This window comes from Telmatherina bonti, assembly GCF_933228915.1.
Source record: "Telmatherina bonti genome assembly, chromosome: 7".
Classification (NCBI taxonomy): Eukaryota; Metazoa; Chordata; class Actinopteri; order Atheriniformes; family Telmatherinidae; genus Telmatherina; species Telmatherina bonti.
Window position 1 is genome coordinate 15,603,601 of NC_136625.1, and position 144,179 is coordinate 15,747,779.

The following is a 144,179-nucleotide window of genomic DNA, read 5'->3' on the forward strand; positions in this document are numbered from 1 at the left end:
ATGAGGGTGGAACACACAAGTTAATGGTTGGATGACTGCATGTTATCCAACACATGACATAGAGGCAATAAAAATTAATTATGAATGTGTCACTCTTCCATAATTGTGTGTGATTTACCTTCTGTTTAGTCTTGTGGAGTTTTATTTGGTAGAAGCAGAAATATGTTGTCTTCATTGCAATTGATGATGGCTTGCAAATGTTTGTGTTATACCAGTATCATTCTGTTGTTTTCTTTATGCTTATTTTTCTGTATTTTGTCTAACCTATTTTCTCTTTTTATACAGCATTTGTGTAAGACTGTTTGTGTGAGCGCCTGTCTCTCTGTTGGGGGTGTTTGTGTGTGTGCGAGTGAGTGTGTGTTGTGGTTTCTTTTTTTTTTTTTTTTTTTGCAGAGATGCCGAGAAAGAAGAACTTCCGGAGATGCCAGGCAGCCATGAGGAGGGCAGCCAACAGACTGACGATCGAGGCCTCTCCTCAGCCTCCCGAGGTCCACTGTGCGCGTATGTATCTCTTATTCGCACCTTATCTGCCTGTATTCATATTTCATATATTTTTATACTTTATATTCATATATTTTTTATCTTTGTATATTTTAATAGTTTTTACTGTATGGCACAACCCCGGCACAACAATTGCCTGCCTAATAAAGTTCTTATCCAGGCATTTTATGTATCTTTAGTTAGTTGTTATTCTGTTATTGATCTATTTTCTCTGTATGTCTGTAGCGCACGGAACTGGGCACCGACATCAGGTGGAGAAGTGGGAGACGTCGGTGTTCACCGGGCGGCAGCACAAACTGGTCCTCCCGCAGGAGTCCCATGGCAAGAAGGTAATGTTGTGTTTGAAATAGACTAACATAATAGTTACCCAAGTGAACAGTACATGTTGAAATAAATACAAAAATCTTCTCATTCAGGTGGTCTTAGCCATTGGTGACTCCCATCTTCGAAGCCTTGCAGGTATTTACATCACTATTTTGTATGTTCAATAAAGTATTCATTTGTGCTGTATTGATGTGTTTTATAAAAATGTTTTACAGATAAAAACAATTACAGTCGAAACCGTCTTTGATTTTATTTTAGATGGCATCGTGCAGGTCGACGGGGAGCGTCTGGCGTGGGGGTTCATGTCAACGCCCGGAGCTGGCGCCCGAGAGTTGAGGACAGAGGTGATTAACGCAGTAGTCCCTCTGACACCCGACTTGGTGTGCGTTTTAGCTCCGAGCAATGACTTGACTTCCAAGCACACCATCGGTCACGTGGCTGCAGACTTTGAGAGGTACCTGGCCGCCGTCTGCAGTCGCTGGCCTAAGGTAAGCACACCCTGAAATTACAGTCTTTGTGGCAGGCATGATTAGCTTCTCCCTTGTATTTTACATGTAAAAGCTGTTTTCTCTGAATACAGCTCAAACACTTATGTAAAATGCATATTTTTGTTTTTAATGTTTTGATACTGCATATGTAAGAGCAGTCTTTGAGAAGTCTGTTTTCCTAAATGACTAAAAGTGTTTTTGCAGTATGTTTAAACTCAGTAGTGTGAACAGAATTTCATCCGATAAAAGTTGACAGAAAAATGTGTAAATTGATAGCCTTCTGACTGTTCAAGAAAAGATCAGAAAACGAGAGATGTTGATGAGTTGTTTCTCTACAGGTGTGTGTGCTGGACTTTCCCCCGAGGCTGACTGTCGAGGAATCCCTGCAAGAGCTCTACCGTCAGGAGTTTCACCGCGTGGCAACCCGCATGGGTACGTTAAAATATGTACTTGTGCTGTTGCATGTTTATCAAAGAAGACATCAGACATGTGTCGTGATTGTATTTTCCTTCAGCATCGTGGTATATAGATGTATGTAATTGTGTTGTTTTGCAAGCATAAAGAGCTGTGCTATGTGTTTTTCTTTGAAAGCTGTGAAGTACTACCACCTCGTGGATTACTTCCCCCGACGTTGCCTCAGCATGTGGAGTCATGATGGTGTAAGTAAATCTTTTGTCTTGATGAAGTTTGATGCACTCATGCTCAAGTCAGTGGCTGGGATGGAATCCAGGACCTTCTGATCCAGAGATGAAAAACTGTTTGAATAGAGCTGTGTGTATTTAGTGAGAGATGTTGTGGAGAAACTTAACATTTCATTCATGTCGTCGTACTAGGTGCACCTGAGTGATGACGTCGGGATGGTGCGCTTTGCAGAGTTGCTGTTCGACGTCGCTTACCTGGTTTGCCCTTTTTCATTTAAAACACTTTTTACCTTACAAACATTCAGCTGGATGTGATTTTGGCTGCTGACCAAGTATGTAAAAAGCTATATTGTTTATAATTATTATGTCTTCATTTTTTATTGAAGCAACTGGAGACCGTGCCACCAGCCCCCCCGGTGTGTCGTCCGTCACCACCTCCTCGCTTCACTCCCCGTGTGGTTGTGAAGGGAGAGGTGCGTGTCCGTCGGAGTCCAGGCCCCGAGGAGTGGATTGCTGTTCGTCCGGGCGGCAAGGTAATAATATGGCAGGAAATGTCACAGCTCTAAGGTTTTCATTGTTGTCACTGTTCCACAGACAAAAATTATCCGTGTTTATTTTTTAATTTTCTTTTTTTTTCTTTTTTTCCTTTTTTTCAGTCCTCTGGAAAATGCAGTGCAGTTCAGCGGGAGGTCAGTGTGATAATTGTACAGAAAGACGTTTGAAGAAATGTTTGCTCCAATTGGAAAAGCAATAAAAGTCACTGCTTATGTTTCTGTTTTTGTATTTCTAGCTTGCTGGCATCCCCCTGAATCCTGTGCTGTTCAGCAGTGAGATGTTGGAGGAGATGGAGAAGGTTTCACCATCAAATCTGACATCTCCTGCTGTCTTCGCTGGTGTTTCACCACCAAAGGTAAAGTGCATAAAGACAAACATGTTTATGGGTTGTCATAAAATGTTTTGTTCTGAAAGAGTCATTGATTAACGATAGACTTCTATAATGCTGAATGTGTTCAGTGTCCATATCAAATTCACGGTGTGCAAATCTTTGTGTTTTGGACAGAGGCGGCGTGTGAAACACCAGTCCAAGAGGACTCGCCCGGACAAGCGAAGGGTAAGGAGATTTGGCAATGAAAATTTTTGTATTGAATCTTTTTCCTGTGACGATGTAGTAAAATAAAGTTGTTGTTTTTTTGTTTTTTTTTTTTAATCCCCAGACCGAGACGACATCCAGCCGAGGGATGTCGTCTGACTCCAAGGCTACTGTGGAGTCGAAGAAGGTAAGAAATGTTATTTTGTGTTTAAAGGTCTTTTTAAATTATAAATGTGTGTCTATGTTCATATTTCTGTATTGTATGGGGGGGGGGGGGGGGGGGGGATTTCTCATGTATTTTATTTATTTCTATTTTGGGTAGATGTATAGTAAAATACACTTGTTTTGGTTTCTCTTTAGACCGACACTTCATCCAGCCGGGGGTCGTCGTCGGAGTCCGAGACCACTGTGGAGGTGAAGACGGTAAGAAATATTGTTCTTAAAGACTACCATCAAATATTTTATGATTACACATGACAGTGTTTTGAGCCCATTGCTTGTTGATTTCCTTGCTTAGGTTGAGACATCACAGAGCCAGGGTGTGTTGTCTTCTACTGATGAAGATGAGGAAGCTACTGTGGAGGTAAGTGAGGTGAGTATGGCTAATGTTGATGTTGTTCGGGGTTCATTTCACCAGGGGCACGGTCAGTTTAGGAATCCAGGAGTTCAGTGCATGGCGATAGCTTTGGTCAGTTTAGCCAGACATATGGTGTCTAGTGTGTTGTATTGGAGGACAGAAGATTTAGATTCAGCTCTGTGGTTAGGAGATGACCTCTATACTGATCTAAAGGACCGTGGTATAATCCCTTCAGGGGAAAACTTTTTGATGGTCCCAGAGTTGCCGAGACAGAGAGTTTTGTACTGGCAGAACTTTAAGTTTGAGTTCCCCGATACTCTGAGTGGGGATGTCACTGTGACTGAGGGAGAGTTTATCGAGTGTGGAGCATATGTGACTTTAGAAAACGGGCTGGAAAGGATGTTATCTCAGTACCAGACATGTCTTTTGACCTTGTGTTCAAATACATGTGCTGTCATTTCTGCTGGTGGTAGGTATGCCGTGGTAGACTCTCATTCACGTAGTGCTACCGGTATGTTGGACGTCAGTGGTACCAGTGTTGTTTTGTACTTTGGTTCCATTAGGGAAGTGTTTAATCACTTCAGTCGTTTGGCAGTGATGTTAGGTGGTCGTAGCAAGCCTTTTGAGATAAATGGTGTTGATGTTAGCAGGGAGTGTGTTGACGATGTGCCGAGTAGCTTATTTGGTTGTGATTCTGATGATGACAGTCAGCGAGGAGTAAAACGTCAGGTATCAGCAGATTGGGATGAAACGGACCTTTCCGGCCCATCTGAACATGTGGCAAAGAAACGTCATCATGTTTCAGATGAAGAGTTTGCTGTTGAGGAACAGGTTTTCTTAAGTCAGCAGGTTAGTTCAGATGTAGAGTTAGTCAGTGAAGAACATGGACAGCTTATGTTTAACCCTCTCTGTGGAAGTACTTGCCAAAGCTTGTGTACCAAATTAAAAATAGAGTTTGAAAGTGTAAATAGTGCTGCGTCTAGTCGTGTCGGCGTGTTAGGCGTTCCGTGCCAAAATAGGGACATAGTTGCTGACGGTAGCTGCTACTTTAGGGCCGTTTCTCAGGCAGTGAGTGGCACACAAAAGCATCACATCAAAATTAGGAGAGCGGTTGTTAAACATTTAATAAAAAATGACTACCAATATAGAACTAGTCTAAGAGAAGGTTATTCCTCTGTGGCAGATTACATAGACAAATCAAAAATGAAATATGTTAGCACCTGGGCCACAGAATTAGAAATCCAAGCGACAGCAGATTTATTGGGTATTAATATCTTCACCTTTTTAGATGGTCGTTGGTTAAAGTATGGATGCAATAGCAGTGTGTCAGAAAAATCCATTTATTTAGAAAACTGCCTGGGGAGTCATTATGAGACTGTAGTTTGCGTTAAAGAACCCGAACTAGAACGTTGTTATGGGTTCTGTAAAATAGATTGTTCAGAAGCGTACTGTACTAGATTGTCAGGCAAAGGTTTAAGTAGAGATGCTTCATCCAAAAGTGACACAAATGCTTCCAAAAAGGACGTGGAGCACGACAGAAGTTTGTATATGTCAAAATATAAGAATGTAATGAGAAGAACCCAAATTAGGAATATAAAGAAAACAAAATATGCTGTAGATGCACATCACCGGCAAAACGTGAAGGACCAAAAGAAAAGAAAATATTCAAATGATGCTTGTCACCGACAAAACGTGAATTACCAAAGCAAAATAAGATATGCAAAGGATGTGCGTTACCAGCAAAATGTTAAAGACAGAAGCAAAATAAGATATGCAAAGGATGCGCGTCACCGACAAATCGTGAAGGACCAGAGCAAAATAAAATATGCAAAGGATGTGCGTCACCGACAAATCGTGAAGGACCAGAGCAAAATAAAATATGCGAAGGATGCGCGTCACCGACAAATCGTGAAGGACCAGAGCAAAATAAAATATGCGAAGGATGCGCGTCACCGACAAATCGTGAAGGACCAGAGCAAAATAAAATATGCGAAGGATGCGCGTCACCGACAAATCGTGAAGGACCAGAGCAAAATAAAATATGCAAAGGATGTGCGTCACAGAGAAACTGTTAAGAGAATAGTCAAATTAAAGAGGCAAGAAATTAAAGATAAAACACAGGATATTGAGTTCTTCACAGAGAGGTTTTTAAACAAAGTTGAACATGGTCCAGAGTATGTCTGTTGTGTCTGTTTCAGGCTGTTGTTTCCTCATCAGGTGTTGAGTTGTAGGAGGGCTGCCTATAACAAGACTGAGATAATAGCTTCTTTAGCAGATAGGTGCATTAGAACTGACTATTTACATGAATGTAGTGAGGATTGTGTTGAGCCATGTCAGATACTGACTTCAAGTAGAGGACATCTTTGGATTTGTTACACTTGTCATCATAAAATTTCAAATGGCAAAATGCCTGCTGAAAGTGTAACAAATAGGTTGGCAGTAGATCCAGTTCCCCCAGAATTATCCTGTTTGAATAGGTTGGAACAACATTTGATTGCTTTAAATATTCCATTCATGAAAATGCTCGCATTGCCCAAAGGTGGTCAAAATGGAGTTCATGGACCAGTAACCTGCGTTCCATCAAACGTAGTTCAAACATCAAATTTGTTGCCCCGCTCAAATATGGAGGGCTCTTTATTGGCAGTAAAATTAAAACGTAAGTTAACTTATAAAGGCCATTATGAGTATGAGTTTGTAGATACCATGCACATTCGGCAAGCTTTACGGGTTTTAAAGCAATCAAATAAGTTTTATAAAGACATAGATTTTAATGAGGAATGGGTGAATGAGTTGTCTAGCTTAGACCATCTTGAGGATGAAGAAAAGGAAAAGAAGGAAGTAGTTGAGAGTGCTGCAGATGATGCTGACAATGAGGACATGCTGCATGATCGGCAGCAACATTGCATGTTTTCAGACACGTGTCTGATGCCTGTAGATATTGGTCAGGAAGTTCTAGATCAGTATTTTGACAGTATAGTTAATGTTGCCCCAGCTGAGGGTAATAACCCAGTTAAGTTGTTGTCGGATCATGAAAATGAAGCAAAGTGTTTCCCGGTGTTGTTTCCTAGTGGTCGTAATATGTATCATGAAAGGCGTGCTTATGATGTGACATTGTCACGTTACTTCAACAACAGAATTCTACATGCTGATAGAAGGTTTGCGCAGAACATTGAGTATATTTTCTTTGCTCAGTACATGTCTGAAGTAGAGCAGGTTGTTTCTAAGGTTAGCATAGCATTAAGAAAAGGAAAAGGAGGTGAGGTGATTGTAGAAAATGAGGAGTCCCTGAAGCAGTTGTTAGAGGTGGATGATGGTTTCCGGTTTCTTAAGCCTATTAGAGGGACTCCAGCGTTTTGGCAGGGAGTACAGAAAGACCTGATGGCTTGTGTTCGGCAACTTGGGATTCCCACGTGGTTTTGTTCATTCTCTTCCGCGGATCTGAGATGGCAAAACCTTCTTAAAACGATTTTAAAACAGGAAGGTCGAACACAAACATTAGAAGACTTGGAGTGGACTGATAGATGCGATCTGCTGCGCCGTAATCCTGTCACTGCCGCCAGAATGTTTGATTTCCGCTGGCATTGTTTTCTGAAGGAGGTCCTTATGTCTCCTTCAAATCCAATAGGAAAAATTATTGATTACTTTTATCGGGTAGAGTTTCAATGCCGCGGGAGTCCTCATGTGCACTGTCTTTTCTGGATTGAAAATGCGCCTAAAATTGATACGAACACCGATGAAGAAGTGGTAGCTTTTATTGATAAGTACGTAACATGCAAGCTACCAGCACAGGATGAGACATTATTGGAGAAGGTCACATCTGTGCAGCAACATTCAAAGAGACATTCAAAAAGTTGTAAAAAAGGTGGCACTGAATGTCGCTTTAATTTCCCCAGACCAGTGTCAGGTAGGACATTTGTTGTTAATGTTAATTTAAATCCAAATCCATGTGATAAATGCAAGAAACGAAAATAAAATAAAATGAGTGATTCTGATTCAGATTCTGATTCGGATAAAAAATATGAAGTAAAAAGGTGCACATGTGGTAATGAGTACTATTATAACCTGCTTAAGGTAGATAAGGATTTGGCATTAAAAACTCTGGAGGCAGTGAAAAAAGCGGTAAAAGAGGAGACTTTTAATAGTCTTGATGAGTTGTTCCAGCATCTAAATATTAATCAGCAAATATTTGAGATTTGTTACAAACGACTAAATATGTGTAAAACCAAAATTATTTATAAAAGAGACATTAAAGAGGCATGGATAAATCCATACAACAAGTCTCTTTTAAAATGCTGGAATGCAAATTTAGATATTCAATATGTAACCGATGCCTACGCCGTTATAGTTTACATTATTTCATACATCAGTAAATCAGAAAAAGAGGTAGGACTGTTACTTAGTAAAGCGCATAAAGAAGCGACAAAAGATGGAAACGTGAATGCTCAACATGCACTGAAAACAATTGGCAGCGTTTATCTCAACAGTCGCGACGTGTCTGCTCAGGAGGCAGTTTATAGATTAACCGGGATGCATTTAAAGGAGAATTCACGTAAAGTAGAGTTTATACCAACAGGGGACAAAATAGTTAAAATGAGCAAACCGATTAGTTTAATCCAAGAAAGTGGACTATCTGGAGACGACGTGTGGATGGTTAGTGTCGTAGATCGCTATAAAAGTAGGCCTAATAATAGCACTTTTAATGATATGTGCATTGCGACGTTCGTATCTGAATATCGTGTCTTGAGAGGAAATGAAAAGTCAAAGGATGCGGTACAGTTGCAAAGGGGGTTAGGGTTTATTCTTAAACGAACACGAACAAAACCCGCTGTAGTTCGTTATGCGCGCTTTTCAAAAACAAAAAACCCCGAATTATATTACAAAAGTCAGTTACAGTTGTTTCTTCCGTACCGCGTAGACGACGATCTAAAAGCTGCTGACTGCGCGACGTTCGAACAGTTTTATGAAAATGGTTCCGTGATCTTTAGTGATGGATCAGAACACACAGTTAAATCTGTCGTCGATGAGAATAGGAATAAATTCGAGGTAGAAGATTCAGACGAATTAGAAGAATTGCAGAATAAGCTTGAAAATGACGAAGGCCCAGTAGATGCTTGGGCAAATCTCTGCCCTGAACAGGAATTAGAGCGTTTAGAATGTAAAGAAGAAGTTAAAGCAAAAGAACAGGCACCAGAGGAAGATGTAGAAGTAGGTCAGGAGCCCATCGACAACATTCCAGATTTAGCTCTTAGGAACGATCAGGCGTGTCAGTTAGAAAAAACTAATAACCTAATGAGTAGAAGTGAGGGCCTAGAATTAATTAGATCTCTGAATGAGAAGCAGCTCTCGGTCTTCTATAAAATCCGCAACTGGTGTTTAGACAAAGTAAATGGTAGAAACCCAGAACCCCTCCACGTGTTTATATCTGGAGGAGCTGGAGTCGGAAAGAGCTACCTAGTTAGAGCGATTCAGTATGAGGCTACGAGGTTATTGTCACCAAGTTGTCAGAAGCCAGATAATATTTCTGTTTTATTAACGGCTCCTACAGGAATAGCTGCTTATAATTTAAACGCAGCGACTATCCACAGTACATTTGGCATTGGCAAAGACGTCAGCCTTCCTTACACACCTTTGAGTGAGGAAAAGCTGAACTCTTTGCGTGTTAAATATGCTGATTTGCAGATAGTCATAATTGACGAAATCTCCATGGTCAATCATAATCTATTGGCTTATATCCATGGCAGATTGAGACAAATCAAACAAACTGGTGACTATAACCCTTTCGGTAACGTCAGCATCATCGCGGTCGGAGATTTTTATCAGTTGCCCCCGGTAAAGGGGAAAGCGTTGTATGTGCAGGATGTAAATATGAACTTGTGGTCTAGTTTATTTCAGCTCGTCGAGTTAACAACAGTCGTTCGGCAACAAGATGAAGAGTTTGCGCAATTATTAAATAGGATGCGAACACATAAAAAAGGCACACAGATGTTAGCACGCGATATAAACATCTTGAAAAAGTGTGAAACAGGTGAAGAGAGCACAGCCTTACACATTTTTGCTACAAATTCCCAGGTTGATGAATATAATGAGAAACAGTTAACAAGCATATGTCCTGACTACATAATTATATGTGCTCAGGACTTTGGTTACAATAAAAAAACGGGTAAATTAGAATTAAAGTCAGATCATCATGTTAGGGCCAAGAAAACTAGTTTACCAAGGGAGTTGTATTTGGGTAAAAATGCTCGAGTCATGTTGTCTCAGAACATTGATGTAAATGATGGTTTAGTAAATGGTGTATGTGGCACAGTGATTCACATTGAACAGCCTGTTAAAAATGAGTTTCCTCTCAGAGTTTATGTTAAATTTGATGATGAGAAGATAGGCATCAAGATTAAGAAACAAACCACTTACCCATCAGCAGAGTTAGTAGGTTCAGTACCAATTGAACCTCAGGAAGAGAGAGCCAATAAAAAAGGCATGAGACGACAGTTTCCATTAAAGTTAGCCTGGGCCTGTACTGTACACAAAGTACAGGGCCTTACAGTAGATAGTGCTGTCGTCTCTTTAGCTAAGATCTTTGCACCAGGACAGGCTTATGTGGCATTAAGTAGAGTTAGAAGCCTGTCTGGTTTAATTATTCAGAAGTTTAAAGAAAAAGTTGTTTATTGTAATGACAGCATTAAAGAGGCCATCAATAATATGCCACCATTTATAACTGAAAGCCACACAGTAGAAAAGGATGGTTTTAGAGTATTTCTAATGAATGTTCAGAGTTTAAATCGCCATGTTTCAGATTTGGCCCACTGTGCACAGCATTTGCAGCCTAACTGTATTGCTGTGACAGAGACATGGATACCTGCTGATGTTAGCTTAGATTCTGTAGAAATCACTGGATATAGGTTTAGTAATGCTCCACGTAGTTTAGCCTACTCTAGCAATAATCCAGTGTTAACTTCACTTAAAGGCCAACAGCATGGTGGTGTTGGTATGTACTGTGACAGTAATGTAGAATTTGAAAGTGTCACAGTAGCAGGTTTAAATGTAGAGTGTTTAGCTGTAAAATGTGCCACATACAACATTTTAATAGCAGTCATTTACAGGCCACCCTCATATCCTGTGTCTCTCTTTTTCAGACATTTTGAAGCATTGCTAAATGTATTAGAGTCACATAGTGGAACAATAGTTGTTTTTGGTGATTTCAATGAGGACATTTTGAAGTCCTCAACAATTTGTCAGAAAATGAAAGACAGAGGATATGAACAACATGTTTCGTCAGCCACAACAGAGAAAGGCACCTTAATTGACCATGTTTATGTTAAAAATAGTAATTATGAAGTAGAAGCGTTAGTGGTGCCTACATATTTTAGTGATCATGAGGGCATCATATGTTCCTTTAAGTAAGGCAGCCCACATGCTTTTAACTTAAGAAATGTTTTCTCCACTGTCAATATATTTAACATGTAGTTGCTATGCTGCTCTTCACCTGAGTTCCCTGTTTGAAATCATTTGCGCGTAATAAGTTAATTTAGTCCTCTCTTGGTATCCATTACATTGTGTACAACTGTTAGTCCATGTTCCAAGGTATTCTTTGCTCCCTGTCTAGAAAGTAGTGAAAGTGTTAAAATAGAAAATAAATGGCTTTTAAGTTGTTAGTGTTAGTGTAGTGTAGTGATCCAAGTTGCAAAGTTGTCGATACAGGCTTTGTTGCGCTGTGTGGTTAGGTTGTTGGATGTTGTTTAGGATGTTGTTTGTTCATGCCTCTTTTTCTATTGGTTTTATTAAATTGGATCATTTTAGTTGTATGTAACTGTTGTGTTTAAGTGTAATTACAGAGATAATTAAGTGAACAGGTAACTGCAGCCAAGGTAGGTACACAAGTAAATGTAAGTATTCATTATCCTATACAGTTACTTTTTCACACAATTAGACACTTCAGTAAGTCTTGGTTTAAAAAAAATATTCTTGAGTGTTTTTATAACTGGTTTATATTAGTAGTTTATCTTTAGCTAACAGAAGCCAATGATGAACAAAGTTACACTGAGCTCTGTTGGTGGTCCTGATCCTCATTAGGCCTGTGAAGAGCATGAAAAAAGCTGTAACCTGAGGCTTCATATTTAATAGTTGCACTGTGTATGTACGGTTATTACAGAGGCACAGTCGCTGTATCCTTGTTAGACCTTGACCAGTCAGTAGCATTAGTGTTATAATAATCCAAAACTGTATTTTATAGTGTTACTATATTGAGTAGAGAAGTGATGTCTAGAATAAAACATTGCCTGATGCAATTATGTATGTTTTCATGTGATTGATGCTTGCAATATGCATGTGTGTGTGTATGCGTGCGGGGCATATGTACATTTACATATGCACAAACTCATACATTTTTTTTGTCATTTCCCTAGGAGACTTTGGCTTGTAGCAGTTGGCAAGAAGGTGTTCACCAAGATGAATTGGAAGACAGTCTTTTGTATTATTTTCCCTAATTTTTCCCTTTCTTATTTTTGTTAACCCATTACATATCCTGTGTATAGTGGTAAAAAATAAACTGTAGAATTGTAGCAACAGTGGAGTTTAGATAATAGTCTATACATAGCATTTTTTAATGAACTTGAGTTCTAATTTGTTGCCATATGAATAAATTCCTTTTTAAGTTATACAGCATGTCTTTGGAGTTTTTGTCGGTCATGGTACAAAAAAATAATGCAAATGAGAAAAAAATATTGTATAGATATGATGTATCTGTTGTAATTGGTGAACTGGTTTACTATAAACACATGAATGTTATGGTCAAAATGGATTATAATAAACCAATTGTTTGCCATTTATTTTCTAACAAAAGTCAGAAGTAAATATTTAGTCATTGGTTAGGGCACACAGTTGTTTTCTGAGCATTTGCACTCAATTGTAAAAACTTGAAATACACAACATTTTATCAGAGAGTCATGGTGAGTGTGAAGTGTGCAGAAATAAAGGTAGGTGCAGGAGCACTGTGAACCCCAAGGAAGAATGTACAGCTGACAAAGGAGGTCATGTTATTTATTGCTGCAAAGCATTATCCATGAATTTATGTAAAAATTATTTTGTATTCACAAAATGCATGTTTTATGCTAAAAGACTTTATAAAACAAAATGGAAGAAATTCAGAAGACATCAAAAATACAACATGGTGATATACTTGCTAACATGATCTGCTAAGTAATAATGGTTGTGTTGTAGGCAGCTAACCTTTTTGATTACATACTGGCATTTTGGTTATCACTGTGGCCCCCCGCCGACCATATCGTGCCTATTTAGGCAGAGTATAATGTGGTTGGAAGCAAAAAGAAAAATAAATGCTGCCAATTTTAGTGTATATATGGGTGAATTTTGCTTTATGAGAGAGGACTGTTTTTCTGTGGGTTGCCACTCCTATTGGAAAGATTGGAATAACTTTTGATCCCCATCTTGTGACAAAGCTCCCTGCTGTCATCTGCAGGAATCCCAATCAGTCAGTCAATCAATTTTCTTTAAACACAATATGCATTCAGTAAACAAATGGACACAAAATCCAAGATGGCAGACAATCCGTTGCCATGGTAACGGACTTTATGGACTATTTTTGCTGTTCTTGTGTTATACGTGTGGCAAATTTCATTTTCCCCCATCAAAGTGGAGATTTGGGGACCCACATGACCCCCCCTATAAGCAGCCCCCACAGTGCATAGTGTAATGTGTCAAGGGCCTAACAAATATAAATGCTGTAAATATTGGTGCAGATCACATGTATTTCTGCAGAGATGCGAGTAAACTGTTTTGCATGGAGAGAAGGCTTTGTTTCATTGGTTGCCATGGTAACACCGTTTCTCCTATTAGAAAGATTAGAACAACTTTTGACCTTGTCACTAAACTTTCTTCCAAATTTGGAGTCAGTCGCATAAATTCCCACAAAATTGTTTAGGTACAGTGTGCAATAAGTGGGGGGGAAAAAAAAGCTTTGAAAAAGCTTTAAAACGGCAGGATGGCGGACACCCTGTTGCCATTCCAACAGGTGCGTAATGGACTTTTATACTCCATGTGGGTTATTATCTGCGGAATTTGAATTTCCTACGTAAAAGTAGACACGAGTCGCATGAAGCTCCTCAGACTACTTCGTTCAAATACAATGCGCTTCAAGTGATAAAAAGTGCATAAATGGTAAGATGGCGGACAACCCGTTGTACTGGTAACAGGTGCTTAATTGAGTTTTTTTTTTTTGCTTGTCTTGGGTTAATACATGTGTGCCAAATTTCGTAGCCCTCTGTCAAAGTAGTTGTTCCGGACCCTCGGGTACCCCCCCCAAAGAAATGGGGGGGGTACCCCCCCCTACACTGCATGTTCCAATGTGTTAAGGACCTACCAAATATGAAAGTTTACATTTTTGGTGCAGATCGCATGCATTTTTGCAGATATAAGCAAACCGTCTTTCATGGCGAGAACACATTTTTCCATGGGTTGCCACAGTGACACGTTCTGTCCTGTTGGAAAGATTTCACTAACTTTTGGCGAATGTGGAGCCAATAGCATGAATCCCCTCAGACTAGTTCGTTCAAATACGATGTGCTTAAAGTGATAAAAAGGGCATAAACGCCAAGATGGTGGACACCCCGTTGCCATGGTAATAGGTTCTTAATTGACTTTTTTGCTCGTCTTGGTTACTTATACATGTGCACCAAATTTCGAAGCCCTAGGTCAAAGTAGACAATCGGGCCCCTAGGGCCCCCCCCCCCCCCCCAAAATGTGCCCCCCCACAATACATATTACAATGCGTGAAGGACCTACCAAATATGAATTATTTAATTTTGATTCCGATCTGATGTATTTGTGCGAAGATATGAGTGAACTGTGTTTCATGGCGAGAACGCTTTTTTCCATGGGTTGCCACGGTAACATGCTTTCTCCTATTAAAAAGATTTCACTAACTTTTGCTCCCCATCTAGTAACGAAGCTTCCTGCTGAGTATGGAGCCAATCGCATGAATCCCCTCAGACTACTTCGTTCAAATACGATGTGCTTAAAGTGATTAAAAGGGCATGAACGCCAAGATGGCGGACACCCCGTTTCCATGGTAACAGGTTGTTAATTGAGTTTTTTGCTTGTCTAGGGTTGTTACACATGTGTGCCGAATTTCGTAGCCCTAGCTCAAAGTAGACGATCGGGCCCCTAGGGGCCACCCCCAAAATGTGCCCCCCCCCACAATACATATTACAACGCGTTAAGGACCTACCAAATATGAATTATTGGAATTTTGGTTCCGATCGGATGTATTTCTGCGAAGATATGACTGAACCGTGTTTCATGGCGAGAACGCTTTTTTCCATGGGTTGCCACGGTAACACGCTTTCTCCTATCAGAAAGATTTGAATAACTTTTGGTCCCCATCTTGTCACGAAGCTCCATGGCGAATGTGGAGCCAATAGCCTGAATCCCCTCAGACTAGTTCGTTGAAATACGTTGTGCTTAAAGTGATAAAAAGGGCATAAACGCCAAGATGGCGGACACCCCGTTGCCATGGTAACAGGTTCTCAATGGAGTTTTTTGCTCGTCTTGGTTACTTATACATGTGTACCGAATTTCGTAGCCCTAGGTCAAAGTAGACTATCGGGCCCCTAGGGGCCCCCCCAAAATGCGCCCCCCCCCACAATACATATTACAATGTGTTAAGGACCTACCATATATAAATTATTAGAATTTTGGTTCCGATCGGATGTATTTCTGCGAAGATATGAGTGAACCGTGTTTCATGGCGAGAACGCTTTTTTCCATGGTTTGCCACGGTAACACGCTTTGTCCTGTTGGAAAGATTTCACTAACTTTAGCTCCCCATCTTGTCACGAAGCTTCCTGCTGAGTATGGAGCCAATAGCCTGAATCCCCTCAGACTAGTTTGTTTAAATACGATACGCTTAAAGTGATAAAAAGGGCACAAACGCCAAGATGGCGGACACCCCGTTGCCATGGTAACAGGTGGTTAATTAAGTTTTTTGCTCGTCTTGGTTACTTATACATGTGTACTGAATTTCGTAGCTCTAGGTCAAAGTAGACGATCAGGCCCCTAGTGGCCCCCGCCAAAAAGTGCCCCCCCCCCACAATACATTCTATAATGTGTTAAAGACCTACCAAATATGAATTATTGGAATTTTGGTTCCAATGGGATCTATTTCTGCAAAGATATGATTGAACCGTCTTTCATGGCGAGGAGTATTTTTTTCAAGATGGCGGACACACCGTTGCCATGGTAACAGGTGCTTAATCGAGTTTTATGCTTGTCTAGGGTTGATACACATGTGTGCCGAATTTCGTAGCCCTAGCTCAAAGTAGACGATCGGGCCCCTAGGGGCCCCCCCCAAAATGTGCCCCCCCCACAATACATATTACAATGCGTTAAGGACCTACCAAATATGAATAATTGGAATTTTGGTTCCGATCGGATGAATTTCTGCAGAGATATAAGCAAACCGTGTTTCATGGCGAGAACGCATTTTTCCATGGGTTGCCACGGTAACACGCTTTCACCTATCAAAAAGATTTGAATAACTTTTGGTCCCCATCTTGTCACAAAGCTCCATGGGGAATGTGGAGCCAATAGCATGAATCCCCTCAGACTAGTTCGTTCAAATACGATGCGCTTAAAGTGATAAAAAGGGCATAAACGCCAAGATGGCGGCCACCCCGTTGCCATGGTAACAGGTTCTCAATAGAGTTTTTTGCTCGTCTTGGTTACTTATACATGTGTACCGAATTTCGTAGCCCTAGCTCAAAGTAGACGATCGGGCCCCTAGGGGCCCCCCCAAAATGCGCCCCCCCCACAATATATATTACAATGCGTGAAGGACCTACCAAATATGAATTATTTTAATTTTGGTTCCGATCGGATGTATTTCTGCGAAGATATGAGTGAACCGTGTTTCATGGCGAGATCGCTTTTTTCCATGGGTTGCCACGGTAACACGCTTTCACCTATCAAAAAGATTTGAATAACTTTTGGTCCCCATCTTGTCACGAAGCTCCATGGCGAATGTGGAGCCAATAGCATGAATCGCCTCAGACTAGTTCGTTCAAATGCGATGCGCCCAAATTGACAAAAACGGGCAAAAAAATGGCCGCAAACGCCAAGATGGCTGACATCCCGTTGCCATGACGCCAGGTCTACGATTGACTTTTTTGGTCGTCTTGAGGTGGTAGACATGTGTACCGAATTTCGTTGTCCTACGTGAAAGTAGACTTTTGACACCCCATTTTATTTTCCATCTTTGGCGTTTCTAGGGGGCGCCGTCGAGGCATTTTTACATTGGCGTGCACATGGACCCCAGAATATCGCTATTTTCGCCGGGACTGAGGTGTGTGCCAAGTTTCGCAACTTTTCACCAGGTCTAAGGGGGTCAAAATTGAGTGAGTTGTGCTGAGGAAAAAAATAATAATAATAATAATAAACATTACAATAACAATAGGGCCCTGCCATACTTCGTATGGCGAGGACCCTAATTAAAGCCGCAAGCGGCATCCATCGGGTCCTCGCCTCATGCCGAACCCTCCACCCGAACTCGCCACAAAGCTTCCGGGTGGATGTGAAGTAAAAGGCACGAATCCAAAACTAGTTTGTCCAAAAACAATGCACATACAGTGCTAAATGGGCGTAAATGCCAAGATGGCGGACACCCCGTTGCCATGGTAACAGGTGGTCAATGCACTTTTTTAGTCGCCTTGCGTTGTTACACATGTGTGTCGAATTTCATAGCCATAGGTGAAAGTAGACGATCGGGCCCCCCAAAAAACTGCCCCCCCCACAATACATTCTGTAATGTGTGAAGGACCTACCAAATATGAATAGTTAAAGTTTTGGTGCACATCGCATGAATTTGTGCAAAGATATAAGCAAACCGTGTTTCATGGCGAGAAGGCTTTTTTCCAAGATGGCGGACACTCCAGTGCCATGGTAACAGGTGCTTAATTGAGTTTTATGCTTGTCTCGGGCTGATACACATGTGTGCCGAATTTCGTAGCCCTAGCTCAAAGTAGACGATCGGGCCCCTAGGGGCCGCCCCCAAAATGTGCCCCCCCCCACAATACCTATTACAACGCGTTAAGGACCTACCAAATATGAATTATTGGAATTTTGGTTCCGATCGGATGTATTTCTGCAGAAATATAAGCAAACCGTGTCTCATGGCGAGAACGCTTTTTTCCATGGGTTGCCACGGTAACACGCTTTCTCCTATCAGAAAGATTTGAATAACTTTTGGTCCCCATCTTGTCACGAAGCTCCATGGCGAATGTGGAGCCAATAGCCTGAATCCCCTCAGACTAGTTCGTTGAAATACGATGTGCTTAAAGTGATAAAAAGGGCATAAACGCCAAGATGGCGGACACCCCGTTGCCATGGTAACAGGTTGTCAATAGAGTTTTTTGCTCGTCTTGGTTACTTATACATGTGTATCGAATTTCGTAGCCCTAGGTCAAAGTAGACTATCGGGCCCCTAGGGGCCCCCCCCAAAATGCGCCCCCCCCACAATACATATTACAATGCGTGAAGGACCTACCAAACATGAATTATTTCAATTTTGGTTCCGATCGGATGTATTTCTGCGAAGATATGAGTGAACCGTGTTTCATGGCGAGATCGCTTTTTTCCATGGGTTGCCACGGTAACACGCTTTCGCCTATCAAAAAGATTTGAATAACTTTTGGTCCCCATCTTGTCACGAAGCTCCATGGCGAATGTGGAGCCAATAGCATGAATCGCCTCAGACTAGTTCGTTCAAATGCGATGCGCCCAAATTGACAAAAACGGGCAAGAAAATGGCCGCAAACGCCAAGATGGCGGACAGCCCGTTGCCATGACAACAGGCGTTTCAATGACTTTTTTACTTGTCTTGATGTGATAGACATGTGTACCGAATTTCGTCGTCCTACGTCAAACTAAATTTTTTTGACCCCATTCTGGAGGCCATTGTTGGCGTTTCTAGGGGGCGCCGTCGAGGTATTTTTGCATTGGCGTGCACGCGGACCCCAGAATATCGCTATTTTCGCTGGGACTGAGGTGTGTGCCAAGTTTCGCAACTTTTCACGGGGTCTAAGGGGGTCAAAAATGGCCGAGTTGTGCTGACAAAAATAATAATAATAATAATTAAAGCCGCAAGCGGCATCCATCGGGTCCTCGCCTCATGCCGAACCCTCCACCCGAACTCACCACAAAGCTTCCGGGTAGATGTGAAGTAAAAGGCATGAATCCAAAACTAGTTTGTTAAAAAACAATGCACATTCAGTAATAAATAGGCATAAACGCCAAGATGGCGGACACCATGTTGCCATGGTAACAGGTGGTCAATGCACTTTTTTTACTCGCCTTGGGTTGTTACACATGTGTGCCGAATTTCGTAGCCTAAGATGAAAGTAGACAATCGGGCCCCTGAGGGCCCCCCCAAAAAGTGCCCCCCCCACAATACATTCTATAATGTGTTAAGGACCTACCAAATATGAATAGTTAAAATTTTGGTGCACATCGCATGAATTTGTGCAAAGATATAAGCAAACCGTGTTTCATGGCGAGAAGGCTTTTTTCCAAGATGGCGGACACTCCAGTGCCATGGTAACAGGCTCTTAATTGAGTTTTATGCTTGTCTCTGGTTGATACACATGTGTGCCGAATTTCGTAGCCCTAGCTCAAAGTAGACTATCGGGCCCCTAAGGGCCCCCCCAAAATGTGCCCCCCCCACAATACATATTACAACACGTTAAGGACCTACCAAATATGAATTATTGGAATTTTGGTTCCGATCGGATGTATTTCTGCAGAAATATAAGCAAACCGTGTTTCATGGCGAGAACGCTGTTTTCCATGGGTTGCCACGGTAACACGCTGTCTCCTATCAGAAAGATTTGAATAACTTTTGGTCCCCATCTTGTCACGAAGCTCCATGGCGAATGTGGAGCCAATAGCCTGAATCCCCTCAGACTAGTTCGTTGAAATACGATGCGCTTAAAGTGATAAAAAGGGCATAAACGCCAAGATGGCGGACACCCCGTTGCCATGGTAACAGGTTCTCAATAGAGTTTTTTGCTCGTCTTGGTTACTTATACATGTGTACCGAATTTCGTAGCCATAGGTCAAAGTAGACTATCGGGCCCCTCGGGGCCCCCCCCCAAAATGCGCCCCCCCCACAATACATATTACAATGCGTTAAGGACCTGCCAAATATGAATTATTGGAATTTTGGTTCCGATCGGATGCATTTTGGCAGAGATATAAGCAAACCGTGTTTCATGGCGAGAACGCTTTTTTCCATGGGTTGCCACGGTAACACGCTTTCTCCTATCAAAAAGATTTGAATAACTTTTTGTCCCCATCTTGTCACGAAGCTCCATGGCGAATGTGGAGCCAATAGCATGAATCGCCTCAGACTAGTTCGTTCAAATGCGATGCGCCCAAATCGACAAAAACGGGCAAAAAAATGGCCCCAAACGCCAAGATGGCGGACAGCCTGTTGCCATGACAACAGGCGTTTCAATGACTTTTTTACTTGTCTTGATATGATAGACATGTGTACCGAATTTCGTCGTCCTACGTCAAACTAAAATTTTTTTCCCCATTCTAGAGGCCATTTCTGGCGTTTCTAGGGGGCGCCGTCGAGGCATTTTTACATTGGCGTGCACGCGGACCCCAGAATATCGCTATTTTCGCCGGGATTGAGGTGTGTGCCAAGTTTCGCAACTTTTCACGGGGTCTAAGGGGGTCAAAAATGGCCGAGTTGTGCTCAGAACGAGGAGAATAATAATAAACATTACAATAACAATAGGGCCTTGCCACACTTCGTATGGCTCGGACCCTAATTAAAGCCGCAAGCGGCATCCATCGGGTCCTCGCCTCATGCCGAACCCTCCACCCGAACTCACCACAAAGCTTCCGGGTAGATGTGAAGTAAAAGGCATGAATCCAAAAGTAGTTTGTTAAAAAATAATGCACATTCAGTAATAAATAGGCATAAACGCCAAGATGGCGGACACCATGTTGCCATGGTAACAGGTGGTCAATGCACTTTTTTACTCGCCTTGGGTTGTTACACATGTGTGCCGAATTTCGTAGCCTAAGATGAAAGTAGACAATCGGGCCCCTGAGGGCCCCCCCCAAAAAGTGCCCCCCCCCACAATACATTCTATAATGTGTTAAGGACCTACCAAATATGAATAGTTAAAGTTTTGGTGCACATCGCATGAATTTGTGCAAAGATATAAGCAAACCGTGTTTCATGGCGAGAAGGTTTTTTTCCAAGATGGCGGACACTCCAGTGCCATGGTAACAGGTGCTTAATTGAGTTTTATGCTTGTCTTGGGATGATACACGTGTGCCGAATTTCGTAGCCCGAGATGAAAGTAGACGATCGGGCCCCTGGGGGCCCCCCCAAAAAGTGTCCCCCCCACAATACATTCTATAATGTGTTAAGGACCTACCAAATATTAATATTTACAGTTTTGGTGCACATCGCATGAATTTGTGCAAAGATATAAGCAAACCGTGTTTCATGGCGAGAAGGTTTTTTTCCAAGATGGCGGACACTCCAGTGCCATGGTAACAGGTGTTTAATATAGTTTTTTGCTTGTCCAGGGTTGATACACATGTGTGCCGAATTTCGTAGCCCTAGCTCAAAGTAGACGATCGGGCCCCTAGGGCCCCCCCCCAAAGTGTGCCCCCCCCGACAATACATATTACAACGCGTTAAGGACCTACCAAATATGAATTATTGGAATTTTGGTTCCGATCGGATGCATTTCTGCAGAGATATAAGCAAACCGTGTTTCATGGCGAGAACGCATTTTTCCATGGGTTGCCACGGTAACACGCTTTCACCTATCAAAAAGATTTGAATAACTTTTGGTCCCCATCTTGTCACAAAGCTCCATGGCGAACGTGGAGCCAATAGCATGAATCCCCTCAGACTAGTTCGTTCAAATGCGATGCGCCCAAATTGATAAAAAGAGCATAAACGCCAAGATGGCGACCACCCCGTTGCCATGGTAACAGGTTCTTAATAGAGTTTTTTGCTCGTCTTGGTTACTTATACATGTGTACCGAATTTCGTAGCCCTAGGTCAAAGTAGACTATCGGGCCCCTAGGGGCCCCCCCAAAATGCGCCCCCCCCCACAATACATATTACAACGCGTTAAGGACCTACCAAACATGAATTATTTTAATTTTGGTTCCGATCGGATGTATTTCTGCGAAGATATGAGTGAACCGTGTTTCATGGCGAGATCGCTTTTTTCCATGGGTTGCCACGGTAACACGCTTTCGCCTATCAAAAAGATTTGAATAACTTTTGGTCCCCATCTTGTCACGAAGCTCCATGGCGAATGTGGAGCCAATAGCATGAATCGCCTCAGACTAGTTCGTTCAAATGCGATGCGCCCTAATTGACAAAAACGGGCAAAAAAATGGCCGCAAACGCCAAGATGGCGGAAAGCCCGTTGCCATGACAACAGGCGTTTCAATGACTTTTTTACTTGTCTGGATGTGATAGACATGTGTACCGAATTTCGTCGTCCTACGTCAAACTAAAATTTTTTTCCCCCATTCTAGAGGCCATTTTTGGCGTTTCTAGGGGGCGCCGTCGAGGCATTTTCACATTGGCGTGCACGCGGACCCCAGAATATCCCTATTTTCGCCGGGACTGAGGTGTGTGCCAAGTTTCGCAACTTTTCACGGGGTCTAAGGGGGTCAAAATTGAGTGAGTTGTGCTTAGGAGAATAATAATAATAATAATTAAAGCCGCAAGCGGCATCCATCGGGTCCTCGCCTCATGCCGAACCCTCCACCCGAGTCCTGGTTCTCCAAATGCTACATGTAAAGGACCCTCAGAGACAGTTCATTTTGATAGAGATATACAATTCACATATTGAGAAAAGAATGTGTGTAAATGCCAAGATGGTGGACAGCCCGTTACCATGGCAACATGTGTTTCATTGACTTTTTAGCTTGTCTTGGGATGTTACACATGTGTGCCGAATTTCGTAGCCCTAGGTCAAAGTAGACTGCCGGGCCCCTAGGGACCCCCCCTCAAAAAGTGCCCCCCCCCCACAACACATTCTATAATGTGTTAAGGACCTACCAAATATGAATAGTTACAGTTTTGGTGCACATCGCATGAATTTGTGCAAAGATATAAGCAAACCGTGTTTCATGGCGAGAAGGTTTTTTTTCCAAGATGGCGGACACTCCGTTGCCATGGTGACAGGTGCTTAATTGAGTTTTATGCTTGTCTTGGGTTGATACACATGTGTGCCGAATTTCGTAGCCCTAGCTCAAAGTAGACAATCGGGCCCCTAGGGGCCCCCCCCAGAATGCGCCCCCCCCACAATACATATTACAATGCGTTAAGGACCTACCAAACATGAATTATTTTAATTTTGGTTCCAATCGGATGTATTTCTGCGAAGATATGAGTGAACCATGTTTCATGGCGAGAACGCTTTTTTCCATGGGTTGCCACGGTAACACGCTTTCTCCTATCAGAAAGATTTGAATAACGTTTGGTCCCCATCTTGTCACGAAGCTCCATGGTGAATGTGGAGCCAATAGCATGAATCGCCTCAGACTAGTTCGTTCAAATACGATGAGCTTAAAGTGATAAAAAGGGCATAAACGCCATGATGGCGGACACCCCGTTGCCATGGTAACAGGTTCTCAATAGAGTTTTTTGCTCGTCTTGGTTACTTATACATGTGTACCGAATTTCGTAGCCATAGGTCAAAGTAGACTATCGGGCCCCTAGGGGCCCCCCCCAAAATGCGCCCCCCCCACAATACATATTACAATGCGTGAAGGACCTACCAAACATGAATTATCAGAATTTTGTTTCCGATCGGATGCATTTCTGCGAAGATATGAGTGAACCGTGTTTCATGGCGAGAACGCTTTTTTCCATGGGTTGCCACGGTAACATGCTTTGTCCTATCAAAAAGATTTGAATAACTTTTGGTCCCCATCTTGTCACGAAGCTCCATGGCGAATGTGGAGCCAATAGCATGAATCGCCTCAGACTAGTTCGTTCAAATGCGATGCGCCCAAATTGACAAAAACGGGCAAAAAAATGGCCGCAAACGCCAAGATGGCGGACAGCCCGTTGCCATGACAACAGGCGTTTCAATGACTTTTTTACTTGTCTTGATGTGATAGACATGTGTACCGAATTTCGTCGTCCTACGTCAAACTAAAAATTTTTTGCCCCATTCTAGAGGCCATTTTTGGCGTTTCTAGGGGGCGCCGTCGAGGCATTTTTGCATTGGCGTGCATACAAACGCCAAATTATCGAAATTTTCACCGGACGTGAGGTGTGTGCCAAGTTTCGCAACTTTTCACGGGGCCTAAGGGGGTCAAAATTGAGTGAGTTGTGCTTAGGAGAATAATAATAAACATTTGGAAAACAATAGGGCCTTGCCATACTTCGTATGGCTCGGACCCTAATTAAAGCCGCAAGCGGCATCCATCGGGTCCTCGCCTCATGCCGAACCCTCCACCCGAACTCGCCACAAAGCTTCCGGGTGGATGTGAAGTAAAAGGCACGAATCCAAAACTAGTTTGTTCAAAAACAATGTACATACAGTGCTAAATGGGCGTAAACACCAAGATGGCGGACACCCCGTTGCCATGGTAACAGGTGGTCAATGCACTTTTTTACTCGCCTTGGGTTGTTACACATGTGTGCCGGATTTCGTAGCCATAGGTGAAAGTAGACAATCGGGCTCCTGAGGGCCCCCCCCAGAAAGTGCCCCCCCCCCACAATACATTCTATAATGTGTTAAGGACCTACCAAATATGAATAGTTAAAGTTTTGGTGCACATCGCATGAATTTGTGCAAAGATATAAGCAAACCGTGTTTCATGGCGAGAAGGTTTTTTTCCAAGATGGCGGACACTCCATTGCCATGGTAACAGGTGCTTAATTGAGTTTTTTGCTTGTCTAGGGTTGATACACATGTGTGCCGGATTTCGTAGCCCTAGCTCAAAGTAGACGATCGGGCCCCTAGGGGCCCCCCCAAAATGTGCCCCCCCCCCCTACAATACATATTACAATGCGTTAAGGACCTACCAAATATGAAGTATTGGAATTTTGGTTCCGATCGGATGTATTTCTGCGAAGATATGAGTGAACCGTGTTTCATGGCGAGGAGTATTTTTTTCAAGATGGCGGACACCCCGTTGCCATGGTAACAGGTTCTCAATAGAGTTTTTTGCTCGTCTTGGTTACTTATACATGTGTACCGAATTTCGTAGCCCTAGGTCAAAGTAGACGATCGGGCCCCTAGGGGCCGCCCCCAAAATGTGCCCCCTCCACAATACATATTACAATGCGTTAAGGACCTACCAAATATGAATGATTGGAATTTTGGTTCCGATCGGATGCATTTCTGCAGAGATATAAGCAAACCGTGTTTCATGGCGAGAACGCTTTTTTCCATGGGTTGCCACGGTAACAAGCTTTCTCCTATCAGAAAGATTTGAATAACTTTTGGTCCCCATCTTGTCACGAAGCTCCATGGCGAATGTGGAGCCAATAGCATGAATCGCCTCAGACTAGTTCGTTCAAATACGATGCGCTTAAAGTGATAAAAAGGGCATAAACGCCAAGATGGCGGACACCCCGTTGCCATGGTAACAGGTTCTCAATAGAGTTTTTTTGCTCGTCTTGGTTACTTATACATGTGTACCGAATTTCGTAGCCATAGGTCAAAGTAGACAATCGGGTCCCTAGGGGCCCCCCCGAAAATGTGCCCCCCCCCACAATACATATTACAATGCGTTAAGGACCTACCAAATATGAATTATCTGAATTTTGGTTCCGATCGGATGTATTTCTGCGAAGATATGAGTGAACCGTGTTTCATGGCGAGAACGCTTTTTTCCATGGGTTGCCACGGTAACACGCTTTCTCCTATCAGAAAGATTTGAATAGCTTTTGGTCCCCATATTGTCACGAAGCTCCATCGCGAATGTGGAGCCAATAGCCTGAATCCCCTCAGACTAGTTCGTTCAAATGCGATGCGCTTAAAGTGATAAAAAGGGCATAAACGCCAAGATGGCGGACACCCCGTTGCCATGGTAACAGGTTCTCAATAGAGTTTTTTGCTCGTCTTGGTTACTTATACATGTGTACCGAATTTCATAGCCATAGGTCAAAGTAGACTATCGGGCCCCTAGGGGCCCCCCCCCAAAATGCGCCCCACCCACAATACATATTACAATGCGTGAAGGACCTACCAAACATGAATTATTTTAATTTTGGTTCCGATCGGATGTATTTCTGCGAAGATATGAGTGAACCGTGTTTCATGGCGAGAACGCTTTTTTCCATGGGTTGCCACGGTAACACGCTTTCTCCTATCAAAAAGATTTGAATAACTTTTGGTACCCATCTTGTCACGAAGCTCCATGGCGAATGTGGAGCCAATAGCATGAATCGCCTCAGACTAGTTCGTTCAAATGCGATGCGCCCAAATTGACAAAAACGGGCCAAAAAATGGCCGCAAACGCCAAGATGGCGGAAAGCCCGTTGCCATGACAACAGGCGTTTCAATGACTTTTTTACTTGTCTTGATGTGATAGACATGTGTACCGAATTTTGTCGTCCTACGTCAAACTAAATTTTTTTGACCCCATTCTAGAGGCCATTTTTGGCGTTTCTAGGGGGCGCCGTCGAGGCATTTTTGCATTGGCGTGCACGCGGACCCCAGAATATCGCTATTTTCGCCGGGACTGAGGTGTGTGCCAAGTTTCGCAACTTTTCACGGGGCCTAAGGGGGTGAAAAATAGCCGAGTTGTGCTCAGAACGAGGAGAATAATAATAAACATTACAATAACAATAGGGCCCTGCCATACTTCGTATGGCTCGGACCCTAATAAACATTACAATAACAATAGGGCCCTGCCATACTTCGTATGGCTCGGACCCTAATAATTAAAGCCGCAAGCGGCATCCATCGGGTCCTCGCCTCATGCCTAACCCTCCACCCGAGTCCTGGTTCTCCTAATGCTACATGTGAAGGACCCACAGAGACAGTTCATTTTAATAGAGAAATACAATTCACATATTGAGAAAAGAATGTGTGTAAACGCCAAGATGGCGGACAGCCCGTTACCATGGCAACATGTGTTTCATTGACTTATCAGCTCGTCTTGGGATGTTAGACATGTGTGCCGAATTTCGTAGCCCTACGTCAAAGTAGACGATCGGGCCCCTAGGGCCCCCCCCCAAAATGTGCCACCCCCACAATACATATTAAAATATGTTAAGGACCTACCAAATATGAATGTTTTCCACTTTGGTGAAGATCAGATGCATTTCTACCAAGATATGAGTGAACCGTGTTTCATGGCGAGGAGGATTTTTTTCAAGATGGCGGACACTCCAGTGCCATGGTAACAGGTGCTTAATTGAGTTTTATGCTTGTCTCGGGTTGATACACATGTGTGCCGAATTTCGTAGCCCTAGCTCAAAGTAGACGATCGGGCCCCAGGGCCCCCCCCCAAAATGTGCCCCCCCTACAATACATATTACAATGCGTTAAGGACCTACCAAATATGAATTATTGGAATTTTGGTTCCGATCGCATGCATTTCTGCAGAGATATAAGCAAACCGTGTTTTATGGCGAGAACGCTGTTTTCCATGGGTTGCCACGGTAACACGCTTTCTCCTATCAGAAAGATTTGAATAACTTTTGGTCCCCATCTTGTCACAAAGCTCCATGGCGAATGTGGAGCCAATAGCATGAATCGCCTCAGACTAGTTCGTTCAAATGCGACGCGCCCAAATTGACAAAAACGGGAAAAAAAATGGCCGCAAACGCCAAGATGGCGGAAAGCCTGTTGCTATGACAACAGGCGTTTCAATGACTTTTTTACTTGTCTTGATGTGATAGACATGTGTACCGAATTTCGTCGTCCTACGTCAAACTAAAATTTTTTTTCCCCATTCTAGAGGCCATTTTTGGCGTTTCTAGGGGGCGCCGTCGAGGCATTTTTACATTGGCGTGCACGCGGACCCCAGAATATCGCTATTTTCGCCGGGACTGAGGTGTGTGCCAAGTTTCGCAACTTTTCACGGGGCCTAAGGGGGTCAAAAATGGCCGAGTTGTGCTCAGAACGAGGAGAATAATAATAATAATAATAATTAAAGCCGCAAGCGGCATCCATCGGGTCCTCGCTTCATGCCGAACCCTCCACCGAGTCCTGGTTCTCCTAATGCTAAATGTGAAGGACCCGCACAGCCAGTTCATTTTAATAGAGAAATACAATTCACATATTGAGAAAAGAATGTGTGTAAACGCCAAGATGGCGGACAGCCCGTTACCATGGCAACATGTGTTTCATTGACTTTTTAGCTTGTCTTGGGATGATACACATGTGTGCCGAATTTCGTAGCCCGTGATGAAAGTAGACAACCGGGCCCCTAGGGGCCCCCCCAAAAAGTGTCCCCCCCACAATACATTCTATAATGTGTTAAGGACCTACCAAATATGAATAATTGGAATTTTGGTTCCGATCGGATGCATTTCTGCAGAGATATAAGCAAACCGTGTTTCATGGCGAGAAGGTTTTTTTCCAAGATGGCGGACACCCTGTTGCCATGGTAACGGCTGCACAATGAAGTTTTTTGCTTGTCTTGGGTTGATACACATGTGTGCCGAATTTCGTAGCCCTAGCTCAAAGTAGACGATCGGGCCCCTAGGGGCCCCCCCCAAAATGTGCCCCCCCCACAATACATATTACAATGCGTTAAGGACCTACCAAATATGAATAATTGGAATTTTGGTTCCGATCGGATGAATTTCTGCAGAGATATAAGCAAACCGTGTTTCATGGCGAGAACGCATTTTTCCATGGGTTGCCACGGTAACACGCTTTCACCTATCAAAAAGATTTGAATAACTTTTGGTCCCCATCTTGTCACAAAGCTCCATGGGGAATGTGGAGCCAATAGCATGAATCCCCTCAGACTAGTTCGTTCAAATACGATGCGCTTAAAGTGATAAAAAGGGCATAAACGCCAAGATGGCGGCCACCCCGTTGCCATGGTAACAGGTTCTCAATAGAGTTTTTTGCTCGTCTTGGTTACTTATACATGTGTACCGAATTTCGTAGCCCTAGCTCAAAGTAGACGATCGGGCCCCTAGGGGCCCCCCCAAAATGCGCCCCCCCCACAATATATATTACAATGCGTGAAGGACCTACCAAATATGAATTATTTTAATTTTGGTTCCGATCGGATGTATTTCTGCGAAGATATGAGTGAACCGTGTTTCATGGCGAGATCGCTTTTTTCCATGGGTTGCCACGGTAACACGCTTTCACCTATCAAAAAGATTTGAATAACTTTTGGTCCCCATCTTGTCACGAAGCTCCATGGCGAATGTGGAGCCAATAGCATGAATCGCCTCAGACTAGTTCGTTCAAATGCGATGCGCCCAAATTGACAAAAACGGGCAAAAAAATGGCCGCAAACGCCAAGATGGCTGACATCCCGTTGCCATGACGCCAGGTCTACGATTGACTTTTTTGGTCGTCTTGAGGTGGTAGACATGTGTACCGAATTTCGTTGTCCTACGTGAAAGTAGACTTTTGACACCCCATTTTATTTTCCATCTTTGGCGTTTCTAGGGGGCGCCGTCGAGGCATTTTTACATTGGCGTGCACATGGACCCCAGAATATCGCTATTTTCGCCGGGACTGAGGTGTGTGCCAAGTTTCGCAACTTTTCACCAGGTCTAAGGGGGTCAAAATTGAGTGAGTTGTGCTGAGGAAAAAAATAATAATAATAATAATTAAAGCCGCAAGCGGCATCCATCGGGTCCTCGCCTCATGCCGAACCCTCCACCCGAACTCGCCACAAAGCTTCCGGGTGGATGTGAAGTAAAAGGCACGAATCCAAAAGTAGTTTGTCCAAAAACAATGCACATACAGTGCTAAATGGGCGAAAACGCCAAGATGGTGGACACCCCGTTGCCATGGTAACAGGTGGTCAATGCACTTTTTTACTCGCCTTGCGTTGTTACACATGTGTGTGGAATTTCATAGCCATAGGTGAAAGTAGACGATCGGGCCTCTGAGGGCCCCCCCCAAAAAACTGCCCCCCCCACAATACATTCTGTAATGTGTCAAGGACATACCAAATATGAATAGTTAAAGTTTTGGTGCACATCGCATGAATTTGTGCAAAGATATAAGCAAACCGTGTTTCATGGCGAGAAGGCTTTTTTCCAAGATGGCGGACACTCCAGTGCCATGGTAACAGGTGCTTAATTGAGTTTTATGCTTGTCTCGGGTTGATACACATGTGTGCCGAATTTCGTAGCCCTAGCTCAAAGTAGACGATCGGGCCCCTAGGGGCCGCCCCCAAAATGTGCCCCCCCCCACAATACATATTACAACGCGTTAAGGACCTACCAAATATGAATTATTGGAATTTTGGTTCCGATCGGATGTATTTCTGCAGAAATATAAGCAAACCGTGTTTCATGGCGAGAACGCTTTTTTCCATGGGTTGCCACGGTAACACGCTTTCTCCTATCAGAAAGATTTGAATAACTTTTGGTCCCCATCTTGTCACGAAGCTCCATGGCGAATGTGGAGCCAATAGCCTGAATCCCCTCAGACTAGTTCGTTGAAATACGATGCGCTTAAAGTGATAAAAAGGGCATAAACGCCAAGATGGCGGACACCCCGTTGCCATGGTAACAGGTTCTCAATAGAGTTTTTTGCTCGTCTTGGTTACTTATACATGTGTATCGAATTTCGTAGCCCTAGGTCAAAGTAGACTATCGGGCCCCTAGGGGCCCCCCCCAAAATGCGCCCCCCCCACAATACATATTACAATGCTTGAAGGACCTACCAAACATGAATTATTTTAATTTTGGTTCCGATCGGACGTATTTCTGCGAAGATATGAGTGAACCGTGTTTCATGGCGAGATCGCTTTTTTCCATGGGTTGCCACGGTAACACGCTTTCGCCTATCAAAAAGATTTGAATAACTTTTGATCCCCATCTCATCACGAAGCTTCCTGCTGAGTATGGAGTCAATTGCATGAAAACCCTCAGACTAGTTCATTAAAATATGATGTGCTTAAAGTGATAAAAACGGCATAAACGTCAAGATGGCCGACACCCCGTTGCCATGGTAACAGTTTGTTTATTGAGTTTTTTGCTTGTCTAGAGTTGATACACGTGTGCTGAATTTCGTAGCCCTAGCTCAAAGTAGACGATCGGGCCCCTAGGGCCCCCCCCCCCCCCCCAAAGTGTGCCCCCCCCCACAATACATATTACAATGCATTAAGGACCCTCGAACACGCTTTCTCCTACCAGAAAGATTTGAATAACTTTTTGTCCCCATCTTGTCACAAAGCTTCCTGCTGAGTATGGAGCTAATCGCATGAATCCCCTCAGACTAGTTCGTTCAAATATGATGCGCTCAAAGTGATAAAAAGGACATAAACGCCAAGATGGCGGACACCCCGTTGCCATGGTAACAGGTTCTCAATAGGGTTTTTTGCTCGTCTTGGTTACTTATACATGTATACCAAATTTCGTAGTTCTAGGTAAAAGTAGACGATCGGGCCTCTAGGGGCCCCCCGCCAAAAGCCCCACTCCCCCCCACAATACATATTACAATGCGTGAAGGACCTACCATATATGAATTATTGGAATTTTGGTTCCGATCGGATGCATTTCTGCAGAGATATAAGCAAACCGTGATTCATGGCGAGAACGCTTTTTTCCATGGGTTGCCACGGTAACACGCTTTGTCCGATCAGAAAGATTTGAATAACTTTTGGTCCCCATCTTGTAACGAAGCTCCATGGTGAATGTGGAGCCAATAGCCTGAATCCCCTCAGACTAGTTCGTTCAAATACGATGCACTTAAAGTGATAAAAAGGGCATAAACGCCAAGATGGCGGACACCCTGTTGCCATGGTAACAGGTTCTCAATAGAGTTTTTTGCTCGTCTTGGTTACTTATACATGTGTACCGAATTTCGTAGCCATAGGTCAAAGTAGACTATCGGGCCCCTCGGGGCCCCCCCCAATATGCGCCCCTCCCACAATACATATTACAATGCGTGAAGGACCTACCAAACATGAATTATTTTAATTTTGGTTCCGATCGGACGCATTTCTGTGAAGATATGAGTGAACCGTGTTTCATGGCGAGAACGCTTTTTTCCATGGGTTGCCACGGTAACATGCTTTCTCCTATTGAAAAGATCTCACTAACTTTTGCTCCCCATCTTGTAACGAAGCTTCCTGCTGAGTATGGAGCCAATCGCATGAATCCCCTCAGACTAGTTTGTTCAAATACGATGCGCTTAAAGTGATTAAAAGGGCATGAACGCCAAGATGGCGGACACCCCGTTGCCATGGTAACGGCTGCACAATGAAGTTTTTTGCTTGTCTTGGGTTGATACACATGTGTGCCGAATTTCGTAGCCCTAGGTCAAAGTAGACGATCGGGCCCCTAGGGGCCCCCCCCAAAATGTGCCCCCCCCCACAATACATATTACAATGCGTTAAGGACCTGCCAAATATGAATTATTGGAATTTTGGTTCCGATCGGATGTATATCTGCAGGGATATGAGTGAACCGTGTTTCATGGCGAGAATGCTTTTTTCCATGGGTTGCCACGGTAACACGCTTTCTCCTATCAGAAAGATTTGAATAACTTTTGGTCTCCATCTTGTCACGAAGCTCCGTGGCGAATGTGGAGCCAATAGCATGAATCGCCTCAGACTAGTTCGTTCAAATATGATGCGCTTAAAGTGATAAAAAGGGCATAAACGCCAAGATGGTGGACACCCCGTTGCCATGGTAACAGGTGGTCAATTCACTTTTTTACTCGCCTTGGGTTGTTACACATGTGTAACGAATTTCGTAGCCCGAGATGAAAGTAGACGATCGGGCCCCTTGGGGCCCCCCCAAAAAGTGTCCCCCCCACAATACATTCTATAATGTGTTAAGGACCTACCAAATATGAATAGTTACAGTTTTGGTGCACATCGTATGAATTTGTGCAAAGATATAAGCAAACCGTGTTTCAGGGCGATAAGGTTTTTTTCCAAGATGGCGGACACTCCGTTGCCATGGTAACAGGTTGTTAATTGAGTTTTTTGCTTGTCTAGGGTTGATACACATGTGTGCCGAATTTCGTAGCCCTAGCTCAAAGTAGAAGATCGGGCCCCTAGGGGCCCCCCCAAAAATGTGCCCTCCCCCACAATACATATTGCAATGCGTTAAGGACCTACCAAATATGAATTATTTTAATTTTGGTTCCGATCGGATGTATTTCTGCAGAGATATGAGGGAACCGTGTTTCATGGCGAGAACGCTTTTTTCCATGGGTTGCCACGGTAACACGCTTTCTCCTATCATAAAGATTTGAATAACTTTTGGTCCCCATCTTGTCACGAAGCTCCATGGCGAATGTGGAGCCAATAGCATGAATCGCCTCAGACTAGTTCGTTCAAATACGATGCGCTCAAAGTGATAAAAAGGGCATAAACGCCAAGATGGCGGACACCCCGTTGCCATGGTAACAGGTTCTCAATAGAGTTTTTTGCTCGTCTTGGTTACTTATACATATGTACCGAATTTCGTAGCCATAGGTCAAAGTAGACTATCGGGCCCCTAGGGGCCCCCCCCAAAATGTGCCCCCCCCCACAATACATATTACAATGCGTTAAGGACCTGCCAAATATGAATTATTGGAATTTTGGTTCCGATCGGATGCATTTTGGCAGAGATATAAGCAAACCGTGTTTCATGGCGAGAACGCTTTTTTCCATGGGTTGCCACGGTAACACGCTTTCTCCTATCAAAAAGATTTGAATAACTTTTTGTCCCCATCTTGTCACGAAGCTCCATGGCGAATGTGGAGCCAATAGCATGAATCGCCTCAGACTAGTTCGTTCAAATGCGATGCGCCCAAATCGACAAAAACGGGCAAAAAAATGGCCCCAAACGCCAAGATGGCGGACAGCCTGTTGCCATGACAACAGGCGTTTCAATGACTTTTTTACTTGTCTTGATATGATAGACATGTGTACCGAATTTCGTCGTCCTACGTCAAACTAAAATTTTTTTTCCCCATTCTAGAGGCCATTTCTGGCGTTTCTAGGGGGCGCCGTCGAGGCATTTTTACATTGGCGTGCACGCGGACCCCAGAATATCGCTATTTTCGCCGGGATTGAGGTGTGTGCCAAGTTTCGCAACTTTTCACGGGGTCTAAGGGGGTCAAAAATGGCCGAGTTGTGCTCAGAACGAGGAGAATAATAATAAACATTACAATAACAATAGGGCCTTGCCACACTTCGTATGGCTCGGACCCTAATTAAAGCCGCAAGCGGCATCCATCGGGTCCTCGCCTCATGCCGAACCCTCCACCCGAGTCCTGGTTCTCCTAATGCTAAATGTGACGGACCCGCACAGCCAGTTCCTTTTAATAGAGAAATACAATTCACATATTGAGAAAAGAATGTGTGTAAACGCCAAGATGGCGGACAGACCGTTACCATGGCAACATGTGTTTCATTGACTTTTTAGCTTGTCTTGGGATGATACACATGTGTGCCGAATTTCGTAGCCCGAGATGAAAGTAGACGATCGGGCCCCTTGGGGCCCCCCCAAAAAGTGTCTCCCCCACAATACATTCTATAATGTGTTAAGGACCTACCAAATATGAATAGTTAAAATTTTGGTGCACATCGCATGAATTTGTGCAAAGATATAAGCAAACCGTGTTTCATGGCGAGAAGGCTTTTTTCCAAGATGGCGGACACTCCAGTGCCATGGTAACAGGCTCTTAATTGAGTTTTATGCTTGTCTCTGGTTGATACACATGTGTGCCGAATTTCGTAGCCCTAGCTCAAAGTAGACTATCGGGCCCCTAAGGGCCCCCCCAAAATGTGCCCCCCCCACAATACATATTACAACACGTTAAGGACCTACCAAATATGAATTATTGGAATTTTGGTTCCGATCGGATGTATTTCTGCAGAAATATAAGCAAACCGTGTTTCATGGCGAGAACGCTGTTTTCCATGGGTTGCCACGGTAACACGCTGTCTCCTATCAGAAAGATTTGAATAACTTTTGGTCCCCATCTTGTCACGAAGCTCCATGGCGAATGTGGAGCCAATAGCCTGAATCCCCTCAGACTAGTTCGTTGAAATACGATGCGCTTAAAGTGATAAAAAGGGCATAAACGCCAAGATGGCGGACACCCCGTTGCCATGGTAACAGGTTCTCAATAGAGTTTTTTGCTCGTCTTGGTTACTTATACATGTGTACCGAATTTCGTAGCCATAGGTCAAAGTAGACTATCGGGCCCCTCGGGGCCCCCCCCCAAAATGCGCCCCCCCCACAATACATATTACAATGCGTGAAGGACCTACCAAACATGAATTATCAGAATTTTGGTTCCGATCGGATGCATTTCTGCGAAGATATGAGTGAACCGTGTTTCATGGCGAGAACGCTTTTTTCCATGGGTTGCCACGGTAACACGCTTTCTCCTATCAAAAAGATTTGAATAAATTTTTGTCCCCATCTTGTCACGAAGCTCCATGGCGAATGTGGAGCCAATAGCATGAATCCCCTCAGACTAGTTCGTTCAAATACGATGCGCCCAAATTGACAAAAACGGGGCCAAAAAATGGCCGCAAACGCCAAGATGGCGGACACCCCGTTGCCATGGTAACGGCTGCACAATGAAGTTTTTTGCTTGTCTTGGGTTGATACACATGTGTGCCGAATTTCGTAGCCCTAGGTCAAAGTAGACGATCGGGCCCCTAGGGGCCCCCCCCAAAATGTGCCCCCCCCCACAATACATATTACAATGCGTTAAGGACCTGCCAAATATGAATTATTGGAATTTTGGTTCCGATCGGATGTATATCTGCAGGGATATGAGTGAACCGTGTTTCATGGCGAGAATGCTTTTTTCCATGGGTTGCCACGGTAACACGCTTTCTCCTATCAGAAAGATTTGAATAACTTTTGGTCTCCATCTTGTCACGAAGCTCCGTGGCGAATGTGGAGCCAATAGCATGAATCGCCTCAGACTAGTTCGTTCAAATATGATGCGCTTAAAGTGATAAAAAGGGCATAAACGCCAAGATGGTGGACACCCCGTTGCCATGGTAACAGGTGGTCAATTCACTTTTTTACTCGCCTTGGGTTGTTACACATGTGTAACGAATTTCGTAGCCCGAGATGAAAGTAGACGATCGGGCCCCTTGGGGCCCCCCCAAAAAGTGTCCCCCCCACAATACATTCTATAATGTGTTAAGGACCTACCAAATATGAATAGTTACAGTTTTGGTGCACATCGTATGAATTTGTGCAAAGATATAAGCAAACCGTGTTTCAGGGCGATAAGGTTTTTTTCCAAGATGGCGGACACTCCGTTGCCATGGTAACAGGTTGTTAATTGAGTTTTTTGCTTGTCTAGGGTTGATACACATGTGTGCCGACTTTCGTAGCCCTAGCTCAAAGTAGACGATCGGGCCCCTAGGGGCCCCCCCAAAAATGTGCCCCCCCCACAATACATATTGCAATGCGTTAAGGACCTGCCAAATATGAATTATTTTAATTTTGGTTCCGATCGGATGTATTTCTGCAGAGATATGAGGGAACCGTGTTTCATGGCGAGAACGCTTTTTTCCATGGGTTGCCACGGTAACACGCTTTCTCCTATCATAAAGATTTGAATAACTTTTGGTCCCCATCTTGTCACGAAGCTCCATGGCGAATGTGGAGCCAATAGCATGAATCGCCTCAGACTAGTTCATTCAAATACGATGCGCTCAAAGTGATAAAAAGGGCATAAACGCCAAGATGGCGGACACCCCGTTGCCATGGTAACAGGTTCTCAATAGAGTTTTTTGCTCGTCTTGGTTACTTATACATATGTACCGAATTTCGTAGCCATAGGTCAAAGTAGACTATCGGGCCCCTAGGGGCCCCCCCCAAAATGAGCCCCCCCCACAATACATATTACAATGCGTGAAGGACCTACCAAACATGAATTATTTTAATTTTGGTTCCGATCGGATGTATTTCTGCGAAGATATGAGTGAACCGTGTTTCATGGCGAGATCGCTTTTTTCCATGGGTTGCCACGGTAACACGCTTTCGCCTATCAAAAAGATTTGAATAACTTTTGGTCCCCATCTTGTCACGAAGCTCCATGGCGAATGTGGAGCCAATAGCATGAATCGCCTCAGACTAGTTCGTTCAAATGCGATGCGCCCAAATTGACAAAAACGGGCAAAAAAATGGCCGCAAACGCCAAGATGGTGGACAGCCCGTTGCCATGACAACAGGCTTTTCAATGACTTTTTTACTTGTCTTGATGTGATAGACATGTGTACCGAATTTCGTCGTCCTACGTCTAACTAAAATTTTTTTTCCCCATTCTAGAGGCCATTTTTGGCGTTTCTAGGGGGCGCCGTCGAGGCATTTTCACATTGGCGTGCACACGGACCCCAGAATATCGCTATTTTCGCCGGGACTGAGGTGTGTGCCAAGTTTCGCAACTTTTCACGGGGTCTAAGGGGGTCAAAATTGAGTGAGTTGTGCTGAGAAGAATAAACATTACAATAACAATAGGGCTTTGCCATACTTCGTATGGCTCGGACCCTAATAATAATAACAAGCGGCATCCATCGGGTCCTCGCCTCATGCCGAACCCTCCACCCGAACTGGCCACAAAGCTTCCGGGTGGATGTGAAGTAAAAGGCACGAATCCAAAAGTGGTTTGTTCAAAAACAATGCACATACAGTGCTAAATGGGCGTAAACGCCAAGATAGCGGACACCCCGTTGCCATGGTAACAGGTGGTCAATGCACTTTTTTACTCGCCTTGGGTTGTTACACATGTGTGCCGAATTTCGTAGCCATAGGTGAAAGTAGAGGATCGGGCCCCTGAGGGCCCCCCCCAAAAAGTGCCCCCCCACAATACATTCTATAAAGTGTGAAGGACCTACCAAAGTTGAATATTTACAGTTTTGGTGCACATCGTATGAATTTGTGCGAAGATATAAGCAAACCGTGTTTCATGGCGAGAAGGATTTTTTCCAAGATGGCGGACACTCCAGTGCCATGGTAACAGGTGCTTAATATAGTTTTTTGCTTGTGTATGGTTGATACACATGTGTGCCGAATTTCGTAGCCCTAGCTCAAAGTAGACAATTGGGCCCTTAGGGGCCCCCCCAAAATGTGCCCCCCCCACAATACATATTACAATGCGTTAAAGACCTACCAAATATCAATTATTGGAATTTTGGTTCCGATCGGATGCATTTCTGCAGAGATATAAGCAAACCGTGTTTCATGGCGAGAACGCTTTATTCCATGGGTTGCCACGGTAACACGCTTTCTCCTATCAGAAAGATTTGAATAACTTTTGATCCCAATCTTGTCATGAAGCTCCATGGCGAATGTGGAGCCAATAGCCTGAATCCCCTCAGACTAGTTCGTTCAAATGCGATGCGCTTAAAGTGATAAAAAGGGCATAAACGCCAAGATGGCGGACACCCCGTTGCCATGGTAACAGGTTCTCAATAGAGTTTTTTGCTCGTCTTGGTTACTTATACATGTGTACCTAATTTCGTAGCCCTAGGTCAAAGTAGACTATCGGGCCCCTAGGGGCCCCCCCAAAATGCGCCCCCCCCACAATACATATTGCAATGCATGAAGGACCTACCAAATATAAATTATTTTAATTTTGGTTCCGATCGGATGTATTTCTGCGAAGATATGAGTGAACCGTGTTTCATGGCGAGATCGCTTTTTTCCATGGGTTGCCACGGTAACACGCTTTCGCCTATCAAAAAGATTTGAATAACTTTTGGTCCCCATCTTGTCACGAAGCTCCATGGCGAACGTGGAGCCAATAGCATGAATCCCCTCAGACTAGTTCGTTCAAATGCGATGCGCCCAAATTGACAAAAACGGGCCAAAAAATGGCCGCAAACGCCAAGATGGCGGAAAGCCCGTTGCCATGACAACAGGCGTTTCAATGACTTTTTTACTTGTCTTCATGTGATAGACATGTGTACCGAATTTCGTCGTCCTACGTCAAACTAAAATTTTTTTTCCCCATTCTAGAGGCCATTTTTGGCGTTTCTAGGGGGCGCAGTCGAGGCATTTTTACATTGGCGTGCACGCAGACCCCAGAATATCGCTATTTTCGCCGGGACTGAGGTGTGTGCCAAGTTTCGCAACTTTTCACGGGGTCTAAGGGGGTCAAAATTGAGTGAGTTGTGCTCAGAACGAGGAGAATAATAATAATTAAAGCCGCAAGCGGCATCCATCGGGTCCTCGCCTCATGCCGAACCCTCCACCCGAGTCCTGGTTCTCCTAATGCTACATGTGAAGGACCCGCACAGCCAGTTCATTTTAATAGAGAAATACAATTCACATATTGAGAAAAGATTGTGTGTAAACGCCAAGATGGCGGACAGCCCGTTACCATGGCAACATGTGTTTCATTGACTTTTTAGCTTGTCTTGGGATGATACACATGTGTGCCGAATTTCGTAGCCCGAGATGTAAGTAGACGATCGGGCCCCTAGGGGCCCCCCCAAAAAGTGTCCCCCCCACAATACATTCTATAATGTGTTAAGGACCTACCAAATATGAATAGTTACAGTTTTGGTGCACATCGTATGAATTTGTGCAAAGATATAAGCAAACCGTGTTTCATGGCGAGAAGGTTTTTTTTCCAAGATGGCGGATACCCCGTTGCCATGGTAACGGCTGCACAATGAAGTTTTTTGCTTGTCTTGGGTTGATACACATGTGTGCCGAATTTCGTAGCCCTAGCTCAAAGTAGACGATCGGGCCCCTAGGGGCCGCCCCCAAAATGTGCCCCCCCCACAATACATATTACAACGCGTTAAGGACCTGCCAAATATGAATTATTGGAATTTTGGTTCCGATCGGATGCATTTTGGCAGAGATATAAGCAAACCGTGTTTCATGGCGAGAACGCGTTTTTCCATGGGTTGCCACGGTAACACGCTTTCTCCTATCAGAAAGATTTGAATAACTTTTTGTCCCCATCTTGTCACGAAGCTCCATGGGGAATGTGGAGCCAATAGCATGAATCCCCTCAGACTAGTTCGTTCAAATACGATGCGCTTAAAGTGATAAAAAGGGCATAAACGCCAAGATGGCGGCCACCCCGTTGCCATGGTAACAGGTTCTCAATAGAGTTTTTTGCTCGTCTTGGTTACTTATACATGTGTACCGAATTTCGTAGCCCTAGCTCAAAGTAGACGATCGGGCCCCTAGGGGCCCCCCCCAAAATGCGCCCCCCCCACAATATATATTACAATGCGTGAAGGACCTACCAAATATGAATTATTTTAATTTTGGTTCCGATCGGATGTATTTCTGCGAAGATATGAGTGAACCGTGTTTCATGGCGAGATCGCTTTTTTCCATGGGTTGCCACGGTAACACGCTTTCGCCTATCAAAAAGATTTGAATAACTTTTGGTCCCCATCTCGTCACGAAGCTCCATGGCGAATGTGGAGCCAATAGCATGAATCGCCTCAGACTAGTTCGTTCAAATGCGATGCGCCCAAATTGACAAAAACGGGCAAAAAAATGGCCGCAAACGCCAAGATGGCGGAAAGCCCGTTGCCATGACAACAGGCGTTTCAATGACTTTTTTACTTGTCTTGATGTGATAGACATGTGTACCGAATTTCGTCGTCCTACGTCAAACTAAAATTTTTTTTCCCCATTCTAGAGGCCATTTTTGGCGTTTCTAGGGGGCGCTGTCGAGGCATTTTTGCATTGGCGTGCATACAAACGCCAAATTATCGAAATTTTCACCGGACGTGAGGTGTGTGCCAAGTTTCGCAACTTTTCACGGGGTCTAAGGGGGTCAAAATTGAGCGAGTTGTGCTTAAAATAATAAACATTACAATAACAATAGGGCCTTGCCATACTTCGTATGGCTCGGACCCTAATTAAAGCCGCAAGCGGCATCCATCGGGTCCTCGCCTCATGCCGAACCCTCCACCCGAGTCCTGGTTCTCCTAATGCTACATGTGAAGGACCCGCACAGCCAGTTCATTTTAATAGAGAAATACAATTCACATATTGAGAAAAGAATGTGTAAACGCCAAGATGGCGGACAGCCCGTTACCATGGCAACATGTGTTTCATTGACTTTTTAGCTTGTCTTGGGATGATACACATGTGTGCCGAATTTCGTAGCCCGAGATGAAAGTAGACGATCGGGCCCCTAGGGGCCCCCCCAAAAAGTGTCCCCCCCACAATACATTCTATAATGTGTTAAGGACCTACCAAATATGAATAGTTACAGTTTTGGTGCACATCGTATGAATTTGTGCAAAGATATAAGCAAACCGTGTTTCATGGCGAGAAGGTTTTTTTTCCAAGATGGCGGATACCCCGTTGCCATGGTAACGGCTGCACAATGAAGTTTTTTGCTTGTCTTGGGTTGATACACATGTGTGCCGAATTTCGTAGCCCTAGCTCAAAGTAGACGATCGGGCCCCTAGGGGCCGCCCCCAAAATGTGCCCCCCCCACAATACATATTACAACGCGTTAAGGACCTGCCAAATATGAATTATTGGAATTTTGGTTCCAATCGGATGCATTTTGGCAGAGATATAAGCAAACCGTGTTTCATGGCGAGAACGCGTTTTTCCATGGGTTGCCACGGTAACACGCTTTCTCCTATCAGAAAGATTTGAATAACTTTTTGTCCCCATCTTGTCACGAAGCTCCATGGGGAATGTGGAGCCAATAGCATGAATCCCCTCAGACTAGTTCGTTCAAATACGATGCGCTTAAAGTGATAAAAAGGGCATAAACGCCAAGATGGCGGCCACCCCGTTGCCATGGTAACAGGTTCTCAATAGAGTTTTTTGCTCGTCTTGGTTACTTATACATGTGTACCGAATTTCGTAGCCCTAGCTCAAAGTAGACGATCGGGCCCCTAGGGGCCCCCCCAAAATGCGCCCCCCCCACAATATATATTACAATGCGTGAAGGACCTACCAAATATGAATTATTTTAATTTTGGTTCCGATCGGATGTATTTCTGCGAAGATATGAGTGAACCGTGTTTCATGGCGAGATCGCTTTTTTCCATGGGTTGCCACGGTAACACGCTTTCGCCTATCAAAAAGATTTGAATAACTTTTGGTCCCCATCTCGTCACGAAGCTCCATGGCGAATGTGGAGCCAATAGCATGAATCGCCTCAGACTAGTTCGTTCAAATGCGATGCGCCCAAATTGACAAAAACGGGCAAAAAAATGGCCGCAAACGCCAAGATGGCGGAAAGCCCGTTGCCATGACAACAGGCGTTTCAATGACTTTTTTACTTGTCTTGATGTGATAGACATGTGTACCGAATTTCGTCGTCCTACGTCAAACTAAAATTTTTTTTCCCCATTCTAGAGGCCATTTTTGGCGTTTCTAGGGGGCGCTGTCGAGGCATTTTTGCATTGGCGTGCATACAAACGCCAAATTATCGAAATTTTCACCGGACGTGAGGTGTGTGCCAAGTTTCGCAACTTTTCACGGGGTCTAAGGGGGTCAAAATTGAGCGAGTTGTGCTTAAAATAATAAACATTACAATAACAATAGGGCCTTGCCATACTTCGTATGGCTCGGACCCTAATTAAAGCCGCAAGCGGCATCCATCGGGTCCTCGCCTCATGCCGAACCCTCCACCCGAACTCACCACAAAGCTTCCGGGTAGATGTGAAGTAAAAGGCATGAATCCAAAAGTAGTTTGTTAAAAAATAATGCACATTCAGTAATAAATAGGCATAAATGCCAAGATGGCGGACACCATGTTGCCATGGTAACAGGTGGTCAATGCACTTTTTTACTTGCCTTGGGTTGTTACACATGTGTGCCGAATTTCGTAGCCTTAGATGAAAGTAGACAATCGGGCCCCTGAGGGCCCCCCCCAAAAAGTGCCCCCCCCACAATACATTCTATATTGTGTTAAGGACCTACCAAATATGAATAGTTAAAGTTTTGGTGCACATCGCATGAATTTGTGCAAAGATATAAGCAAACCGTGTTTCATGGCGAGAAGGTTTTTTTCCAAGATGGCGGACACTCCGTTGCCATGGTAACAGGTGCTTAATTATTGAGTTTTTTGCTTGTCTAGGATTGATACACATGTGTGCCGAATTTCGTAGCCCTAGCTCAACTTAGACGATCGGGCCCCTAGGGCCCCCCCCAAAATGCGCACCCCCACAATACATATTACAATGCGTGAAGGACCTACCAAACATGAATTATCAGAATTTTGGTTCCGATTGGACGTATTTCTGCGAAGATATGAGTGAACCGTGTTTTATGGCAAGATCGCTTTTTTCCATGGGTTGCCACGGTAACACGCTTTCTCCTATCAGAAAGATTTGAATAACTTTTGGTCCCCATCTCGTCACGAACCTCCATGGCGAATGTGGAGCCAATAGCATGAATCCCCTCAGACTAGTTCGTTCAAATACGATGCGCCCAAATTGACAAAAACGGGCAAAAAAATGGCCGCAAACGCCAAGATGGCGGACAGCCCGTTGCCATGACAACAGGCATTTCAATGAGTTTTTTACTTGTCTTGGGTTGATACACATGTGTGCCGAATTTCGTAGCCCTAGGTCAAAGTAGACGATTGGGCCCCTAGGGGCCCCCCCCAAAATGTGCCCCCCCCACAATACATATTACAATGCATTAAGGACCTGCCAAATATGAATTATTGGAATTTTGGTTCCAATCGGATGCATTTTGGCAGAGATATAAGCAAACCGTGTTTCATGGCGAGAACGTTTTTTTCCATGGGTTGCCACGGTAACACGCTTTCTCCTATCAGAAAGATTTGAATAACTTTTTGTCCCCATCTTGTCACGAAGCTCCATGGCCCATGTGGAGCCAATAGCATGAATCCCCTCAGACTAGTTCGTTCAAATACGATGCGCTTAAAGTGATAAAAAGGGCATCAACGCCAAGATGGCGGACACCCCGTTGCCATGGTAACAGGTTCTCAATAGAGTTTTTTGCTCGTCTTGGTTACTTATACATGTGTACCGAATTTCGTAGCCATAGGTCAAAGTAGACTATTGGGCCCCTAAGGGCCCCCCCCGAAATGCGTCCCCCCCACAATACATATTACAAAGCGTGAAAGACCTACCAAACATGAATTATTTTAATTTTGGTTCCGATCGGATGTATTTCTGCGAAGATATGAGTGAACCGTGTTTCATGGCGAGATTGCTTTTTTCCATGGGTTGCCACGGTAACACGCTTTCTCCTATCAAAAAGATTTGAATAACTTTTGGTCCCCATCTTGTCACGAAGCTCCATGGCGAATGTGGAGCCAATAGCATGAATCACCTCAGACTAGTTCGTTCAAATGCGATGCGCCCAAATTGACAAAAACGGGAAAAAAATGGCCGCAAACGCCAAGATGGCGGACAGCCCGTTGCCATGAGAACAGGCGTTTCAATGACTTTTTTACTTGACTTGATGTGATAGACATGTGTACCGAATTTTGTTGTCGTACGTCAAACTAAATTTTTTTTTCCCCATTCTAGAGGCCATGTTTGGCGTTTCTAGGGGGCGCCGTCGAGGCATTTTTGCATTGGCGTGCATGCGGACCCTAGAATATCGCTATTTTCGCCGGGACTGAGGTGTGTGCCAAGTTTCGCAACTTTTCACGGGGGCTGAGTGGGTCAAAAATGGCCGAGTTGTGCTCAGAACGAGGAGAATAATAATAAACATTACAATAACAATAGGGCCCTGCCATACTTCGTATGGCTCGGACCCTAATAATAAACATTTCAATAACAATAGGGCCCTGCCATACTTCGTATGGCTCGGACCCTAATAAACATTACAATAACAATAGGGCCTTGCCATACTTCGTATGGCTCGGACCCTAATAAACATTACAATAACAATAGGGCCCTGCCATACTTCGTATGGCTCGGACCCTAATAACCATTTCAATAACAATAGGGCCCTGCCATACTTCGTATGGCTCGGACCCTAATAAACATTACAATAACAATAGGGCCCTGCCATACTTCGTATGGCTCGGACCCTAATAATAAACATTACAATAACAATAGGGCCTTGCCATACTTCGTATGGCTCGGACCCTAATAATAATAAACATTACAATAACAATAGGGCCCTGCCATACTTCGTATGGCTCGGACCCTAATTAAAGCCGCAAGCGGCATCCATCGGGTCCTCGCCTCATGCCGAACCCTCCACCCGAACTCGCCACAAAGCTTCCGGGTAGATGTGAAGTAAAAGGCACGAATCCAAAACTAGTTTGTTTAAAAAACAATGCACATACAGTGCTAAATGGGCGTAAACGCCAAGATGGCGGACTCCCCGTTGCCATGGTAACAGGTGGTCAATGCACTTTTTTACTGGCCTTGGGTTGTTACACATGTGTGCCGAATTTCGTAGCCATAGGTGAAAGTAGACGATCGGGCCCCTGAGGGCCCCCCCAAAAAAGTGCCCCCCCCACAATACATTCTATAATGTGTTAAGGACCTACCAAATATGAATAGTTTAAGTTTTGGTGCACATCGCATGAATTTGTGCAAAGATATAAGCAAACCGTGTTTCATGGCGAGAAGGATTTTTTCCAAGATGGCGGACACTCCAGTGCCATGGTAACAGGTGCTTAATATAGTTTTTTGCTTGTGTATGGTTGATACACATGTGTGCCGAATTTCGTAGCCCTAGCTCAAAGTAGACCATCGGGCCCTTAGGGGCCCCCCCAAAATGTGCCGCCCCCACAATACATATTACAATGCGTTAAAGACCTACCAAATATCAATTATTGGAATTTTGGTTCCGATCGGATGCATTTCTGCAGAGATATAAGCAAACCGTGTTTCATGGAGAGAACGCTTTATTCCATGGGTTGCCACGGTAACACGCTTTCTCCTATCAGAAAGATTTGAATAACTTTTGATCCCAATCTTGTCATGAAGCTCCATGGCGAATGTGGAGCCAATAGCCTGAATCCCCTCAGACTAGTTCGTTCAAATGCGATGCGCTTAAAGTGATAAAAAGGGCATAAACGCCAAGATGGCAGACACCCCGTTGCCATGGTAACAGGTTCTCAATAGAGTTTTTTGCTCGTCTTGGTTACTTATACATGTGTACCGAATTTCGTAGCCATAGGTCAAAGTAGACTATCGGGCCCCTCGGGGCCCCCCCCAAAATGCGCCCCCCCCCACAATACATATTACAATGCGTGAAGGACCTACCAAACATGAATTAATTTAATTTTGGTTCCGATCGGATGTATTTCTGCGAAGATATGAGTGAACCGTGTTTCATGGCGAGAACGCTTTTTTCCATGGGTTGCCACGGTAACACGCTTTCTCCTATCAAAAAGATTTGAATAACTTTTGGTCCCCATCTTGTCACGAAGCTCCATGGCGAATGTGGAGCCAATAGCATGAATCCCCTCAGACTAGTTCGTTCAAATACGATGCGCCCAAATTGACAAAAACGGGCCAAAAAATGGCCGCAAACGCCAAGATGGCGGACAGCCCGTTGCCATGACAACAGGCGTTTCAATGAGTTTTTTACTTGTCTTGATGTGATAGACATGTGTACCGAATTTCGTCGTCCTACGTCAAACTAAAATTTTTTTTCCCCATTCTAGATGCCATTTTTGGCGTTTCTAGGGGGCGCTGTCTAGGCATTTTTGCATTGGCGTGCATACAAACGCCAAATTATCGAAATTTTCACCGGACGTGAGGTGTGTGCCAAGTTTCGCAACTTTTCACGGGGTCTAAGGGGGTCAAAATTGAGTGAGTTGTGCTTAGAACGAGAACGAGAATAATAATAATAATTAAAGCCGCAAGCGGCATCCATCGGGTCCTCGCCTCATGCCGAACCCTCCACCCGAACTCGCCACAAAGCTTCCGGGTGGATGTGAAGTAAAAGGCACGAATCCAAAAGTGGTTTGTTCAAAAACAATGCACATACAGTGCTAAATGGGCGTAAACGCCAAGATGGCGGACACCCCGTTGCCATGGTAACAGGTGGTCAATGCACTTTTTTACTCCCCTTGGGTTGTTACACATGTGTGCCGAATTTCGTAGCCATAGGTGAAAGTAGACGATCGGGCCCCTGAGGGCCCCCCCCAAAGAGTGCCCCCCCACAATACATTCTATAATGTGTTAAGGACCTACCAAAGTGGAATATTTACAGTTTTGGTGCACATCGTGTGAATTAGTGCAAAGATATAAGCAAACCGTGTTTCATGGCGAGAAGGGTTTTTTCCAAGATGGCGGACACTCCGTTGCCATAGTAACAGGTTCTCAATAGAGTTTTTTGCTCGTCTTGGTTACTTATACATGTGTACCGAATTTCGTAGCCCTAGGTCAAAGTAGACGATCGGGCCCCTAGGGGCCCCCCCCAGAATGCGCACCCCCCACAATACATATTACAATGCATGAAGGACCTAACAAACATGAATTATTTTAGTTTTGGTTCCGATCGGATGTATTTCTGCGAAGATATGAGTGAACCGTGTTTCATGGCGAGAACGCTTTTTTCCATGGGTTGCCATGGTAACACGCTTTCTCCTATCAAAAAGATTTGAATAACTTTTGGTCCCCATCTTGTCAGGAAGCTCCATGGCGAATGTGGAGCCAATAGCATGAATCCCCTCAGACTAGTTCGTTCAAATACGATGCGCTTAAAGTGATAAAAAGGGCATAAACGCCATGATGGCGGACACCCCGTTGCCATGGTAACAGGTTCTCAATAGAGTTTTTTGCTCGTCTTGGTTACTTATACATGTGTACCGAATTTCGTAGCCATAGGTCAAAGTAGACTATCGGGCCCCTAGGGGCCCCCCCCAAAATGCGCCCCCCCCACAATACATATTACAATGCGTGAAGGACCTACCAAACATGAATTATCAGAATTTTGTTTCCGATCGGATGCATTTCTGCGAAGATATGAGTGAACCGTGTTTCATGGCGAGAACGCTTTTTTCCATGGGTTGCCACGGTAACACGCTTTGTCCTATCAAAAAGATTTGAATAACTTTTGGTCCCCATCTTGTCACGAAGCTCCATGGCGAATGTGGAGCCAATAGCATGAATCGCCTCAGACTAGTTCGTTCAAATGCGATGCGCCCAAATTGACAAAAACGGGCAAAAAAATGGCCGCAAACGCCAAGATGGCGGACAGCCCGTTGCCATGACAACAGGCGTTTCAATGACTTTTTTACTTGTCTTGATGTGATAGACATGTGTACCGAATTTCGTCGTCCTACGTCAAACTAAAAATTTTTTGCCCCATTCTAGAGGCCATTTTTGGCGTTTCTAGGGGGCGCCGTCGAGGCATTTTTGCATTGGCGTGCATACAAACGCCAAATTATCGAAATTTTCACCGGACGTGAGGTGTGTGCCAAGTTTCGCAACTTTTCACGGGGCCTAAGGGGGTCAAAATTGAGTGAGTTGTGCTTAGGAGAATAATAATAAACATTTGGAAAACAATAGGGCCTTGCCATACTTCGTATGGCTCGGACCCTAATTAAAGCCGCAAGCGGCATCCATCGGGTCCTCGCCTCATGCCGAACCCTCCACCCGAACTCACCACAAAGCTTCCGGGTAGATGTGAAGTAAAAGGCATGAATCCAAAAGTAGTTTGTTAAAAAATAATGCACATTCAGTAATAAATAGGCATAAACGCCAAGATGGCGGACACCATGTTGCCATGGTAACAGGTGGTCAATGCACTTTTTTACTCGCCTTGGGTTGTTACACATGTGTGCCGAATTTCGTAGCCTAAGATGAAAGTAGACAATCGGGCCCCTGAGGGCCCCCCCCAAAAAGTGCCCCCCCCACAATACATTCTATAATGTGTTAAGGACCTACCAAATATGAATAGTTAAAGTTTTGGTGCACATCGCATGAATTTGTGCAAAGATATAAGCAAACCGTGTTTCATGGCGAGAAGGTTTTTTTCCAAGATGGCGGACACTCCAGTGCCATGGTAACAGGTGCTTAATTGAGTTTTATGCTTGTCTTGGGATGATACACATGTGTGCCGAATTTCGTAGCCCGAGATGAAAGTAGACGATCGGGCCCCTGGGGGCCCCCCCAAAAAGTGTCCCCCCCACAATACATTCTATAATGTGTTAAGGACCTACCAAATATTAATATTTACAGTTTTGGTGCACATCGCATGAATTTGTGCAAAGATATAAGCAAACCGTGTTTCATGGCGAGAAGGTTTTTTTCCAAGATGGTGGACACTCCAGTGCCATGGTAACAGGTGTTTAATATAGTTTTTTGCTTGTCTAGGGTTGATACACATGTGTGCCGAATTTCGTAGCCCTAGCTCAAAGTAGACGATCGGGCCCCTAGGGGCCGCCCCCAAAATGTCCCCCCCCCACAATACATATATCAATGCGTTAAGGACCTACCAAATATGAATTATTGGAATTTTGGTTCCGATCGGATGCATTTCTGCAGAGATTTAAGCAAACCGTGTTTCATGGCGAGAACGCATTTTTCCATGGGTTGCCACGGTAACACGCTTTCACCTATCAAAAAGATTTGAATAACTTTTGGTCCCCATCTTGTCACGAAGCTCCATGGCGAACGTGGAGCCAATAGCATGAATCCCCTCAGACTAGTTCGTTCAAATGCGATGCGCCCAAATTGATAAAAAGAGCATAAACGCCAAGATGGCGGCCACCCCGTTGCCATGGTAACAGGTTCTCAATAGAGTTTTTTGCTCGTCTTGGTTACTTATACATGTGTACCGAATTTCGTAGCCATAGGTCAAAGTAGACGATCGGGCCCCTAGGGGCCCCCCCAAAATGCGCCCCCCCCACAATACATATTACAATGCGTGAAGGACCTACCAAATATGAATTATTGGAATTTTGGTTCCGATCGGATGCATTTCTGCGAAGATATAAGCAAACCGTGTTTCATGGCGAGAACGCTTTTTTCCATGGGTTGCCACGGTAACACGCTTTCTCCTATCAGAAAGATTTGAATAACTTTTGGTCCCCATCTTGTCACGAAGCTCCATGGCGAATGTGGAGCCAATAGCATGAATCCCCTCAGACTAGTTCGTTCAAATGCGATGCGCCCTAATTGACAAAAACGGGCAAAAAAATGGCCGCAAACGCCAAGATGGCGGAAAGCCCGTTGCCATGACAACAGGCATTTCAATGACTTTTTTACTTGTCTGGATGTGATAGACATGTGTACCGAATTTCGTCGTCCTACGTCAAACTAAAATTTTTTTCCCCCATTCTAGAGGCCATTTTTGGCGTTTCTAGGGGGCGCCGTCGAGGCATTTTCACATTGGCGTGCACGCGGACCCCAGAATATTGCTATTTTCGCCGGGACTGAGGTGTGTGCCAAGTTTCGCAACTTTTCACGGGGTCTAAGGGGGTCAAAATTGAGTGAGTTGTGCTTAGGAGAATAATAATAATTAAAGCCGCAAGCGGCATCCATCGGGTCCTCGCCTCATGCCGAACCCTCCACCCGAACTCGCCACAAAGCTTCCGGGTGGATGTGAAGTAAAAGGCACGAATCCAAAACTAGTTTGTTCAAAAACAATGTACATACAGTGCTAAATGGGCGTAAACACCAAGATGGCGGACACCCCGTTGCCATGGTAACAGGTGGTCAATGCACTTTTTTACTCGCCTTGGGTTGTTACACATGTGTGCCGGATTTCGTAGCCATAGGTGAAAGTAGACAATCGGGCTCCTGAGGGCCCCCCCCAGAAAGTGCCCCCCCCCCACAATACATTCTATAATGTGTTAAGGACCTACCAAATATGAATAGTTAAAGTTTTGGTGCACATCGCATGAATTTGTGCAAAGATATAAGCAAACCGTGTTTCATGGCGAGAAGGTTTTTTTCCAAGATGGCGGACACTCCATTGCCATGGTAACAGGTGCTTAATTGAGTTTTTTGCTTGTCTAGGGTTGATACACATGTGTGCCGGATTTCGTAGCCCTAGCTCAAAGTAGACGATCGGGCCCCTAGGGGCCCCCCCAAAATGTGCCCCCCCCCCCTACAATACATATTACAATGCGTTAAGGACCTACCAAATATGAAGTATTGGAATTTTGGTTCCGATCGGATGTATTTCTGCGAAGATATGAGTGAACCGTGTTTCATGGCGAGGAGTATTTTTTTCAAGATGGCGGACACCCCGTTGCCATGGTAACAGGTTCTCAATAGAGTTTTTTGCTCGTCTTGGTTACTTATACATGTGTACCGAATTTCGTAGCCCTAGGTCAAAGTAGACGATCGGGCCCCTAGGGGCCGCCCCCAAAATGTGCCCCCTCCACAATACATATTACAATGCGTTAAGGACCTACCAAATATGAATGATTGGAATTTTGGTTCCGATCGGATGCATTTCTGCAGAGATATAAGCAAACCGTGTTTCATGGCGAGAACGCTTTTTTCCATGGGTTGCCACGGTAACAAGCTTTCTCCTATCAGAAAGATTTGAATAACTTTTGGTCCCCATCTTGTCACGAAGCTCCATGGCGAATGTGGAGCCAATAGCATGAATCGCCTCAGACTAGTTCGTTCAAATACGATGCGCTTAAAGTGATAAAAAGGGCATAAACGCCAAGATGGCGGACACCCCGTTGCCATGGTAACAGGTTCTCAATAGAGTTTTTTTGCTCGTCTTGGTTACTTATACATGTGTACCGAATTTCGTAGCCATAGGTCAAAGTAGACAATCGGGCCCCTAGGGGCCCCCCCGAAAATGTGCCCCCCCCCCACAATACATATTACAATGCGTTAAGGACCTACCAAATATGAATTATCTGAATTTTGGTTCCGATCGGATGTATTTCTGCGAAGATATGAGTGAACCGTGTTTCATGGCGAGAACGCTTTTTTCCATGGGTTGCCACGGTAACACGCTTTCTCCTATCAGAAAGATTTGAATAGCTTTTGGTCCCCATATTGTCACGAAGCTCCATCGCGAATGTGGAGCCAATAGCCTGAATCCCCTCAGACTAGTTCGTTCAAATGCGATGCGCTTAAAGTGATAAAAAGGGCATAAACGCCAAGATGGCGGACACCCCGTTGCCATGGTAACAGGTTCTCAATAGAGTTTTTTGCTCGTCTTGGTTACTTATACATGTGTACCGAATTTCATAGCCATAGGTCAAAGTAGACTATCGGGCCCCTAGGGGCCCCCCCCCAAAATGCGCCCCACCCACAATACATATTACAATGCGTGAAGGACCTACCAAACATGAATTATTTTAATTTTGGTTCCGATCGGATGTATTTCTGCGAAGATATGAGTGAACCGTGTTTCATGGCGAGAACGCTTTTTTCCATGGGTTGCCACGGTAACACGCTTTCTCCTATCAAAAAGATTTGAATAACTTTTGGTCCCCATCTTGTCACGAAGCTCCATGGCGAATGTGGAGCCAATAGCATGAATCGCCTCAGACTAGTTCGTTGAAATACGTTGTGCTTAAAGTGATAAAAAGGGCATAAACGCCAAGATGGCGGACACCCCGTTGCCATGGTAACAGGTTCTCAATGGAGTTTTTTGCTCGTCTTGGTTACTTATACATGTGTACCGAATTTCGTAGCCCTAGGTCAAAGTAGACTATCGGGCCCCTAGGGGCCCCCCCAAAATGTGCCCCCCCCACAATACATATTACAATGCGTTAAGGACCTACCATATATAAATTATTAGAATTTTGGTTCCGATCGGATGTATTTCTGCGAAGATATGAGTGAACCGTGTTTCATGGCGAGAACGCTTTTTTCCATGGTTTGCCACGGTAACACGCTTTGTCCTGTTGGAAAGATTTCACTAACTTTTGCTCCCCATCTTGTCACGAAGCTTCCTGCTGAGTATGGATCCAATAGCCTGAATCCCCTCAGACTAGTTTGTTCAAATACGATACGCTTAAAGTGATAAAAAGGGCACAAACGCCAAGATGGCGGACACCCCGTTGCCATGGTAACAGGTGGTTAATTAAGTTTTTTGCTCGTCTTGGTTACTTATACATGTGTACTGAATTTCGTAGCTCTAGGTCAAATTAGACGATCAGGCCCCTAGGGGCCCCCGCCAAAAAGTGCCCCCCCCCACAATACATTCTATAATGTGTTAAAGACCTACCAAATATGAATTATTGGAATTTTGGTTCCAATGGGATCTATTTCTGCGAAGATATGATTGAACCATCTTTCATGGCGAGGAGTATTTTTTTCAAGATGGCGGACACACCGTTGCCATGGTAACAGGTGCTTAATCGAGTTTTATGCTTGTCTAGGGTTGATACACATGTGTGCCGAATTTCGTAGCCCTAGCTCAAAGTAGACGATCGGGCCCCTAGGGGCCCCCCGAAAATGTGCCCCTCCCCACAATACATATTACAACGCATTAAGGACCTACCAAATATGAATAATTGGAATTTTGGTTCCGATCGGATGCATTTCTGCAGAGATATAAGCAAACCGTGTTTCATGGCGAGAACGCTTTTTTCCATGGGTTGCCCCGGTAACACGCTTTCACCTATCAAAAAGATTTGAATAACTTTTGGTCCACATCTTGTCACAAAGCTCCATGGCGAACGTGGAGCACATAGCATGAATCCCCTCAGACTAGTTCGTTCAAATGCGATGCGCCCAAATTGATAAAGAGAGCATAAACGCCAAGATGGCGGCCACCCCGTTGCCATGGTAACAGGTTCTCAATAGAGTTTTTTGCTCGTCTTGGTTACTTATACATGTGTACCGAATTTCGTAGCCATAGGTCAAAGTAGACGATCGGGCCCCTAGGGGCCCCCCCCAAAATGCGCCCCCCCCCACAATGCATATTACAATGCGTGAAGGACCTACCAAATATGAATTATTGGAATTTTGGTTCCGATCGGATGTATTTCTGCGAAGATATGAGTGAACCGTGTTTCATGGCGAGATCGCTTTTTTCCATGGGTTGCCACGGTAACACGCTTTCGCCTATCAAAAAGATTTGAATAACTTTTGGTCCCCATCTTGTCATGAAGCTCCATGGCGAATGTGGAGCCAATAGCATGAATCGCCTCAGACTAGTTCGTTCAAATACGATGCGCCCAAATTGAAAAAACGGGCAAAAAAATGGCCGCAAACGCCAAGATGGCGGACAGCCCGTTGCCATGACAACAGGCGTTTCAATGACTTTTTTACTTGTCTTGATGTGATAGACATGTGTACCGAATTTCGTCGTCCTACGTCAAACTAAAATTTTTTTTCCCCATTCTAGAGGCCATTTTTGGCGTTTCTAGGGGGCGCCGTCGAGGCATTTTTACATTGGCGTGCACACGGACCCCAGAATATCGCTATTTTCGCCGGGACTGAGGTGTGTGCCAAGTTTCGCAACTTTTCACGGGGTCTAAGGGGGTCAAAAATGGCCGAGTTGTGCTGACAAAAATAATAATAATAAACATTACAATAACAATAGGGCCCTGCCATACTTCGTATGGCTCGGACCCTAATAATAAACATTACAATAACAATAGGGCCTTGCCATACTTCGTATGGCTCGGACCCTAATAAACATTACAATAACAATAGGGCCCTGCCATACTTCGTATGGCTCGGACCCTAATTAAAGCCGCAAGCGGCATCCATCGGGTCCTCGCCTCATGCCGAACCCTCCACCCGAGTCCTGGTTCTCCTAATGCTACATGTGAAGGACCCGCACAGCCAGTTCATTTTAATAGAGAAATACAATTCACATATTGAGAAAAGAATGTGTGTAAACGCCAAGATGGCGGACAGCCCGTTACCATGGCAACATGTGTTTCATTGACTTTTTAGCTTGTCTTGGGATGATACACATGTGTGCCGAATTTCGTAGCCCGAGATGTAAGTAGACGATCGGGCCCCTAGGGGCCCCCCCAAAAAGTGTCCCCCCCACAATACATTCTATAATGTGTTAAGGACCTACCAAATATGAATAGTTACAGTTTTGGTGCACATCGTATGAATTTGTGCAAAGATATAAGCAAACCGTGTTTCATGGCGAGAAGGTTTTTTTTCCAAGATGGCGGATACCCCGTTGCCATGGTAACGGCTGCACAATGAAGTTTTTTGCTTGTCTTGGGTTGATACACATGTGTGCCGAATTTCGTAGCCCTAGCTCAAAGTAGACGATCGGGCCCCTAGGGGCCGCCCCCAAAATGCGCCCCCCCCACAATATATATTACAAAGCGTGAAGGACCTACCAAATATGAATTATTTTAATTTTGGTTCCGATCGGATGTATTTCTGCGAAGATATGAGTGAACCGTGTTTCATGGCGAGATCGCTTTTTTCCATGGGTTGCCACGGTAACACGCTTTCGCCTATCAAAAAGATTTGAATAACTTTTGGTCCCCATCTCGTCACGAAGCTCCATGGCGAATGTGGAGCCAATAGCATGAATCGCCTCAGACTAGTTCGTTCAAATGCGATGCGCCCAAATTGACAAAAACGGGCAAAAAAATGGCCGCAAACGCCAAGATGGCGGAAAGCCCGTTGCCATGACAACAGGCGTTTCAATGACTTTTTTACTTGTCTTGATGTGATAGACATGTGTACCGAATTTCGTCGTCCTACGTCAAACTAAAAATTTTTTTCCCCATTCTAGAGGCCATTTTTGGCGTTTCTAGGGGGCGCTGTCGAGGCATTTTTGCATTGGCGTGCATACAAACGCCAAATTATCGAAATTTTCACCGGACGTGAGGTGTGTGCCAAGTTTCGCAACTTTTCACGGGGTCTAAGGGGGTCAAAATTGAGTGAGTTGTGCTTAGGAGAATAATAATAATAATTAAAGCCGCAAGCGGCATCCATCGGGTCCTCGCCTCATGCCGAACCCTCCACCCGAACTCACCACAAAGCTTCCGGGTAGATGTGAAGTAAAAGGCATGAATCCAAAAGTAGTTTGTTAAAAAATAATGCACATTCAGTAATAAATAGGCATAAACGCCAAGATGGCGGACACCATGTTGCCATGGTAACAGGTGGTCAATGCACTTTTTTACTCGCCTTGGGTTGTTACACATGTGTGCCGAATTTCGTAGCCTAAGATGAAAGTAGACAATCGGGCCCCTGAGGGCCCCCCCCAAAAAGTGCCCCCCCCCACAATACATTCTATAATGTGTTAAGGACCTACCAAATATGAATAGTTAAAGTTTTGGTGCACATCGCATGAATTTGTGCAAAGATATAAGCAAACCGTGTTTCATGGCGAGAAGGTTTTTTTCCAAGATGGCGGACACTCCAGTGCCATGGTAACAGGTGCTTAATTGAGTTTTATGCTTGTCTTGGGATGATACACGTGTGCCGAATTTCGTAGCCCGAGATGAAAGTAGACGATCGGGCCCCTGGGGGCCCCCCCAAAAAGTGTCCCCCCCACAATACATTCTATAATGTGTTAAGGACCTACCAAATATTAATATTTACAGTTTTGGTGCACATCGCATGAATTTGTGCAAAGATATAAGCAAACCGTGTTTCATGGCGAGAAGGTTTTTTTCCAAGATGGCGGACACTCCAGTGCCATGGTAACAGGTGTTTAATATAGTTTTTTGCTTGTCTAGGGTTGATACACATGTGTGCCGAATTTCGTAGCCCTAGCTCAAAGTAGACGATCGGGCCCCTAGGGCCCCCCCCCAAAGTGTGCCCCCCCCGACAATACATATTACAACGCGTTAAGGACCTACCAAATATGAATTATTGGAATTTTGGTTCCGATCGGATGCATTTCTGCAGAGATATAAGCAAACCGTGTTTCATGGCGAGAACGCATTTTTCCATGGGTTGCCACGGTAACACGCTTTCACCTATCAAAAAGATTTGAATAACTTTTGGTCCCCATCTTGTCACAAAGCTCCATGGCGAACGTGGAGCCAATAGCATGAATCCCCTCAGACTAGTTCGTTCAAATGCGATGCGCCCAAATTGATAAAAAGAGCATAAACGCCAAGATGGCGACCACCCCGTTGCCATGGTAACAGGTTCTTAATAGAGTTTTTTGCTCGTCTTGGTTACTTATACATGTGTACCGAATTTCGTAGCCCTAGGTCAAAGTAGACTATCGGGCCCCTAGGGGCCCCCCCAAAATGCGCCCCCCCCCACAATACATATTACAACGCGTTAAGGACCTACCAAACATGAATTATTTTAATTTTGGTTCCGATCGGATGTATTTCTGCGAAGATATGAGTGAACCGTGTTTCATGGCGAGATCGCTTTTTTCCATGGGTTGCCACGGTAACACGCTTTCGCCTATCAAAAAGATTTGAATAACTTTTGGTCCCCATCTTGTCACGAAGCTCCATGGCGAATGTGGAGCCAATAGCATGAATCGCCTCAGACTAGTTCGTTCAAATGCGATGCGCCCTAATTGACAAAAACGGGCAAAAAAATGGCCGCAAACGCCAAGATGGCGGAAAGCCCGTTGCCATGACAACAGGCGTTTCAATGACTTTTTTACTTGTCTGGATGTGATAGACATGTGTACCGAATTTCGTCGTCCTACGTCAAACTAAAATTTTTTTCCCCCATTCTAGAGGCCATTTTTGGCGTTTCTAGGGGGCGCCGTCGAGGCATTTTCACATTGGCGTGCACGCGGACCCCAGAATATCCCTATTTTCGCCGGGACTGAGGTGTGTGCCAAGTTTCGCAACTTTTCACGGGGTCTAAGGGGGTCAAAATTGAGTGAGTTGTGCTTAGGAGAATAATAATAATAATAATTAAAGCCGCAAGCGGCATCCATCGGGTCCTCGCCTCATGCCGAACCCTCCACCCGAACTCACCACAAAGCTTCCGGGTAGATGTGAAGTAAAAGGCATGAATCCAAAAGTAGTTTGTTAAAAAATAATGCACATTCAGTAATAAATAGGCATAAACGCCAAGATGGCGGACACCATGTTGCCATGGTAACAGGTGGTCAATGCACTTTTTTACTCGCCTTGGGTTGTTACACATGTGTGCCGAATTTCGTAGCCTAAGATGAAAGTAGACAATCGGGCCCCTGAGGGCCCCCCCCAAAAAGTGCCCCCCCCACAATACATTCTATAATGTGTTAAGGACCTACCAAATATGAATAGTTAAAGTTTTGGTGCACATCGCATGAATTTGTGCAAAGATATAAGCAAACCGTGTTTCATGGCGAGAAGGTTTTTTTCCAAGATGGCGGACACTCCAGTGCCATGGTAACAGGTGCTTAATTGAGTTTTATGCTTGTCTTGGGATGATACACATGTGTGCCGAATTTCGTAGCCCGAGATGAAAGTAGACGATCGGGCCCCTGGGGGCCCCCCCAAAAAGTGTCCCCCCCACAATACATTCTATAATGTGTTAAGGACCTACCAAATATTAATATTTACAGTTTTGGTGCACATCGCATGAATTTGTGCAAAGATATAAGCAAACCGTGTTTCATGGCGAGAAGGTTTTTTTCCAAGATGGTGGACACTCCAGTGCCATGGTAACAGGTGTTTAATATAGTTTTTTGCTTGTCTAGGGTTGATACACATGTGTGCCGAATTTCGTAGCCCTAGCTCAAAGTAGACGATCGGGCCCCTAGGGCCCCCCCCCAAAATGTGCCCCCCCCACAATACATATATCAATGCGTTAAGGACCTACCAAATATGAATTATTGGAATTTTGGTTCCGATCGGATGCATTTCTGCAGAGATTTAAGCAAACCGTGTTTCATGGCGAGAACGCATTTTTCCATGGGTTGCCACGGTAACACGCTTTCACCTATCAAAAAGATTTGAATAACTTTTGGTCCCCATCTTGTCACGAAGCTCCATGGCGAACGTGGAGCCAATAGCATGAATCCCCTCAGACTAGTTCGTTCAAATGCGATGCGCCCAAATTGATAAAAAGAGCATAAACGCCAAGATGGCGGCCACCCCGTTGCCATGGTAACAGGTTCTCAATAGAGTTTTTTGCTCGTCTTGGTTACTTATACATGTGTACCGAATTTCGTAGCCATAGGTCAAAGTAGACGATCGGGCCCCTAGGGGCCCCCCCAAAATGCGCCCCCCCCACAATACATATTACAATGCGTGAAGGACCTACCAAATATGAATTATTGGAATTTTGGTTCCGATCGGATGCATTTCTGCGAAGATATAAGCAAACCGTGTTTCATGGCGAGAACGCTTTTTTCCATGGGTTGCCACGGTAACACGCTTTCTCCTATCAGAAAGATTTGAATAACTTTTGGTCCCCATCTTGTCACGAAGCTCCATGGCGAATGTGGAGCCAATAGCATGAATCCCCTCAGACTAGTTCGTTCAAATGCGATGCGCCCTAATTGACAAAAACGGGCAAAAAAATGGCCGCAAACGCCAAGATGGCGGAAAGCCCGTTGCCATGACAACAGGCATTTCAATGACTTTTTTACTTGTCTGGATGTGATAGACATGTGTACCGAATTTCGTCGTCCTACGTCAAACTAAAATTTTTTTCCCCCATTCTAGAGGCCATTTTTGGCGTTTCTAGGGGGCGCCGTCGAGGCATTTTCACATTGGCGTGCACGCGGACCCCAGAATATTGCTATTTTCGCCGGGACTGAGGTGTGTGCCAAGTTTCGCAACTTTTCACGGGGTCTAAGGGGGTCAAAATTGAGTGAGTTGTGCTTAGGAGAATAATAATAATAATAATAAACATTACAATAACAATAGGGCCTTGCCATACTTCGTATGGCTCGGACCCTAATTAAAGCCGCAAGCGGCATCCATCGGGTCCTCGCCTCATGCCGAACCCTCCACCCGAACTCGCCACAAAGCTTCCGGGTGGATGTGAAGTAAAAGGCACGAATCCAAAACTAGTTTGTTCAAAAACAATGTACATACAGTGCTAAATGGGCGTAAACACCAAGATGGCGGACACCCCGTTTCCATGGTAACAGGTGGTCAATGCACTTTTTTACTCGCCTTGGGTTGTTACACATGTGTGCCGGATTTCGTAGCCATAGGTGAAAGTAGACAATCGGGCTCCTGAGGGCCCCCCCCAGAAAGTGCCCCCCCCCCACAATACATTCTATAATGTGTTAAGGACCTACCAAATATGAATAGTTAAAGTTTTGGTGCACATCGCATGAATTTGTGCAAAGATATAAGCAAACCGTGTTTCATGGCGAGAAGGTTTTTTTCCAAGATGGCGGACACTCCATTGCCATGGTAACAGGTGCTTAATTGAGTTTTTTGCTTGTCTAGGGTTGATACACATGTGTGCCGGATTTCGTAGCCCTAGCTCAAAGTAGACGATCGGGCCCCTAGGGGCCCCCCCAAAATGTGCCCCCCCCCCCCTACAATACATATTACAATGCGTTAAGGACCTACCAAATATGAAGTATTGGAATTTTGGTTCCGATCGGATGTATTTCTGCGAAGATATGAGTGAACCGTGTTTCATGGCGAGGAGTATTTTTTTCAAGATGGCGGACACCCCGTTGCCATGGTAACAGGTTCTCAATAGAGTTTTTTGCTCGTCTTGGTTACTTATACATGTGTACCGAATTTCGTAGCCCTAGGTCAAAGTAGACGATCGGGCCCCTAGGGGCCGCCCCCAAAATGTGCCCCCTCCACAATACATATTACAATGCGTTAAGGACCTACCAAATATGAATGATTGGAATTTTGGTTCCGATCGGATGCATTTCTGCAGAGATATAAGCAAACCGTGTTTCATGGCGAGAACGCTTTTTTCCATGGGTTGCCACGGTAACAAGCTTTCTCCTATCAGAAAGATTTGAATAACTTTTGGTCCCCATCTTGTCACGAAGCTCCATGGCGAATGTGGAGCCAATAGCATGAATCGCCTCAGACTAGTTCGTTCAAATACGATGCGCTTAAAGTGATAAAAAGGGCATAAACGCCAAGATGGCGGACACCCCGTTGCCATGGTAACAGGTTCTCAATAGAGTTTTTTTGCTCGTCTTGGTTACTTATACATGTGTACCGAATTTCGTAGCCATAGGTCAAAGTAGACAATCGGGTCCCTAGGGGCCCCCCCGAAAATGTGCCCCCCCCCACAATACATATTACAATGCGTTAAGGACCTACCAAATATGAATTATCTGAATTTTGGTTCCGATCGGATGTATTTCTGCGAAGATATGAGTGAACCGTGTTTCATGGCGAGAACGCTTTTTTCCATGGGTTGCCACGGTAACACGCTTTCTCCTATCAGAAAGATTTGAATAGCTTTTGGTCCCCATATTGTCACGAAGCTCCATCGCGAATGTGGAGCCAATAGCCTGAATCCCCTCAGACTAGTTCGTTCAAATGCGATGCGCTTAAAGTGATAAAAAGGGCATAAACGCCAAGATGGCGGACACCCCGTTGCCATGGTAACAGGTTCTCAATAGAGTTTTTTGCTCGTCTTGGTTACTTATACATGTGTACCGAATTTCATAGCCATAGGTCAAAGTAGACTATCGGGCCCCTAGGGGCCCCCCCCCAAAATGCGCCCCACCCACAATACATATTACAATGCGTGAAGGACCTACCAAACATGAATTATTTTAATTTTGGTTCCGATCGGATGTATTTCTGCGAAGATATGAGTGAACCGTGTTTCATGGCGAGAACGCTTTTTTCCATGGGTTGCCACGGTAACACGCTTTCTCCTATCAAAAAGATTTGAATAACTTTTGGTACCCATCTTGTCACGAAGCTCCATGGCGAATGTGGAGCCAATAGCATGAATCGCCTCAGACTAGTTCGTTCAAATGCGATGCGCCCAAATTGACAAAAACGGGCCAAAAAATGGCCGCAAACGCCAAGATGGCGGAAAGCCCGTTGCCATGACAACAGGCGTTTCAATGACTTTTTTACTTGTCTTGATGTGATAGACATGTGTACCGAATTTTGTCGTCCTACGTCAAACTAAATTTTTTTGACCCCATTCTAGAGGCCATTTTTGGCGTTTCTAGGGGGCGCCGTCGAGGCATTTTTGCATTGGCGTGCACGCGGACCCCAGAATATCGCTATTTTCGCCGGGACTGAGGTGTGTGCCAAGTTTCGCAACTTTTCACGGGGCCTAAGGGGGTGAAAAATAGCCGAGTTGTGCTCAGAACGAGGAGAATAATAATAAACATTACAATAACAATAGGGCCCTGCCATACTTCGTATGGCTCGGACCCTAATAAACATTACAATAACAATAGGGCCCTGCCATACTTCGTATGGCTCGGACCCTAATAATTAAAGCCGCAAGCGGCATCCATCGGGTCCTCGCCTCATGCCTAACCCTCCACCCGAGTCCTGGTTCTCCTAATGCTACATGTGAAGGACCCACAGAGACAGTTCATTTTAATAGAGAAATACAATTCACATATTGAGAAAAGAATGTGTGTAAACGCCAAGATGGCGGACAGCCCGTTACCATGGCAACATGTGTTTCATTGACTTATCAGCTCGTCTTGGGATGTTAGACATGTGTGCCGAATTTCGTAGCCCTACGTCAAAGTAGACGATCGGGCCCCTAGGGCCCCCCCCCAAAATGTGCCACCCCCACAATACATATTAAAATATGTTAAGGACCTACCAAATATGAATGTTTTCCACTTTGGTGAAGATCAGATGCATTTCTACCAAGATATGAGTGAACCGTGTTTCATGGCGAGGAGGATTTTTTTCAAGATGGCGGACACTCCAGTGCCATGGTAACAGGTGCTTAATTGAGTTTTATGCTTGTCTCGGGTTGATACACATGTGTGCCGAATTTCGTAGCCCTAGCTCAAAGTAGACGATCGGGCCCCAGGGCCCCCCCCCAAAATGTGCCCCCCCTACAATACATATTACAATGCGTTAAGGACCTACCAAATATGAATTATTGGAATTTTGGTTCCGATCGCATGCATTTCTGCAGAGATATAAGCAAACCGTGTTTTATGGCGAGAACGCTGTTTTCCATGGGTTGCCACGGTAACACGCTTTCTCCTATCAGAAAGATTTGAATAACTTTTGGTCCCCATCTTGTCACAAAGCTCCATGGCGAATGTGGAGCCAATAGCATGAATCGCCTCAGACTAGTTCGTTCAAATGCGACGCGCCCAAATTGACAAAAACGGGAAAAAAAATGGCCGCAAACGCCAAGATGGCGGAAAGCCTGTTGCTATGACAACAGGCGTTTCAATGACTTTTTTACTTGTCTTGATGTGATAGACATGTGTACCGAATTTCGTCGTCCTACGTCAAACTAAAATTTTTTTTCCCCATTCTAGAGGCCATTTTTGGCGTTTCTAGGGGGCGCCGTCGAGGCATTTTTACATTGGCGTGCACGCGGACCCCAGAATATCGCTATTTTCGCCGGGACTGAGGTGTGTGCCAAGTTTCGCAACTTTTCACGGGGCCTAAGGGGGTCAAAAATGGCCGAGTTGTGCTCAGAACGAGGAGAATAATAATAATAATAATTAAAGCCGCAAGCGGCATCCATCGGGTCCTCGCCTCATGCCGAACCCTTCACCCGAGTCCTGGATCTCCTAATGCTACATGTGAAGGACCCGCAGAGACAGTTCATTTTAATAGAGAAATACAATTCACATATTGAGAAAAGAATGTGTGTAAACGCCAAGATGGCGGACACCCCGTTACCATGGCAACATGTGTTACATTGACTTTTCAGCTCGTCTTGGGATGTTAGACATGTGTGCCGAATTTCGTAGCCCTACGTCAAAGTAGACGATCGGGCCCCTAGGGGCCCCCCCCAAAATGTGCCACCCCCACAATACATATTAAAATATGTGAAGGACCTACCAAATATGAATGTTTTCCACTTTGGTGCAGATCAGATGCATTTCTACCAAGATAAGAGTGAACCGTGTTTCATGGCGAGGAGGATTTTTTCCAAGATGGCGGACTCTCCAGTGCCATGGTAACAGGTACTAAATTGAGTTTTTTGCTTGTCTCGGGTTGATACACATGTGTGCCGAATTTCGTAGCCCTAGCTCAAAGTAGACGATCGGGCCCCTAGGGCCCCCCCCAAAATGTGCCCCCCCCACAATACATATTACAATGCGTTAAGGACCTACCAAATATGAATTATTGGAATTTTGGTTCCGATCGGATGCATTTCTGCAGAGATATAAGCAAACCGTGTTTCATGGCGAGAATGCTTTTTTCCATGGGTTGCCACGGTAACACGCTTTCTCCTATCAGAAAGATTTGAATAACTTTTGGTCCCCATCTTGTCACGAAGCTCCATGGCGAATGTGGAGCCAATAGCATGAATCGCCTCAAACTAGTTCGTTCAAATACGATGCGCTTAAAGTGATAAAAAGGGCATAAACGCCAAGATGGCGGACACCCCGTTGCCATGGTAACAGGTTCTCAATGGAGTTTTTTGCTCGTCTTGGTTACTTATACATGTGTACCGAATTTCGTAGCCCTAGGTCAAAGTAGACTATCGGGCCCCTAGGGGCCCCCCCAAAATGCGCCCCCCCCCACAATACATATTACAATGCGTGAAGGACCTACCAAACATGAATTATTGTAATTTTGGTTCCGATCGGATGTATTTCTGCGAAGATATGAGTGAACCGTGTTTCATGGCGAGATCGCTTTTTTCCATGGGTTGCCACGGTAACAAGCTTTCGCCTATCAAAAAGATTTGAATAACTTTTGGTCCCCATCTTGTCACGAAGCTCCATGGCGAATGTGGAGCCAATACCATGAATCGCCTCAGACTAGTTCGTTCAAATGCGATGCGCCCAAATTGACAAAAACGGGCAAAAAAATGGCCGCAAACGCCAAGATGGCGGAAAGGCCATGGCCATGACAACAGGCGTTTCAATGACTTTTTTACTTGTCTGGATGTGATAGACTTGTGTACCGAATTTCGTCGTCCTACGTCAAACTAAAATTTTTTTCCCCCATTCTAGAGGCCATTTTTTGCGTTTCTAGGGGGCGCCGTCGAGGCATTTTCACATAGGCGTGCACGCGGACCCCAGAATATCGCTATTTTCGCCGGGACTGAGGTGTGTGCCAAGTTTCGCAACTTTTCACGGGGTCTAAGGGGGTCAAAATTGAGTGAGTTGTGCTGAGAAGAATAAACATTACAATAACAATAGGGCCTTGCCATACTTCGTATGGCTCGGACCCTAACAAGCGGCATCCATCGGGTCCTCGCCTCATGCCGAACCCTCCACCTGAGTCCTGGTTCTCCTAATGCTACAAGTGAAGGACCCGCACAGCCAGTTCATTTTAATAGAGAAATACAATTCACATATTGAGAAAAGAATGTGTGTAAACGCCAAGATGGCGGACAGCCCGTTACCATGGCAACATGTGTTTCATTGACTTTTTAGCTTGTCTTGGGATGATACACATGTGTGCTGAATTTCGTAGCCCGAGATGAAAGTAGACGATCGGGCCCCTTGGGGCCCCCCCAAAAAGTGCCCCCCCCACAATACATTCTATAATGTGTTAAGGACCTACCAAATATGAATAGTTACAGTTTTGGTGCACATCGTATGAATTTGTGCAAAGATATAAGCAAACCGTGTTTCATGGCGAGAAGGTTTTTTTCCAAGATGGCGGACACCCGGTTGCCATGGTATCGGCTGCACAATGAAGTTTTTGGCTTGTCTTGGGTTGATACACATGTGTGCCGAATTTCGTAGCCCTAGCTCAAAGTAGACGATCGGGCCCCTAGGGGCCCCCCCCAAAATGTGCCCCCCCCACAATACATATTCCAATGCGTTAAGGACCTACCAAATATGAATTATTGGAATTTTGATTCCGATCGGATGCATTTCTGCAGAGATATAAGCAAACCGTGATTCATGGCGAGAGCGCTTTTTTCCATGGGTTGCCACGGTAACACGCTTTCTCCGATCAGAAAGAATTGAATAACTTTTGGTCCCCATCTTGTCACGAAGCTCCATGGTGAATGTGGAGCCAATAGCCCGAATCCCCTCAGACTAGTTCGTTCAAATATGATGCGCTTAAAGTGATAAAAAGGGCATAAACGCCAAGATGGCGGACACCACGTTGCCATGGTAACAGGTTCTCAATAGAGTTTTTTGCTCGTCTTGGTTACTTATACATGTCTACCGAATTTCGTAGCCATAGGTCAAAGTAGACAATCGGGCCCCTAGGGGCCCCCCCAAAATGTGCCCCCCCCCCCACAATACATATTACAATGCGTGAAGGACCTACCAAACATGAATTATTTTAATTTTGGTTCCGATCGGATGTATTTCTGCGAAGATATGAGTGAACCGTGTTTCATGGCGAGAACGCTTTTTTCCATGGGTTGCCACGGTAACACGCTTTCTCCTATCAAAAAGATTTGAATAACTTTTGCTCCCCATCTTGTCACGAAGCTCCATGGCGAATGTGGAGCCAATAGCATGAATCGCCTCAGACTAGTTCGTTCAAATGCGATGCGCCCAAATTGACAAAAACGGGCAAAAAAATATCCGCAAACGCCAAGATGGCGGACAGCCCGTTGCCATGACAACAGGCGTTTCAATGACTTTTTTACTTGTCTTCATGTGATAGACATGTGTACCGAATTTCGTCGTCCTACGTCAAACTAAATTTTTTTGACCCCAATCTAGAGGCCATTGTTGGCGTTTCTAGGGGGCGCCGTCGAGGCATTTTTGCATTGGCGTGCACGCGGACCCCAGAATATTGCTATTTTCGCCGGGACTGAGGTGTGTGCCAAGTTTCGCAACTTTTCACGGGGCCTAAGGGGGTCAAAAATGGCCGAGTTGTGCTGACGAAAATAATAATAATAATAATTAAAGCCGCAAGCGGCATCCATCGGGTCCTCGCCTCATGCCGAACCCTCCACCCGAACTCGCCACAAAGCTTCCGGGTGGATGTGAAGTAAAAGGCACGAATCCAAAAGTAGTTTGTCCAAAAACAATGCACATACAGTGCTAAATGGGCGTAAACGCCAAGATGGCGGACACCCCGTTGCCATGGTAACAGGTGGTCAATGCACTTTTTTACTCGCCTTGCATTGTTACACATGTGTGTCGAATTTCGTAGCCCGAGATGAAAGTAGACGATCGGGCCCCTTGGGGCCCCCCCAAAAAGTGTCCCCCCCACAATACATTCTATAATGTGTTAAGGACCTACCAAATATGAATAGTTACAGTTTTGGTGCACATCGTATGAATGTGTGCAAAGATATAAGCAAACCGTGTTTCATGGCGAGAAGGCTTTTTTCCAAGATGGCGGACACTCCAGTGCCATGGTAACAGGTGCTTAATTGAGTTTTATGCTTGTCTCGGGCTGATACACATGTGTGCCGAATTTCGTAGCCCTAGCTCAAAGTAGACGATCGGGCCCCTAGGGGCCGCCCCCAAAATGTGCCCCCCCCACAATACCTATTACAATGCGTTAAGGACCTACCAAATATGAATTATCAGAATTTTGGTACCGATCGGATGTATTTCTGCAGAAATATAAGCAAACCGTGTTTCATGGCGAGAACGCTGTTTTCCATGGGTTGCCACGGTAACACGCTTTCTCCTATCAGAAAGATTTGAATAACTTTTGGTCCCCATCTTGTCACGAAGCTCCATGGCGAATGTGGAGCCAATAGCATGAATCGCCTCAGACTAGTTCGTTCAAATACGATGCGCTTAAAGTGATAAAAAGGGCATAAACGCCAAGATGGCGGACAGCCCCGTTGCCATGGTAACAGGTTCTCAATAGAGTTTTTTGCTCGTCTTGGTTACTTATACATGTGTACCGAATTTCGTAGCCATAGGTCAAAGTAGACTATCGGGCCCCTCGGGGCCCCCCCCAAAATGCGCCCCCCCCCCACAATACATATTACAATGCGTGAAGGACCTACCAAATATGAATTATTTTAATTTTGGTTCCGATCGGATGTATTTCTGCGAAGATATGAGTGAACCGTGTTTCATGGCGAGATCGCTTTTTTCCATGGGTTGCCACGGTAACACGCTTTCGCCTATCAAAAAGATTTGAATAACTTTTGGTCCCCATCTTGTCACGAAGCTCCATGGCGAATGTGGAGCCAATAGCATGAATCGCCTCAGACTAGTTCGTTCAAATGCGATGCGCCCAAATTGACAAATACGGGCAAAAAAATGGCCGCAAACGCCAAGATGGCGGAAAGCCCGTTGCCATGACAACAGGCGTTTCAATGACTTTTTTACTTGTCTTCATGTGATAGACATGTGTACCGAATTTCGTCGTCCTACGTCAAACTAAAAATTTTTTTCCCCATTCTAGAGGCCATTTTTGGCGTTTCTAGGGGGCGCCGTCGAGGCATTTTTACATTGGCGTGCACGCGGACCCCAGAATATCGCTATTTTCGCCGGGACTGAGGTGTGTGCCAAGTTTCGCAACTTTTCACGGGGTCTAAGGGGGTCAAAATTGAGCGAGTTGTGCTTAGAACGAGAACGAGAATAATAATAATAATAATTAAAGCCGCAAGCGGCATCCATCGGGTCCTCGCCTCATGCCGAACCCTCCACCCGAACTCGCCACAAAGCTTTCGGGTGAATTTAAAGTAAAAGGCATGAATCCAAAACTAGTTTGTTAAAAAATAATGCACATACAGTAAGAAATAGGCATGAACGCCAAGATGGCTGACACCCCGTTGCCATGGTAACAGGTGGTCAATGCACTTTTTTACTCGCCTTGGGTTGTTACACATGTGTGCCGAATTTCGTAGCCATAGCTCAAAGTAGACAATCAGGCCCCTAGGGCCCCCTCCCAAAATGTGCCCCCCCCACAATACATTCTATAATGTGTTAAGGACCTACCAAATATGAATAATTGGAATTTTGGTTCCGATCGGATGCATTTCTGCAGAGATATAAGCAAACCGTGTTTCATGGCGAGAAGGTTTTTTTCCAAGATGGCGGACACCCTGTTGCCATGGTAACGGCTGCACAATGAAGTTTTTTGCTTGTCTTGGGTTGATACACATGTGTGCCGAATTTCGTAGCCCTAGCTCAAAGTAGACGATCGGGCCCCTAGGGGCCCCCCCCAAAATGTGGCCCCCCCACAATACATATTACAATGCGTGAAGGAGCTACCAAACATGAATTATTTTAATTTTGGTTCCGATCGGGTGTATTTCTGTGAAGATATGAGTGAACCGTGTTTCATGGCGAGAACGCTTTTTTCCATGCGTTGCCACGGTAACACGCTTTCTCCTATCAGAAAGATTTGAATAACTTTTGCTCCCCATCTTGTCACGAAGCTCCACGGCGAATGTGGAGCCAATAGCATGAATCCCCTCAGACTAGTTCGTTCAAATACGATGCGCTTAAAGTGATAAAAAGGGCATAAACGCCAAGATGGCGGCCACCCCGTTCCCATGGTAACAGGTTCTCAATAGAGTTTTTTGCTCGTCTTGGTTACTTATACATGTGTACCGAATTTCGTAGCCCGAGATGAAAGTAGACGATCGGGCCCCTAGGGGCCCCCCCAAAAAGTGTCCCCCCCACAATACATTCTATAATGTGTTAAGGACCTACCAAATATGAATAGTTACAGTTTTGGTGCACATCGTATGAATTTGTGCAAAGATATAAGCAAACCGTGTTTCATGGCGAGAAGGTTTTTTTTCCAAGATGGCGGATACCCCGTTGCCATGGTAACGGCTGCACAATGAAGTTTTTTGCTTGTCTTGGGTTGATACACATGTGTGCCGAATTTCGTAGCCCTAGCTCAAAGTAGACGATCGGGCCCCTAGGGGCCGCCCCCAAAATGTGCCCCCCCCACAATACATATTACAACGCGTTAAGGACCTGCCAAATATGAATTATTGGAATTTTGGTTCCAATCGGATGCATTTTGGCAGAGATATAAGCAAACCGTGTTTCATGGCGAGAACGCGTTTTTCCATGGGTTGCCACGGTAACACGCTTTCTCCTATCAGAAAGATTTGAATAACTTTTTGTCCCCATCTTTTCACGAAGCTCCATGGCGAATGTGGAGCCAATAGCATGAATCCCCTCAGACTAGTTCGTTCAAATACGATGCGCTTAAAGTGATAAAAAGGGCATAAACGCCAAGATGGCGGCCACCCCGTTCCCATGGTAACAGGTTCTCAATAGAGTTTTTTGCTCGTCTTGGTTACTTATACATGTGTACCGAATTTCGTAGCCCTAGCTCAAAGTAGACGATCGGGCCCCTAGGGGCCCCCCCAAAATGCGCCCCCCCCACAATATATATTACAATGCGTGAAGGACCTACCAAATATGAATTATTGGAATTTTGGTTCCGATCGGATGTATTTCTGCGAAGATATGAGTGAACCGTGTTTCATGGCGAGATCGCTTTTTTCCATGGGTTGCCACGGTAACACGCTTTCGCCTATCAAAAAGATTTGAATAACTTTTGGTCCCCATCTCGTCACGAAGCTCCATGGCGAATGTGGAGCCAATAGCATGAATCGCCTCAGACTAGTTCGTTCAAATGCGATGCGCCCAAATTGACAAAAACGGGCAAAAAAATGGCCGCAAACGCCAAGATGGCGGAAAGCCCGTTGCCATGACAACAGGCGTTTCAATGACTTTTTTACTTGTCTTGATGTGATAGACATGTGTACCGAATTTCGTCGTCCTACGTCAAACTAAATTTTTTTGACCCCATTCTGGAGGCCATTGTTGGCGTTTCTAGGGGGCGCCGTCGAGGCATTTTTGCATTGGCGTGCACGCGGACCCCAGAATATTGCTATTTTCGCCGGGACTGAGGTGTGTGCCAAGTTTCGCAACTTTTCACGGGGTCTAAGGGGGTCAAAAATGGCCGAGTTGTGCTGACAAAAATAATAATAATAATAATAAACATTACAATAACAATAGGGCCCTGCCATACTTCGTATGGCGAGGACCCTAATAAACATTACAATAACAATAGGGCCCTGCCATACTTCGTATGGCTCGGACCCTAATTAAAGCCGCAAGCGGCATCCATCGGGTCCTCGCCTCATGCCGAACCCTCCACCCGAGTCCTGGTTCTCCAAATGCTACATGTAAAGGACCCTCAGAGACAGTTCATTTTGATAGAGATATACAATTCACATATTGAGAAAAGAATGTGTGTAAATGCCAAGATGGTGGACAGCCCGTTACCATGGCAACATGTGTTTCATTGACTTTTTAGCTTGTCTTGGGATGTTACACATGTGTGCCGAATTTCGTAGCCCTAGGTCAAAGTAGACTGCCGGGCCCCTAGGGACCCCCCCTCAAAAAGTGCCCCCCCCCCACAACACATTCTATAATGTGTTAAGGACCTACCAAATATGAATAGTTACAGTTTTGGTGCACATCGCATGAATTTGTGCAAAGATATAAGCAAACCGTGTTTCATGGCGAGAAGGTTTTTTTTCCAAGATGGCGGACACTCCGTTGCCATGGTGACAGGTGCTTAATTGAGTTTTATGCTTGTCTAGGGTTGATACACATGTGTGCCGAATTTCGTAGCCCTAGCTCAAAGTAGACAATCGGGCCCCTAGGGGCCCCCCCCAGAATGCGCCCCCCCCCACCATACATATTACAATGCGTTAAGGACCTACCAAACATGAATTATTTTAATTTTGGTTCCAATCGGATGTATTTCTGCGAAGATATGAGTGAACCATGTTTCATGGCGAGAACGCTTTTTTCCATGGGTTGCCACGGTAACACGCTTTCTCCTATCAGAAAGATTTGAATAACGTTTGGTCCCCATCTTGTCACGAAGCTCCATGGTGAATGTGGAGCCAATAGCATGAATCGCCTCAGACTAGTTCGTTCAAATACGATGAGCTTAAAGTGATAAAAAGGGCATAAACGCCATGATGGCGGACACCCCGTTGCCATGGTAACAGGTTCTCAATAGAGTTTTTTGCTCGTCTTGGTTACTTATACATGTGTACCGAATTTCGTAGCCCGAGATGAAAGTAGACGATCGGGCCCCTTGGGGCCCCCCCAAAAAGTGTCCCCCCCACAATACATTCTATAATGTGTTAAGGACCTACCAAATATGAATAGTTACAGTTTTGGTGCACATCGTATGAATGTGTGCAAAGATATAAGCAAACCGTGTTTCATGGCGAGAAGGCTTTTTTCCAAGATGGCGGACACTCCAGTGCCATGGTAACAGGTGCTTAATTGAGTTTTATGCTTGTCTCGGGCTGATACACATGTGTGCCGAATTTCGTAGCCCTAGCTCAAAGTAGACGATCGGGCCCCTAGGGGCCGCCCCCAAAATGTGCCCCCCCCACAATACCTATTACAATGCGTTAAGGACCTACCAAATATGAATTATCAGAATTTTGGTACCGATCGGATGTATTTCTGCAGAAATATAAGCAAACCGTGTTTCATGGCGAGAACGCTGTTTTCCATGGGTTGCCACGGTAACACGCTTTCTCCTATCAGAAAGATTTGAATAACTTTTGGTCCCCATCTTGTCACGAAGCTCCATGGCGAATGTGGAGCCAATAGCATGAATCGCCTCAGACTAGTTCGTTCAAATACGATGCGCTTAAAGTGATAAAAAGGGCATAAACGCCAAGATGGCGGACAGCCCCGTTGCCATGGTAACAGGTTCTCAATAGAGTTTTTTGCTCGTCTTGGTTACTTATACATGTGTACCGAATTTCGTAGCCATAGGTCAAAGTAGACTATCGGGCCCCTCGGGGCCCCCCCCAAAATGCGCCCCCCCCCCACAATACATATTACAATGCGTGAAGGACCTACCAAATATGAATTATTTTAATTTTGGTTCCGATCGGATGTATTTCTGCGAAGATATGAGTGAACCGTGTTTCATGGCGAGATCGCTTTTTTCCATGGGTTGCCACGGTAACACGCTTTCGCCTATCAAAAAGATTTGAATAACTTTTGGTCCCCATCTTGTCACGAAGCTCCATGGCGAATGTGGAGCCAATAGCATGAATCGCCTCAGACTAGTTCGTTCAAATGCGATGCGCCCAAATTGACAAATACGGGCAAAAAAATGGCCGCAAACGCCAAGATGGCGGAAAGCCCGTTGCCATGACAACAGGCGTTTCAATGACTTTTTTACTTGTCTTCATGTGATAGACATGTGTACCGAATTTCGTCGTCCTACGTCAAACTAAAAATTTTTTTCCCCATTCTAGAGGCCATTTTTGGCGTTTCTAGGGGGCGCCGTCGAGGCATTTTTACATTGGCGTGCACGCGGACCCCAGAATATCGCTATTTTCGCCGGGACTGAGGTGTGTGCCAAGTTTCGCAACTTTTCACGGGGTCTAAGGGGGTCAAAATTGAGCGAGTTGTGCTTAGAACGAGAACGAGAATAATAATAATAATAATTAAAGCCGCAAGCGGCATCCATCGGGTCCTCGCCTCATGCCGAACCCTCCACCCGAACTCGCCACAAAGCTTTCGGGTGAATTTAAAGTAAAAGGCATGAATCCAAAACTAGTTTGTTAAAAAATAATGCACATACAGTAAGAAATAGGCATGAACGCCAAGATGGCTGACACCCCGTTGCCATGGTAACAGGTGGTCAATGCACTTTTTTACTCGCCTTGGGTTGTTACACATGTGTGCCGAATTTCGTAGCCATAGCTCAAAGTAGACAATCAGGCCCCTAGGGCCCCCTCCCAAAATGTGCCCCCCCCACAATACATTCTATAATGTGTTAAGGACCTACCAAATATGAATAATTGGAATTTTGGTTCCGATCGGATGCATTTCTGCAGAGATATAAGCAAACCGTGTTTCATGGCGAGAAGGTTTTTTTCCAAGATGGCGGACACCCTGTTGCCATGGTAACGGCTGCACAATGAAGTTTTTTGCTTGTCTTGGGTTGATACACATGTGTGCCGAATTTCGTAGCCCTAGCTCAAAGTAGACGATCGGGCCCCTAGGGGCCCCCCCCAAAATGTGGCCCCCCCACAATACATATTACAATGCGTGAAGGAGCTACCAAACATGAATTATTTTAATTTTGGTTCCGATCGGGTGTATTTCTGTGAAGATATGAGTGAACCGTGTTTCATGGCGAGAACGCTTTTTTCCATGCGTTGCCACGGTAACACGCTTTCTCCTATCAGAAAGATTTGAATAACTTTTGCTCCCCATCTTGTCACGAAGCTCCACGGCGAATGTGGAGCCAATAGCATGAATCCCCTCAGACTAGTTCGTTCAAATACGATGCGCTTAAAGTGATAAAAAGGGCATAAACGCCAAGATGGCGGCCACCCCGTTCCCATGGTAACAGGTTCTCAATAGAGTTTTTTGCTCGTCTTGGTTACTTATACATGTGTACCGAATTTCGTAGCCCGAGATGAAAGTAGACGATCGGGCCCCTAGGGGCCCCCCCAAAAAGTGTCCCCCCCACAATACATTCTATAATGTGTTAAGGACCTACCAAATATGAATAGTTACAGTTTTGGTGCACATCGTATGAATTTGTGCAAAGATATAAGCAAACCGTGTTTCATGGCGAGAAGGTTTTTTTTCCAAGATGGCGGATACCCCGTTGCCATGGTAACGGCTGCACAATGAAGTTTTTTGCTTGTCTTGGGTTGATACACATGTGTGCCGAATTTCGTAGCCCTAGCTCAAAGTAGACGATCGGGCCCCTAGGGGCCGCCCCCAAAATGTGCCCCCCCCACAATACATATTACAACGCGTTAAGGACCTGCCAAATATGAATTATTGGAATTTTGGTTCCAATCGGATGCATTTTGGCAGAGATATAAGCAAACCGTGTTTCATGGCGAGAACGCGTTTTTCCATGGGTTGCCACGGTAACACGCTTTCTCCTATCAGAAAGATTTGAATAACTTTTTGTCCCCATCTTTTCACGAAGCTCCATGGCGAATGTGGAGCCAATAGCATGAATCCCCTCAGACTAGTTCGTTCAAATACGATGCGCTTAAAGTGATAAAAAGGGCATAAACGCCAAGATGGCGGCCACCCCGTTCCCATGGTAACAGGTTCTCAATAGAGTTTTTTGCTCGTCTTGGTTACTTATACATGTGTACCGAATTTCGTAGCCCTAGCTCAAAGTAGACGATCGGGCCCCTAGGGGCCCCCCCAAAATGCGCCCCCCCCACAATATATATTACAATGCGTGAAGGACCTACCAAATATGAATTATTGGAATTTTGGTTCCGATCGGATGTATTTCTGCGAAGATATGAGTGAACCGTGTTTCATGGCGAGATCGCTTTTTTCCATGGGTTGCCACGGTAACACGCTTTCGCCTATCAAAAAGATTTGAATAACTTTTGGTCCCCATCTCGTCACGAAGCTCCATGGCGAATGTGGAGCCAATAGCATGAATCGCCTCAGACTAGTTCGTTCAAATGCGATGCGCCCAAATTGACAAAAACGGGCAAAAAAATGGCCGCAAACGCCAAGATGGCGGAAAGCCCGTTGCCATGACAACAGGCGTTTCAATGACTTTTTTACTTGTCTTGATGTGATAGACATGTGTACCGAATTTCGTCGTCCTACGTCAAACTAAATTTTTTTGACCCCATTCTGGAGGCCATTGTTGGCGTTTCTAGGGGGCGCCGTCGAGGCATTTTTGCATTGGCGTGCACGCGGACCCCAGAATATTGCTATTTTCGCCGGGACTGAGGTGTGTGCCAAGTTTCGCAACTTTTCACGGGGTCTAAGGGGGTCAAAAATGGCCGAGTTGTGCTGACAAAAATAATAATAATAATAATAAACATTACAATAACAATAGGGCCCTGCCATACTTCGTATGGCGAGGACCCTAATAAACATTACAATAACAATAGGGCCCTGCCATACTTCGTATGGCTCGGACCCTAATTAAAGCCGCAAGCGGCATCCATCGGGTCCTCGCCTCATGCCGAACCCTCCACCCGAGTCCTGGTTCTCCAAATGCTACATGTAAAGGACCCTCAGAGACAGTTCATTTTGATAGAGATATACAATTCACATATTGAGAAAAGAATGTGTGTAAATGCCAAGATGGTGGACAGCCCGTTACCATGGCAACATGTGTTTCATTGACTTTTTAGCTTGTCTTGGGATGTTACACATGTGTGCCGAATTTCGTAGCCCTAGGTCAAAGTAGACTGCCGGGCCCCTAGGGACCCCCCCTCAAAAAGTGCCCCCCCCCCACAACACATTCTATAATGTGTTAAGGACCTACCAAATATGAATAGTTACAGTTTTGGTGCACATCGCATGAATTTGTGCAAAGATATAAGCAAACCGTGTTTCATGGCGAGAAGGTTTTTTTTCCAAGATGGCGGACACTCCGTTGCCATGGTGACAGGTGCTTAATTGAGTTTTATGCTTGTCTAGGGTTGATACACATGTGTGCCGAATTTCGTAGCCCTAGCTCAAAGTAGACAATCGGGCCCCTAGGGGCCCCCCCCAGAATGCGCCCCCCCCACCATACATATTACAATGCGTTAAGGACCTACCAAACATGAATTATTTTAATTTTGGTTCCAATCGGATGTATTTCTGCGAAGATATGAGTGAACCATGTTTCATGGCGAGAACGCTTTTTTCCATGGGTTGCCACGGTAACACGCTTTCTCCTATCAGAAAGATTTGAATAACGTTTGGTCCCCATCTTGTCACGAAGCTCCATGGTGAATGTGGAGCCAATAGCATGAATCGCCTCAGACTAGTTCGTTCAAATACGATGAGCTTAAAGTGATAAAAAGGGCATAAACGCCATGATGGCGGACACCCCGTTGCCATGGTAACAGGTTCTCAATAGAGTTTTTTGCTCGTCTTGGTTACTTATACATGTGTACCGAATTTCGTAGCCATAGGTCAAAGTAGACTATCGGGCCCCTAGGGGCCCCCCCCAAAATGCGCCCCCCCCACAATACATATTACAATGCGTGAAGGACCTACCAAACATGAATTATCAGAATTTTGTTTCCGATCGGATGCATTTCTGCGAAGATATGAGTGAACCGTGTTTCATGGCGAGAACGCTTTTTTCCATGGGTTGCCACGGTAACATGCTTTGTCCTATCAAAAAGATTTGAATAACTTTTGGTCCCCATCTCGTCACGAAGCTCCATGGCGAATGTGGAGCCAATAGCATGAATCGCCTCAGACTAGTTCGTTCAAATGCGATGCGCCCAAATTGACAAAAACGGGCAAAAAAATGGCCGCAAACGCCAAGATGGCGGACAGCCCGTTGCCATGACAACAGGCGTTTCAATGACTTTTTTACTTGTCTTGATGTGATAGACATGTGTACCGAATTTCGTCGTCCTACGTCAAACTAAAAATTTTTTGCCCCATTCTAGAGGCCATTTTTGGCGTTTCTAGGGGGCGCCGTCGAGGCATTTTTGCATTGGCGTGCATACAAACGCCAAATTATCAAAATTTTCACCGGACGTGAGGTGTGTGCCAAGTTTCGCAACTTTTCACGGGGCCTAAGGGGGTCAAAATTGAGTGAGTTGTGCTTAGGAGAATAATAATAAACATTTGGAAAACAATAGGGCCTTGCCATACTTCGTATGGCTCGGACCCTAATTAAAGCCGCAAGCGGCATCCATCGGGTCCTCGCTTCATGCCGAACCCTCCACCGAGTCCTGGTTCTCCTAATGCTAAATGTGAAGGACCCGCACAGCCAGTTCATTTTAATAGAGAAATACAATTCACATATTGAGAAAAGAATGTGTGTAAACGCCAAGATGGCGGACAGCCCGTTACCATGGCAACATGTGTTTCATTGACTTTTAAGCTTGTCTTGGGATGATACACATGTGTGCCGAATTTCGTAGCCCGTGATGAAAGTAGACAATCGGGCCCCTAGGGGCCCCCCCAAAAAGTGTCCCCCCCACAATACATTCTATAATGTGTTAAGGACCTACCAAATATGAATAATTGGAATTTTGGTTCCGATCGGATGCATTTCTGCAGAGATATAAGCAAACCGTGTTTCATGGCGAGAAGGTTTTTTTCCAAGATGGCGGACACCCTGTTGCCATGGTAACGGCTGCACAATGAAGTTTTTTGCTTGTCTTGGGTTGATACACATGTGTGCCGAATTTCGTAGCCCTAGCTCAAAGTAGACGATCGGGCCCCTAGGGGCCCCCCCCAAAATGTGGCCCCCCCACAATACATATTACAATGCGTGAAGGAGCTACCAAACATGAATTATTTTAATTTTGGTTCCGATCGGGTGTATTTCTGTGAAGATATGAGTGAACCGTGTTTCATGGCGAGAACGCTTTTTTCCATGCGTTGCCACGGTAACACGCTTTCTCCTATCAGAAAGATTTGAATAACTTTTGCTCCCGATCTTGTCACGAAGCTCCACGGCGAATGTGGAGCCAATAGCATGAATCCCCTCAGACTAGTTCGTTCAAATACGATGTGCTTAAAGTGATAAAAAGGGCATAAACGTCAAGATGGCGGACACCCCGTTGTCATGGTAACAGGTTGTCAATAGAGTTTTTTGCTCGTCTTGGTTACTTATACATGTGTGCCGAATTTCGTAGCCCTAGGTCAAAGTAGACTATCGGGCCCCTAGGGGCCCCCCCCAAAATGCGCCCCCCCCACAATACATATTACAAAGCGTGAAGGACCTACCAAACATGAATTATTTTAATTTTGGTTCCGATCGGATGTATTTCTGCGAAGATATGAGTGAACCGTGTTTCATGGCGAGAACGCTTTTTTCCATGGGTTGCCACGGTAACACGCTTTCGCCTATCAAAAAGATTTGAATAACTTTTGGTCCCCATCTCGTCACGAAGCTCCATGGCGAATGTGGAGCCAATAGCATGAATCGCCTCAGACTAGTTCGTTCAAATGCGATGCGCTCAAATTGACAAAAACGGGCAAAAAAATGGCCGCAAACGCCAAGATGGCGGAAAGCCCGTTGCCATGACAACAGGCGTTTCAATGACTTTTTTACTTGTCTTGATGTGATAGACATGTGTACCGAATTTCGTCGTCCTACGTCAAACTAAAATTTTTTTTCCCCATTCTAGAGGCCATTTTTGGCGTTTCTAGGGGGCGCTGTCGAGGCATTTTTGCATTGGCGTGCATACAAACGCCAAATTATCGAAATTTTCACCGGACGTGAGGTGTGTGCCAAGTTTCGCAACTTTTCACGGGGTCTAAGGGGGTCAAAATTGAGTGAGTTGTGCTTAGGAGAATAATAATAAACATTACAATAACAATAGGGCCTTGCCATACTTCGTATGGCTCGGACCCTAATAATTAAAGCCGCAAGCGGCATCCATCGGGTCCTCGCTTCATGCCGAACCCTCCACCGAGTCCTGGTTCTCCTAATGCTAAATGTGAAGGACCCGCACAGCCAGTTCATTTTAATAGAGAAATACAATTCACATATTGAGAAAAGAATGTGTGTAAACGCCAAGATGGCGGACAGCCCGTTACCATGGCAACATGTGTTTCATTGACTTTTTAGCTTGTCTTGGGATGATACACATGTGTGCCGAATTTCGTAGCCCGTGATGAAAGTAGACAACCGGGCCCCTAGGGGCCCCCCCAAAAAGTGTCCCCCCCACAATACATTCTATAATGTGTTAAGGACCTACCAAATATGAATAATTGGAATTTTGGTTCCGATCGGATGCATTTCTGCAGAGATATAAGCAAACCGTGTTTCATGGCGAGAAGGTTTTTTTCCAAGATGGCGGACACCCTGTTGCCATGGTAACGGCTGCACAATGAAGTTTTTTGCTTGTCTTGGGTTGATACACATGTGTGCCGAATTTCGTAGCCCTAGCTCAAAGTAGACGATCGGGCCCCTAGGGGCCCCCCCCAAAATGTGCCCCCCCCACAATACATATTACAATGCGTTAAGGACCTACCAAATATGAATAATTGGAATTTTGGTTCCGATCGGATGAATTTCTGCAGAGATATAAGCAAACCGTGTTTCATGGCGAGAACGCATTTTTCCATGGGTTGCCACGGTAACACGCTTTCACCTATCAAAAAGATTTGAATAACTTTTGGTCCCCATCTTGTCACAAAGCTCCATGGGGAATGTGGAGCCAATAGCATGAATCCCCTCAGACTAGTTCGTTCAAATACGATGCGCTTAAAGTGATAAAAAGGGCATAAACGCCAAGATGGCGGCCACCCCGTTGCCATGGTAACAGGTTCTCAATAGAGTTTTTTGCTCGTCTTGGTTACTTATACATGTGTACCGAATTTCGTAGCCCTAGCTCAAAGTAGACGATCGGGCCCCTAGGGGCCCCCCCAAAATGCGCCCCCCCCACAATATATATTACAATGCGTGAAGGACCTACCAAATATGAATTATTTTAATTTTGGTTCCGATCGGATGTATTTCTGCGAAGATATGAGTGAACCGTGTTTCATGGCGAGATCGCTTTTTTCCATGGGTTGCCACGGTAACACGCTTTCACCTATCAAAAAGATTTGAATAACTTTTGGTCCCCATCTTGTCACGAAGCTCCATGGCGAATGTGGAGCCAATAGCATGAATCGCCTCAGACTAGTTCGTTCAAATGCGATGCGCCCAAATTGACAAAAACGGGCAAAAAAATGGCCGCAAACGCCAAGATGGCTGACATCCCGTTGCCATGACGCCAGGTCTACGATTGACTTTTTTGGTCGTCTTGAGGTGGTAGACATGTGTACCGAATTTCGTTGTCCTACGTGAAAGTAGACTTTTGACACCCCATTTTATTTTCCATCTTTGGCGTTTCTAGGGGGCGCCGTCGAGGCATTTTTACATTGGCGTGCACATGGACCCCAGAATATCGCTATTTTCGCCGGGACTGAGGTGTGTGCCAAGTTTCGCAACTTTTCACCAGGTCTAAGGGGGTCAAAATTGAGTGAGTTGTGCTGAGGAAAAAAATAATAATAATAATAATTAAAGCCGCAAGCGGCATCCATCGGGTCCTCGCCTCATGCCGAACCCTCCACCCGAACTCACCACAAAGCTTCCGGGTAGATGTGAAGTAAAAGGCATGAATCCAAAAGTAGTTTGTTAAAAAATAATGCACATTCAGTAATAAATAGGCATAAACGCCAAGATGGCGGACACCATGTTGCCATGGTAACAGGTGGTCAATGCACTTTTTTACTCGCCTTGGGTTGTTACACATGTGTGCCGAATTTCGTAGCCTAAGATGAAAGTAGACAATCGGGCACCTGAGGGCCCCCCCCAAAAAGTGCCCCCCCCACAATACATTCTATAATGTGTTAAGGACCTACCAAATATGAATAGTTAAAGTTTTGGTGCACATCGCATGAATTTGTGCAAAGATATAAGCAAACCGTGTTTCATGGCGAGAAGGTTTTTTTCCAAGATGGCGGACACTCCAGTGCCATGGTAACAGGTGCTTAATTGAGTTTTATGCTTGTCTTGGGATGATACACATGTGTGCCGAATTTCGTAGCCCGAGATGAAAGTAGACGATCGGGCCCCTGGGGGCCCCCCCAAAAAGTGTCCCCCCCACAATACATTCTATAATGTGTTAAGGACCTACCAAATATTAATATTTACAGTTTTGGTGCACATCGCATGAATTTGTGCAAAGATATAAGCAAACCGTGTTTCATGGCGAGAAGGTTTTTTTCCAAGATGGTGGACACTCCAGTGCCATGGTAACAGGTGTTTAATATAGTTTTTTGCTTGTCTAGGGTTGATACACATGTGTGCCGAATTTCGTAGCCCTAGCTCAAAGTAGACGATCGGGCCCCTAGGGCCCCCCCCCCAAAATTTGCCCCCCCCACAATACATATATCAATGCGTTAAGGACCTACCAAATATGAATTATTGGAATTTTGGTTCCGATCGGATGCATTTCTGCAGAGATTTAAGCAAACCGTGTTTCATGGCGAGAACGCATTTTTCCATGGGTTGCCACGGTAACACGCTTTCACCTATCAAAAAGATTTGAATAACTTTTGGTCCCCATCTTGTCACGAAGCTCCATGGCGAACGTGGAGCCAATAGCATGAATCCCCTCAGACTAGTTCGTTCAAATGCGATGCGCCCAAATTGATAAAAAGAGCATAAACGCCAAGATGGCGGCCACCCCGTTGCCATGGTAACAGGTTCTCAATAGAGTTTTTTGCTCGTCTTGGTTACTTATACATGTGTACCGAATTTCGTAGCCATAGGTCAAAGTAGACGATCGGGCCCCTAGGGGCCCCCCCAAAATGCGCCCCCCCCACAATACATATTACAATGCGTGAAGGACCTACCAAATATGAATTATTGGAATTTTGGTTCCGATCGGATGCATTTCTGCAAAGATATAAGCAAACCGTGTTTCATGGCGAGAACGCTTTTTTCCATGGGTTGCCACGGTAACACGCTTTCTCCTATCAGAAAGATTTGAATAACTTTTGGTCCCCATCTTGTCACGAAGCTCCATGGCGAATGTGGAGCCAATAGCATGAATCCCCTCAGACTAGTTCGTTCAAATGCGATGCGCCCTAATTGACAAAAACGGGCAAAAAATTGGCCGCAAACGCCAAGATGGCGGAAAGCCCGTTGCCATGACAACAGGCATTTCAATGACTTTTTTACTTGTCTGGATGTGATAGACATGTGTACCGAATTTCGTCGTCCTACGTCAAACTAAAATTTTTTTCCCCCATTCTAGAGGCCATTTTTGGCGTTTCTAGGGGGCGCCGTCGAGGCATTTTCACATTGGCGTGCACGCGGACCCCAGAATATTGCTATTTTCGCCGGGACTGAGGTGTGTGCCAAGTTTCGCAACTTTTCACGGGGTCTAAGGGGGTCAAAATTGAGTGAGTTGTGCTTAGGAGAATAATAATAATAATAATTAAAGCCGCAAGCGGCATCCATCGGGTCCTCGCCTCATGCCGAACCCTCCACCCGAGTCCTGGTTCTCCTAATGCTACATGTGAAGGACCCGCACAGCCAGTTCATTTTAATAGAGAAATACAATTCACATATTGAGAAAAGAATGTGTGTAAACGCCAAGATGGCGGACAGCCCGTTACCATGGCAACATGTGTTTCATTGACTTTTTAGCTTGTCTTGGGATGATACACATGTGTGCCGAATTTCGTAGCCCGAGATGTAAGTAGACGATCGGGCCCCTAGGGGCCCCCCCAAAAAGTGTCCCCCCCACAATACATTCTATAATGTGTTAAGGACCTACCAAATATGAATAGTTACAGTTTTGGTGCACATCGTATGAATTTGTGCAAAGATATAAGCAAACCGTGTTTCATGGCGAGAAGGTTTTTTTTCCAAGATGGCGGATACCCCGTTGCCATGGTAACGGCTGCACAATGAAGTTTTTTGCTTGTCTTGGGTTGATACACATGTGTGCCGAATTTCGTAGCCCTAGCTCAAAGTAGACGATCGGGCCCCTAGGGGCCCCCCCAAAATGTGCCCCCCCCACAATACATATTACAATGCGTTAAGGACCTACCAAATATGAATAATTGGAATTTTGGTTCCGATCGGATGAATTTCTGCAGAGATATAAGCAAACCGTGTTTCATGGCGAGAACGCATTTTTCCATGGGTTGCCACGGTAACACGCTTTCACCTATCAAAAAGATTTGAATAACTTTTGGTCCCCATCTTGTCACAAAGCTCCATGGGGAATGTGGAGCCAATAGCATGAATCCCCTCAGACTAGTTCGTTCAAATACGATGCGCTTAAAGTGATAAAAAGGGCATAAACGCCAAGATGGCGGCCACCCCGTTGCCATGGTAACAGGTTCTCAATAGAGTTTTTTGCTCGTCTTGGTTACTTATACATGTGTACCGAATTTCGTAGCCCTAGCTCAAAGTAGACGATCGGGCCCCTAGGGGCCCCCCCAAAATGCGCCCCCCCCACAATATATATTACAATGCGTGAAGGACCTACCAAATATGAATTATTTTAATTTTGGTTCCGATCGGATGTATTTCTGCGAAGATATGAGTGAACCGTGTTTCATGGCGAGATCGCTTTTTTCCATGGGTTGCCACGGTAACACGCTTTCACCTATCAAAAAGATTTGAATAACTTTTGGTCCCCATCTTGTCACGAAGCTCCATGGCGAATGTGGAGCCAATAGCATGAATCGCCTCAGACTAGTTCGTTCAAATGCGATGCGCCCAAATTGACAAAAACGGGCAAAAAAATGGCCGCAAACGCCAAGATGGCTGACATCCCGTTGCCATGACGCCAGGTCTACGATTGACTTTTTTGGTCGTCTTGAGGTGGTAGACATGTGTACCGAATTTCGTTGTCCTACGTGAAAGTAGACTTTTGACACCCCATTTTATTTTCCATCTTTGGCGTTTCTAGGGGGCGCCGTCGAGGCATTTTTACATTGGCGTGCACATGGACCCCAGAATATCGCTATTTTCGCCGGGACTGAGGTGTGTGCCAAGTTTCGCAACTTTTCACCAGGTCTAAGGGGGTCAAAATTGAGTGAGTTGTGCTGAGGAAAAAAATAATAATAATAATAATAAACATTACAATAACAATAGGGCCCTGCCATACTTCGTATGGCGAGGACCCTAATTAAAGCCGCAAGCGGCATCCATCGGGTCCTCGCCTCATGCCGAACCCTCCACCCGAACTCGCCACAAAGCTTCCGGGTGGATGTGAAGTAAAAGGCACGAATCCAAAAGTAGTTTGTCCAAAAACAATGCACATACAGTGCTAAATGGGCGAAAACGCCAAGATGGTGGACACCCCGTTGCCATGGTAACAGGTGGTCAATGCACTTTTTTACTCGCCTTGCGTTGTTACACATGTGTGTGGAATTTCATAGCCATAGGTGAAAGTAGACGATCGGGCCTCTGAGGGCCCCCCCCAAAAAACTGCCCCCCCCACAATACATTCTGTAATGTGTCAAGGACATACCAAATATGAATAGTTAAAGTTTTGGTGCACATCGCATGAATTTGTGCAAAGATATAAGCAAACCGTGTTTCATGGCGAGAAGGCTTTTTTCCAAGATGGCGGACACTCCAGTGCCATGGTAACAGGTGCTTAATTGAGTTTTATGCTTGTCTCGGGTTGATACACATGTGTGCCGAATTTCGTAGCCCTAGCTCAAAGTAGACGATCGGGCCCCTAGGGGCCGCCCCCAAAATGTGCCCCCCCCCACAATACATATTACAACGCGTTAAGGACCTACCAAATATGAATTATTGGAATTTTGGTTCCGATCGGATGTATTTCTGCAGAAATATAAGCAAACCGTGTTTCATGGCGAGAACGCTTTTTTCCATGGGTTGCCACGGTAACACGCTTTCTCCTATCAGAAAGATTTGAATAACTTTTGGTCCCCATCTTGTCACGAAGCTCCATGGCGAATGTGGAGCCAATAGCCTGAATCCCCTCAGACTAGTTCGTTGAAATACGATGCGCTTAAAGTGATAAAAAGGGCATAAACGCCAAGATGGCGGACACCCCGTTGCCATGGTAACAGGTTCTCAATAGAGTTTTTTGCTCGTCTTGGTTACTTATACATGTGTATCGAATTTCGTAGCCCTAGGTCAAAGTAGACTATCGGGCCCCTAGGGGCCCCCCCCAAAATGCGCCCCCCCCACAATACATATTACAATGCGTGAAGGACCTACCAAACATGAATTATTTTAATTTTGGTTCCGATCGGACGTATTTCTGCGAAGATATGAGTGAACCGTGTTTCATGGCGAGATCGCTTTTTTCCATGGGTTGCCACGGTAACACGCTTTCGCCTATCAAAAAGATTTGAATAACTTTTGATCCCCATCTCATCACGAAGCTTCCTGCTGAGTATGGAGTCAATTGCATGAAAACCCTCAGACTAGTTCATTAAAATATGATGTGCTTAAAGTGATAAAAACGGCATAAACGTCAAGATGGCCGACACCCCGTTGCCATGGTAACAGTTTGTTTATTGAGTTTTTTGCTTGTCTAGAGTTGATACACGTGTGCTGAATTTCGTAGCCCTAGCTCAAAGTAGACGATCGGGCCCCTAGGGCCCCCCCCCCCCCCCAAAGTGTGCCCCCCCCCACAATACATATTACAATGCATTAAGGACCCTCGAACACGCTTTCTCCTACCAGAAAGATTTGAATAACTTTTTGTCCCCATCTTGTCACAAAGCTTCCTGCTGAGTATGGAGCTAATCGCATGAATCCCCTCAGACTAGTTCGTTCAAATATGATGCGCTCAAAGTGATAAAAAGGACATAAACGCCAAGATGGCGGACACCCCGTTGCCATGGTAACAGGTTCTCAATAGGGTTTTTTGCTCGTCTTGGTTACTTATACATGTATACCAAATTTCGTAGTTCTAGGTAAAAGTAGACGATCGGGCCTCTAGGGGCCCCCCGCCAAAAGCCCCACTCCCCCCCACAATACATATTACAATGCGTGAAGGACCTACCATATATGAATTATTGGAATTTTGGTTCCGATCGGATGCATTTCTGCAGAGATATAAGCAAACCGTGATTCATGGCGAGAACGCTTTTTTCCATGGGTTGCCACGGTAACACGCTTTGTCCGATCAGAAAGATTTGAATAACTTTTGGTCCCCATCTTGTAACGAAGCTCCATGGTGAATGTGGAGCCAATAGCCTGAATCCCCTCAGACTAGTTCGTTCAAATACGATGCACTTAAAGTGATAAAAAGGGCATAAACGCCAAGATGGCGGACACCCTGTTGCCATGGTAACAGGTTCTCAATAGAGTTTTTTGCTCGTCTTGGTTACTTATACATGTGTACCGAATTTCGTAGCCATAGGTCAAAGTAGACTATCGGGCCCCTCGGGGCCCCCCCTAATATGCGCCCCTCCCACAATACATATTACAATGCGTGAAGGACCTACCAAACATGAATTATTTTAATTTTGGTTCCGATCGGACGCATTTCTGTGAAGATATGAGTGAACCGTGTTTCATGGCGAGAACGCTTTTTTCCATGGGTTGCCACGGTAACATGCTTTCTCCTATTGAAAAGATCTCACTAACTTTTGCTCCCCATCTTGTAACGAAGCTTCCTGCTGAGTATGGAGCCAATCGCATGAATCCCCTCAGACTAGTTTGTTCAAATACGATGCGCTTAAAGTGATTAAAAGGGCATGAACGCCAAGATGGCGGACACCCCGTTGCCATGGTAACGGCTGCACAATGAAGTTTTTTGCTTGTCTTGGGTTGATACACATGTGTGCCGAATTTCGTAGCCCTAGGTCAAAGTAGACGATCGGGCCCCTAGGGGCCCCCCCCAAAATGTGCCCCCCCCCACAATACATATTACAATGCGTTAAGGACCTGCCAAATATGAATTATTGGAATTTTGGTTCCGATCGGATGTATATCTGCAGGGATATGAGTGAACCGTGTTTCATGGCGAGAATGCTTTTTTCCATGGGTTGCCACGGTAACACGCTTTCTCCTATCAGAAAGATTTGAATAACTTTTGGTCTCCATCTTGTCACGAAGCTCCGTGGCGAATGTGGAGCCAATAGCATGAATCGCCTCAGACTAGTTCGTTCAAATATGATGCGCTTAAAGTGATAAAAAGGGCATAAACGCCAAGATGGTGGACACCCCGTTGCCATGGTAACAGGTGGTCAATTCACTTTTTTACTCGCCTTGGGTTGTTACACATGTGTAACGAATTTCGTAGCCCGAGATGAAAGTAGACGATCGGGCCCCTTGGGGCCCCCCCAAAAAGTGTCCCCCCCACAATACATTCTATAATGTGTTAAGGACCTACCAAATATGAATAGTTACAGTTTTGGTGCACATCGTATGAATTTGTGCAAAGATATAAGCAAACCGTGTTTCAGGGCGATAAGGTTTTTTTCCAAGATGGCGGACACTCCGTTGCCATGGTAACAGGTTGTTAATTGAGTTTTTTGCTTGTCTAGGGTTGATACACATGTGTGCCGAATTTCGTAGCCCTAGCTCAAAGTAGAAGATCGGGCCCCTAGGGGCCCCCCCAAAAATGTGCCCTCCCCCACAATACATATTGCAATGCGTTAAGGACCTACCAAATATGAATTATTTTAATTTTGGTTCCGATCGGATGTATTTCTGCAGAGATATGAGGGAACCGTGTTTCATGGCGAGAACGCTTTTTTCCATGGGTTGCCACGGTAACACGCTTTCTCCTATCATAAAGATTTGAATAACTTTTGGTCCCCATCTTGTCACGAAGCTCCATGGCGAATGTGGAGCCAATAGCATGAATCGCCTCAGACTAGTTCGTTCAAATACGATGCGCTCAAAGTGATAAAAAGGGCATAAACGCCAAGATGGCGGACACCCCGTTGCCATGGTAACAGGTTCTCAATAGAGTTTTTTGCTCGTCTTGGTTACTTATACATATGTACCGAATTTCGTAGCCATAGGTCAAAGTAGACTATCGGGCCCCTAGGGGCCCCCCCCAAAATGTGCCCCCCCCCACAATACATATTACAATGCGTTAAGGACCTGCCAAATATGAATTATTGGAATTTTGGTTCCGATCGGATGCATTTTGGCAGAGATATAAGCAAACCGTGTTTCATGGCGAGAACGCTTTTTTCCATGGGTTGCCACGGTAACACGCTTTCTCCTATCAAAAAGATTTGAATAACTTTTTGTCCCCATCTTGTCACGAAGCTCCATGGCGAATGTGGAGCCAATAGCATGAATCGCCTCAGACTAGTTCGTTCAAATGCGATGCGCCCAAATCGACAAAAACGGGCAAAAAAATGGCCCCAAACGCCAAGATGGCGGACAGCCTGTTGCCATGACAACAGGCGTTTCAATGACTTTTTTACTTGTCTTGATATGATAGACATGTGTACCGAATTTCGTCGTCCTACGTCAAACTAAAATTTTTTTTCCCCATTCTAGAGGCCATTTCTGGCGTTTCTAGGGGGCGCCGTCGAGGCATTTTTACATTGGCGTGCACGCGGACCCCAGAATATCGCTATTTTCGCCGGGATTGAGGTGTGTGCCAAGTTTCGCAACTTTTCACAGGGTCTAAGGGGGTCAAAAATGGCCGAGTTGTGCTCAGAACGAGGAGAATAATAATAAACATTACAATAACAATAGGGCCTTGCCACACTTCGTATGGCTCGGACCCTAATTAAAGCCGCAAGCGGCATCCATCGGGTCCTCGCCTCATGCCGAACCCTCCACCCGAACTCACCACAAAGCTTCCGGGTAGATGTGAAGTAAAAGGCATGAATCCAAAACTAGTTTGTTAAAAAATAATGCACATTCAGTAATAAATAGGCATAAACGCCAAGATGGCGGACACCATGTTGCCATGGTAACAGGTGGTCAATGCACTTTTTTTACTCGCCTTGGGTTGTTACACATGTGTGCCGAATTTCGTAGCCTAAGATGAAAGTAGACAATCGGGCCCCTGAGGGCCCCCCCAAAAAGTGCCCCCCCCACAATACATTCTATAATGTGTTAAGGACCTACCAAATATGAATAGTTAAAATTTTGGTGCACATCGCATGAATTTGTGCAAAGATATAAGCAAACCGTGTTTCATGGCGAGAAGGCTTTTTTCCAAGATGGCGGACACTCCAGTGCCATGGTAACAGGCTCTTAATTGAGTTTTATGCTTGTCTCTGGTTGATACACATGTGTGCCGAATTTCGTAGCCCTAGCTCAAAGTAGACTATCGGGCCCCTAAGGGCCCCCCCAAAATGTGCCCCCCCCACAATACATATTACAACACGTTAAGGACCTACCAAATATGAATTATTGGAATTTTGGTTCCGATCGGATGTATTTCTGCAGAAATATAAGCAAACCGTGTTTCATGGCGAGAACGCATTTTTCCATGGGTTGCCACAGTGACACGTTCTGTCCTGTTGGAAAGATTTCACTAACTTTTGTTCCCCATCTTGTAACGAAGCTCCTTGCTGAGCATGGAGTCAATCGCATGAATTCCCTCAGACTAGTTTGTTCAAATATGATGCACTTAAAGTGATCAAAAGGGCACAAACGCCAAGATGGCGGACACACCGTTGCCATGGTAACAGGTTCTTAATTGACTTTTTTTGCTCGTCTTGGTTACTTATACATGTGTACCAAATTTCATAGCCCTAGGTCAAAGTAGACGATAGGGGCCCCTAGGGGCCCCCCACAAAATGTGCTCCCCCCACAATACATATTACAATGCGTTAAGGACCTACCAAATATGAATTATTTAATTTTGATTCCGATCTGATGTATTTCTGCGAAGATATGAGTGAACCGTGTTTCATGGCGAGAACGCATTTTTCCGTGGGTTGCCACGGTAACATGCTTTGTCCTACTGGAAAGATTTCACTAACTTTTGCTCCCCATCTTGTAACGAAGCTTCCTGCTGAGTATGGAGCCAATCGCATGAATCCCCTCAGACTAGTTCGTTCAAATACGATGCGCTTAAAGGGATTAAAAGGGCATGAACGCCAAGATGGCGGACACCCCGTTGCCATGGTAACAGGTGGTCAATTGAGTTTTTTGCTCGTCGTGGGGTGCTACACATGTGTGCCGAATTTCGTAGACCTAGGTCAAAGTAGACGATCGGGCCCCTAGGGGCCCCCCCAAAATGTGCCCCCACCCCCACAATACATATTACAATGCGTTAAGGACCTACCAAATAAGAATTATTGGAATTTAGGTTCCAATCGGATGTATTTCTGCGAAGAAATGAGTGAACCGTGTTTCATGGCGAGGAGTATTTTTTTCAAGATGGCGGACACACCGTTGCCATGGTAACAGGTGCTTAATTGAGTTTTACGCTTGTCTAGGGTTTATACACATGTGTGCCGAATTTCGCAGCTCTAGCTCAAAGTGGACGATCGGGCCCCTAGGGGCCCCCCCCCAAAATGCACTCCCCCCACAATACATATTACAATGCGTGAAGGACCTACCAAATATGAATTATTTTAAATTTGGTTCCGATCGGATGTATTTCTGCAGAGATATAAGCAAACCGTGTTTCATGGCGAGAACGCAGTTTTACATGGGTTGCCACGTTAACACGCTTTCTCCTATCAGAAAGATTTGAATAACTTTTGGTCCCCATCTTGTCACGAAGCTCCATGGCGAATGTGGAGCCAATAGCCTGAATCCCCTCAGACTAGTTCGTTCAAATACGATGCGCTTAAAGTGATAAAAAGGGCATAAACGCCAAGATGGCGGACACCCTGTATCCGTGGTAACAGGTTCTTAATAGAGTTTTTTGCTCGTCTTGGTTACTTATACATGTGTGCCGAATTTCGTAGCCATAGCTCAAAGTAGACGATCGGGCCCCTAGGGGCCCCCCCAAAAAGTGCCCCCCCCCCCACAATACATTCTATAATGTGTTAAGGACCTCACAAATATGAATAGTTAAAGTTTTGGTGCACATCGCATGAATTTGTGCAAAGATATAAGCAAACCGTGTTTCATGGCGAGAAGGTTTTTTTTCCAAGATGGCGGACACTCCGTTGCCATGGTAACAGGTGCTTAATATAGTTTTTTGCTTGTGTAGGGTTGATACACATGTGTGCCGAATTTCGTAGCCCTAGCTCAAAGTAGATGATCGGGCCCCTAGGGGCCCCCCCAAAATGTGCACCCCCCCACAATACACATTACAATGCTTTAAGGACCTACCAAATATGAATTATTGGAATTCTGGTTCCAATCGGATGCACTTCTGCAGAGATATAAGCAAACCGTGTTTCATGGCGAGATCGCTTTTTTCCATGGGTTGCCACAGTAACATGCTTTCTCCTATCGGAAAGATTTGAATAACTTTTGGTCCCCATCTTGTCACGAAGCTCCATGGCGAACGTGGAGCCAATAGCATGAATCCCCTCAGACTAGTTCGTTCAAATGCGATGCGCCCAAATTGATAAAAAGAGCATAAACGCCAAGATGGCGGCCACCCCGTTGCCATGGTAACAGGTTCTCAATAGAGTTTTTTGCTCGTCTTGGTTACTTATACATGTGTGCCGAATTTCGTAGCCCTAGGTCAAAGTAGACTAACGGGCCCCTAGGGGCCCCCCCCAAAATGTGCCCCCCCCACAATACATATTACAATGCGTGAAGGACCTACCAAACATGAATTATTTTAATTTTGGTTGCGATCGGATGTATTTCTGCGAAGATATGAGTGAACCGTGCTTCATGGCGAGATCGCTTTTTTCCATGGGTTGCCACGGTAACACGCTTTCGCCTATCAAAAAGATTTGAATAACTTTTGGTCCCCATCTCGTCACGAAGCTCCATGGCGAATGTGGAGCCAATAGCATGAATCGCCTCAGACTAGTTCGTTCAAATGCGATGCGCCCAAATTGACAAAAACGGGCAAAAAAATGGCCGCAAACGCCAAGATGGCGGAAAGCCCGTTGCCATGACAACAGGCGTTTCAATGACTTTTTTACTTGTCTTGATGTGATAGACATGTGTACCGAATTTCGTCGTCCTACGTCAAACTAAAATTTTTTTTCCCCATTCTAGAGTCCATTTTTGGCGTTTCTAGGGGGCGCTGTCGAGGCATTTTTGCATTGGCGTGCATACAAACGCCAAATTATCGAAATTTTCACCGGACGTGAGGTGTGTGCCAAGTTTCGCAACTTTTCACGGGGTCTAAGGGGGTCAAAATTGAGTGAGTTGTGCTTAGGAGAATAATAATAATAATTAAAGCCGCAAGCGGCATCCATCGGGTCCTCGCCTCATGCCGAACCCTCCACCCGAGTCCTGGTTCTCCAAATGCTACATGTAAAGGACCCTCAGAGACAGTTCATTTTGATAGAGATATACAATTCACATATTGAGAAAAGAATGTGTGTAAATGCCAAGATGGTGGACAGCCCGTTACCATGGCAACATGTGTTTCATTGACTTTTTAGCTTGTCTTGGGATGTTACACATGTGTGCCGAATTTCGTAGCCCTAGGTCAAAGTAGACTGCCGGGCCCCAAGGGACCCCCCCTCAAAAAGTGCCCCCCCCCCACAACACATTCTATAATGTGTTAAGGACCTACCAAATATGAATAGTTACAGTTTTGGTGCACATCGCATGAATTTGTGCAAAGATATAAGCAAACCGTGTTTCATGGCGAGAAGGTTTTTTTTCCAAGATGGCGGACACTCCGTTGCCATGGTGACAGGTGCTTAATTGAGTTTTATGCTTGTCTAGGGTTGATACACATGTGTGCCGAATTTCGTAGCCCTAGCTCAAAGTAGACAATCGGGCCCCTAGGGGCCCCCCCCAGAATGCGCCCCCCCCACCATACATATTACAATGCGTTAAGGACCTACCAAACATGAATTATTTTAATTTTGGTTCCAATCGGATGTATTTCTGCGAAGATATGAGTGAACCATGTTTCATGGCGAGAACGCTTTTTTCCATGGGTTGCCACGGTAACACGCTTTCTCCTATCAGAAAGATTTGAATAACGTTTGGTCCCCATCTTGTCACGAAGCTCCATGGTGAATGTGGAGCCAATAGCATGAATCGCCTCAGACTAGTTCGTTCAAATACGATGCGCTTAAAGTGATAAAAAGGGCATAAACGCCATGATGGCGGACACCCCGTTGCCATGGTAACAGGTTCTCAATAGAGTTTTTTGCTCGTCTTGGTTACTTATACATGTGTACCGAATTTCGTAGCCATAGGTCAAAGTAGACTATCGGGCCCCTAGGGGCCCCCCCCAAAATGCGCCCCCCCCACAATACATATTACAATGCGTGAAGGACCTACCAAACATGAATTATCAGAATTTTGTTTCCGATCGGATGCATTTCTGCGAAGATATGAGTGAACCGTGTTTCATGGCGAGAACGCTTTTTTCCATGGGTTGCCACGGTAACATGCTTTGTCCTATGAGAAAGATTTGAATAACTTTTGGTCCCCATCTTGTCACGAAGCTCCATGGCGAATGTGGAGCCAATAGCATGAATCGCCTCAGACTAGTTCGTTCAAATGCGATGCGCCCAAATTGACAAAAACGGGCAAAAAAATGGCCGCAAACGCCAAGATGGCGGACAGCCCGTTGCCATGACAACAGGCGTTTCAATGACTTTTTTACTTGTCTTGATGTGATAGACATGTGTACCGAATTTCGTCGTCCTACGTCAAACTAAAAATTTTTTGCCCCATTCTAGAGGCCATTTTTGGCGTTTCTAGGGGGCGCCGTCGAGGCATTTTTGCATTGGCGTGCATACAAACGCCAAATTATCGAAATTTTCACCGGACGTGAGGTGTGTGCCAAGTTTCGCAACTTTTCACGGGGCCTAAGGGGGTCAAAATTGAGTGAGTTGTGCTTAGGAGAATAATAATAAACATTTGGAAAACAATAGGGCCTTGCCATACTTCGTATGGCTCGGACCCTAATTAAAGCCGCAAGCGGCATCCATCGGGTCCTCGCCTCATGCCGAACCCTCCACCCGAGTCCTGGTTCTCCTAATGCTACATGTGAAGGACCCACAGAGACAGTTCATTTTAATAGAGAAATACAATTCACATATTGAGAAAAGAATGTGTGTAAATGCCAAGATGGCAGACAGCCCGTTACCATGGCAACATGTGTTTCATTGACTTATCAGCTCGTCTTGGGATGTTAGACATGTGTGCCGAATTTCGTAGCCCTACGTCAAAGTAGACGATCGGGCCCCTAGGGGCCCCCCCCCAAAATGTGCCACCCCCACAATACATATTAAAATATGTTAAGGACCTACCAAATATGAATGTTTTCCACTTTGGTGCGGATCAGATGCATTTCTACCAAGATATGAGTGAACCGTGTTTCATGGCGAGGAGTATTTTTTTCAAGATGGCGGACACACCGTTGCCATGGTAACATGTGCTTAATCGAGTTTTATGCTTGTCTATGGTTGATACACATGTGTGCCGAATTTCGTAGCCCTAGATCAAAGTAGACGATCGGGCCCCTAAGGGCCCCCCCAAAAATGTGCCCCCCCCCACAATACATATTACAATGCGTGAAGGACCTACCAAATATGAATAATTGGAATTTTGGTTCCGATCGGATGCATTTCTGCAGAGATATAAGCAAACCGTGTTTCATGGCGAGAACGCATTTTTCCATGGGTTGCCACGGTAACACGCTTTCTCCTATCAAAAAGATTTGAATAACTTTTGGTCCCCATCTTGTCACAAAGCTCCATGGCGAATGTGGAGCCAATAGCATGAATCCCCTCAGACTAGTTCGTTCAAATACGTTGCACTTAAAGTGATAAAAAGGGCATAAACGCCAAGATGGCGGACACCCCGTTGCCATGGTAACAGGTTCTCAATAGAGTTTTTTGCTCGTCTTGGTTACTTATACATGTGTACCGAATTTCGTAGCCATAGGTCAAAGTAGACGATCGGGCCCCTAGGGCCCCCCCCCAAAATGCGCCCCCCCCACAATGCATATTACAATGCGTGAAGGACCTACCAAACATGAATTATTTTAATTTTGGTTCCGATCGGATGTATTTCTGCGACGATATGAGTGAACCGTGTTTCATGGCGAGAACGCTGTTTTCCATGGGTTGCCACGGTAACACGCTTTCTCCTATCAGAAAGATTTGAATAACTTTTGCTCCCCATCTTGTCACGAAGCTCCATGGCGAATGTGGAGCCAATAGCACGAATCGCCTCAGACTAGTTCGTTCAAATGCGATGCGCCCAAATTGACAAAAACGGGCAAAAAAATGGCCGCAAACGTCAAGATGGCGGACAGCCCGTTGCCATGACAACAGGCGTTTCAATGACTTTTTTACTTGTCTTGATGTGATAGACATGTGTACCGAATTTCGTCGTCCTACGTCAAACTAAAAATTTTTTGCCCCATTCTAGAGGCCATTTTTGGCGTTTCTAGGGGGCGCCGTCGAGGCATTTTTGCATTGGCGTGCATACAAACGCCAAATTATCGAAATTTTCACCGGACGTGAGGTGTGTGCCAAGTTTCGCAACTTTTCACGGGGCCTAAGGGGGTCAAAATTGAGTGAGTTGTGCTTAGGAGAATAATAATAAACATTTGGAAAACAATAGGGCCTTGCCATACTTCGTATGGCTCGGACCCTAATTAAAGCCGCAAGCGGCATCCATCGGGTCCTCGCCTCATGCCGAACCCTCCGCCCGAGTCCTGGTTCTCCTAATGCTACATGTGAAGGACCCGCACAGCCACGTCATTTTAATAGAGAAATACAATTCACATATTGAGAAAAGAATGTGTGTAAACGCCAAGATGGCGGACACCCCGTTACCATGGCAAGATGTGTTTCATTGCCTTTTTAGCTTGTCTTGTGATGATACACATGTGTGCTGAATTTCGTAGCTCGAGATGAAAGTAGACGATCGGGCCCCTTGGGGCCCCCCCAAAAAGTGTCCCCCCCACAATACATTCTATAATGTGTTAATGACCTACCAAATATGAATAGTTACAGTTTTGGTACACATCGTATGAATTTGTGCAAAGATATAAGCAAACCGTGTTTCATGGCGAGAAGTTTTTTTTCCAAGATGGCGGACACCCCGTTGCCATGGTAACGGCTGCACAATGAAGTTTTTTGCTTGTCTTGGGTTGATACACATGTGTGCCGAATTTCGTAGCCCTAGCTCAAAGTAGACGATCGGGCCCCTAAGGGCCGCCCCCAAAATGTGCCCCCCCCACAATACATATTACAACGCGTTAAGGACCTACCAAATATGAATTATTGGAATTTTGGTTCCGATCGGATGCATTTCTGCAGAGATATAAGCAAACCGTGTTTCATGGCGAGAACGCTTTTTTCCATGGGTTGCCACGGTAACAAGCTTTCTCCTATCAGAAAGATTTGAATAACTTTTGGTCCCCATCTTGTCACGAAGCTCCATGGCGAATGTGGAGCCAATACCATGAATCGCCTCAGACTAGTTCGTTCAAATACGATGCGCTTAAAGTGATAAAAAGGGCATAAACGCCAAGATGGCGGACACCCCGTTGCCATGTTAACAGGTTCTCAATGGAATTTTTTGCTCGTCTTGGTTACTTATACATGTGTACCGAATTTCGTAGCCATAGGTCAAAGTAGACTATCGGGCCCCTAGGGCCCCCCCCCAAAATGCGCCCCCCCCCCCCCCACAATACATATTACAAAGCGTGAAGGACCTAGCAAACATGAATTATTTTAATTTTGGTTCCGATCGGATGTATTTCTGCGAAGATATGAGTGAACCGTGTTTCATGGCGAGAACGCTTTTTTCCATGGGTTGCCACGGTAACACGCTTTCTCCTATCAGAAAGATTTGAATAACTTTTGGTCCCCATCTTGTCACGAAGCTCCATGGCGAATGTGGAGCCAATAGCATGAATCGCCTCAGACTAGTTCGTTGAAATACGTTGTGCTTAAAGTGATAAAAAGGGCATAAACGCCAAGATGGCGGACACCCCGTTGCCATGGTAACAGGTTCTCAATGGAGTTTTTTGCTCGTCTTGGTTACTTATACATGTGTACCGAATTTCGTAGCCCTAGGTCAAAGTAGACTATCGGGCCCCTAGGGGCCCCCCCAAAATGTGCCCCCCCCACAATACATATTACAATGCGTTAAGGACCTACCATATATAAATTATTAGAATTTTGGTTCCGATCGGATGTATTTCTGCGAAGATATGAGTGAACCGTGTTTCATGGCGAGAACGCTTTTTTCCATGGTTTGCCACGGTAACACGCTTTGTCCTGTTGGAAAGATTTCACTAACTTTTGCTCCCCATCTTGTCACGAAGCTTCCTGCTGAGTATGGATCCAATAGCCTGAATCCCCTCAGACTAGTTTGTTCAAATACGATACGCTTAAAGTGATAAAAAGGGCACAAACGCCAAGATGGCGGACACCCCGTTGCCATGGTAACAGGTGGTTAATTAAGTTTTTTGCTCGTCTTGGTTACTTATACATGTGTACTGAATTTCGTAGCTCTAGGTCAAATTAGACGATCAGGCCCCTAGGGGCCCCCGCCAAAAAGTGCCCCCCCCACAATACATTCTATAATGTGTTAAAGACCTACCAAATATGAATTATTGGAATTTTGGTTCCAATGGGATCTATTTCTGCGAAGATATGATTGAACCGTCTTTCATGGCGAGGAGTATTTTTTTCAAGATGGCGGACACACCGTTGCCATGGTAACAGGTGCTTAATCGAGTTTTATGCTTGTCTAGGGTTGATACACATGTGTGCCGAATTTCGTAGCCCTAGCTCAAAGTAGACGATCGGGCCCCTAGGGGCCCCCCGAAAATGTGCCCCTCCCCACAATACATATTACAACGCATTAAGGACCTACCAAATATGAATAATTGGAATTTTGGTTCCGATCGGATGCATTTCTGCAGAGATATAAGCAAACCGTGTTTCATGGCGAGAACGCTTTTTTCCATGGGTTGCCCCGGTAACACGCTTTGACCTATCAAAAAGATTTGAATAACTTTTGGTCCACATCTTGTCACAAAGCTCCATGGCGAACGTGGAGCACATAGCATGAATCCCCTCAGACTAGTTCGTTCAAATGCGATGCGCCCAAATTGATAAAAAGAGCATAAACGCCAAGATGGCGGCCACCCCGTTGCCATGGTAACAGGTTCTCAATAGAGTTTTTTGCTCGTCTTGGGTACTTATACATGTGTACCGAATTTCGTAGCCATAGGTCAAAGTAGACGATCGGGCCCCTAGGGGCCCCCCCCAAAATGCGCCCCCCCCACAATGCATATTACAATGCGTGAAGGACCTACCAAATATGAATTATTGGAATTTTGGTTCCGATCGGATGTATTTCTGCGAAGATATGAGTGAACCGTGTTTCATGGCGAGATCGCTTTTTTCCATGGGTTGCCACGGTAACACGCTTTCGCCTATCAAAAAGATTTGAATAACTTTTGGTCCCCATCTTGTCATGAAGCTCCATGGCGAATGTGGAGCCAATAGCATGAATCGCCTCAGACTAGTTCGTTCAAATACGATGCGCCCAAATTGAAAAAACGGGCAAAAAAATGGCCGTAAACGCCAAGATGGCGGACAGCCCGTTGCCATGACAACAGGCGTTTCAATGACTTTTTTACTTGTCTTGATGTGATAGACATGTGTACCGAATTTCGTCGTCCTACGTCAAACTAAAAATTTTTTTCCCCATTCTAGAGGCCATTTTTGGCGTTTCTAGGGGGCGCCGTCGAGGCATTTTTACATTGGCGTGCACACGGACCCCAGAATATCGCTATTTTCGCCGGGACTGAGGTGTGTGCCAAGTTTCGCAACTTTTCACGGGGTCTAAGGGGGTCAAAAATGGCCGAGTTGTGCTGACAAAAATAATAATAATAAACATTACAATAACAATAGGGCCCTGCCATACTTCGTATGGCTCGGACCCTAATAAACATTACAATAACAATAGGGCCCTGCCATACTTCGTATGGCTCGGACCCTAATTAAAGCCGCAAGCGGCATCCATCGGGTCCTCGCCTCATGCCGAACTCTCCACCCGAGTCCTGGTTCTCCTAATGCTACATGTGAAGGACCCGCACAGCATGTTCATTTTAATAGAGAAATACAATTCACATATTGAGAAATGAAAGTGTGTAAACCCCAAGATGGCGGACAGCCCGTTACCATGGCAACATGTGTTTCATTGACTTTTTAGCTCGTCTTGGGATGTTAGACATGTGTGCCGAATTTCGTGGCCCGAGATGAAAGTAGATGATCGGGCCCCTAGGGGCCCCACCAAAAAGTGCTCCCCCCACAATACATTCTATAATGTGTTAAGGACCTACCAAATATGAATATTTACAGTTTTGGTGCACATCGTATGAATTAGTGCAAAGATATAAGCAAACCGTGTTTCATGGCGAGAAGGTTTTTTTCCAAGATGGCGGACACTCCGTTGCCATAGTAACAGGTTGTAAATTGAGTTCTTTGCTTGTCTAGGGTTGATACACACGTGTGCCGAATTTCGTAGCCCTAGCTCAAAGTAGACGATCGGGCCCCTAGGGCCCCCCCCAAAAATGTCCCCCCCCCCCACAATACATATTACAATGCGTTAAGGACCTACCAAATATGAATTATTGGAATTTTGGTTCCGATCGGATGCATTTCTGCAGAGATATAAGCAAACCGTGTTTCATGGCGAGAACGCGTTTTTCCATGGGTTGCCACGGTAACACCCTTGTCCCCTATCAGAAAGATTTGAATAACTTTTGGTCCCCATCTTCTCATGAAGCTCCATGGCGAATGTGGAGCCAATAGCCTGAATCCCCTCAGACTAGTTCGTTCAAATACGATGCGCTTAAAGTGATAAAAAGGGCATAAACGCCAAGATGGCGGACACCCCGTTGCCATGGTAACAGGTTCTCAATAGAGTTTTTTGCTCGTCTTGGTTACTGATACATGTGTGCCGAATTTCGTAGCCATAGGTCAAAGTAGACGATCGGGCCCCTAAGGGCCCCCCCCCCAAATGCGCCCCCCCCCCACAATACATATTACAAAGCGTGAAGGACCTACCAAACATGAATCATTTTAATTTTGGTTCCGATCGGATGTATTTCTGCGAAGATATGAGTGAACCGTGTTTCATGGCGAGAACGGTTTTTTCCATGGGTTGCCACGGTAACACGCTTTCTCCTATCAAAAAGATTTGAATAACTTTTGGTCCCCATCTTGTCACGAAGATCCATGGCGAACGTGGAGCCAATAGCATGAATCGCCTCAGACTAGTTCGTTCAAATGCGATGCGCCCAAATTGACAAAAACGGGCAAAAAAATGGCCGCAAACGCCAAGATGGCGGACAGCCCGTTGCCATGAGAACAGGCGTTTCAATGACTTTTTTTACTTGTCTTGATGTGATAGACGTGTACCGAATTTTGTTGTCGTACGTCAAACTAAATTTTTTTTTCCCCCATTCTAGAGGCCATGTTTGGCATTTCTAGGGGGCGCCGTCGAGGCATATTTGCATTGGCGTGCATGCGGACCCCAGAATATCGCTATTTTCGCCAGGACTGAGGTGTGTGCCAAGTTTCGCAACTTTTCACGGGGGCTGAGTGGGTCAGAAATGGCCAAGTTGTGCTCAGAACGAGGAGAATAATAATTAAAGCCGCAAGCGGCATCCATCCGGTCGTCGCCTCATGCCGAACCCTCCACTCGAACTCGCCACAAAGCTTCCGGGTGTATGTGAAGTAAAAGGCACGAATCCAAAAGTGGTTTGTTCAAAAACAATGCACATACAGTGCTAAATGGGCGTAAACGCCAAGATGGCGGACACCCCGTTGCCATGGTAACAGGTGGTCAATGCACTTTTTTATTCGCCTTGGGTTGTTACACATGTGTGCCGAATTTCGTAGCCATAGGTGAAAGTAGACGATCGGGCCCCTGAGGGCCCCCCCCAAAAAGTGCCCCCCCACAATACATTCTATAATGTGTTAAGGACCTACCAAAGTGGAATATTTACAGTTTTGGTGCACATCGTGTGAATTAGTGCAAAGATATAAGCAAACCGTGTTTCATGGCGAGAAGGTTTTTTTCCAAGATGGCGGACACTCCGTTGCCATAGTAACAGGTTGTAAATTGAGTTTTTTGCTTGTCTTGGGTTGATACACATGTGTGCCGAATTTCGTAGCCCTAGCTCAAAGTAGACGATTGGGCCCCTAGGGGCCCCCCCCAAAATGTGCCCCCCCACAATACATATTACAATGCGTTAAGGACCCTCGAAATATCAATTATCAGAATTTTGGTTCCGATCGGATGCATTTCTGCAGAGATATAAGCAAACCGTGTTTCATGGCGAGAACGCTGTTTTCCATGGGTTGCCACGGTAACACGCTTTCTCCTATCAGAAAGATTTAAATAACTTTTGGTCTCCATCTTGTCACGAAGCTCCATGGCGAATGTGGAGCCAATAGCATGAATCGCCTCAGACTAGTTCATTCAAATACGATGCGCTTAAAGTGATAAAAAGGGCATAAACGCCAAGATGGTGGACACCCCGTTGCCATGGTAACAGGTTGTCAATAGAGTTTTTTGCTCGTCTTGGTTACTTATACATGTGTACCGAATTTCGTAGCCCTAGCTCAAAGTAAACTATCGGGCCCCTAGGGGCCCCCCCAAAATGTGCCCCCCCCCCCCCCCCACAATACATATTACAAAGCGTGAAGGACCTACCAAATATGAATTATTTTAATTTTGGTTCCGATCGGATGTATTTCTGCGAAGATATGAGTGAACCGTGTTTCATGGCGAGAACGCTTTTTTCCATGGGTTGCCACGGTAACATGCTTTCTCCTATTGAAAAGATCTCACTAACTTTTGCTCCCCATCTTGTAACGAAGCTTCCTGCTGAGTATGGAGCCAATCGCATGAATCCCCTCAGACTAGTTCGTTCAAATATGATGCGCTTAAAGTGATAAAAAGGGCATAAACGCCAAGATGGCGGCCACCCCGTTGCCATGGTAACAGGTTCTCAATAGAGTTTTTTGCTCGTCTTGGTTACTTATACATGTGTACCGAATTTCGTAGCCATAGGTAAAAGTAGACTATCGGGCCCCTCGGGGCCCCCCCCAAAATGCGCCCCACCCACAATACATATTACAATGCGTGAAGGACCTACCAAATATGAATTATTGGAATTTTGGTTCCGATCGGATGTATATCTGCAGGGATATGAGTGAACCGTGTTTCATGGCGAGATCGCTTTTTTCCATGGGTTGCCACGGTAACACGCTTTCTCCTATCAGAAAGATTTGAATAACTTTTGGTCTCCATCTTGTCACGAAGCTCCATGGCGAATGTGGAGCCAATAGCATGAATCGCCTCAGACTAGTTCGTTCAAATGCGATGCGCCCAAATTGACAAAAACGGGCCAAAAAATGGCCGCAAACGCCAAGATGGCGGAAAGCCCGTTTCCATGAGAATAGGCGTTTCAATGACTTTTTTACTTGTCTTGATGTGATAGACATGTGTACCGAATTTCGTCGTCCTATGTCAAACTAAATTTTTTTTACCCCATTCTAGAGGCCATTTTTGGCGTTTCTAGGGGGCGCCGTCGAGGCATTTTTGCATTGGCGTGCAGACGGACCCCAGAATATCGCTATTTTCGCCGGGACTGAGGTGTGTGCCAAGTTTCGCAACTTTTCACGGGGCCTAAGGGGGGTCAAAAATGGCCGAGTTGTGCTCAGAACGAGGAGAATAATAATAATTAAAGCCGCAAGCGGCATCCATCGGGTCCTCGCCTCATGCCGAACCCTCCAACCAAACTTGCCACAAAGCTTCCGGGTGGATGTGAAGTAAAAGGCACGAATCCAAAAGTAGTTTGTCCAAAAACAATGCACATACAGTGCTAAATGGGCGTAAACGCCAAGATGGCGGACACCCCGATGCCATGGTAACAGGTGGTCAATGCACTTTTTTACTCGCCTTGCGTTGTTACACATGTGTGTCGAATTTCATAGCCATAGGTGAAAGTAGACGATCGGGCCCCTGAGGGCCCCCCCCCAAAAAACTGCCCCCCCCACAATACATTCTGTAATGTGTCAAGGACCTACCAAATATGAATAGTTAAAGTTTTGGTGCACATCGCATGAATTTGTGCAAAGATATAAGCAAACCGTGTTTCATGGCGAGAAGGCTTTTTTCCAAGATGGCGGACACTCCAGTGCCATGGTAACAGGTGCTTAATTGAGTTTTATGCTTGTCTCGGGCTGATACACATGTGTGCCGAATTTCGTAGCCCTAGCTCAAAGTAGACGATCGGGCCCCTAGGGCCCCCCCCCCCAAAATGCGCCCCCCCACAATACATATTACAATGCGTGAAGGACCTACCAAACATGAATTATTTTAATTTTGGTTCCGATCGGATGTATTTCTGCGAATATATGAGTGAACCGTGTTTCATGGCGAGATCGCTTTTTTCCATGGGTTGCCACGGTAACACGCTTTCGCCTATCAAAAAGATTTGAATAACTTTTGGTCCCCATCTTGTCACGAAGCTCCATGGCGAATGTGGAGCCAATAGCATGAATCCCCTCAGACTAGTTCGTTCAAATACGATGCGCCCAAATTGAAAAAACGGGCCAAAAAATGGCCGCAAACGCCAAGATGGCGGACAGCCCGTTGCCAAGACAACAGACGTTTCAATGACTTTTTTACTTGTCTTGATGTGATAGACATGTGTACCGAATTTCGTCGTCCTACGTCAAACTAATTTTTTTTTACCCCATTCTAGAGGCCATTTTTGGCGTTTCTAGGGGGCGCCGTCGAGGCATTTCTGCATTGGCGTGCATACAAACGCCAGATTATCGAAATTTTCACTGGACGTGAGGTGTGTGCCAAGTTTCGCAACTTTTCACGGGGCCTAAGGGGGTCAAAATTGAGTGAGTTGTGCTTAGGAGAATAAACATTTCAATAACAATAGGGCCCTGCCATACTTCGTATGGCTCGGACCCTAATAATAATAACAAGCGGCATCCATCGGGTCCTCGCCTCATGCCGAACCCTCCACCCGAGTCCTGGTTCTCCTAATGCTACATGTGAAGGACCCGCACAGCCAGTTCATTTTAATAGAGAAATACAATTCACATATTGAGAAAAGAATGTGTGTAAACGCCAAGATGGCGGACAGCCCGTTACCATGGCAACATGTGTTTCATTGACTTTGTAGCTTGTCTTGGGATGATACACATGTATGCCGAATTTCGTAGCCCGAGATGAAAGTAGACGATCGGGCCCCTAGGGGCCCCCCCAAAAATTGTCCCCCCCACAATACATTCTATAATGTGTTAAGGACCTACCAAATATGAATAGTTACAGTTTTGGTGCACATCGTATGAATTTGTGCAAAGATATAAGCAAACCGTGTTTCATGGCGAGAAGGTTTTTTTCCAAGATGGCGGACACCCTGTTGCCATGGTAACGGCTGCACAATGAAGTTTTTTGCTTGTCTTGGGTTGATACACATGTGTGCCGAATTTCGTAGCCCTAGCTCAAAGTAGGCGATCGGGCCCCTAGGGCCCCCCCGAAAATGTGCCCCCCCCCACAATACATATTACAATGCGTTAAGGACCTACCAAATATGAATTATCTGAATTTTGGTTCCGATCGGATGCATTTCTGCAGAGATATAAGCAAACCGTGTTTCATGGCGAGAACGCTTTTTTCCATGGGTTGCCACGGTAACACGCTTTCTCCTATCAGAAAGATTTGAATAGCTTTTGGTCCCCATCTTGTCACGGAGCTCCATGGCGAATGTGGAGCCAATAGCCTGAATCCCCTCAGACTAGTTTGTTCAAATACGATGCGCTTAAAGTGATAAAAAGGGCATAAACGCCAAGATGGCGGCCACCCCGGTGCCATGGTAACAGGTTCTCAATAGAGTTTTTTGCTCGTCTTGGTTACTTATACATGTGTACCGAATTTCGTAGCCCTAGCTCAAAGTAGACTATCGGGCCCCTAGGGGCCCCCCCAAAATGCGCCCCCCCCACAATACATATTACAATGCGTGAAGGACCTACCAAATATGAATTATTTTAATTTTGGTTACGATCGGATGTATTTCTGCGAAGATATGAGTGAACCGTGTTTCATGGCGAGATCGCTTTTTTCCATGGGTTGCCACGGTAACACGCTTTCGCCTATCAAAAAGATTTGAATAACTTTTGGTCCCCATCTTGTCACGAAGCTCCATGGCGAATGTGGAGCCAATAGCATGAATCGCCTCAGACTAGTTCGTTCAAATGCGATGCGCCCAAATTGACAAAAACGGGCAAAAAAATGGCCGCAAACGCCAAGATGGCGGAAAGCCCGTTGCCATGACAACAGGTGTTTCAATGACTTTTTTACTTGTCTTCATGTGATAGACATGTGTACCGAATTTCGTCGTCCTACGTCAAACTAAAAAAATTTTTCCCCATTCTAGAGGCCATTTTTGGCGTTTCTAGGGGGCGCCGTCGAGGCATTTTTACATTGGCGTGCACGCGGACGCCAGAATATCGCTATTTTCGCCGGGACTGAGGTGTGTGCCAAGTTTCGCAACTTTTCACGGGGTCTAAGGGGGTCAAAATTGAGTGAGTTGTGCTGAGAAGAATAATAATAATAATTAAAGCCGCAAGCGGCATCCATCGGGTCCTCGCCTCATGCCAAACCCTCCAACCGAACTCGCCACAAAGCTTCCGGGTGGATGTGAAGTAAAAGGCACGAATCCAAAACTAGTTTGTTCAAAAACAATGCACATACAATGCTAAATGGGCGTAAACGCCAAGATGGCGGACACCCCGTTGCCATGGTAACAGGTGGTCAATGCACTTTTTTACTCGCCTTGGGTTGTTACACATGTATGCCAAATTTCGTAGCCATAGGTGAAAGTAGACGATCGGGCCCCTGAGGGCCCCCCCCAAAAAGTGCCCACCCCACAATACATTCTATAATGTGTTAAGGACCTACCAAATATGAATAGTTAAAGTTTTGGTTCACATCGCATGAATTTGTGCAAAGATATAAGCAAACCGTGTTTCATGGCGAGAACGCTTTTTTCCATGGGTTGCCACGGTAACACGCTTTCTCCTATCAGAAAGATTTGAATAACTTTTGGTCCCCATCTTGTCACGAAGCTCCATGGCGAATGTGGAGCCAATAGCATGAATCCCCTCAGACTAGTTCGTTCAAATACGATGCGCTTAAAGTGATAAAAAGGGCATAAACGCCAAGATGGCGGCCACCCCGTTGCCATGGTAACAGGTTCTCAATAGAGTTTTTTGCTCGTCTTGGTTACTTATACATGTGTACCGAATTTCGTAGCCCTAGCTCAAAGTAGACGATCGGGCCCCTAGGGGCCCCCCCAAAATGCGCCCCCCCCACAATATATATTACAATGCGTGAAGGACCTACCAAATATGAATTATTTTAATTTTGGTTCCGATCGGATGTATTTCTGCGAAGATATGAGTGAACCGTGTTTCATGGCGAGATCGCTTTTTTCCATGGGTTGCCACGGTAACACGCTTTCGCCTATCAAAAAGATTTGAATAACTTTTGGTCCCCATCTCGTCACGAAGCTCCATGGCGAATGTGGAGCCAATAGCATGAATCGCCTCAGACTAGTTCGTTCAAATGCGATGCGCCCAAATTGACAAAAACGGGCAAAAAAATGGCCGCAAATGCCAAGATGGCGGAAAGCCCGTTGCCATGACAACAGGCGTTTCAATGACTTTTTTACTTGTCTTGATGTGATAGACATGTGTACCGAATTTCGTCGTCCTACGTCAAACTAAAATTTTTTTTCCCCATTCTAGAGGCCATTTTTGGCGTTTCTAGGGGGCGCTGTCGAGGCATTTTCACATTGGCGTGCATACAAACGCCAAATTATCGAAATTTTCACCGGACGTGAGGTGTGTGCCAAGTTTCGCAACTTTTCACGGGGTCTAAGGGGGTCAAAATTGAGTGAGTTGTGCTTAGGAGAATAATAATAATAAAAATTACAATAACAATAGGGCCTTGCCATACTTCGTATGGCTCGGACCCTAATAATAATAAACATTACAATAACAATAGGGCCCTGCCATACTTCGTATGGCTCGGACCCTAATAAACATTACAATAACAATAGGGCCCTGCCATACTTCGTATGGCTCGGACCCTAATTAAAGCCGCAAGCGGCATCCATCGGGTCCTCGCCTGATGCCGAACCCTCCACCCGAGTCCTGGTTCTCCTAATGCTACATGTGAAGGACCCGCACAGCCAGTTCATTTTAATAGAGAAATACAATTCACATATTGAGAAAAGAATGTGTGTAAACGCCAAGATGGCGGACAGCCCGTTACCATGGCAACATGTGTTTCATTGACTTTTTAGCTTGTCTTGGGATGATACACATGTGTGCCGAATTTCGTAGCCCGAGATGAAAGTAGACGATCGGGCCCCTAGGGGCCCCCCCAAAAAGTGTCCCCCCCACAATACATTCTATAATGTGTTAAGGACCTACCAAATCTGAATAGTTACAGTTTTGGTGCACATCGTATGAATTTGTGCAAAGATATAAGCAAACCGTGTTTCATGGCGAGAAGGTTTTTTTTCCAAGATGGCGGATACCCCGTTGCCATGGTAACGGCTGCACAATGACGTTTTTTGCTTGTCTTGGGTTGATACACATGTGTGCCGAATTTCGTAGCCCTAGCTCAAAGTAGACGATCGGGCCCCTAGGGGCCACCCCCAAAATGTGCCCCCCCCACAATACATATTACAATGCGTTAAGGACCTGCCAAATATGAATTATTGGAATTTTGGTTCCGATCGGATGCATTTTGGCAGAGATATAAGCAAACCGTGTTTCATGGCGAGAACGCGTTTTTCCATGGGTTGCCACGGTAACACGCTTTCTCCTATCAGAAAGATTTGAATAACTTTTTGTCCCCATCTTGTCACGAAGCTCCATGGCGAATGTGGAGCCAATAGCATGAATCCCCTCAGACTAGTTCGTTCAAATATGATGCGCTTAAAGTGATAAAAAGGGCATAAACGCCAAGATGGCGGACACCCCGTTGCCATGGTAACAGGTTCTCAATAGAGTTTTTTGCTCGTCTTGGTTACTTATACATGTGTACCGAATTTCGTAGCCCTAGGTCAAAGTAGACTATCGGGCCCCTAGGGGCCCCCCCAAAATGCGCCCCCCCCACAATACATATTACAATGCGTGAAGGACCTACCAAATATGAATTATTTTAATTTTGGTTACGATCGGATGTATTTCTGCGAAGATATGAGTGAACCGTGTTTCATGGCGAGATCGCTTTTTTCCATGGGTTGCCACGGTAACACGCTTTCGCCTATCAAAAAGATTTGAATAACTTTTGGTCCCCATCTCGTCACGAAGCTCCATGGCGAATGTGGAGCCAATAGCATGAATCCCCTCAGACTAGTTCGTTCAAATATGATGCGCTTAAAGTGATAAAAAGGGCATAAACGCCAAGATGGCGGACACCCCGTTGCCATGGTAACAGGTTCTCAATAGAGTTTTTTGCTCGTCTTGGTTACTTATACATGTGTACCGAATTTCGTAGCCCTAGCTCAAAGTAGACTATCGGGCCCCTAGGGGCCCCCCCAAAATGCGCCCCCCCCACAATACATATTACAATGCGTGAAGGACCTACCAAATATGAATTATTTTAATTTTGGTTCCGATCGGATGTATTTCTGCGAAGATATGAGTGAACCGTGTTTCATGGCGAGATCGCTTTTTTCCATGGGTTGCCACGGTAACACGCTTTCGCCTATCAAAAAGATTTGAATAACTTTTGGTCCCCATCTCGTCACGAAGCTCCATGGCGAATGTGGAGCCAATAGCATGAATCGCCTCAGACTAGTTCGTTCAAATGCGATGCGCCCAAATTGACAAAAACGGGCAAAAAAATGGCCGCAAACGCCAAGATGGCGGAAAGCCCGTTGCCATGACAACAGGCGTTTCAATGACTTTTTTACTTGTCTTGATGTGATAGACATGTATACCGAATTTCGTCATCCTACGTCAAACTAAATTTTTTTTCCCCCATTCTAGAGGCCATTTTTGGCGTTTCTAGGGGGCGCTGTCGAGGCATTTTTGCATTGGCGTGCATACAAACGCCAAATTATCAAAATTTTCACCGGACGTGAGGTGTGTGCCAAGTTTCGCAACTTTTCACGGGGTCTAAGGGGGTCAAAATTGAGCGAGTTGTGCTTAAAATAATAAACATTACAATAACAATAGGGCCTTGCCATACTTCGTATGGCTCGGACCCTAATTAAAGCCGCAAGCGGCATCCATCGGGTCCTCGCCTCATGCCGAACCCTCCACCCGAACTCACCACAAAGCTTCCGGGTAGATGTGAAGTAAAAGGCATGAATCCAAAACTAGTTTGTTAAAAAACAATGCACATTCAGTAATAAATAGGCATAAACGCCAAGATGGCGGACACCATGTTGCCATGGTAACAGGTGGTCAATGCACTTTTTTTACTCGCCTTGGGTTGTTACACATGTGTGCCGAATTTCGTAGCCTAAGATGAAAGTAGACAATCGGGCCCCTGAGGGCCCCCCCAAAAAGTGCCCCCCCCACAATACATTCTATAATGTGTTAAGGACCTACCAAATATGAATAGTTAAAATTTTGGTGCACATCGCATGAATTTGTGCAAAGATATAAGCAAACCGTGTTTCATGGCGAGAAGGCTTTTTTCCAAGATGGCGGACACTCCAGTGCCATGGTAACAGGCTCTTAATTGAGTTTTATGCTTGTCTCTGGTTGATACACATGTGTGCCGAATTTCGTAGCCCTAGCTCAAAGTAGACTATCGGGCCCCTAAGGGCCCCCCCAAAATGTGCCCCCCCCACAATACATATTACAACACGTTAAGGACCTACCAAATATGAATTATTGGAATTTTGGTTCCGATCGGATGTATTTCTGCAGAAATATAAGCAAACCGTGTTTCATGGCGAGAACGCTGTTTTCCATGGGTTGCCACGGTAACACGCTGTCTCCTATCAGAAAGATTTGAATAACTTTTGGTCCCCATCTTGTCACGAAGCTCCATGGCGAATGTGGAGCCAATAGCCTGAATCCCCTCAGACTAGTTCGTTGAAATACGATGCGCTTAAAGTGATAAAAAGGGCATAAACGCCAAGATGGCGGACACCCCGTTGCCATGGTAACAGGTTCTCAATAGAGTTTTTTGCTCGTCTTGGTTACTTATACATGTGTACCGAATTTCGTAGCCATAGGTCAAAGTAGACTATCGGGCCCCTCGGGGCCCCCCCCCAAAATGCGCCCCCCCCACAATACATATTACAATGCGTTAAGGACCTGCCAAATATGAATTATTGGAATTTTGGTTCCGATCGGATGCATTTTGGCAGAGATATAAGCAAACCGTGTTTCATGGCGAGAACGCTTTTTTCCATGGGTTGCCACGGTAACACGCTTTCTCCTATCAAAAAGATTTGAATAACTTTTTGTCCCCATCTTGTCACGAAGCTCCATGGCGAATGTGGAGCCAATAGCATGAATCGCCTCAGACTAGTTCGTTCAAATGCGATGCGCCCAAATCGACAAAAACGGGCAAAAAAATGGCCCCAAACGCCAAGATGGCGGACAGCCTGTTGCCATGACAACAGGCGTTTCAATGACTTTTTTACTTGTCTTGATATGATAGACATGTGTACCGAATTTCGTCGTCCTACGTCAAACTAAAATTTTTTTTCCCCATTCTAGAGGCCATTTCTGGCGTTTCTAGGGGGCGCCGTCGAGGCATTTTTACATTGGCGTGCACGCGGACCCCAGAATATCGCTATTTTCGCCGGGATTGAGGTGTGTGCCAAGTTTCGCAACTTTTCACGGGGTCTAAGGGGGTCAAAAATGGCCGAGTTGTGCTCAGAACGAGGAGAATAATAATAAACATTACAATAACAATAGGGCCTTGCCACACTTCGTATGGCTCGGACCCTAATTAAAGCCGCAAGCGGCATCCATCGGGTCCTCGCCTCATGCCGAACCCTCCACCCGAACTCGCCACAAAGCTTCCGGGTGGATGTGAAGTAAAAGGCACGAATCCAAAGCTAGTTTGTTCAAAAACAATGTACATACAGTGCTAAATGGGCGTAAACACCAAGATGGCGGACACCCCGTTGCCATGGTAACAGGTGGTCAATGCACTTTTTTACTCGCCTTGGGTTGTTACACATGTGTGCCGGATTTCGTAGCCATAGGTGAAAGTAGACAATCGGGCTCCTGAGGGCCCCCCCCAGAAAGTGCCCCCCCCCCACAATACATTCTATAATGTGTTAAGGACCTACCAAATATGAATAGTTAAAGTTTTGGTGCACATCGCATGAATTTGTGCAAAGATATAAGCAAACCGTGTTTCATGGCGAGAAGGTTTTTTTCCAAGATGGCGGACACTCCATTGCCATGGTAACAGGTGCTTAATTGAGTTTTTTGCTTGTCTAGGGTTGATACACATGTGTGCCGGATTTCGTAGCCCTAGCTCAAAGTAGACGATCGGGCCCCTAGGGGCCCCCCCAAAATGTGCCCCCCCCCCCCTACAATACATATTACAATGCGTTAAGGACCTACCAAATATGAAGTATTGGAATTTTGGTTCCGATCGGATGTATTTCTGCGAAGATATGAGTGAACCGTGTTTCATGGCGAGGAGTATTTTTTTCAAGATGGCGGACACCCCGTTGCCATGGTAACAGGTTCTCAATAGAGTTTTTTGCTCGTCTTGGTTACTTATACATGTGTACCGAATTTCGTAGCCCTAGGTCAAAGTAGACGATCGGGCCCCTAGGGGCCGCCCCCAAAATGTGCCCCCTCCACAATACATATTACAATGCGTTAAGGACCTACCAAATATGAATGATTGGAATTTTGGTTCCGATCGGATGCATTTCTGCAGAGATATAAGCAAACCGTGTTTCATGGCGAGAACGCTTTTTTCCATGGGTTGCCACGGTAACAAGCTTTCTCCTATCAGAAAGATTTGAATAACTTTTGGTCCCCATCTTGTCACGAAGCTCCATGGCGAATGTGGAGCCAATAGCATGAATCGCCTCAGACTAGTTCGTTCAAATACGATGCGCTTAAAGTGATAAAAAGGGCATAAACGCCAAGATGGCGGACACCCCGTTGCCATGGTAACAGGTTCTCAATAGAGTTTTTTTGCTCGTCTTGGTTACTTATACATGTGTACCGAATTTCGTAGCCATAGGTCAAAGTAGACAATCGGGCCCCTAGGGGCCCCCCCGAAAATGTGCCCCCCCCCACAATACATATTACAATGCGTTAAGGACCTACCAAATATGAATTATCTGAATTTTGGTTCCGATCGGATGTATTTCTGCGAAGATATGAGTGAACCGTGTTTCATGGCGAGAACGCTTTTTTCCATGGGTTGCCACGGTAACACGCTTTCTCCTATCAGAAAGATTTGAATAGCTTTTGGTCCCCATCTTGTCACGAAGCTCCATCGCGAATGTGGAGCCAATAGCCTGAATCCCCTCAGACTAGTTCGTTCAAATGCGATGCGCTTAAAGTGATAAAAAGGGCATAAACGCCAAGATGGCGGACACCCCGTTGCCATGGTAACAGGTTCTCAATAGAGTTTTTTGCTCGTCTTGGTTACTTATACATGTGTACCGAATTTCATAGCCATAGGTCAAAGTAGACTATCGGGCCCCTAGGGGCCCCCCCCCAAAATGCGCCCCACCCACAATACATATTACAATGCGTGAAGGACCTACCAAACATGAATTATTTTAATTTTGGTTCCGATCGGATGTATTTCTGCGAAGATATGAGTGAACCGTGTTTCATGGCGAGAACGCTTTTTTCCATGGGTTGCCACGGTAACACGCTTTCTCCTATCAAAAAGATTTGAATAACTTTTGGTACCCATCTTGTCACGAAGCTCCATGGCGAATGTGGAGCCAATAGCATGAATCGCCTCAGACTAGTTCGTTCAAATGCGATGCGCCCAAATTGACAAAAACGGGCCAAAAAATGGCCGCAAACGCCAAGATGGCGGAAAGCCCGTTGCCATGACAACAGGCGTTTCAATGACTTTTTTACTTGTCTTGATGTGATAGACATGTGTACCGAATTTTGTCGTCCTACGTCAAACTAAATTTTTTTGACCCCATTCTAGAGGCCATTTTTGGCGTTTCTAGGGGGCGCCGTCGAGGCATTTTTGCATTGGCGTGCACGCGGACCCCAGAATATCGCTATTTTCGCCGGGACTGAGGTGTGTGCCAAGTTTCGCAACTTTTCACGGGGCCTAAGGGGGTGAAAAATAGCCGAGTTGTGCTCAGAACGAGGAGAATAATAATAAACATTACAATAACAATAGGGCCCTGCCATACTTCGTATGGCTCGGACCCTAATTAAAGCCGCAAGCGGCATCCATCGGGTCCTCGCCTCATGCCGAACCCTCCACCCGAGTCCTGGTTCTCCAAATGCTACATGTAAAGGACCCTCAGAGACAGTTCATTTTGATAGAGATATACAATTCACATATTGAGAAAAGAATGTGTGTAAATGCCAAGATGGTGGACAGCCCGTTACCATGGCAACATGTGTTTCATTGACTTTTTAGCTTGTCTTGGGATGTTACACATGTGTGCCGAATTTCGTAGCCCTAGGTCAAAGTAGACTGCCGGGCCCCTAGGGACCCCCCCTCAAAAAGTGCCCCCCCCCCCACAACACATTCTATAATGTGTTAAGGACCTACCAAATATGAATAGTTACAGTTTTGGTGCACATCGCATGAATTTGTGCAAAGATATAAGCAAACCGTGTTTCATGGCGAGAAGGTTTTTTTTCCAAGATGGCGGACACTCCGTTGCCATGGTGACAGGTGCTTAATTGAGTTTTATGCTTGTCTAGGGTTGATACACATGTGTGCCGAATTTCGTAGCCCTAGCTCAAAGTAGACAATCGGGCCCCTAGGGGCCCCCCCCAGAATGCGCCCCCCCCACCATACATATTACAATGCGTTAAGGACCTACCAAACATGAATTATTTTAATTTTGGTTCCAATCGGATGTATTTCTGCGAAGATATGAGTGAACCATGTTTCATGGCGAGAACGCTTTTTTCCATGGGTTGCCACGGTAACACGCTTTCTCCTATCAGAAAGATTTGAATAACTTTTGGTCCCCATCTTGTCACGAAGCTCCATGGTGAATGTGGAGCCAATAGCATGAATCGCCTCAGACTAGTTCGTTCAAATACGATGAGCTTAAAGTGATAAAAAGGGCATAAACGCCATGATGGCGGACACCCCGTTGCCATGGTAACAGGTTCTCAATAGAGTTTTTTGCTCGTCTTGGTTACTTATACATGTGTACCGAATTTCGTAGCCATAGGTCAAAGTAGACTATCGGGCCCCTAGGGGCCCCCCCCAAAATGCGCCCCCCCCACAATACATATTACAATGCGTGAAGGACCTACCAAACATGAATTATCAGAATTTTGTTTCCGATCGGATGCATTTCTGCGAAGATATGAGTGAACCGTGTTTCATGGCGAGAACGCTTTTTTCCATGGGTTGCCACGGTAACATGCTTTGTCCTATCAAAAAGATTTGAATAACTTTTGGTCCCCATCTTGTCACGAAGCTCCATGGCGAATGTGGAGCCAATAGCATGAATCGCCTCAGACTAGTTCGTTCAAATGCGATGCGCCCAAATTGACAAAAACGGGCAAAAAAATGGCCGCAAACGCCAAGATGGCGGACAGCCCGTTGCCATGACAACAGGCGTTTCAATGACTTTTTTACTTGTCTTGATGTGATAGACATGTGTACCGAATTTCGTCGTCCTACGTCAAACTAAAAATTTTTTGCCCCATTCTAGAGGCCATTTTTGGCGTTTCTAGGGGGCGCCGTCGAGGCATTTTTGCATTGGCGTGCATACAAACGCCAAATTATCGAAATTTTCACCGGACGTGAGGTGTGTGCCAAGTTTCGCAACTTTTCACGGGGCCTAAGGGGGTCAAAATTGAGTGAGTTGTGCTTAGGAGAATAATAATAAACATTTGGAAAACAATAGGGCCTTGCCATACTTCGTATGGCTCGGACCCTAATAATAATTAAAGCCGCAAGCGGCATCCATCGGGTCCTCGCCTCATGCCGAAGACACCCCGCCCCCCCCCTCCATTGTGGACGAGGTGAAGGACCTAGAAAATAGAAATGCAGTTAACTTTGATGCCGATCCAATGTATTTTTATGGACATAAACAATGTCTATCCAGTGAAAAAAAAATGTACTGGTCCACCAAACCATGACTCATGTGGATATGCTGTTCAACCAGTTTCAGAAATTAAACATCAACCCTGTCTGGATTAAAACTCTTTTTCAGAGGTTCAAAGACAACATGCTCAACATCAGGTAAATATTTATATTTATATAAATTATAATTTATTGTTTACTCAGAAAGTTATTGTTAAATAGAGCAGTCACTCATTTAAGACTGTAAAAGCCATAAGTTTATTGACTTGACATCACAGCAAATTATTCTTATGAAGCACATCGCATTTCATTCTTTTGGTATTTAAAGAAAGATTCTTTTATGTTTCATGATAAACCTTTTCTTAATCCAGACTGTGACCTAAACAGGTCAAGTGATCGGTAGAATATAGATTATTATGGTGTTTCATGAATGTTTTTAGTGCATAAAAACCTTCATTATGTTATTATGTTGTTTGGACCAGGATGTCAGTCCCGTCTCTCTGTGAGGACAGCACTGCTGGACAGCCGGTGAAGAGACAGGATGCTGGGACCAGGAGAACAACAGAGGCTGGCTACAGAGGTCAGTCATATTTTCAGTCAAATCCATGTAGTTTATATTCTTACTTTGGTCACATGATGCTAGAACAATACTGAAGATCTGGTACAGAATTATTGACACCCCTTATCAATAGAATTGCTAAGGTCTGACTTTCTTATAATTGAAAACTTTTGATGTTTGCTTCAGGTCTGTGATACCATCCTGGTGCACGCTGAGGAGCAGCTAAACACGACTGTTAAGGCATGTCCCATGTTGGACAAGGCCAAGGCAGAACTGTCCCTCTTCTACAAGAACAGTGAAGTTAAAGGTTGTGGTGCAGAAGTGCCTCTGTAGCAGTTTCTCATAAAGAACAACCTTCAGATGAGTCACAGCCTTCTCCAGATCATTATGTCAACACCATAACAACTGCTGAATCTGAGAAATGCTTTTCTACTCGACTGTGAGAAACTCCATGACACAGGATCGCCTCAACGCCATGCCATGCTCTTCATGGAGAATAAGCTTGTGGGGGACATTCAGACTTTAATAGGAGGATTATTGAGAGATTTGCCTTAAATAAGGAGAGGAAAACTAAATTCTTCTACCAGTTTTATTTGATCTTTTGTTCTTGGAGAAAACCAAATATGAAATCAGTTCATTCATCAGGTTCTAGTGTTCATTATTTAGTAGTCAAAGAATTATTACTGAATGTAGATTGTTGCAAAAGTCCTGTCAAAAGTTTGAGTGAGGTTAGATTTTTTAGGGAAAGGTATGCTGGTGTTTACTTTCTGTAGCCGACACCAAAAGCACTTCTCATGCCTATTGTCTTATTAAGGCTTGTGACAAATATTTATGTGTAGATTTGTTTTACCACTGTTTATATTTCAAAATATATTATGAGCTAATTAATGTCTTTTTTTTTTTTACAAAAATATTTGTATTAAATAAGATGTTAAATACAATCCTGTCATTATAAAACAAAATTTTCCTTTGAGCTAAATTATGAATTTCTGGTATTTGTCATTGTTGTCATTTTATGATATAATAAAGTATTTGTGAAATACATAACTTTTAAAGTAGATTTTTTTTTATTGCTATAATTATTGTTTGTCTTCAACAATAGATAGATTTGACAAAGCCCCACCTAAAAAATAATAAAATATATATATACACACACACACACATACATATATATATATATATATATATATATATATATATATATATATATATATATATATATATATATATATATAATGTGTGTGTGTGTGTGTGTGTGTGTGTATGTATGTATGTACATGTGGACATTTATGGGTCACTGAATACAAAATATACTGTATTTTTTTCCATTTTATTTGTTTATTTATTTTCCTTTATTCATCCATGTCCAAGGTGTCATCACCTTAATCCCCTCCGTCTTCAACATGACAACGAGGTGTTCTCTGTCTTGTACCACAGTGGTTTGTCTTTCACTGGCACATCCACAAGAAGTGCTTTTTCCAGCTGTCATCCTCATCTTTGTGTTCCAATCCACCTTTTTCTCGTCTCAGCTTTCTCACATCCGGATAATTTTACCGTGGAGCTGCGGAGAAGTGCTTCAATGCTGCGTCACAAAATCATGCAGGCTTTTGTGTATAAAAAAAAAAAAAAAAAAAGCCTTCACTCTCCTGTTTTCCTTATATGGAAGAGAGACTTTTTGTGTTATTTATTTGTTTATTGACACAACAGGGCTGTCATTCATAAAACTAGCAGCATCCCCACAGTCATTATAAAAACAAAAACCACGATTCAGCGAATAACTCCTAAATGTAGTTGATATTCAATAGAAAATTCGTTTTGTAAAACTGGCTTTGTTCAATAAAGTTTATTGAAAAAAAAAAAAAAACGTTCGTCAGAGCTGCTGCTGCGCTGCAAACTGCAGGTGCACGTCTGCTCCTTTGATGTGTCCCGGTCGGACATCTTGTTTTCTAGAAGCTTCCAGAAGCTTCTCCGGTCTTTCAGATCGAGCTTCTGACCTGACCGCACGTCTCGTTGAGAGCCTGTCTGAATATTGGTGGATTATTGTCACTTCATCCAGAGATTTTCGAGCTTTTCAACCGCGAGAACTTCTTATAAAGCCTTCGTGTCTTCGACTGGTAAGTTTATCATTTTCATTTTGATCAATTAGATGTTTTTCCACCGTGTTGGCTTACTTAGCTTAGCTTAGCTTCGCTTAGCTTAAGTGGAGCTTAGCTTCGTGTAGCCTGTAACCTGTTTATCCCTCTGCATTGAAATTATAGTTCGATGTTTTTGGGGGTTTTTTTTGTTTGTATTGTTTTGTTTTTTTTAACGTGAGCTCAAAAAAATATGTCTTAACAGCGAACCGTGTTTTTATTAACTAAATGCCTCTCTTACATGGATATCTAAGCTAAGCTATTTTAGCTTAGGAGATGATTAGGCATAAGTTTTACTGCACATGAATGGAGATATTTGTGCTCCTAGCTCTAAATTTGCTGAGCATTTTATTTAGTTTTTCTGTGAAAATGGCTTTATTTTACTGAAGATTTAGTGAGACAACGCTATAAAGTTGGGATGTTTTTAGATTAAGTTCTGAAGAATCTGAAAATAAATTTAAGTTAACAATTTAATTGATATATTAATTGATATATAAGAATAATAATTAATATACTAAGAAATTGTATTACAGAAAAAAGCTAAATAAGACTAAAAATGATCTAAAAAAAAAAACATTTGAGGAATATTAAATCAACTTAGAAAGAGTGGGACAAAGAAAATGACATATCCAGATATTTTGCTGGTAACAGTAGTGTTAAATATGACATGAAAGAGGCAGTCATGAGTATTAGGCTGATTCTGGATTACCAGTCGCTTTACACTCTGTTTTGGTAACTGATAGTACTGTAGTTACAGTACTGTGTGGAGGTGTGGGGTAACAATTACAAAACCACACTTATCAAATGTCCAGAAATGATAACTGAGCAAGGCAGAAATAGTATAGAATACAGACGTATTATATAAACTGAGTAGTTCTGTTATTATTGATATAATTGTTGCTATTGTTGTTGGTCTTGCTGCATTGCTCCATTACTGTAGTTGATTGTTGTATTCTTATAGATTATGAGATATTGAGGATATTGTACAGGTGTCACTGATATACTGGGTGGTTGTTTTTGTGTTGCTGCTACTGCTGCTGCTGTTGTTGTATTTTGTTGTGCTATTTTTTTTATCACTGGGGGCAGGTTTCATTATCATCATTTCAAGTCCGCTAAACCCATACAGTTGGACTCAGTACCTCATATACTACTTGCACAGAAACTATGAAGTACTTCTACTGTGTACTTTTCCTGTTATTCATTTATAAAGTGTCAAACACGTAAAATGAAATACCTTTTTGGATGACTTTGAAGTGGATTAAAATTAATTTCCTTAATAGTTAGTCCGCCAAACCCATACAGTACCTCATATACTACTTGTGCAGAAACTATGAAGTACTTACAGTACAGGTTTGGTGTACTAACCATTCAAGAAATGAATTATATCATACTTCAAAGTTAGCTGATAATGCATTTTATTTCTGTGTGTAAGGAACTTTCTGAATGCATTACAGGTAAAGTACACAATAAAAGTATTTAATTGTTTTTGTGCTTTATTTGTGAGATGCTTTATTTTGAAATCCGAAGTAATCGTTGGTAGAAGTTGGCTTTACCATAAAGTTGAAAGTGAACGCGCACTTAAAATAAAGTGTAGGCTGGCTTGACCAGTTGTTGTTTCTTCATCACTGTAGTTGATTCTTGTATTCTTATCGATTATGAGATAGTGAGGATATCATTGTACAGGTATCACTGATGGATGGTTGCTGCTGTTGTGTTTCTGCTACTGCTGTTTTTGTTATATTTCTTTATCACTGGGACAGGTTTCATTATAAGCTTATGCTTCTACCCACTCTAGAGGCAATAAAAATTAATTATGAATGTGTCACTTGTGATTTTTTGTCCTTTTCCATAATTGTGGTGATTTACCTTTTCTTTAGTCTTGTGGAGTTTTATTTGGTAAAAGCAAAAATATGTTGTCTTCATTGCAATTGATGATGGCTTGCAAATGTTTGTGTTATACCACTATCATTCACGTAGATGTACCACATATCATTCAGTTTTTTTCTTGATGCTTATTTTTCTGTATTTTGTCTAACCTATTTTGTCTCTTTATACAGCATTTGTGTAAGACTGTTTGTGTGAGCGCCTGTTTCTCTGTTGGGGGTGTTTGTGTGTGTGCAGGTGAGTGTGTGTGTTGTGGTTTTTGTTTTTTTTTTTTTTTTGCAGAGATGCCGAGAAAGAAGAACTTCCGGAGATGCCAGGCAGCCATGAGGAGGGCAGCCAACAGACTGACGATCGAGGCCTCTCCTCAGCCTCCCAAGGTCCACTGTGCGCGTATGTATCTCTTATTTGCACCTTATCTGCCTGTATTCATATTTCATATATTTTTATACTTCATATATTTTTCATCTTTGTATATTTTAATAGTTTTTACTGTATGGCAACCCCTGCACACCAGTTGCCTGATAAAGTTCTAATCCAAGTATTCAAGTATATTTAGTTAGTTGTTATTCTGTTGTTGATCTATTTTCTCTGTATGTCTGTAGCGCACGGAACTGGGCACCGACATCAGGTGGAGAAGTGGGAGACGTCGGTGTTCACCGGGCGGCAGCACAAACTGGTCCTCCCGCAGGAGTCCCATGGCAAGAAGGTAATGTTGTGTTTGAAATAGACTAACATAATAGTTACCCAAGTGAACAGTACATATTGATATAAATACAAAAATCTTCTCATTCAGGTGGTCTTAGCCATTGGTGACTCCCATCTTCGAAGCCTTGCAGGTATTTACATCACTATTTTGTATGTTCAATAAAGTATTAATTTGTGCTGTATTGATGTGTTTTATAAAAATGTTTTACAGATAAAAACAATTACAGTAGAACCTTTTTTATTTTTATTTTTTTTTATTTTTTTAAATTTTATTTTAGATGGCATCGTGCAGGTCGACGGGAAGCGTCTGGCGTGGGGGTTCATGTCAACGCCTGGAGCTAGCGCCCGAGAGTTGAGGACAGAGGTGATTAACGCAGTAGTCCCTCTGACACCCGACTTGGTGTGCGTTTTAGCTCCGAGCAATGACTTGACTTCCAAGCACACCATCGGTCACGTGGCTGCAGACTTTGAGAGGTACCTGGCCGCCGTCTGCAGTCGCTGGCCTAAGGTAAGCACACCCTGAAATTACAGTCTTTGTGGCAGGCATGTGGCAGGCTTCTCACTTGTATTTTACATGTAAAAGCTGTTTTCTCTGAATACAGCTCAAACACTTATGTAAAATGCATACTTTTGTTTGTAATGTTTTGATACTGCATATGTAAGAGCAGTCTTTCAGAAGTCCGTTTTCCAAAATGACTAAAAGTGTTTTTGCAGTATGTTTAAACTCAGTAGTGTGAACAGAATTTCATCCGATAAAAGTTGACAGAAAAATGTGTAAATTGATAGCCTTCTGACTGTTCAAGAAAAGATCAGAAAACGAGAGATGTTGATGAGTTGTTTCTCTACAGGTGTGTGTGCTGGACTTTCCCCCGAGGCTGACTGTCGAGGAATCCCTGCAAGAGCTCTACCGTCAGGAGTTTCACCGCGTGGCAACCCGCATGGGTACGTTAAAATATGTACTTGTGCTGTTGCATGTTTATCAAAGAAGACGTCAGACGTGTCGTGATTGTATTTTATCTTCTGCATCGTGGTATATAGATGTATGTAATTGTGTTGTTTTGCAAGCATAAAGAGCTGTGCTATGTGTTTTTCTTTGAAAGCTGTGAAGTACTACCACCTCGTGGATTACTTCCCCCGACGTTGCCTCAGCATGTGGAGTCGTGATGGTGTAAGTAAATCTTTTATCTTGATGAAGTTTGTTGCACTCATGCTCAAGTCAGTGGCTGGGATGGAATCCAGGACCTTCTGATCCAGAGATGACAAACTGTTTGAATAGAGCTGTGTGTATTTAGTGAGAGATGTTGTGGAGAAACTTAACATTTCATTCATGTCGTTGTACTAGGTGCATCTGAGTGATGACGTCGGGATGGTGCGCTTTGCAGAGTTGCTGTTCGACGTCGCTTACCTGGTTTGCCCTTTTTTATTTAAAACACTTTTTACCTTACAAACATTCAGCTGGATGTGATTTTGGCTGCTGACCAAGTATGTAAAAAGCTATATTGTTTATAATTATTATGTCTTCATTTTTTATTGAAGCAACTGGAGACCGTGCCACCAGCCCCCCCCGGTGTGTCGTCCGTCACCACCTCCTCGCTTCACTCCCCGTGTGGTTGTGAAGGGAGAGGTGCGTGTCCGTCGGAGTCCAGGCCCCGAGGAGTGGATTGCTGTTCGTCCGGGCGGCAAGGTAATAATAATATGGCAGGAAATGTCACAGCTCTAAGGTTTTTATTGTTGTCACAGTTCCACAGACAAAAATTATCCCTGTTTATTTTTTAATTTTCTTTTTTTTTTCTTTTTTTCCTTTTTTTCAGTCCTCTGGAAAATGCAGTGCAGTTCAGCGGGAGGTCAGTGTGATAATTGTACAGAAAGACGTTTGAAGAAAGGTTTGCTCCAACTGGAAAAGCAGTAAAAGTCACTGCTTATGTTTCTGTTTTTGTATTTCTAGCTTGCTGGCATCCCCCTGAATCCTGTGCTGTTCAGCAGTGAGATGTTGGAGGAGATGGAGAAGGTTTCACCATCGAATCTGACATCTCCTGCTGTCTTCGCTGGTGTTTCACCACCAAAGGTAAAGTGCATAAATACAAACGTGTTTATGGGTTGTCATAAAATGTTTTGTTCTGAAAGAGTCATTGATTAACGATAGACTTCTATAATGCTGAATGTGTTCAGTGTCCATATCAAATTCACGGTGTGCAAATCTGTTTGTGTTTTGGACAGAGGCGGCGCGTGAAACACCAGTCCAAGAGGACTCGCCCGGACAAGCGAAGGGTAAGGAGATTTGGCAATGAAAATTTTTGTATTGAATCTTTTTCCTGTGACGATGTAGTAAAATAAAGTTGTTGTTTTTTTGTTTTTTTTTTAATCCCCAGACCGAGACGACATCCAGCCGAGGGATGTCGTCTGACTCCAAGGCTACTGTGGAGTCGAAGAAGGTAAGAAATGTTATTTTGTGTTTTAAGGTCTTTTTAAATTATAAATATGTGTCTATGTTCATATTTCTGTATTGTATGGGGGGGAAAAAAAAATTTGTCATGTATTTTATTTTTCTATTTTGGGTATATGTAAAGTAAAATACACTTGTTTTGGTTTCTCTTTAGACCGACACTTCATCCAGCCGGGGGTCGTCGTCGGAGTCCGAGACCACTGTGGAGGTGAAGACGGTAAGAAATATTGTTCTTAAAGACTAGCATAAAATATTTTATGATTACACATGACAGTGTTTTGAGCCCATTGCTTGTTGATTTCCTTGCTTAGGTTGAGACATCACAGAGCCAGGGTGTGTTGTCTTCTACTGATGAAGATGAGGAAGCTACTGTGGAGGTAAGTGAGGTGAGTATGGCTAATGCTGATGTTGTTCGGGGTTCATTTCACCAGGGGCACGGTCAGTTTAGGAATCCAGGAGTTCAGTGCATGGCGATAGCTTTGGTCAGTTTAGCCAGACATATGGTGTCTAGTGTGATGAATTGGAGGACACAAGATTTAGATTTAGCTCTGTGGTTAGGAGATGACCTCTATAGTGATCTAAAGGACCGTGGTATAATCCCTTCAGGGGAAAACTTTTTGATGGTCCCAGAGTTGCCGAGACAGAGAGTTTTGTACTGGCAGAACTTTAAGTTTGAGTTCCCCGATACTCTGAGTGGGGATGTCACTGTGGCTGAGGGAGAGTTTATCGAGTGTGGAGCTTATGTGACTTTAGAAAACGGACTGGAAAGGATGTTATCTCAGTACCAGACATGTCTTTTGACCTTGTGTTCAAATACATGTGCTGTCATATCTGCTGGTGGTAGGTATGCCGTGGTAGACTCTCATTCACGTGGCCCTACCGGTCTCTTGGATGTGAATGGTACCAGTGTAGTTTTGTACTTTGGTTCCATTAGGGAAGTGTTTGATCACTTCAGTCGTTTGGCAGTGATGTTAGGTGGTCGTAGCAAGCCTTTTGAGATAAATGGTGTTGATGTTAGCAGGGAGTGTGTTGATGATGTGCCGAGTAGCTTATTTGGTTGTGATTCTGATGATGACAGTAAGCGAGGAGTAAAACGTCAGGTATCAGCAGATTGGGATGAAACGGACCTTTCCAGCCCGTCTGAACATGTGGCAAAGAAACGTCGTCATGTTTCAGATGAAGAGTTTGCTGTTGAGGAACAGGTTTCCTTAAGTCAGCAGGTTAGTTCAGATGTGGAGGTAGTCAGTGAAGAACATGAACAGCTTATGTTTAACCCTCTCTGTGAAAGTACTTGCCAAAGCTTGTGCACCAAATTAAAAATAGAGTATGAAAGTGTAAATAGTGCTGCGTCTAGTCGTGTCGGCGTGTTAGGCGTTCCGTGCCAAAATAGAGACATAGTTGCTGACGGTAGCTGCTACTTTAGGGCCGTTTCTCAGGCAGTGAGTGGCACACAAAAGCATCACATCAAAATTAGGAGAGCGGTTGTTAAACATTTAATAAAAAATGACTACCAATATAGAACTAGTCTAAGAGAAGGTTATTCCTCTGTGGCAGATTACATAGACAAATCAAAAATGAAATATGTTAGCACCTGGGCTACAGAATTAGAAATCCAAGCGACAGCAGATTTATTGGGTATTAATGTCTTCACCTTATTAGATGGTCGTTGGTTAAAGTATGGATGCAGTAGGAGTGTGACAGAAAAATCCATTTATTTGGAAAACTGCCAGGGTAATCATTATGAAACTGTAGTTTGCGTTAAAGAACCCGAACTAGAAAGTTGTTATGAGTACTGTAAAGTAGATTGTTCAGAAGAGTATCGTACTAGGTTGTCTGGCAAAGGTTTAGTTAAAGATGCTTCACCCGAAAGGGAGACATCCACTTCCAAAAAGGACGTAGAAAGCGACAGAAGTTTGTATATGTCAAAATATAAGAAAGTAATGAGAAAAACTCAAATTAGGAATATAAAGAAAACAAAATATGCAGTAGATGTTAGTTACCGACAAAACGTGAAGGACCAACAGAAAATGAAATATGCACTTGATGCATGTCACCGACAAAACATGAAGGACCAGAAGAAAATAAAATATGCAAATGATGCGCGTCACCGACGAAACATGAATTACCAAAGCAAAATACAATATGCAAAGGATGCGCAGTACCGACAAAATGTGAAGGACCAGAAGAAAATAAAATATGCAAATGATGCGCGTCACCGACGAAACATGAATTACCAAAGCAAAATACAATATGCAAAGGATGCGCAGTACCGACAAAATGTGAAGGACAGAAGCAAAATAAAATATGCAAAGGATCCGCGTCACCGACAAAACGTGAAGGACCAAAGCAAAATAAAATATGCAAAGGATCCGCGTCACCGACAAAACGTGAAGGACCAAAGCAAAATAAAATATGCAAAGGATCCGCGTCACCGACAAAACGTGAAGGACCAAAGCAAAATAAAATATGCAAAGGATGTGCGTCATAGAGAAATGGTTAAAAGAGTAGTGAAACTAAAGAGGAAAGAAATGAAAGACAAAGATGAAACACAGAAGATTGAGTTCTTCACAGAGAGGTTTTTAAACAAAGTTGAACATGGTCCAGAGTATGTCTGTTGTGTGTGTCTCAGGCTGTTGTTTCCTCATCAGGTGTTAAATTGTAGGAAGGCTGCTTATAACAAGACTGAGATCATAGCTTCTTTAGCAGATAGGTGCATTAGAACTGACTACTTACATGAATGTAGTGAGGATTGTGTTCAACCCTGTCAGATAATGAGTTCTAGTAAAGGGCATCTTTGGATTTGTTACACTTGTCATCGTAAACTTTCAAATGGCAAAATGCCTGCTGAAAGTGTAACAAATAGGTTGGCAGTAGATCCAGTTCCCCCAGAATTAGCTTGTTTAAATAGGTTAGAACAACATTTGATTGCTTTAAATATTCCGTTCATGAAAATGCTTGCGTTGCCCAAAGGCGGCCAAAATGGAGTTCATGGACCAGTAACCTGCGTTCCATCAAATGTAGTTCAAACATCTAACATGTTGCCCCGCTCAAATATGGAGGGCTCTTTATTGGCAGTGAAATTAAAACGTAAATTAACTTATAAAGGCCATTACGAGTACGAGTTTGTGGATACGATGCACATTAGGCAAGCTTTAAGGGTTTTAAAGCAATCAAATAAGTTTTATAAAGACATAGATTTTAATGAGGAATGGGTGAATGAGTTGTCTAGCTTAGATCATCTTGAGGATGAAGAAAAGGAAAATGCAGAAGTCGTTGAGGGTGCTGCAGATGATGCTGACAATGAGGAGTTGCTGCATGATCGGCAGCAACATTGCATGTTTTCAGACACGTGTCTCATGCCGGTAGATATTGGTCAGGAAGTTCTAGATCAGTATTTTGACAGTATAGTTAATGTTGCACCAGCTGAGGGTAACAACCCAGTTAAGTTGTTGACAGATAAAGAAAATGAAGCAAAGTGTTTTCCAGTGTTGTTTCCTAGAGGTTGTAATATGTTCCATGAAAGTCGTGCTTACGATCTGACATTGTCTCGTTACTTTAATAACCGAATTTTACATGCGGATAGAAGGTTTGCGCAGAATATAGAGTATATTTTCTTTGCTCAGTACATGTCTGAAGTAGAGCAGGTTGTTTCTAAGGTTAGCATAGCATTAAGAAAAGGAAAAGGAGGTGAGGTGAATGTAGAAAACGAGGAGTCCTTGAAGCAGTTGTTAGAGGTGGATGATGGTTTTCGGTTCCTTAAGCCTATTAGAGGGACTCCAGCCTTTTGGCAGGGAGTACAGAAGGACCTGATGGCTTGTGTTCGACAACTTGGGATTCCAACGTGGTTTTGTTCATTTTCTTCCGCGGATCTGAGATGGCAAAACCTTCTTAAAACTATTTTAAAACAGGAAGGTCGAACACAAACATTTGAAGACTTGGAGTGGACTGATAGATGCGATCTGCTGCGTCGTAATCCTGTCACTGCCGCCAGAATGTTTGATTTCCGCTGGCATTGTTTTCTGAAGGAGGTCCTTATGTCCCCTTCAAATCCAATAGGAAAAATTATTGATTACTTTTATCGGGTAGAGTTTCAATGCCGCGGGAGTCCTCATGTGCACTGTCTATTCTGGATTGAAAATGCGCCTAAAATTGATACGAACACCGATGAGGAAGTGGTAGCTTTTATTGATAAGTATGTAACATGTGAGCTACCAGCACAGGATGAGACATTATTGGAGAAGGTCACATCTGTGCAGCAACATTCAAAGAGACATTCAAAAAGTTGTAAAAAAGGTGGCACTGAATGTCGCTTTAATTTCCCCAGACCAGTGTCAGGTAGGACATTTGTTGTGAATGTTAATTTAAATCCAAATCCATGCGATAAATGTAAGAAAGTAAAAGAAAAGAAAATGAGTGATTCTGATTCAGATTCTGATAAAAAACATGAAGTAAAAAGGTGCACATGTGGAAATGAGTACTACTATAACCTGCTTAAGGTTGACAAGGATTTGGCAGTAAAAACTCTGGAGGCAGTGAAAAAAGCGGTAAAAGAGGAGACTTTTAATAGTCTAGATGAGTTATTCCAGCATCTAAATATTAATCAGCAAATATTTGAAATTTGTTACAAACGACTAAATATGTGTAAAATCAAAATTGTATATAAAAGAGACATTAAAGAGGCATGGATTAATCCATATAACAAGTCTCTTTTAAAATGCTGGAATGCAAACTTAGATATCCAATATGTAACCGATGCCTACGCCGTTATAGTTTACATTATTTCTTACATTAGTAAGTCAGAAAAAGAAGTAGGACTTTTGCTTAGTAAAGCTCATAAAGAAGCCACGAAAGATGCAAATGTCAATGCACAAGATGCACTGAAAACAATTGGCAGCGTTTATCTCAACAGTCGTGACGTGTCTGCTCAAGAGGCAGTTTATAGATTAACGGGAATGCATTTAAAGGAGAATTCACGTAAAGTAGAGTTTATACCAACAGGGGACAAAATAGTTAAAATGAGCAAACCGATTAGCTTAATCCAAGAAAGTGGACTATCTGGAGACGACGTGTGGATGGTTAGTGTTGTAGATCGTTATAAAAGCAGGCCTAATAATAGCACTTTTAATGATATGTGCATTGCGACGTTCGTGTCTGAATATCGTGTTATGAGAGGAAACGAAAAGTCAAAGGATGCGGTACAGTTGCAAAGGGGGTTAGGGTATATTCTTAAACGAACACGAACAAAACCCGCTGTAGTTCGTTATGCGCGCTTTTCAAAAACAAAAACCCCCGAATTATATTACAAAAGTCAGTTACAGTTGTTTCTTCCGTACCGCGTAGACGACGATCTAAAAGCTGCAGACTGCACGACGTTTGAACAGTTTTATGAAAATGGTTCCGTGATCTTTAGTGATGGATCAGAACACACAGTTAAATCTGTCGTCGATGAGAATAGGAACAAATTCGAGGTAGAAGATTCAGACGAATTGGAAGAGTTACAGAATAAACTTGAAAATGAGGAAGGCCCGGTAGATGCTTGGGCAAATCTCTGCCCTGAACAGGAAGTAGAGCGTTTAGAATGTAAAGAAGAAATTAGAGAAAAAGAACAGGCAGCGGGGGATGATGTAGAGGAAGTAGGTCAGGAACTCGTAGACAACATTCCAGATTTATGTCTTGGGAACGATCAGTCGTGTCAATTAGAAAAAAGTAATAACCTAATGAGTAGAAGTGAGGGCCTAGAATTAATTAGATCTCTGAATGAGAAGCAGCTCTCGGTCTTCTATAAAATCCGCAACTGGTGTTTAGATAAAGTAAATGGTAGAAACCCAGAACCCCTCCACGTGTTTATATCTGGAGGAGCTGGAGTCGGAAAGAGCTACCTAGTTAGAGCGATTCAGTACGAGGCTACGAGGTTATTGTCACCAAATTGTCAGAAGCCAGATAATATTTGTGTTTTATTAACGGCTCCTACAGGAATAGCTGCTTATCATTTAAATGCAGCGACTATCCACAGTACATTTGGCATTGGCAAAGACGTCAGCCTTCCTTACACACCTTTGAGTGAGGAAAAGCTGAACTCTTTGCGTGTTAAATATGCTGATTTGCAGATAGTTATAATTGATGAAATCTCCATGGTCAATCATAATCTATTGGCTTATATCCATGGCAGATTGAGACAAATCAAACAAACTGGTGACTATAACCCTTTTGGTAATGTCAGCATTATCGCAGTCGGAGATTTCTATCAGTTGCCCCCGGTGAAGGGCAAAGCGTTGTATGTAGAAGATGTAAATATGACGTTGTGGTCTAGTTTATTTCAGCTCGTCGAGTTAACAACAATCGTTTGGCAAAAAGATGAAGAGTTTGCGCAATTATTAAATAGGATGCGTACGCATAAAAAAGGTACACCGATGTTAGCGCGCGATATAAACATCTTGAAACAGTGTGAAACAGGTGAAGAGAGCACAGTGTTACACATTTTTGCAACAAATTCCCAGGTCGACGAGTATAATGAGAAACAGTTAACAAGCATATGTCCTGACTACATAATTATATGTGCTCAGGACTTTGGTTACAATAAAAAAACAGGTAAATTGGAGTTAAAGTCAGATTATCATGTTAGAGCTAAGAAAACCTGTTTACCAAAAGAGTTATATTTAGGTAAAAATGCTCGAGTCATGTTGTCACAAAACATAGACGTAAATGACGGTTTAGTAAATGGTGTATGTGGCACAGTGATTCACATTGAACAGCCTGGTAAAAATGAGTTTCCTCTCAGAGTTTATGTTAAATTTGATGATGACAAGATAGGTAAAAATAAGAGGAAAGAAACCATTTACCCATCAGCAGAGTTAGTAGGTTCAGTACCAATTGAACCTCAGGAAGAGAGAGCCAATAAAAAAGGCATGAGACGACAGTTTCCTTTAAAGTTAGCCTGGGCCTGTACTGTACACAAAGTACAGGGCCTTACAGTAGATAGTGCTGTCGTCTCTTTAGCTAAGATCTTTGCACCAGGACAGGCTTATGTGGCATTAAGTAGAGTTAGAAGCCTGTCTGGTTTAATTATTCAGAAGTTTAAAGAAAAAGTTGTTTATTGTAATGACAGCATTAAACAGGCCATTGATAACATGCCACCATTTATAACTGAAAGCCACACAGTAGGAAAAGATGGTTTTAGAGTATTTTTAATGAATGTTCAGAGTTTAAATCGCCATGTTTCAGATTTGGCCCACTGTGCGCAGCATTTGCAGCCTAACTGTATTGCTGTGACAGAGACATGGATACCTGCTGATGTTAGATTGAATTCTTTAGAAATAACTGGATATAGTTTTAGTAATGCTCCACGTAGCTTAGCCTACACGAGCATTAATCCAGTGTTAACTTCACTTCAAGGCCAACAGCGTGGTGGTGTTGGTATGTACTGTGACAGTAATGTACAATTTGAAAGTGTCACGGTAGCAGGTTTAAATGTAGAGTGTTTAGCTGTAAAATGTGTCACATACAACATCTTAATAGCCGTCATTTACAGGCCACCATCATATCCTGTGTCTCTCTTTTTCAGACATTTTGAAGAATTGTTAAATGTCTTTGAATCACACAGTGGAACGATTGTTGTTTTGGGTGATTTCAATGAGGACATTTTGAAGTCCTCAACAATTTGTCAGAAAATGAAAGACAGAGGATATGAACAACATGTATCGACAGCCACAACAGAGAGAGGCTCCTTAATTGACCATGTTTATGTTAAAAATAGTAATTATAGAGTTGAAGCGGTAGTCATGCCTACATATTTTAGTGATCATGAGGGCATCATATGTTCCTTTAAGTAAGGCAGCCCAAATGCTTTAACTTAAGAAATGTTTTCTCAACTGTCAATATATTTAACATGTAGTTGCTGTGCTGCTCTTCACCTGAGTTCCCTGTTTTAAATCATTTGCGCGTAATAAGTTAATTTAGTCCTCTCTTGGTATCCATTACATTGTGTACAACTGTTAGTCCATGTTCCAAGGTATTCTGTGCTCCCTGTGTAGGAAGTAGTGAAAATGTTAGAATAGTTAGATTTGTTGGTGGTTGAATAGAAAATAAATGTTTTTTAAGTTGTTAGTGTTAGTGTAGTGTGGTGACCCAAGTTGCAAAGTTGTCGATACAGGCTTTGTTGCGCTGTGTGGTTAGGTTGTTGGATGATGTTAGTATCATGCCTCTTTGTCTATAGGTTTTTATTAAATTGGATCATTTTAGTTGTATGTAACTGTTGTGTTTAAGTGTAATTACAGAGATAATTAAGTGAACAGGTAACTGCAGCCAAGGTAGGTACACAAGTAAATGTAAGTATTCACTATCCTATACAGTTACTTTTTCACACAATTACACACTTGGTAACTAAGTCTTGGTTTAAAAATTAATATTCTTGAGTGTTTTTATATCTGGTTTATATTAGCAGTTTATCTTTAGTTAACAGAAGCCAATGATGAACAAAGTTACACTGAGCTCTGTTGGTGGTCCTGATCCTCATTAGGCCTGTGAAGAGCATGAAAAAAGCTGTAACCTGAGGCTTCATATTTAATAGTTGCACTGTGTATTTACGGTTATTACAGAGGCACAGTCGCTGTATCCTTGTTAGACCTTGACCAGTCAGTAGCATTAGTGTTGCTTGTGTTATAATAATCCAAAACTGTGTTTTTTAGTGTTACTATATTGAGTAGAGAAGTGATGTCTAGAATAAAACATTGCCTGATGCAATTATGTATCTTTTCATGTGATTGATGCTTGCAATATGCATGTGGGTGTGTGTGTGTGTGCGCGCGTGTACAGGGCATATGTACATTTACATATGCAAACACTCATACATTTTTTTCGTCATTTCCCTAGGAGACTTTGGCTCGTAGCAGTTGGCAAGAAGTTGTTCACCAAGATGAATTGGAAGACAGTCTTTTGTATTATTTTCACTAATTTTTCTCTTTTAATTTTTTTTTAACCCATTACATATCCTGTATATAGCGGTAAAAATAAACTGTAGAATTGTAGCAACAGTGGAGTTTAGATAATAGTCTATATATAGCATTTTTTAATGAACTTGAGTTCTAATTGTTGCGATATGAATAAATTCCTTTCAAGTTATACAGCATGTCTTTGGAGTGTTTGTCAGTCATGGTACAAAAAATAATGCCAATGAGAAAAAAATATTGTATAGGTATGATGTATCTGTTCTAATCGGTGAACTGGTTTACTATAAACACATGAATGTTATGGTGAAAATGGATTATAATAAACCAACTTTTTGCTATTTAATTTCTAACAAAAGTCTGAAGTAAATATTTAGTCATTGAAAATATTTGCCATTGGTTAGGGCACACAGTTGTTGTCTGAACAATTGCACTCAATTGTAAAAACTTGAAATACACAGCATTCTATGAGAGAGTCATGGTGAGTGTGAAGTGTGCAGAAATAAAGGTAGGTGCAGGAGTTCTGTGAACCCCAAGGACAGTTTGACAAAAGGAGGTCATGATATTTATTGCTGCAAAGCATTTTCCATGAATTTATGTAAAAATATTTTGTATTCACAAAATGCATGTTTTATGCTGAAAGACTTAATGAAACAAAATGGAAGAAATTCAGAAGACATCAAAAATACAACATGGTAATATAGTTGCTAACATGATTTGCTTAGTAATAATGGTTGTGTTATTGTAGCCAGCTAACCTTTTTAATAACATACTGGCATTTTGGTAAGCCCTGTGGCCCCCCCGCCGACCATATCATGCCTATTTAGACAGAGTATAATTTGGTAGGAAGCAAAAAAAACTGCCAATTTTAGTGTATATATGGGTGAATTTTGCTTTATGACAGAGGACTCTTTCTGTGGGTTGCCACTCCTATTGGAAAGATGGGAATAACTTTTGATCCCCATCTAGTGACATAGCTCCCTGCTGTCATCCGCAGGAATCCCAGTCAGACTAGTTTCTTTAAATACAATATGCATTCAGTAAACAAATGGACACAAAATCCAAGATGGCAGACAATCTGTTGCCATGGTAATGGACTTTATGGACTACTTTTGCTGTTCTTGTGTTATACGTGTGGCAAATTTCATTTTCCCCCATCAAAGTGGAGATTTGGGGACCATCGGAACCAAAATTACCATAATTCATGTTTGGTAGGTCCTTCACGCATTGTAATATGTATTGTGGGGGGGGGGGGCGCATTTTGGGGGGGCCCCTAGGGGCCCGATAGTCTACTTTGACCTAGGGCTACGAAATTCGGTACACATGTATAAGTAACCAAGACGAGCAAAAAACTCCATTGAGAACCTGTTACCATGGCAACGGGGTGTCCGCCATCTTGGCGTTTATGCCCTTTTTATCACTTTAAGCACAACGTATTTCAACGAACTAGTCTGAGGGGATTCAGGCTATTGGCTCCACATTCGCCATGGAGCTTCGTGACAAGATGGGGACCAAAAGTTATTCAAATCTTTCTGATAGGAGAAAGCGTGTTACCGTGGCAACCCATGGAAAAAAGCGTTCTCGCCATGAAACACGGTTTGCTTATATCTCTGCCAAAATGCATCCGATCGGAACCAAAATTCCAATAATTCATATTTGGCAGGTCCTTAACGCATTGTAATATGTATTGTGGGGGGGGCACATTTTGGGGGTGGCCCCTAGGGGCCCGATCGTCTACTTTGAGCTAGGGCTACGAAATTCGGCACACATGTGTATCAACCCAAGACAAGCAAAAAACTTCATTGTGCAACCGTTACCATGGCAACGGGGTATCCGCCATCTTGGAAAAAAAACCTTCTCGCCATGAAACACGGTTTGTTTATATCTTTGCACAAATTCATACGATGTGCACCAAAACTGTAACTATTCAGATTTGGTAGGTCCTTAACACATTATAGAATGTATTGTGGGGGGGACACTTTTTGGGGGGGCCCCTAGGGGCCCGATCGTCTACTTTCATCTCGGGCTACGAAATTCGGCACACATGTGTATCATCCCAAGACAAGCTAAAAAGTCAATGAAACACATGTTGCCATGGTAACGGGCTGTCCGCCATCTTGGCGTTTACACACATTCTTTTCTCAATATGTGAATTGTATTTCTCTATTAAAATGAACTGGCTGTGCGGGTCCTTCACATGTAGCATTAGGAGAACCAGGACTCGGGTGGAGGGTTCGGCATGAGGCGAGGACCCGATGGATGCCGCTTGCGGCTTTAATTAGGGTCCGAGCCATACGAAGTATGGCAAGGCCCTATTGTTATTGTAATGTTTATTCTTCTCAGCACAACTCACTCAATTTTGACCCCCTTAGACCCCGTGAAAAGTTGCGAAACTTGGCACACACCTCAGTCCCGGCGAAAATAGCGATATTCTGGGGTCCGCGTGCACGCCAATGTGAAAATGCCTCGACGGCGCCCCCTAGAAACGCCAAAAATGGCCTCTAGAATGGGGGAAAAAAATTTTAGTTTGACGTAGGACGACGAAATTCGGTACACATGTCTATCACATCCAGACAAGTAAAAAAGTCATTGAAACGCCTGTTGTCATGGCAACGGGCTTTCCGCCATCTTGGCGTTTGCGGCCATTTTTTTGCCCGTTTTTGTCAATTTGGGCGCATCGCATTTGAACGAACTAGTCTGAGGCGAATCATGCTATTGGCTCCACATTCGCCATGGAGCTTCGTGACAAGATGGGGACCAAAAGTTATTCAAATCTTTTTGATAGGCGAAAGCGTGTTACCGTGGCAACCCATGGAAAAAAGCGATCTCGCCATGAAACACGGTTCACTCATATCTTCGCAGAAATACATCCGATCGGAACCAAAATTACAATAATTCATGTTTGGTAGGTCCTTCACGCATTGTAATATGTATTGTGGGGGGGGGGGGGGCGCATTTTTTGGGGGCCCCTAGGGGCCCGATAGTCTACTTTGACCTAGGGCTACGAAATTTGGTACACATGTATAAGTAACCAAGACGAGCAAAAAACTCCATTGAGAACCTGTTACCATGGAAACGGGGTGTCCGCCATCTTGGCGTTTATGCCCTTTTTATCACTTTAAGCACAACGTATTTCAACGAACTAGTCTGAGGGGATTCAGGCTATTGGCTCCACATTCGCCATGGAGCTTCGTGACAAGATGGGGACCAAAAGTTATTCAAATCTTTCTGATAGGAGAAAGCGTGTTACCGTGGCAACCCATGGAAAAAAGCGTTCTCGCCATGAAACACGGTTTGCTTATATCTCTGCCAAAATGCATCCGATCGGAACCAAAATTCCAATAATTCATATGTGGCAGGTCCTTAACGCATTGTAATATGTATTGTGGGGGGGGGGGGGGGGGGCACATTTTGGGGGGGGCCCCTAGGGGCCCGATCGTCTACTTTGACCTAGGGCTACGAAATTCGGCACACATGTGTACCAACCCTACACAAGCATAAAACTCAATTAAGCACCTGTTACCATGGCAACGGGGTGGCCGCCATCTTGGCGTTTATGCCCTTTTTATCACTTTAAGCGCATCGTATTTGAACAAACTAGTCTGAGGGGATTCATGCTATTGGCTCCACATTCGCCATGGAGCTTCGTGACAAGATGGAGACCAAAAGTTATTCAAATCTTTCTGATAGGAGAAAGCGTGTTACCGTGGCAACCCATGGAAAAAAGCGTTCTCGCCATGAAACACGGTTCACTCATATCCCTGCAGATATACATCCGATCGGAACCAAAATTCCAATAATTCATATTTGGTAGGTCCTTAACACATTGTAATATGTATTGTGGGGGGGGCACATTTTGGGGGGGGGCCCCTAGGGGCCCGATCGTCTACTTTGACCTAGGGCTACGAAATTCGGCACACATGTATAAGTAACCAAGACGAGCAAAAAACTCTATTGAGAACCTGTTACCATGGCAACGGGGTGTCCGCCATCTTGGCGTTTATGCCCTTTTTATCACTTTAAGCGCATCATATTTGAACGAACTAGTCTGAGGGGATTCATGCTATTGGCTCCACATTCCCCATGGAGCTTCGTGACAAGATGGGGACAAAAAGTTATTCAAATCTTTCTGATAGGAGAAAGCGTGTTACCGTGGCAACCCATGGAAAAACGCGTTCTCGCCATGAAACACGGTTTGCTTATATCTCTGCCAAAATGCATCCGATCGGAACCAAAATTCCAATAATTCATATTTGGCAGGTCCTTAACGCATTGTAATATGTATTGTGGGAGGGGCACATTTTGGGGGTGGCCCCTAGGGGCCCGATCGTCTACTTTGAGCTAGGGCTACGAAATTCGGCACACGTGTATCAACCCAAGACAAGCAAAAAACTTCATTGTGCAACCGTTACCATGGCAACGGGGTATCCGCCATCTTGGAAAAAAAACCTTCTCGCCATGAAACACGGTTTGCTTATATCTTTGCACAAATTAATACGATGTGCACCAAAACTGTAACTATTCAGATTTGGTAGGTCCTTAACACATTATAGAATGTATTGTGGGGGGGACACTTTTTGGGGGGGCCCCTAGGGGCCCGATCGTCTACTTTCATCTCGGGCTACGAAATTCGGCACACATGTGTATCATCCCAAGACAAGCTAAAAAGTCAATGAAACACATGTTGCCATGGTAACGGGCTGTCCGCCATCTTGGCGTTTACACACATTCTTTTCTCAATATGTGAATTGTATTTCTCTATTAAAATGAACTGGCTGTGCGGGTCCTTCACATGTAGCATTAGGAGAACCAGGACTTGGGTGGAGGGTTCGGCATGAGGCGAGGACCCGATGGATGCCGCTTGCGGCTTTAATTATTAGGGTCCGAGCCATACGAAGTATGGCAGGGCCCTATTGTTATTGTAATGTTTATTATTAGGGTCCGAGCCATACGAAGTATGGCAGGGCCCTATTGTTATTGTAATGTTTATTCTTCTCAGCACAACTCACTCAATTTTGACCCCCTTAGACCCCGTGAAAAGTTGCGAAACTTGGCACACACCTCAGTCCCGGCGAAAATAGCGATATTCTGGGGTCCGCGTGCACGCCAATGTGAAAATGCCTCGACGGCGCCCCCTAGAAACGCCAAAAATGGCCTCTAGAATGGGGGAAAAAAAGTTTAGTTTGACGTAGGACAACGAAATTCGGTACACGTCTATCACATCCAGACAAGTAAAAAAGTCATTGAAACGTCTGTTGTCATGGCAACGGGCTTTCCGCCATCTTGGCGTTTGCGGCCATTTTTTTGCCCGTTTTTGTCAATTTGGGCGCATCGCATTTGAACGAACTAGTCTGAGGCGAATCATGCTATTGGCTCCACATTCGCCATGGAGCTTCGTGACAAGATGGGGACCAAAAGTTATTCAAATCTTTTTGATAGGCGAAAGCGTGTTACCGTGGCAACCCATGGAAAAAAGCGATCTCGCCATGAAACACGGTTCACTCATATCTTCGCAGAAATACATCCGATCGGAACCAAAATTACAATAATTCATGTTTGGTAGGTCCTTCACGCATTGTAATATGTATTGTGGGGGGGAACGCATTTTGGGGGGGCCCCTAGGGGCCCGATAGTCTACTTTGACCTAGGGCTACGAAATTCGGTACACATGTATAAGTAACCAAGACGAGCAAAAAACTCCATTTAGAACCTGTTACCATGGCAACGGGGTGTCCGCCATCTTGGCGTTTATGCCCTTTTTATCACTTTAAGCACAACGTATTTCAACGAACTAGTCTGAGGGGATTCAGGCTATTGGCTCCACATTCGCCATGGAGCTTCGTGACAAGATGGGGACCAAAAGTTATTCAAATCTTTCTGATAGGAGAAAGCGTGTTACCGTGGCAACCCATGGAAAACAGCGTTCTCGCCATGAAACACGGTTTGCTTATATCTCTGCAGAAATGCATGCGATCGGAACCAAAATTCAAATTATTCATATTTGGTAGGTCCTTAACACGTTGTAATATGTATTGTGGGGGGGGTGCATTATGGGGAGGGCCCCTAGGGGCCCGATCGTCTACTTTGACCTAGGGCTACAAAATTCGGCACACATGTGTATCAACCCAAGACAAGCAAAAAACTTCATTTTATAGCCGTTACCATGGCAATTCGGTGTCCGCCATCTTGGAAAAAAACGTTCTCGCCATGAAACACGGTTTGCTTATATCTTTGCACACATTCATACGATGTGCACCAAAACTGTAACTATTCATATTTGGTAGGTCCTTAACACATTATAGAATGTATTGTGGGGGGGAACCTTTTTGGGGGGGCCCCAAGGGGCCCGATCGTCTACTTTCATCTCGGGCTACGAAATTCGGCACACATGTGTATCATCCCAAGACAAGCTAAAAAGTCAATGAAACACATGTTGCCTTGGTAACAGGCTTTCCGCCATCTTGGCGTTTACACACATTCTTTTCTCAATATGTGAATTGTATTTCTCTATTAAAATGAACTGGCTGTGCGGGTCCTTCACATGTAGCATTAGGAGAACCAGGACTCGGGTGGAGGGTTCGGCATGAGGCGAGGACCCGATGGATGCCGCTTGTTATTATTAGGGTCCGAGCCATACGAAGTATGGCAAGGCCCTATTGTTATTGTAATGTTTATTCTTCTCAGCACAACTCACTCAATTTTGACCCCCTTAGACCCCGTGAAAAGTTTCGAAACTTGGCACACACCTCAGTCCCGGCGAAAATAGCGATATTCTGGGGTCCGCGTGCACGCCAATGTGAAAATGCCTCGACGGCGCCCCCTAGAAACGCCAAAAATGGCCTCTAGAATGGGGGAAAAAATTTTTAGATTGACGTAGGACGACGAAATTCGGTACACATGTCTATCACATCCAGACAAGTAAAAAAGTCATTGAAACGTCTGTTGTCATGGCAACGGGCTTTCCGCCATCTTGGCGTTTGCGGCCATTTTTTTGCCCGTTTTTGTCAATTTGGGCGCATCGCATTTGAACGAACTAGTCTGAGGCGAATCATGCTATTGGCTCCACATTCGCCATGGAGCTTCGTGACAAGCTGGGGACCAAAAGTTATTCAAATCTTTTTGATAGGCAAAAGCGTGTTACCGTGGCAACCGATGGAAAAAAGCGATCTCGCCATGAAACACGGTTCACTCATATCTTCGCAGAAATACATCCGATCGGAACCAAAATTACAATAATTCATGTTTGGTAGGTCCTTCACGCATTGTAATATGTATTGTGGGGGGGGGGCCCCTAGGGGCCCGATAGTCTACTTTGACCTAGGGCTACGAAATTCGGTACACATGTATAAGTAACCAAGACGAGCAAAAAACTCCATTGAGAACCTGTTACCATGGCAACGGGGAGTCCGCCATCTTGGCGTTTATGCCCTTTTTATCACTTTAAGCACATCGTATTTCAACGAACTAGTCTGAGGGGATTCATGCTATTGGCTCCACATTCGCCATGGAGCTTCGTGACAAGATGGGGACCAAAAGTTTTTCAAAACTTTCTGATAGGAGAAAGCGTGTTACCGTGGCAACCCATGGAAAAAAGCGTTTTCGCCATGAAACACGGTTTGCTTATATTTCTGCAGAAATACATCCGATCGGAACCAAAATTCCAATAATTCATATTTGGTAGGTCCTTAACGCGTTGTAATAGGTATTGTGGGGGGGGCACATTTTGGGGGCGGCCCCTAGGGGCCCGATCGTCTACTTTGAGCTAGGGCTACGAAATTCGGCACACGTGTATCAGCCCGAGACAAGCATAAAACTCAATTAAGCACCTGTTACCATGGCACTGGAGTGTCCGCCATCTTGGAAAAAAGCCTTCTCGCCATGAAACACGGTTTGCTTATATCTTTGCACAAATTCATGCGATGTGCACCAAAACTTTAACTATTCATATTTGGTAGGTCCTTGACACATTACAGAATGTATTGTGGGGGGGGCAGTTTTTTGGGGGGGGCCCTCAGGGGCCCGATCGTCTACTTTCACCTATGGCTATGAAATTCGACACATGTGTAACAACGCAAGGCGAGTAAAAAAGTGAATTGACCACCTGTTACCATGGCAACGGGGTGTCCGCCATCTTGGCGTTTACGCCCATTTAGCACTGTATGTGCATTGTTTTTTGACAAACTAGTTTTGGATTCGTGCCTTTTACTTCACATCCACCCGGAAGCTTTGTGGCGAGTTCGGGTGGAGGGTTCGGCATGAGGCGAGGACCCGATGGATGCCGCTTGTTAGGGTCCGAGCCATACGAAGTATGGCAAGGCCCTATTGTTATTGTAATGTTTATTAGGGTCCGAGCCATACGAAGTATGGCAGGGCCCTATTGTTATTGTAATGTTTATTATTATTATTTTTGTCAGCACAACTCGGCCATTTTTGACCCACTCAGCCCCCGTGAAAAGTTGCGAAACTTGGCACACACCTCAGTCCCGGCGAAAATAGCGATATTCTGGGGTCCGCGTGCACGCCAATGTGAAAATGCCTCGACGGCGCCCCCTAGAAACGCCAAAAATGGCCTCTAGAATGGGGGAAAAAAATTTTAGTTTGACGTAGGACGACGAAATTCGGTACACATGTCTATCACATCCAGACAAGTAAAAAAGTCATTGAAACGTCTGTTGTCATGGCAACGGGCTTTCCGCCATCTTGGCGTTTGCGGCCATTTTTTTGCCCGTTTTTGTCAATTTGGGCGCATCGCATTTGAACGAACTAGTCTGAGGCGATTCATGCTATTGGCTCCACATTCGCCATGGAGCTTCGTGACAAGATGGGTACCAAAAGTTATTCAAATCTTTTTGATAGGAGAACGCGTGTTACCGTGGCAACCCATGGAAAAAAGCGTTCTCGCCATGAAACACGGTTCACTCATATCTTCGCAGAAATACATCCCATCGGAACCAAAATTAAAATAATTCATATTTGGTAGGTCCTTCACGCATTGTAATATGTATTGTGGGTGGGGCGCATTTTGGGGGGGGCCCCTAGGGGCCCGATCGTCTATTTTGACCTATGGCTACGAAATTCGGTACACATGTATAAGTAACCAAGACGAGCAAAAAACTCTATTGAGAACCTGTTACCATGGCAACGGGGTGTCCGCCATCTTGGCGTTTATGCCCTTTTTATCACTTTAAGCGCATCGAATTTGAACGAACTAGTCTGAGGGGATTCATGCTATTGGCTCCACATTCACCATGGAGCTTCCTGACAAGATGGGGACCAAAAGTTATTCAAATCTTTCTGATAGGAGAAAGTGTGTTACCGTGGCAACCCATGGAAAAACGCGTTCTCGCCATGAAACACGGTTTGCTTATATCTTCGCAGAAATGCATCCGATCGGAACCAAAATTCCAATAATTCATATTTGGTAGGTCCTTCACGCATTGTAATATGTATTGTGGGGGGGGGGGCACATTTTGGGGGGGGCCCCTAGGGGCCCGATTGTCTACTTTGAGCTAGGGCTACGAAATTCGGCACACATGTGTATCAACCCGAGACAAGCATAAAACTCAATTAAGCACCTGTTACCATGGCACTGGAGTGTCCGCCATCTTGGAAAAAAACCTTCTCGCCATGAAACACGGTTTGCTTATATCTTTGCACAAATTCATGCGATGTGCACCAAAACTTTAACTATTCATATTTGGTAGGTCCTTAACACATTATAGAATGTATTGTGGGGGGGGGCACTTTTTGGGGGGGGCCCTCAGGGGCCCGATTGTCTACTTTCATCTTAGGCTACGAAATTCGGCACACATGTGTAACAACCCAAGGCGAGTAAAAAAGTGCATTGACCACCTGTTAACATGGCAACATGGTGTCCGCCATCTTGGCGTTTATGCCTATTTATTACTGAATGTGCATTATTTTTTAACAAACTAGTTTTGGATTCATGCCTTTTACTTCACATCTACCCGGAAGCTTTGTGGTGAGTTCGGGTGGAGGGTTCGGCATGAGGCGAGGACCCGATGGATGCCGCTTGCGGCTTTAATTAGGGTCCGAGCCATACGAAGTATGGCAAGGCCCTATTGTTTTCCAAATGTTTATTATTATTCTCCTAAGCACAACTCACTCAATTTTGACCCCCTTAGGCCCCGTGAAAAGTTGCGAAACTTGGCACACACCTCACGTCCGGTGAAAATTTCGATAATTTGGCGTTTGTATGCACGCCAATGCAAAAATGCCTCGACGGCGCCCCCTAGAAACGCCAAAAATGGCCTCTAGAATGGGGCAAAAAATTTTTAGTTTGACGTAGGACGACGAAATTCGGTACACATGTCTATCACATCAAGACAAGTAAAAAAGTCATTGAAACGCCTGTTGTCATGGCAACGGGCTGTCCGCCATCTTGACGTTTGCGGCCATTTTTTTGCCCGTTTTTGTCAATTTGGGCGCATCGCATTTGAACGAACTAGTCTGAGGCGATTCGTGCTATTGGCTCCACATTCGCCATGGAGCTTCGTGACAAGATGGGGAGCAAAAGTTATTCAAATCTTTCTGATAGGAGAAAGCGTGTTACCGTGGCAACCCATGGAAAACAGCGTTCTCGCCATGAAACACGGTTCACTCATATCGTCGCAGAAATACATCCGATCGGAACCAAAATTAAAATAATTCATGTTTGGTAGGTCCTTCACGCATTGTAATATGCATTGTGGGGGGGGCGCATTTTGGGGGGGGGCCCTAGGGGCCCGATCGTCTACTTTGACCTATGGCTACGAAATTCGGTACACATGTATAAGTAACCAAGACGAGCAAAAAACTCTATTGAGAACCTGTTACCATGGCAACGGGGTGTCCGCCATCTTGGCGTTTATGCCCTTTTTATCACTTTAAGTGCAACGTATTTGAACGAACTAGTCTGAGGGGATTCATGCTATTGGCTCCACGTTCGCCATGGAGCTTTGTGACAAGATGGGGACCAAAAGTTATTCAAATCTTTTTGATAGGAGAAAGCGTGTTACCGTGGCAACCCATGGAAAAATGCGTTCTCGCCATGAAACACGGTTTGCTTATATCTCTGCAGAAATGCATCCGATCGGAACCAAAATTCCAATTATTCATATTTGGTAGGTCCTTCACGCATTGTAATATGTATTGTGGGGGGGGGCACATTTTTGGGGGGGCCCTTAGGGGCCCGATCGTCTACTTTGATCTAGGGCTACGAAATTCGGCACACATGTGTATCAACCATAGACAAGCATAAAACTCGATTAAGCACATGTTACCATGGCAACGGTGTGTCCGCCATCTTGAAAAAAATACTCCTCGCCATGAAACACGGTTCACTCATATCTTGGTAGAAATGCATCTGATCCGCACCAAAGTGGAAAACATTCATATTTGGTAGGTCCTTAACATATTTTAATATGTATTGTGGGGGTGGCACATTTTGGGGGGGGGCCCCTAGGGGCCCGATCGTCTACTTTGACGTAGGGCTACGAAATTCGGCACACATGTCTAACATCCCAAGACGAGCTGATAAGTCAATGAAACACATGTTGCCATGGTAACGGGCTGTCTGCCATCTTGGCATTTACACACATTCTTTTCTCAATATGTGAATTGTATTTCTCTATTAAAATGAACTGTCTCTGTGGGTCCTTCACATGTAGCATTAGGAGAACCAGGACTCGGGTGGAGGGTTCGGCATGAGGCGAGGACCCGATGGATGCCGCTTGCGGCTTTAATTAGGGTCCGAGCCATACGAAGTATGGCAGGGCCCTATTGTTATTGTAATGTTTATTATTATTCTCCTCGTTCTGAGCACAACTCGGCTATTTTTCACCCCCTTAGGCCCCGTGAAAAGTTGCGAAACTTGGCACACACCTCAGTCCCGGCGAAAATAGCGATATTCTGGGGTCCGCGTGCACGCCAATGCAAAAATGCCTCGACGGCGCCCCCTAGAAACGCCAAAAATGGCCTCTAGAATGGGGTCAAAAAAATTTAGTTTGACGTAGGACGACAAAATTCGGTACACATGTCTATCACATCAAGACAAGTAAAAAAGTCATTGAAACGCCTGTTGTCATGGCAACGGGCTTTCCGCCATCTTGGCGTTTGCGGCCATTTTTTGGCCCGTTTTTGTCAATTTGG

The 144,179-nt window shown here is 44.4% G+C and overlaps 1 long non-coding RNA gene across 1 annotated transcript; it reads left to right on the plus strand.

Annotated features, from left to right (window-relative positions):
* Nucleotides 1–3,559: 3,559 nt before the first annotated feature.
* Nucleotides 3,560–116,453, plus strand: LOC306758958. Its single transcript, XR_013771408.1, has 3 exons — nt 3,560–3,636; nt 115,847–115,944; nt 116,110–116,453. It is a non-coding gene; the product is annotated as an uncharacterized lncRNA (long non-coding RNA).
* Nucleotides 116,454–144,179: the final 27,726 nt, after the last annotated feature.